Source organism: Malania oleifera, chromosome 2, assembly GCF_029873635.1.
Source record: "Malania oleifera isolate guangnan ecotype guangnan chromosome 2, ASM2987363v1, whole genome shotgun sequence".
NCBI lineage: Eukaryota > Viridiplantae > Streptophyta > Magnoliopsida > Santalales > Ximeniaceae > Malania > Malania oleifera.
In genome coordinates this window covers 92415784-92559962 of record NC_080418.1, presented here as the reverse complement: position 1 = coordinate 92559962, position 144179 = coordinate 92415784, and the positions used below count along the sequence as shown (strand labels likewise).

At 35.1% G+C, this 144179-nt stretch overlaps 2 protein-coding genes across 5 annotated transcripts; both read left to right on the top strand.

The window, feature by feature from the left end:
* Nucleotides 1-71396: 71396 nt before the first annotated feature.
* LOC131149105 (probable protein S-acyltransferase 19) lies at nucleotides 71397-114768 on the top strand. 4 transcript variants are annotated; one of them, XM_058099201.1, is made up of 9 exons: nucleotides 71399-71648; nucleotides 94100-94213; nucleotides 94656-95066; nucleotides 107107-107175; nucleotides 107310-107381; nucleotides 107487-107615; nucleotides 107722-107802; nucleotides 108685-108885; nucleotides 112950-114768. In XM_058099201.1, the coding sequence occupies exons 1-9, from the start codon at nucleotides 71604-71606 to the stop codon at nucleotides 114027-114029; spliced, it is 2202 nt and encodes a 733-aa protein (XP_057955184.1). In that variant the 5' UTR covers nucleotides 71399-71603; the 3' UTR covers nucleotides 114030-114768. The 4 variants fall into 4 exon arrangements, with proteins under 4 accessions (XP_057955186.1, XP_057955187.1, XP_057955185.1 ...); XM_058099203.1 differs by lacking the exon at nucleotides 94100-94213 and having other exon boundaries at nucleotides 71397-71648; XM_058099202.1 differs by lacking the exon at nucleotides 107310-107381 and having other exon boundaries at nucleotides 71398-71648.
* A 10554-nt stretch (nucleotides 114769-125322) lies between these two features.
* On the top strand, nucleotides 125323-137666 carry LOC131147966 (gamma aminobutyrate transaminase 3, chloroplastic). The gene is made up of 19 exons (XM_058097664.1): nucleotides 125323-125530; nucleotides 126846-126988; nucleotides 127250-127334; nucleotides 127527-127599; nucleotides 128443-128540; nucleotides 128843-128935; nucleotides 129393-129466; nucleotides 129555-129593; nucleotides 129694-129782; nucleotides 129863-129939; nucleotides 130035-130109; nucleotides 134829-134876; nucleotides 134981-135064; nucleotides 135148-135235; nucleotides 135342-135420; nucleotides 136056-136146; nucleotides 136245-136323; nucleotides 136558-136673; nucleotides 137475-137666. The coding sequence occupies exons 1-19, from the start codon at nucleotides 125486-125488 to the stop codon at nucleotides 137541-137543; spliced, it is 1545 nt and encodes a 514-aa protein (XP_057953647.1). The 5' UTR covers nucleotides 125323-125485; the 3' UTR covers nucleotides 137544-137666.
* Nucleotides 137667-144179: the final 6513 nt, after the last annotated feature.

Below are 144179 nucleotides of genomic sequence, written 5' to 3'. Positions count from 1 at the left end.
ATCTAACAATTGAGGGTTTACTAAGTAAGGTGAGTGCCCTGGTATGCTTTAGTAGTGACCTTAGGGTTACCTAAATTTCAGAGCAAAGGGGTGCTACTTGTATGGGTGGGTAACCACCCCTATCCTTGGGTAATCTCGTGGGTTAAATCTCTACATGTGATTGATTAGGTTTAGAGAATGATTTTAGGGTATGTTAATGATTTGAAAAATGTTATTAAAATGATATTAATATACCTCATAGCTACACACTGTTTTAATATTTTGTTTCTTCCCTTACTGAGATGTGTCTTACTTGAATATGAATTTATCTTTTTTCAGGATTTCCTCGAGATCGAGCTTTGAGAGCTAGAGGTTTTTATAGCATTATTGGGAAATAGAAAAATAAAAGGATATATTTCTATGTTAATTTTGGGATGTATAAAATTTATGTTTTATGTTTTAAGTATTCTAGATAATATGAATGGTTGTGAAACATGCTGGTATTGTGAATACTAAATATTTTTGGGAGATATGTGTATATGGGAATATAGGTGGATGCATGATTTATTATGGTGTGTAGATGGATGTAGAAAACTCTGGTATTATATTTGTTGGAAGATTATAGTTATGTTTTTCCGCTGTATAAATGATATTAAAATGTGGATTATCAGGTAAATGAATGAATTAGTAGCACTTCCGGCCCACATAGGGGGTCGAGGCGTTACACTGTTCTTACAACAGCCAATTAAATTGTAAAAAGTTGTATTCCAGCCACACAATTTCTTTTCCATATATATATATAAATCAGAAGTTAATATTTTCCCAAATGTTCAACTGTTCAAATAAATCATACCTAAATATATATATTTTATATTCTCAAAGTAACCAGATTAAACTTTAATAAAAATCCTACTATAATAAATTCCCCCCTACCTATTTCCTAGATTACGCCTACGAAAACCCCAAAACGACGCCGAGGGTGCTCACCCGGACCCTAATTCAAAAACCCAAGTTTATGAACCCAAACTTTAACAAAATGCTATTTTATCACTCCTTAGGCCCTATACATTCCATATTATCAATATAACTTAAAATATCCTACTTACCCTGATTTTGGGATGGTTCCCAAACTTCTCAAATCGAAATTCTGCTCCGGCTAAGTTGTAGAGAATCTCCCTAGGATCAACGTGGTAGCTTCTGATCATCAAACCAAAGAGAAATGGAGCCAAAATCATAGAGAGAAGGTAGAGGAGCTGAATTTTAGAGAGGGAAAGAGAAGAAAATGAATTCCTTCACTGAAATTCTGATTTTTGCCTATTTATAGGCAACTTGCCACGCGGCCTCATCAACGAGACAATTAGACTCATCGACAAGCCAAAGCATAGCGTTCGTGATGAGTCCGAGAGCTCGTTGATGAAATTCAGAAATATGAAATCCTCTTTCTGTAAGTCCTCTTCAACGAGACATGCATACTCGGTGACGAGACTCAGAAGTTTGCTCGTCGATGAGAAAATCAAGTTCGTCAATGAGCGCTTGCTTATTTCTTTTTAAAAATTTTTTTCCCTTTTCTTCTATTTCCCCCTTTACCTTTTGTTTTCTTTCTTATTATTTTAAATTGTTAAAATTTTCCAAGTTGTTACATTCTCCCCTCCTTAAAAGAATTTCGTCCTCTAAATTTATTAATTACCCATTTTCACAACTAAAAAGCTAACTAACCACATTCATACATTTTAATCAAGTCAAACATATGCAACACCAAATCATGCAAAGTTGAAAAAAATTAATACTCATGCTAATGTAGATATATTACCTACACCTTTAGCTTTGTCCTCCTTAGGCGTACCAAGCATATAAACATGCACCGGGGCGCCGCCGCCGCGAGGTACGGTGTTGTTCCTCCTATTCTGATTAAAGGCGGGTGCATTGGCTGGTGGAGCATGACAATAATGAGCTATATGGCCAGGTTTGTCACAGTTGTAGCACACAGTACTCCCACCTTGTCATTCTCCCCAATGTCTCCGATTACATCTTGCACAAAGGGGGCTGAATGAATTTTCCCGATAATCTCGATCAGCCCTATCTGACCTCTAACTCCCAGCATCACAATCTCCCCTCAGGAATCATGTCGAACATCGGTATGTGAGTTGGAAAGATATGGATATCTTCTTCTGTTTCACCTCTTACTCACACTCTTGTATACTAATCTCAACTACCATGGCTCTATCCACTAGTTCAGAGAAACTCTAAGTCATCTATGCTACCACCTAAGCGCGTATCCCCGATCTCAATCCTTTTTCAAACATCCGAGCTTTCAACATCTCGTCCGGAACCATGTGTGGGGCAAAATGTGATAACTCCACAAACTTGGCCATATATTGTTGCACCGTTATGGACCCCTGAGTCAAGTGTTGAAACTTTTCTGCTTTCTCCTCTCGGATGGCAACTAGGAAGTATCTACCAAAGAAAACCTCCTTGAAACGACACCAGGTAATAGATGCATACCCTGGCTGCTGCTCCTCCACCAGTTTTGCTGACCTCCACCATATTTTGGCGTCCCCAACCAGTTTGAAGGTGGCATATTGTACCTTCTGTTCCTCAGTATAGTGTAGCACAGACAGGAGTTCCTCCATCTCCTGAATCCAATCCTCCTCTACGATCAGATTTGCACCCCCTTCAAAAGTTGGCGGATTTGTTCAAGTGAACTATTGAAAAGTGTAGCCCCCAAGTGCCAGTGGTTGTCCCTGCTTTCTCTGTACTTCCTTCCTAGCATGATGTGCTATGCTACGCATCACTGTCGTAACATCCATGTCATCCTCACTAGAGGTATCCATATGTATATCTCCTTCAGTATTAACACCCTTCACCCTAGGATCCATCCTGAAGATAGAATAAAAATAAGCTTATAATCCCTCATTTATCACAATTGAAACAAGTGTAACATGAAAAGTCATCATAACATATAAGTTCTAATCCACAATTCATTCATATTGTCGTACTACAAAATCATAATACCAAAACAACCACATGCCCAACCGACCTATCGTTCCAACTTACGTGCCCAAATTCCAGTCTCTCAACCCAAAAATGAAACAATTAATGGATTTACCATAGTTTTCCAGAAATCATCTCCCTTGGAAAAATATAGAAAACCATCAAGGGATTATTGCCACCAAGTTTCCAGACCACTATTCATCCTAACCTACCCACTCTTATTCCTATCTTAACTTGAACATATGCTCTGGTGTTCGTTATTCTTAAAGTCCGCAAGACCGTTATGCTCTGATACCAACTGTAATGCCCCGTACCCGCCAAGTGTGGCTCAGAGGTCACGTGTCACATACACCTGCTTCTGATACCGTACACCATAATTTACCGCGGAATTAAAACATATAACCTCAAATTCAAATACCAGAGTCAACCTATATACACACACACATATATATACCCCATAAACATTCGTCACCATTCGCTTATATTACATACCGATATTTAAAAAACACATAAACTACATAACTTGTTTATACGAACTTCCAAAATACTCAAAACTCTACCCTGCTAGAGTCCTAAACACGACCTCTTGATAGACTTGAAAATATAATCATCTACTAGGGTGAGACACATCTCAGTAAGGAAGAACAAATCATAGCAGTGTGTGTGGCGAAGTGTTTAAATATTACAAAATATATATTTGTTTTCCATTCACCATCAACTGCAACTAAGAAACACATCAATAATATCAACATTGGTCTCTGATTTCATACTCATATCTAATATGCATAAATATTGGCTTCTGATTTCATACTCACATTCATAACTATTTATAATAATATTACCCGAGAATAGGGAAGATTACCTGCTCATACAAGTAGCTTCTATAGTAACCCAAAGAATTATAGTAAATAAATAATAAGAGAAAATAGAGGAAAAGGAAATTTTTAAAAGGGATTCACAAGGTCTCGTCGACGAACGCAGGGCGCTCATCGACAAGCATACTTCTTGGGTTCATCGACTTTACTTACCGAGAGGGGTTTAGCAGAGCCTGAAGTTTGTCGACAAGGGATTCGAGTTCGTTGACGAACTCCCTTTATGGACTCATCAATGAGGCGATATGCCCCGTCAACGAATCTACATTTTATAAGTAGTCCCAACTCAGTTTTCAGCGAGAAATTCGTGCAGAAATTCCCTTCTCTCTCTAAAACTCGTCCCTCTCCTATTCTCTCTATGATTCCAGCTTCATTCTTCACCGGTTCAATGATTGGAAGCCGCCACGTTACTCCTGGGAAGATTCTCTTCAAGTCTGCTGGAGTAGATTGTTGGTTAGGCCAACTTGGGTACCATCCCAAAACCAGGGTAAGTTGAATATTTTTGTATTTTTAGTATTACCAAGCTTATCTGAGTTTAGATTTTGTGTTGTATGGGAATATACTGATGTTTTGTGGAGTAATATTAGGGTATTATGTTTTCAAGATTAGGGTGTTTTGGGACCTTACAGGTATGGGTTAAGGACCCCAGCAGGTATATTTCCAAGAACTCAGGTAAATTATAGTTTAGAAATACTGAATATATGGAGTTGGGGAAATATGAATATGATTATTATTCTGGTAAATTCAGTTGTGTGACTGGGAATTATATGGGTGTTGTTTCAGGGAGTTGAAAATTGTAAACGCCACATGCATGAAATTATAAAGACTATTTAGAGCCTAGATAGTCAGGTAAGGGGAATACATGTTATGCTAGTATTATTAGACATTTTATCAGTATATTATAGTATTTGATCAGAGCATGAAAGTTATACAGTTTTACAGAGCATATGTATAGAGTTTTATTGAATTGTGTGGCATGAGAAATACAGGAATATTATAGAATATGTTATACAGTTTTACAAAAGTATGATTATATAGCCTAAAGAATTATGGAACACAGCTTATACAGTTTTATAGATATAGAGCTACGACTATACAAAATTTTACCGAAATACAGTTTATATGATATATAGTATTTTACAGAATCATGCTTATAGAGTGTTTTACAGAATTACGAATACGTAGTATATTCCAGAACAAGATTGTACAATATTTTACAGATTTGATTAAGCAATATTTTATTACCATGATTATACATAATTTTATAGAATCATGATTTACAAAATATAGAACCATGATAGACAGACATACAAATTATATAGTATATTGAACCATGACATACAGAATATAGAATTACAGTTATAGCATTACAAAATATAGAGATATACAGTTATTACAGTGTCATGACTATACAGTTTATACAGAATCATGGTTATACAGAAATACAGAATCATGGTTATAAAGAAATACAGAATCCTAGTAAAACAGATAGATTTATATAAAAATATTATTATATAGTATCAGACCCTGATGGAATACAACAGTTTACAGAGCACGGTACCATTGTGTTAAAGTATAGTTAGTGTAACCATACGTCTAAAATAGAATATGGTACAGCCGATTGTTCCCTTGTGTAGAGTTGTTAGCTCCCTGGCTTCTGGACCAGGTGGAGTGGGATTTTCATGCTATAGGCATCCAGATATGCATAAAGTTAGGTTAGCACTAAAGGGCTGACTAGTGTTTAGCCCTGCCTTCGGGCCGCACAACCCACTCATGAGGGGGTAAGTCATGACATATAGCCATCCAGGGGGAAGTTTACAGATATATAGTTAAGTATAGTACACACAGAAAGCAGAGATTACGTATTATAGATAGATGTATTTTTGAATAGATAATTTTCTTGACGTACATTCTATATGACATAAGCATGTTCTATTATACAGATGTTTTCTTGATGTACATTGTATATAGTTTTAATTATATGATATGTTGCCAACTAACTCATATGCCACACACTGGTGATAACATGTTTCTCCTTACTAAGAGGTGTCTCACCCCAAAATTATTAAACATTTAAGGTAATCCAGAGAGGCGAGCAGGCCTGACTCAGAGGTAGTGTTGGTGTAGAGTCGGCGTAACTTTTGGGGTGAGTTTTAGGCTTGTATGTGGAGCCCACAGTATTTTGGGATTTTTGGAAAAAGTTAAGTATTTATGTGTACAGTTAAGTATATAGTACTCTGGTATTGTATTTTGGTATTTTTTGGATATGTATGTACTCCTGCTGCTTATTTGTTATATGAAATGTATAGGATACCACGGTCCCACTTCAGGTCGTGATGATGTCAGTTATCTTCATGCAAGGTATCAGAATTATATATATTAAAAAAAATGGATGGAAATTTCAGGTCATTACAGCTTCCCTCTACTCTAATACCAATATCAGGGCACTCACCTTACTCGGTAAGCCCTCGGGCTATGTACATAGACAAAGTCTCCAAGAATAGGGAAGATTACCTGCCCATACAAGTAACTTCCCTCTGCTCTAGCATCAACTAAAAATACCAGGGCAGTCGCCTTTGTCAACAAGCTCTTGGTAGAAAGTTTTACTTTGCCATTTATATATACATATAATTAAATTATTATATCATTCATCTTATCAGACCACATTCCACATATACGATACACGGTCCACACACAACTGGTCCACACAGGACAAACATCATCACATGGTCCACACAAAACTGGTCCACACATGACAAACATCATCACATGAACACAATGTAGCCCACTCAAGCACCACTAACCACCCATACAAATTCCGATGACCTACCCATAGTATATAAGTAGAACAACCTCCTCAGGCCTGCCAGTTCTCTACCTCAATATATAATGACAATATACGAACTCCTCAGGCCTGCCAACGTATATCATGATTACATATAGGCAATATAATGACCTCCTCAGGCCTGCCAACGTTATATTGTGATACACACGAATATCCACATAAAAATCCACACATACATATCACATTATTTGTCACACAGCAAACTCAAGCAACAATATTCACAATCAATCCGCATTCATCACCAATCATTATTCACAACATGCCAGAATCCACAATTAACCATTGTTCTCAATCCAAAAGTATATTTCATCATCTTGTTCTTACAACATCCAATTAAATTGTAAAAAGTTGTATTCCAGCCACACAATTTCTTTTCCATATATATATAAATCAGAAGTTAATATTTTCCCAAATGTTCAACTGTTCAAATAAATCATACCTAAATATATATATTTTATATTCTCAAAGTAACCAGTTTAAACTTTAATAAAAATCCTACTATAATAAATTCCCCTTACCTGTTTCCTAGATTACGCCTGCGAAAACCCCAAAACAACACCGACGATACTCACTTGGACCCAAATTCAAAAAATCGAGTTTATCAACCCAAACTTTAACAAAATGTTATTTTATCACTCCCTAGGCCCTATACATTCTATATTATCAATATAACTTAAAATATCCTACTTATCATGATTTTGGGATGGTTCCCAAACTTCTCAAATCAAAATTTTGCTCCGGGTAAGTTGTAGAGAATCTCCCTAGGATCAACGTGGTAGCTTCTTATCGTTGAATTGAGGAGAAATGAAGCCAAAATCGTAGAGAGAAGGCAAAGGAGCTGAATTTTAGAGAGAGAAACATGAAGAAAATTAATTCCTTCATTGAAATTCTGATTTTTTTCCTATTTATAGGTAACTTGCCATGTGGCCTCATCGACGAGACATTTGGACTCGTCGACGAGCCAAAGCACACCGTTCATGGAGGAATCTGGGAGCTTGGCGACAAAATTCAGAAATATGAAAACCTTTCTTGGTAAGTCCTCGTCGATGAGACATGCATACTCGACAACGAGGCTTAGAAGTTTGCTCGTCGACAAGAAAATCAAGTTCATCGATGAGCACTTGCTTATTTCTTTTTAAAATTTCTTTTCCCTTTCTTCTATTTTCCCCTTTACCTTTTATTTTCTTTCTTATTATTTTAAATAGTTAAAATTTTCCAAGTCGTTACATTATTTATTGAATTGGTTTATATGGATAAAGTAAATGCATATTTTTCAAGTGTAAAGGTGTGAGTATTTGTTTGCTATTTAAAATGCATGAATGTTTATGGCGAAGTAAACTCTCCACCCAAGGGTTTGCTAAAAAAGGCGAGTACCCTGATAAGTATTAGTTGTAGCTATATCAGGTTGCATAACGTATTAGAGCAGAGAGGAGCTACATGTATGGACGTGTAATCTCTCCTATCCTCGAGAACTTTCGTTTATAATAATTGTGTGTGTGTGTGGGTAAAGTTTGAGAATGATTTTATAACTGTGGTTATTCAACAAATGATGATATTTCGTATACACTAAAACTTACGTTGGCCACACACTGATATTAACTTAATTTGCCTTACTAAGAAGTGTCTCACCCCAATATACAAATCATTTTTCAGGACCATCTCGAGATCAAGCTTAGCAAGCTCCAGGGCAGGGTGATAGCTAGTTTTTGTGAGTGTCTGAAGAACTCTAATGTGTTTTAGTTAGGTTTGATGTCCCCAGATGTGTATAATGATTGTATGGATTGAATTGGTTTTTATATTGTATTATGGTATGTAATATACATATTTGGAGACCTTTGTGTATAAAGGTAGTTTAGAACTCTAGTAATGTATTTTGGAGAATGTATCATTTATTTTCACTGCATTTATATAATGAATATGGAACCAAGCACATATACGTCACTAAATTAGCACCTCGGGCCCCACGTGGTGGGTCGGGGCATTACAGGTGGTATCAAAGCCTAGGTTTGTTAGGTTCTGCAAACTTTGACAGTTAATAATTACCAGAATATAGGTTGAGATAAGTTAAGGCTAGGACTGAGTAGATTAGGCGAGTCTTGGTATGGAAGCTTAGAGGCAGAAATCCTTTGATGGTCTTCTGTGCTTTTCTTGGAATGACGATTTTAGGAAAATTTTGGTAAATCCATCGATGGTTTCTTTTCTGGGTTGAGAAACTAGAACTTGGATAGTTAAGTGAGAATGTTAGGTTGGATGAGTATGTGTTAGTCCTAGAGTTGTGATTAGAGGTTAATACTTTAATATAACTAAGTTTATACGAGAAACAGAGGGTATTATGGTTTGCATGAGGCAAATCATCCACGGTTTTTTGGAGGAATATAAAACCAGCACCGGTTTTCTTCAAATAGAGGTCTCTGTAATTTAGGTTTTCCGTCGACAATTTTGGGACCCCCTAGAAAAACTATGGACGATTTTGTGGCAAAAGTGTGTAAATCATTATTTTTAACTACGAACTCATATGTTATATTGCTTCTTCATTCCATACTTGCATCAACCATGATAAATTTGGAATTTCTAAGTCGGTTTCTATCCTATCTTCAAGTTGGATTCCAAGGGACAGGACATCGTAACTGGAGGGTATAATCATGTGGATACTTCCAGTGAGGATGATATGGATGCCTCGGCAGTGCTGCAAAGTATAGCGCGACAAACTAGGAAGAAGAAGAATTGGAGGGACTCTAGAGCACAGAATCAGCCACCGAATGGTCAGGGTTGCACTTTTCAGCAATTTACCTGGAAAAATCCACCGAATTTTGCAGGAGGGGCGAACTCGATCGCAATTGAAGATTGGGTTCAGGAGATAGAGGACCTATTGAGTGTGCTGGAGTGCACATAGGAGCATAAAGTGTGGTACACTACTTTTAAACTAGTGGGGGAAGTGAAGAGGTGGTGGAGATTGGTAAAAATGGTGGAGGAACAGTGACCAAGACCTACAACTATAACCTGGAGCTGTTTCAGGGAGGTTTTCTTGGACATGTACTTCCTTACTACCACTCGAGAGGCTAAAGCAAAGGAGTTCTTGAATCTAACTCGAGGAAACTTGACCATACAGAAGTTCATGGCCAAGTTTATGGAGCTATCCTGCTTTGCTCTATACATGATCCCGAAGGAGCTGAAGAAGGCTCGGAGGTTTGAGAAGGGTTTGAGGCAGGGAATACGCACACAGGTGGTGGCGTTGTTGACTCAGAGTTTTTTTGAGTTGGTGGACAAGGCCATGGTAGTTGAGGCCAGTATCTAGGAGGGTGAGAGACTAGCAGTAAACCAGAAGAAAAGGCCATTGCCTTAGAGATTTCAGACTAGTACCAACCAAGGTACATGGAGGAGGCCTAGTAATTTCATGGGCCAGCGGTCACGGGCCAGTAGCAGGAGATGGGATATCGAGGCCATCAGGGGAATCCACTGTGTTCTACCTATCCCAAATGCCATCAGAGGCATTGGGGTGAGTGTAGGGGTGGACCAGCTAGCTGCTATTAGTGTGGTGGGGCTAAACATATGGCATGGGACTACTACACGACGTGGCCTCACACTTCTCCACAACATCAGTATCGGGGAGGTAACCAGGCACCCCGAGGTGGTCACCATAGGGGCACCGCCTAGGCATGGGTGTACTCGCTTACATTGGGAGATGCGGAGAACACTGGCAATGTGGTGACAGGTACTATTTCCATTTTGTCGAATGGTGTTGTTGTATTGTTTGACTTAGGTGCGATGCATTCTTTCGTATCTCGGTGATTTGTTAAATTGTGTGGGGTAGAAACTCAGTTGTTAGATGCTGAGTTAGGTGTGGTCACACTAGCAGGGTCAGTTGTGGTATGTAGTAAGGTGATCAGAGACTACCTAGTGGAGATTCAGGGGGGAATACTGCCTGCTAGTTTAATTGTTTTTGACCTGCATAGGTTTAACATCATTTTGGGGATGGACTAACTAGCTTTCAACTATGCGAGCATTAACTGCCATAGGAAGGAGGTAGTGTTTAGACTTCCTGGGGAGCAAGAGTTTAAATTCGTCAAGTTGTGTGTGCGCTGTACACCATAGATCCTTTCAGCGATTCAGGAAATGAGGTTACTTCTGGAGGGTGGCCAAGGGTACCTTGCATTTGTAAAAGAAGCACCGAATGAGGGACTTAAGCTGGAGGATATTTTATTGATAAGGGAATTCTCAAATGTTTTTCCTGTGGACTTACCAGGATTGCCTCCTGATCGCAAAGTGGAGTTTGCCATTGAGTTAAATCCAAGGACAACCCCAATTTCCAAGGCTCCATATAGAATGGCTCCATCTAAATTAAAGGAGTTAAAGGAGTAGTTATAGGAACTACTTGATAAGGGATTCATCAGACCGAGTGTAAAGACCCAAAAATTTTAATAATTAAATAATTGGGAAGAAGGATCAATTTAAGGGAAATTAAGTAAGGTTCGTCTACAAACTTGTTCTCCTCATCGACGAACCACCTTCTTTACTTCGCCGTATGTCTCATCGACGAGAAAATACCGAGAGAGGTTATAGCAAAGCCTGAAATTCATCGATGAAGGTTAGGAGTTTGTCGACGAAATTCCTTCCTAGGCTCGTTGACGAGGTGATGTGTCTCGTCAACGAAGCTGCCTGTATAAATATGCCAAACTTGGGGTTTTCACCAAAATTCATGCAAAAGGGTCCTTCTCTCTCTCTAAATTTTTTTCCCCTCTACCTTCTCTCTAGATTTTTGGTTCCGATTTTTGCTGGTTCGACAATAGGATGCCGCCACGCTACTCCTAGGAAGATTCTCTTCAAGTATGCTGGAGTGGATTGTTGGTTAGGCTAACTTAGGCATCATCCTAAAATCTGGGTAAGTTGGGTGTTTTGAGTTTCATAGGGTATTTAGTATTTCTGGGCTAAGAAAAATGCTATAGATAGTATAATACTGAAGTTTTATTAAAAAAAAAAATGCAATTTCAGGGTATTGAGCTGGGGAACATATGGGTGTAAGTTTGGAATATTTGTGGGCTTCTCAGTAAGTCGGGTAAGGGGATAAATTAAGTCAGTACTTTTCATGAAATTATTATGAATTAAACTACATTTATTTTCAAGAAAATATGTATGATATAGAATAATGTTTGGGAATACTGTTGTTGAATAGGGAAATGATTTTAACACATTTTATATGAAAATATGATTTCAAAATAAATTATGAGTTTATGAGGCTATGTACATTTGTGTGGCATGAGTATGATATTTCCATGAAAATTATGTTATTTTTAAATATTATGATTTCTTCAAGATAAGCAAGTCATAGTAATTTTCAGGAAAACCCTAAAAACAGTAAAGGGACTATGTTTTTAAGATTTTAATAAATAGTTCAAGAGTTTATGTTTATTACGTTATGAATTATGCCGGCATAAATGTCATGATTCTTATGTTATGAAATATGCTAGCGTAAATGTCATGATTCTCATGTTATGAAATATGTCAGCTAAATTTCGTGATTCTTACATTATGAAATATGTCGGCATTGATGTCGTGATTATGTATGATATGTAAGAAATCATAAAATATGTTTACGTCAAATATTAGTCTAAATTACGAAACAGCTATGCTTTAATATGGAATGTATTATTTGTTATCAGAACCCAGATAGCTTAGTTTAGTTTTATGAAGCACGATACCGTAGCTATATGTTTACGATTATGAATATGTTAGTGCTACCACACATCGTATGTAAAGTGTGGGAGATGGCAATTGATGTGGCTTTATAGGAGTGTCATAGTTCCCTTGGTAGTTTGGCACGGGTGGAACAGACCCATCGTACTTACAAACCTATATTTGACTTAACATGATCAGTCAGCCATTGCTAGGTCCCGCCTTTAGACCGCACAACCCTGTCATGTGGGGGGTAGGACATGACGACAGCTAACTGACTATCTATCCTAGGTAATAATTCAAGTATGATATGGTTATATAAGATGATTTTGCAGTACAGAAATTTAGTATGTTAAGTTATGTTAAGATAAATCATGTTTTATTTAGATATAATACAACTATTTTTACCAATTATGAAATGTGTACTATTTATATGCATATCACGAGAAATAGTTATGTTGTCACACACTGACATTAGTTTATCTTCCCTACTAAGAGGTGTCTCATCCCTGCATTACAAACTTTTCAGGAAATCCAAGTAGGAGGGTGGATAGAGCCCCACAACAGTAGAAGTGGACTAAACTACCCTGTTTGTAGGGTAAGTGAATGAGTTAGGGCCAGATGGATTTTTGGATTGAGACCCTAGGAATACTTTTTGGTCTTTTTGTGGATGACTGTATATATATATGACAGATTTAATAGAACTCTGGTATGGTTTCTAGTATTTATGGCATGTATATGATTTTATGTTTTTCGCTGCTTAGGTATCAGAGTTTTATGAAGAGTATAACCCTAGTACCCATGGGTCCAGATTGACCATGACTATGACAACTTAGCTGGATTATTATGTATGTTATTATGTGGAAAAAAATATATGGAAAAATAGGCAAGTCATTACATCGAGCGTATCACCCTGGGGAGCGCCGGTATTGTTTGTGAAGAAAAAGGATGGGTCGATGAGGATGTGCATTGACTACCGGGAAATTAATAAGATGACATTGAAGAATAAGTACCTAGTACCCTGTATTGACGATCTATTTGACCAGTTAAAGGGCTCACGGGTTTTCTCCAAGATTGATTTGTGATTTGGGTATCATCAAGTGAAGGTTAAATCAGAGAATGTACCAGAGACGACTTTCCAGACCAAGTATGACCATTACGAGTTTTTGGTTATGCCATTTGGTTTGACAAATGCTCCTGCAGTGTTTATGGATCTGATGGTCTTCCACCAGTAATTGAACCAATTCGTGGTAATGTCTATTGATGATATACTGATGTATTCAAAGAGCCCAAAGGAACACGAGGAACATCTGAGGATAGTGCTTCAGGTGCTAAGAGAAGGAAGACTATTTGCTAAATTTAGGAAATGCGAGTTCTGGCTAGAACAAGTTGCATTTCTGGGACATGTAGTCTCCAGGGAGGGAATTTCAGTGGACTCAAGCAAAGTGAAAGCTGTAGTTGATTGGGAAAAACTGAAAAAGGTGCACGAGGTTAGAAGTTTCTTGGGTTTGGCAGGATACTATCGCTGATTTGTTGAGGGGTTTTCGAGGCTATCAGGTTCTCTGACGCAGCTTACGAGAAAGAACCAAAAGTTTGAATGAACTAGTGAACGCGAGTGGAGTTTTCAAGAATTAAAGCAACGACTAGTCACTGCCCCAGTGTTAACCTTTCCGTCAGGAGATGGTGGATTTGTGATTTATAGTGACGCATTGTCACGCCCCTAACCCATGGATGGGTTCCAAGTGTGAATATAGTAACCTAACATGTCTCTGTATCAATTTAAACATACATTGAAATTAGGATAGCTTCCCAAGAGGGGGGAGTGAATTGGATTTTTTAAACTTATATTATTTTTTAATACTTTATTTAATATCAACAATCACAACAAGTAAACACAAAACCAATTCAACTTTAACCAATCAACAAGATAAACTAAATCTTGATCTTTGTATCAATAGCCCTGTAATACATTGTAAAGCACGCTGAATTTATGTAAGCCCTGTGTTATTCCAAACTCACACTTCTTTTTTGTGTTTATTTTTTAAACAAACTTTCAGATTAATAAGTTTATGATGATCAACCAACGTAATTCCTTTCGGTTTACGCAATCAATGCTGATTAAACCAAAACAAATTATCCTGCGGTCTATTTAACAACCATACACTCAGAATTTAATATTTTAAAGCATACACGCAGGTTGAAAGTATTGCTAAAAAATAAAGAGTAAGGAAGAGATAGAGACACAAAGCTTTTACAAGGTTCAGCTTATACCCACCCTACATCCTCGCCTTTGGCAAACCACAAAAGGATTCACTAGTTCAGTTCCGTTGACGGGTAGAACAATACCGATTACAATCACTCCTTCCTTTAGGCTAGAGCCTGCCTCTCCAAATGATATTCCCTCGTTCGATCCAATGATTCTACAACCATGAATCATCTATAAACAAGAACCAAGATAGAGAAAATTCGTGTACAAAAGACACTCTCATAGCAGAGTAGATTAGTACAATATTCAGCATAAGAATACTTCAAGGTAAATCAAATATAAAGGGATTGAAGCTCAATACTGAATTTAAATCACCAAATATCTTCCAAGTATTGAAAGATTCAGACTTTGAAGGCTTTACTCTAGAGTTTGTATCAATAGAAACTCAGTATTTGAAGTTGGATGAACACAAGAGAGTTTGAGAGCTTTTTGAGAACTTTGATTGCTGGAAAATTTCTTGGGATTCAAATCTTTGATGTTTGGGGCTATTTATAGAAGTATAAAAGTAATTCCTTGCCCCCCAAGTTTCCTTGAAGTAATCCCCAAGTTTTTCAAAAGAATAGTTCCCAAGAAATTCATTTAAAAAATCTTTCCGTTAGAATTTTTAAACAAACGTTCAAGTGGCAGTCGCCTGCCATAGTGGAATTTTAAAACACAAAAAACTGGAAGTCGCCTACCAGAACTCAGGCAGTCGCCTGGCAAGACCACCCAGGCGCCTGGCTCTGTTCAGGCAGTCGCCTGACACCCTACTACCTCTTTGAAAATAATTCATTTAATTTGGCAGTCGTCTGGTAGGATAAGGCAGTCGCCTAGTCCTTCTGTTTAAAAAAAAAAAAAAAAAACTTTTTTATTTTTAAACCCTTCTTTTCTTTGATTTGAGAATCATACTTTATGATTTTTACTAAAATTTTATTTTCTTTAAGTTTCTTTTGATTTTATAAGAGCTTCAATTCAGTTTTATATTTGGAGTTTACTTGAAGTACTTGCATACAAATATCTTTAACTCTATTTCTTTGATCTTCAAGTAAGTCCTTGTTCTTCTTTCATCTTTGAGCTTCTGATCATCTTTCTTTCTTGATCTTTTTGAATCCATAAACTTTATCATCCTTTGAACTTTGTCACTACCTTAAAGCTTTACCTTCTTCCAAAAAAACTTTCACTTGAAATAAACCATATTAAACATATCATGATTTGTTATCATCAAAATAAGAATTGTATGTCTTGTTAGGCCAACAATATCCCCCTTTTTAATGATGAAAAATCGAGAGCACAAATAATAATAATAGGAAATAATGGTCATGGCTCCCTCTTTCAACAAGCATGATATACCAAAAATATTTATACAAATCATGTCACTTGCAAAATGAATTCATACCCATATATATTCATATTCTTACAAGCAACGAATTCATACAAGGTATTCCATACATATTCATAGTCTTACAAGTCCATAGCATATTTCATTTTTGCACTTCCTTCTCTCTAACACTCTCCCCATTTGGACATCAATCAAAAAGGAAAAGAGGGCGATACAAAAACAACATAGTGAAGTGTTGTAGAACATAGTACTTGTAGATCTTACAAACACAAAAGAAATACTAGCCGATGAAGTACTCAGACAAATACATAGTCAAAAGTGTTAAATAGCACATAGATGAAATACATCAATCAAAGGCTTCCATAGACCCACTTTCATCATCCTCTTCTTCTTCTTGTTCACCAGATTGTTCAGTAGATTCATCATCACTAGATGGAGCAGAGCTGATATCCATATGAGATTTGCCTTTGAGAGAGGAAGCCAAATGTTTCTCAATCTTCTCAACACGCTAAACAAGGCTTGAAAAATGAGTTTCCACAATAGAAACCTTCTCGCTAAGTGTACCAAGTCCAGATTGCATTCCATATCTAAAGGTCATATAGTGATTAAAAAATGGAATGAACCAAAAAGGAGTTTCTAGGTCAAGCTATATTGAAGGGGCTGGCATGGAAGACTGAGGTGGTGGTGCAGATGAGATGTGATGATGTCCCTTATGAAACCACCCTTGAGGAGAGTACTTGTATCCCATTCGCTTAAGAATAGTATCCGAAAAGATATCATAATGGGTTTTGCTAGTGAAGTTAAATGATGGTGCGAGAACATTGAAATGAGCAAATACCATATTTAACATCCCAGCATATGGTAGAATGACACGAGGGGCATTAACTTTCATAATGATCCATTTAAGAAGTAAACTTGGAAGATCCAGCTTTTTTCCTTTAAGAATACACCACATAACAAAACAATCTAAGAAGGAAATATGATCATGAGAACCAGAACGTGGTAGGATATTATATGTAATAAGTTTGTGCAAGATTAAAGCTTGGAGATTGAGCTGTTTGTAAAGAGGTGGATGCCCAAAGAAGATAGGTGTATCAGTTATGACTAAGGGTAAAAATTCCTCTAGAGGAAATCCTTGAGACATTATCCATTGTTTCTCAACAATGTGAACCTCAAAATCTCTTGGCTTGATTCAAAGAACTTTTCCCAAAGATATGAGAGTAAGATGAATATTTTGCCCTAGAAGATTTGTTTTAATCCCATTTTCAAACCTTTCCATGTTAGCATAGAAAATCCAAACCATGTTTGGATAGTACCCTTTTTCTTGATACGAAATAAACCATTCCCATCCAATTTTCCTTAAAAAGATCCATGATTTCAGGAAAATCAGAATTGAAGAATGTGACATCAAGGATTTTACCTAGAATGGGTTCAACTGAAGCAATTTGATTCCTATAGAGTTGCTTAGCATGAGGAGTAACTAACCATTTCTCTACTTCATCGTTGTTGATCCTTGTGGAGGAGGAGGAACCCTTCTTACCAACCGATTTGATCTGTGGAATTATTATTTTGAAGAAAGGCTAATAAACCCTAGGTTTTATTCGTGATTAGATGTTGAGGGTAGTTTTGATGCATGGTTTCAATTTGATTTGGAAGAAGAGTGTGTGTGGAAAATAATAGGAAAGTGGATTTTCAGAGAGAGAGAGAGAGGAGAAGTAGCAGGCTCCTGATGGAAGTTAAAAAGATAGAAAACAAGGTTTTAAACCCTACCTGCCACAAGGCAGTCGCCTGCTAGGATAAGGCAGACGTCTGTCAAACAAAAAATAGAAAGTTAGTAGCCTGGCACCAAGGTGGCAGTCACCTGCCAAGCAGAAAAATTTTTAGTTTTCTTCTTGTATATGCATCATTCCTAATTCTCTTCTAATGAATATGAATCGCTCTTCAGAGAGTGGTTTTGTGAATATGTCTGCTAATTGATCATTAGAATTTACAAATTCTAGCATTATGTCTTCAATTTGCACATGATCTCTTAAGAAGTGATGTCTTATGTTAATATGTTTTGTTCTTAAGTAAGATATCAGATTTTTTGAAATATTTATGGCACTTGTGTTGTCACATTTTATTGGAATAGTTTGATATTGAATTTTGAAGTCTTTTAGTTGTTATTTCATATACAATGTTTGGGCACAGCAACTCCCTACTACAATGTATTCTGTTTTTATTGTGGATAATGCCATAGAGTTTTGTTTCTTTGAAAACCAGGAGACTAAAGAGTGTCCTAGAAAATGACAAGTTCCACTTGTGCTTTTTTTATCTATCTTGCATCTAGCAAAGTCTGCATCAGAATATCTTATCATTTCAAATTCAATTCCTTTTAGATACCATAATCCTAGTTCAAGTGTGCCTAGTAAATATCTAAGAATTCTTTTAACTGCTGATTGGTGTGATTCCTTAGGAGCTGATTGGAACCTAGCACATATATAAACGCTAAACATAATATCTGATCTACTTTCTGTTAAGTAAAGTAAACTTCCTATCATGCCTCGGTAATGCTTGGTATCCACTTGTTTCCCTTTTTTATCCTTGTCAAGACTAGTTGAGGTGCTCATGGGAGTTCCTATAGGTTCACTTTCTTCCACATCAAACTTTTTTAACATGATCTTAATATATTTCGTTTGATTTATGAAAGTTCCATGTTTTGCTTGTTTGATTTTTAACCCTAAGAAGTAATTTAACTCTCCCATCATGCTCATCTCAAACTCTTCTTGCATAGACTTAGCAAATTCATTACACAAATCCTCATAAGTTTCTCCAAAAATAATATCATCAACATAAATTTATACTATAAGCGTGTCTTTGTTTTTGGTTTTTATAAATAAAGTACTATTTATCTTTCCTCTTGAAAAATTGTTTTGAATTAGGAACTTGCTTAACCTTTCATACCAAGTTTTAGGAGCTTATTTCAATCCATATAAAGCTTTTGTTAACTTAAATACATGATCTGGATTTTTTGAATTTTCAAAACCTGGAGGTTGTTTTACATATACTTCTTCATTTATATATCCATTTAAAAAAGCACTTTTTACATACATTTGGTATAATTTGAAGTCCTTATAGGCTGCATAAGCTAAGAGCATTCTAATTGCTTCCATACTTGCTACGGGAGCAAAGGTTTCATCGTAATCAATACCTTCTTCTTGATTATAACCTTGTGCTACTAGCCTAACTTTATTTCTTATAACTATCCCTTTTTCATCTTTTTTATTTCTAAACACTCATTTAGTTCCTATGATTGATTTGTCTTTGGGTTTAGGTATAAGTTCCCACACTTGACTTCTTTCAAATTGATTTAGTTCCTCTTACATAGCTATAATTCAAGAGTCATTTTTAAGACTTCTTCAATATTCTTGGGTTCATCTTGAGAAAAAAAGGCATAATGGTTGCAAATATTTTTCAATGAGATTCGAGTGGTTATTCCTTTTGAAGTTTCTCCAAGAATTTTTTTTTTTTAGATAACTTTTAGCATATCTCCATTCTTTAGGTAGTTCTAGATTTTCTATAATGTTTTCATTTGAAGTTTCATTATTATTTTCTTCTTTTATTTCAAGATCTTCTTCTTCTTGTGGAATATCTTCTTTTTCATCGATCTTAATTTTATTTTCATAATTGTTTAACTCATTAAATGCTATGTGTATTGATTCAACGATAGTAAGAGTTCTTCTATTATAAACCCTATAGGCTTTGCTATTTGTAGAGTAGCCTAAAAAGATACCTTCATCAGATTTTGCATCAAACTTTCCTAAATCATCTTTGGTGTTAAGGATAAAACATTTGCATCCAAATACATGAAAGTAGGAGAGATTAGGTTTTCTACCTTTCCATAGTTCATGCGATGTTTTGTCTATACTTGATCTTATAGACACCCTATTTACAATATAACATGTTGTATTTACAGTTTCAGTCCAAAAGTATTTTAGTAAGTTATTTTCTTTTATTATTGTTCTTGCCATTTCTTCTAGGGTTCTATTTTTTCTTTCTACAACTCCATTTTGTTGTGGAATTCTAGTTGCTAAGAAATTATGATTTATTTCATATTCATTACAAAATTTATCAACCTCTTTGTTTCTAAACTCCCTACCTTGATCACTTCTAAAATTTATTACATTATAGCCCTTTTCATTTTTTAATTTCTTACATAAGGTGATTAGCATGCCACAAGCTTCATCTTTATTTGTTAGGAATAATACCCAAGTGAATCTTGAATAATCATCCATAATTACAAAAGCATATTGTTTTCATCTTAGGCTTAGGTTCTAGTTGGACCAAATAAGTCTAGGTGTAATAGTTCTAGGGGTCTTTTAGTAGATATATATTTTTTTATTTTTAAAGCTTGTTTTAACTTGCTTTCCCTTTTGGCATGCATCACACATCTTGTCTTTTATGAATTTGGTATTTGGTAATCCTTTTATAAGATTTTTCTTTGATAATTTGGATAATAGGTCCATGCTAGCATGTCCTAATTTCCTATGCCATAGCCAACTTATTTCATTCATGGCTACCAAACAAGTTACGTTTTGATTTATTAGATTCTCAAGGTTTATACAATAAACATTATTTATCCTATGAGCTACAAACAAGATTTTATTTCCTTTGGGATTTTGGATAACACATTTTTCTTTCTTAAAAGTTATTTCAAACCCTTTATCACTCAATTGACTAATACTTAAAATATTATGTTTTAGTCCTTCTACTAGTAACACATTATCAATAGTAATGAAGGTTCTTTACCTATTTTCCCGATGCCAATGATCTTACCTTTGGCATTGTCGCCAAAGGTGACATATCCTCCATCCTTTTGTTTTAGAGAAATAAATTTGGTCTTATTGCCGGTCATGTGTCTTGAACACCCGCTGTCCAAGTACCTCTTGTCCGTTGACAATATTGTCCTAAAACATACCTACAATGGAGGATTCATTGTGTTAGTCTTTGGAACCCAAATTCTTCTAACTTTCTTTGTTTTGTTGTTAGTTCCATTATTAACTTTCCATTCTCCTTGTATTTTAACATACTTCCTTTTTAGTGGGCAATCAAACATTACGTGACCTTTAGTCTTACACATATAGCAAGTAGTGTGTTCATGTTTGTTGTTTGAGGAAGTGCTATCATAGTGCTTAACTTCCTTGACAAAGTATCCCATGTATAATTTCTTATTATTTTTATTTGTTTTACCATTATATCCAATTCCTTCTTTATTCCCATGTAGCCTTTGTTGTCCAATCATATTTTCAAAATTATCTTTACCTTTTGTAAAGTTATATATAATTTTTTTTTATCCTCCACTAATTTCTTAAGTTCATTCACTTCTAAATCCTTTTTATTGAAGTTTTCTTTATGGATTTTGCCTAACTCTTGAGTTACTTTACTTAATTCCTCCTCTAACTTCTCAATACAAGAGTCTTTTTCTTTTTCAATAATTTTGAATGATTCAAGTTGCTTCACTAGATCTTTATTTTGATCCTTCAAAGTTATATATCTCTTGGAAATTTTTATGAATCTTTTATGTAGGGAGAACAATTCAACTTGTAATTCCTTGTATGAGGGCATACTATCACATGACTCATCACAAGATTCATTGCAAGATTCTGTTGAAGAGTAGTAGGAATTTACCTCTTCATCATTCGCCATGAAGCACATATTTGTCATCTCTTGTTCACTTGATTCGTTTTCCGTTTTGCTGGAGCTTAAGTCATCCGAAGTGGCCTTCATAGCTTCCTTCTTTTTCTTCTTATCTTTCTTGAGCAATAGGCAGTTCGGTTTGATATGCCCTGGTTTCTTACAGTGATAGTATATTGGAGGTTCATTTTTACTTTTATTTTCTTTTCTACTTGATTCTCCTTTTTTAGTTTTCCTTTTGTTGAACTTTCTAGGAAATCTTTTATTCCTTCTATAAAACTTACCTAGTCTCTTAGTGATGAATACTAATTCATCTTGATCTAAGTCACTTGTTTCACTTTCTTCTTTACTTGAGTTGTGGCTAGATGCTTTTAGTGCAATAGATTTCTTATGCTTTGGTTCAGGATTTCTTTCTTTTAGAGTCATTTCATAGGTAAGGAGTGAACCTATGAGTTCATCTAAGGAAGTGGTCTTAAGGTTTCTTCCTTCGGTAATTGCTGTAGCCTTTGGTTCCCATATGGAGGGAAGGCCTCTCAAAATTTTTCTAATCATTTCATAAGTAGTATAAGTTTTTCCTAAGACACTTAAGGAATTGATTATGTGGGTGAATATTGTGTACATACTTGATATGCGTATGGATTCATCTTGAATGCTTCATATTCGCTTGTTAACATGTCTATCCTATTGTCCCTAACATCAATAGTTCCTTCATATGTGACTTCTAATTTGTCCCATATATCTTTAGCCATTTTACAAGCCATGACCCTATTAAATTCGTTAGCATCTAAAGCACAATACAAAGCATTTATAGCACTCGAATTTATTTGAAGCATTTTATAATCTAAATCGATCATATCCTTTTTCTCTTTTGGAATCTGTTTTCCGTCTACTATTTTAGTGGGAATAAGGTCTCCATCCATGACTACTTCCCATGCTTTCCAATCCATGTGTTGGGAGTAGATTTGCATTCTCTTTTTCCAAAAGGTGTAATTGTGTCCACAAAAGATTGGTGGACGAGTTGAGGATTGGCCCTCTCCAAAAGGAGCTACTCCTATGTTTGCCATTTAGAACTTTTTATAGCTTCTTGTTAAGAATTTTCTATAACGAGGCTTTGATACTCATTGAAATTAGGATAGCTTCCAAAGAAGGGGGGTGAATTGGATTTTTTAAACTTATATTTTTTTTTAATACTTTGTTTATATCAACAATCACAACAAGTAAACACAAAATCAATTCAACTTTAACCAATCAACAAGATAAACAAAATCTTGATCTTTGTATCAATAGCCCTGTATAAAATTGTAAAGCATGCTGAATTTATGTAAGCCCTGTGTTATTCCAAACCCACACTTCTTCTTTGTGTTTAGTTTTTAAACAAACTTTTAGATTAATAAGTTTAGGATGATCAACCAATGTAATTCATTTCGATTTTCGCAATCAATGCTGATCAAACCAAAACAAATTATCCTCCGATCTATTTAACAACCTTACACTAAGAATTTAATATTTTAAAGCATACACGCAGGTTGAAAGTATTGCTGAAAAATAAAGAGTAAGGAAGGGAGAGAGACACAAAGCTTTTATGAGGTTCGGCTTATACCCAGCCTACGTCCTTGCCTTTGGCAAATCACCAAAGGATTCACTAGTTCAAATCCGTTGATGGGTAGAATAATACGGATTACAATCACTCCTTCCTTTAGGCTAGAGCCCGCCTCTCCAAACGATATTCCCTCGTTCGGTCCAACGATTCTACAACCTTGAATCGTCTATAAACAAGAACCAAGATAGAGAAAATTTTTGTACAAAAGACACTCTCATAGCAGAGTAGATTAGTACAATATTCAGCACAAGAATACTTCAAAGTAAATCAAATATAAAGAGATTGAAGCTCAATACTAAATTTAAATCACCAAATATCTCCCAAGTATTTAAATATTTAGACTTTGAAGGCTTTACTTCGGAGTTTGTATCAATAGCAACTCAGTATTTGAAGTTGGATGAACACAAGAGAGTTTGAGAGCTTTTTGAGAACTTTGATTGCTGGAAAATTTCTTGGGATTAAAATCTTTGAAGTTTGGGGCAATTTATAGAAGTATAAAAGTAATTCCTTGCCCCCCAAGTAATTCCTTTAATGTCTTAAAGGATGGAGCTTTGAGATTCCATACCAAACTTTGTGTACCTACTGATGCTGAGACTAAGAGAGTTATCCTAAAGGAAGCACATCGATCCCTTTATACAATGCACCCTGGAAATCATTAAATTTGTAGAACAGTGTTTGACGTGCCAGCAGGTGAAAGCTGAGCATCAGAGACCATTAGGATTATTGCAGCCACTTCATATCCTCGAGTAGAAGTCGAAACACATTTCGATGGATTTGTTATAGGATTACCGTCGGTATTGCATGGACAGGATGCTATATGGGTAGTCATTGACCGATTGACAAAGAATGCCCACTTTCTTCCCATTAGAGTTAGCTACTCCATAAGTAGGTTGGCAGAAATATATATACAGGAGATAGCGAGATTACATGGAGTGTTTGTGTCCATCATCTCTAACCGAGACCCTCGGTTCATGTCACAATTCTGGAGAAATTTGTAGAGGTTTATGGGGTCTCAACTAACATTTAGTACGACCTTTCATCCTCAGACTGATGGACAGACAGAAAAGACTATATAGATATTGGAGGATATGCTGCGAGCTTGTGTACTGGATTTTGGAGGTAGTTGGATAAAGTTTTTGCCATTAGTTGAATTTGCATATAGTAACAGCTACCAGACCAGCATTGGGATGGCACCATATGAAACGTTGTATGGCAAGAGGTGCAGATCTCCATTGTACTAGGATGAAATTGGTGAAAGACATATTTTGGGACCCGATTTAGTCTAGCAGACTTATGATAAAGTCAAACTTATCAGGGACAAAATCAGGGCTACTCAGAGTTGGCCGAAAAGTTATGTAGATACTCGCCAGTGAGAGTTGGAGTTCGGTGCAAGGGACCACGTGTTTTTTAAAGGTGCACCAATGAAAGGGATTATAAGATTTGAGAAGAAAGGTAAGCTGAGCCCTAAGTTTATTGAACCATTTGAGACATTAGAAAGAGTGGGTCGAGTTGCCTATAAGTTAGCATTACCACTGGTTCTATCCAGAATACATGACGTATTCCACATAACTGTGTTCAAAAAATACGTCCTAGATCCTTCACACGTGATTAGTTATGAATTACTGGAACTCGAAGATACTTTATCTTACGAGGAAGAGCCTATTCAAATTTTGGATCAGAATGAATAAGAATTGCGCACGAAGAGGATCTCGTTGGTAAAAGTACTCTGGCGCAATCACGCAATTAAAGAGGCTTCGTGGGAATTGGAGGAAAAGATGCGTCAGAGATATCTGCACATGTTTGATAGGACCCAGAATTGGATAGGTAAAGGAAAATAATGATTTTTTTTTTTTTTTTTGGCTTTTGCTTTATACAGTGTAAGATAGTTAATTATAGAAATGTATTTTGATTTTAGGATATAAACGGTTTTAGGAGAATTTTCTTTTTGTAATTGATTGTAATCTCCTAGGACCCTATTGTAACCATGGAATTCCTCCGCCATAAGTGAGGGTAATTAATGAAATTCCAATAAGTTTTTTTTTCCCTAAGAGATTGATATATAAGATAAATGGCAAATTTCAAGGAAAATGTAGAGACCCAGGAAATAATATTAATAAAATAATTATGGAAAAGAGGAATTTGGTTTGGTAGAGACCAAACTGTAGACGATTTTGTGGGAGCTCAGAAAACCATCGACGATTTCGAGTTACTGCAGCCAGGTAAAAGGTAAAACAGTTAATAACGGTTTGGTTAAAGACCAAACCATCGACGGTTTCACAAACCCCCAAGAAAACCGTCGACGGTTTTGCTCTGGGATAGAACACTATATATAGGCTGCAAGTCATTTTTTTAAGGAAAGTTTGAAACTCTCTCTCTCCTCTCTCTCTCTCTCTCTCCTCATTTTCTCACTCCAAAAACCCCAAATTGATGATCAGACTCCGTATCCAAGGCCTAGTGGCAACCCTCATCAATTTAATGGGGGCAGATTTGGATTTTGAGAATCCCAGGCACCACTCCAAAACTAGAGTAAGGGAGTTGTTTTTAAGATTAATTAGTTGTTTGATTTGTGTGGACTTGGGAATGTTAGGATGTTAGGCATTCTGGGGTTGAACTGATAAAGTTAGCATTTTTGGAATACAAGTGCAACCATCGCAGGCGCTGATTTGGGATCCCTACGAGCGTTCCGTTAGGAAATCAAGTAAGGGGAATAAGTTATGCAAGTTAATTTTAGCAATTTTACCAGTTAAAGTATAGTATCAAATTATGAGATATCGGCATATGATTTTCTGGATATTACAAGTTATGAAATTATGGGTATGGAATTTATGATTTATTATATGGTATGTGTAACGCCCTAACAAAAATGATATTCTTGGGAATGTTAAAAAAAATAATTAATTAATTAATGAAATTAATTAATTAATTAACTAAATTATTAATTAAATAATTAATTATGAATAAATAAATTATTATTATTAATTTAATAATATAATATAATATAACAATACAATATTACAATAATACTATATATATATATATATATATATATGTATATATTAAATCCTTTAGGATTGAATGTACTGCACCTCTCTCTCTCTCAATTTCTCACACCTCTCTTTCTCTCTCTCTATCTCTCTCTCTCTCTCTCTTCTCCTCACATCTCCATCTCTCTCTCTCCTTGATTTTCTCAGCCAAATGTGCGCCGATCAAAAAATGGAAGATGCCCCTGGGTTCCATTCTCCGCTACCAACATTTTAATCGGAGTGAATTTGTCATAGGAGCGTCGTAGACACCACTTCCGGGGTAAGGTAACCTCTCACTCTCTCCTCAATTTTTTCTTAAATCTCCAATCAAATTGATGATCAAATACCACCACGGGGACCTAGCTCTGATCCTCGTCATGTTGGCCGGAGCAAATTTTTAATTTGGTTTTCCTAGGCACCACTCCAAGGCTAGGGTAGGATAGTAGAAATATATCCGTTAATTATTGTTAAAGTTTAATTGGCTATTAGGAGTGTGTGGGCTTAGAAAATATTAAAATTATTATTATTCTGGGAGTTGAGTTGATTAATCTGGGGAAAATGTGAATTTTAGGGTTTTGAGCGTCAAACGCTGCAGGCGTAGAATTTAGGTATTTTAGTGAGATCTCAATAAGCCATGTAAGAGAAATAAATTAATGCAGTTATTTTTGAAATTATTGGTTGAGGAAATATGTGAAAATGAAACTATGATATTTGCCTGAAATTATTATGTTACAAATAATAGATAAAATTGTGTGGCATATGATTTATACTGAGTTGTGATGTTTTGGGATTTGAAATTTGGGAAATGATGAAAAGTGATAAATATTGATGAGTATTTTCTAAGAAATAATGGAATGTGAAACATAGATATATTTATCGAAAAAATGATGGAATATGGTATACATATATATATATATATATACACATATATATATATATGGAAATGTTTTCTACGATAAATGAGAAAATATGAAATGATGGTATATGTTATTGAAAAATGATGAGAATATTAAAATGTGATATATACTATTATGAGATGAGATATGAATACTGAAAATGTGAATATTGGAATGAGAATATTGAAAGGAGAATTTTGAAATGTGAATATTGAAATGTGAATATAGAAATGTGAATATTACAATGTGAATACTGTAATGTGAATCCTGAAATGTGAACACTGAAATGTGAATACTGCAATGTGAATACTGCAATGTGAATATTGAAATGTGAATACGAAATGTGAAATATTGAAATATGAAAATAAGAACTGTGATGGACTGATGTAGTATTGAAAGCATGGTACCGTTGCTAATGAGGTGTTAGTGCAACCACACGGTCTCATGGTGAGTGTGGTGTTGACAGTCGATTGAGCCAATGAGAAGGGTAGTTTTTCCCCCTAGGTCCAGACTAGTGTTGTGGTCGGCCAATCATACTACATACTAACATATGGGTTTCTTATTTTGATCTAATCGAATAGGCTAATTGCGGTTTAGATCCAGCCTTCGGGTTGCACAACCTCAACCATAGGGGGAAGCATGGCGTGGGGTATATCCTCAGGGCACCCATAAGTTACAGACCGTACATGGATTGGTTACCCAGGACACTCATGAGTTAGATGTGAAATGGAAATAAGAAATGAAAGAGCATGAGTTTAATAACAAAAATAATTAGGGCGAAGTAAAACTCTTCGCCTAAGGGCTTACTGAGTAAGGTGAGTGCCGTGATAAGTATCAGTTGTGGTTGTACCCGAGTTAATCGGGCAAGATTACAAACGATATCAAGTAGAGGGGAGCTACATATATGGGTGTATAACCCCCCCTATCCTCGGGAACTTCCGTTGATAAACATGGGTTGCATGTAAATGAGTTTTAAAAATTGAAATAAAGCTTTTAAAAGCTTGTGTTTTATATCTATATGATTATGAGTATAATTGGTATATTATTTTTCTCAGATGGTATTATCACTAAAACGAATATATTATGATATAATAAAACTCATATTGTCACACACTGTAAATAATTTATTCCGCCTTACTGAGATGTGTCTCACCTAAATATCTAAATATTTCAGGGAATCGTGAAAGACCAGGAGATATAGCTCCAAGATAGAAGGGAGCTGGTACCCTGATAGACAGGGCGAGTGTTTTGAGCTAGGGATGGATGATTCTCCTAGAGTTTTGATTGATTTTTGAGAATGTGTTAGATATGTATGTGTGTATGGATATTTAGTACTCTGGTTATTTGTATTCTGGATGATTTGTATATATTAACTTCCACTGATTGGGTTATTTATATAAGTTTAACTAATTACTCGGTATCCCACTTTGGGTCGAGTTATGTTTAAATTATATCAGAGTTTTGACGTGGCCGATTATTGATTAATATTTATTATTTTTGGAAAAAATGGTATCAAAATCGGGGCGTCACAGTTTGATATCAGTGCCTAAGTTGCTAGGTTCTCCAGACTCTAGTAAACAGTGGAATACAATACCAGAGTATAGGAATAGGTTTTGATGAGAGTAGGAGGTGGGTAGATTGAGATATGAGTCAATTATTGTTAAGAGGATGGGATTAGAGTTTAGGGTTCTATCTTGCAACCTGGAGGTAGGAGTTCCGTGGTTGTTTCTGTGATTTTCCTGAGGTGACGTTTTCAAGAAAACCATAGTAAACTATCGCCGGTTCTTGTTTCTGAGTGGTAGGACTTTGTCTTAAATTGGGATTGAGGATATTAAGATGAAGGGTTATAGAGGAATATTTTATGGGTTATAGTCGGATGTGTATATAGGTTGTGTTATAATGATAGGGTTCTAAGACTATTTTATTCCTTTTTTAGGGATGGACCTTGGGAACAGTAATACAAAAGTAAGAGGTGATGAGGCAGGGCCTTCTAGGGTGGGTGGAAGAGATCCTGATGCAGTGTTATGTAGCATCACCCGGTAGGAGATGACAGATATGGCCAGGAATTCAAAGGAGCAAAGCTACATGATTGAGCAGTTCACACATATAAGCCCTCACCTTTTTTCAGAGGGACTGACCCATTCAAGGCTGAGGACGGGATATAGGAGATTGAGGAAACGTTGGTAGTCCTCCTATATACTAACGAGTAGAGGATCCTATTTGCTACTTCTAAATTGACGAGAGAGGCTAAACACCTGTGGAAATCGGCAAGAATGTTAAAAGAACAAAGGCATGAACCTAAAGTGATGACTTGGAGTCGTTTCAGGGAGATGTTTTTTTAGCGGTACTTTCCTGCTACTAATAGGAGTGCAAAAATAGCAGAGATTTAAGTTTGACATAGGGACACATGACAGTGCAACAGTATGCCGCCAGATTTATCGAGTTGTCCCGCTTTGCTCCATACCTAGTGCTAGATAAGGAACAGAAGGTGAGGAAGTTTGAGGAGGACCTGAGTTAGGGATTATATGAGCAACTTGAAGGCTTCCGAGCCCAAAATTTCTCAGAGATAGTTGATAGAGTTATAGTGATTGAGGGTGATCTACAAAGAGGCACTGCGGCACATAGTCAAAGGAAGAGGCTTGCGCCTCCAGATTTTCAGGCAGGGCCCAATCGAGGGCCTTGGAGAAGGCAGGATAGCAGAGGTGGTCAGAGACAAGGGATAGGAGACCGAGTAGTACAGGGCATACGATGCCCCCTCCCTATTCCAAATGCTGCAGGAGACACCCAGGAGAGTGTCGGGTCAGAGAGGTTATATGTTATTGATGTTATCGACCTGTCCACATGGTGAGAGATTGCCAAGCACTACCAGCAATTGCATCTACTCTTAGACCATATAGATGAGGTCACCAGGCACCCCGAGACGATCAGCAAAGGAATACCGCCCAGCACGAGTCTACGCTTTGACACCAGGAGACACTGAGGAGGCAGGAGATGTCGTGACAGATACTGTTTCAATGTTGTCATATAAAGCTACTACCTTGTTTGATTCAAGGACAACTCCTTCTTTTATCACCCAGGAATTTGTTAAGTTTTGTGGGATAGAAACTCAGAAGTTAGACATTAGTTTGTCAGTTTCTACACCGACTGGAGCTGCAGTGTTGTGTAGAAAAGTACTCAGTAACTGTCCAATCTGTATTCAGGGGAGGTCTTTACCAGCTAATTTGGTAATTTTAGATATGCATAGGTTCAAAGTAATTTTGGGGATGTATTGGCTTGCTGCTAACTTTGCCAGTATAGACTATTATCAGAGAGAGGTAGTGTTCAGACCTCTAGGAGGACAAGAGTACAGAATTGTAGGGTCATGTGTACGCACCCCACCACAATTGTTATCCGCCATTCAGGTGAGGAGGTTTTTGATGGAGGGTTGTAAAAGATATTTGGCCTGCATGAAGGAAGTATCAGAAAGGGAGTTGAGGTTAGAGGATATCCTGGTAGTGAGGGATTTTCCTAATGTATTCCCTGATGATTTTTTGGGACTACCTCCTGATCATAAGGTAGAGTTTGCTATTGACCTAGCTCCGAAAAAAATGCCAATTTCTAAAGTGCTGTATAGAATGGCACCGGCAAAACTAAAAAAGTTAAAGGAACGATTGCAAGAATTATTAAATAAGGAGTCTATCAAGCCTAGGGTGTCATTCTTGGGAGTGTCGGTATTGGTTGTGAAAAAGAAAGATGGGTCGATGAGAATGTGCATCGACTACATACTTTCATATTTCCATAAGTCATCCAAAATAGTGGTGCCAGTTTAATCCCAAAATTAATATGCACATAAAAATGTAAGATACTAAGTGGGCAAAAATTGGACTCCTATATTTTGTGGAAATTCTTTATTCCTTGGGAAATGATGTTATCACCATAATCTGAAAACAAACATGAGAATGAGATGTCATGAGCATCACATTGCCAAGTATTCCGAAGGATCTTGTGAACCAAATAACACCTAAAAAAATCATCTTTAACAACTTACTTAGAAGAAAAAAATCATAATGATACTCAGACCTTTAGCAATCTACTATCCAAAAGGAAATCGTACATGCTAGGACCCAAAGTTTTCTCTTTTTACTCTATACTGTGTGAATCCTACTTAGCAATGCGATACCAATTTAACGGCTTAGGCATCGACTCGGTTCGGATTTGATTGGTATACAACTTAATGTGAAATCTTTTGTGGTTATCTACAGTTGATTGTGGCTTTTGAAGCCATATTCAAAATCTAATCCTTCTACCATTAGCAACTCCCTAGCACAAGTAAATATCACCTTTTCCTCCCTGGTCCATTTCAAACAAGATTTATGCCGCCAAATAATGTCCAATCACTAATCATAGATGACTAAACACCTTCATTTCTATTGTATTTAATACCAAAAAACCCAAATATGTAGTTATTGTATAATTGTCCAGTCACTGGAGCAAGATCATGGTTGACTTGAAGTCAATATATCAGGACTTAGATTTGCCATAATTGCAATCTGTGTTTTTCATTGAGGATATTTTCCAACTATGTTTTGATATTCAACATTTGCCAACATAGGTTAGAGGTTGGGTTTTAAAAATTGTTTGAAGCAAGAAAAAAAAAAACTAGAAACCAATTTGGTAGAAAAATGATACTTTACCCTGATTTAAAAGTGTAAGCATATACATTAGTTTGGCACTAAAAAGGAATTGGGTGATTAGAATTCTAGGGAATGTTTAGAAGCTCATATAATTTTTACTCAAACGAATTACAAGTTATGATGAGAGTTTGAAGTGCCTTTTATACATTTGATCTGACAGGCTAATGATTACACATCCTGGTCTGAGATGTCCCAGCAGATATGGTCCTTGATGAGTATGAGTCATTGTTGCAAGTTCTCTATTTAAAGATGAGACTAACCATTGGTGGTTATCTATTGATCACACACCAAATTGATTGTTTTTAAAAGAAAATAGAACTCCGAGATCCAAATGGAGTGAGGGTTTTCTTTCTAACTAACAAGCTCTCATATTTGACATCTTAAGTGCTTGTGAAAGGATAGAATATGGGCACATGTATGGGATTGTAACAGCAATGAAAGAAATATACGAGTTAACGAATTCCAAACTTTTTTACTCATAGGTGATGAATTTTTAGATATTCTTTCCAGATGATTTATCAGGGTTACCTCCAAAAGGAGATTGAATTTAATATTGATTTGGTGCTAGGAACAGAGCCTATGTCAACTACTTCATATAGAATGACATTAACTGAACTAAGGCAACCTAGGGTGCAACTAGAAGATTTTCCCGACAAGGGATTTGTTCGACCCAGTATATCATCATAGGTTGCACCTGTGTTATTCACTAAGAAACATAATGGGACCTTGAGGCTATGCATTACTCACTGGAAGTTGAATCACGTTGCATTAAGAATTGGTATTGACTTCAAGGGATTGGTGGATTATTTGATTAATTGGTAAAATCCCAAAATTTTTGAAGATTGATTTGTAGTTAAATTATCACTAATTAAGATTTGGGAATTACACATCCTAAAGAAAGAATTGAGTACACAGTAGGATCGCTATAAGTTATGATGTTACCAATTGGGGTTACCAATGCACCTTACATTTTCATGGATATAATGAATCAAGTTATTCAACCACACTTGGGTCAATTTAATATAATTTTAAGGATGATTTTCGGGGTATTCAAAGACTCAAGAAGAACATAAACAATATTTGTGATTAATTTTACAAATCTTATGAGCGCATCAATTATATGCTAAACAAGAAATGTGGGTTCTGGACAACTAATACAAAATTTTTGGATCATGTCATAATCAAAAGATAGTTATCTATTGATTCTTCTAAGGTTATGTCAGTGTTATATCTTGGGAAGAGATAAAAATTGAAGTTGTTGTGTGTTGATGCTCGAGCAAGGTGTATTAGGACAGAATGTATAATCCATTAGTTTATATTAGTTACCAGTTCTAATAGAGTTGTTTACAAGATTAACTCAAAACTTTTTAGGTTAATGATGGATTTTTCTTGGCGTTGTATTCAACAAATTACGAGATCCATCAATTTATATTAGTTACCAGTTCAAATAGAGTTGTTTACAAGATTAACTCAAAACTTGTTAGGTTAATGATGGATTTTTCATGGGGTTGTATTCAACAAATTTCGAGGATGAAATTTTTATGAGGAGAGAATGTAATGCCCCAAAAAAAATAATATGCTTGGGAATGTAAAAAAATTAATTAATTAAATAATTAATTAAAAAATAAAGAAATAATAATAATTATTATTAATTTAATAAAATAAGATTATAATAATAATAATATTATTATTATATATATATATATGGTTACCTCAAGGATCTTAGATCCTTTAGGATTGAATGTATTGCGCCTCTCTCTCTTATTTTCTCACGCCTCTCTCTCTCTCTCTCTTTCTCTCTCTTCACCTCATGTCTCCATCTCTCTCTCTCTCTCTCTCCTCGATTTTCTCAACCAAATGTGCGCCGATCGGAAAAAGAAAGATACCGCAGGGTTCCATTCTCCGCCACCGACATTTTAACTGGAGTGCATTTGTCGTAGGAGCAACATAGACACCACTCCTAGGGTAAGGTAACCTCTCACTCGCTCCTCATTTTTTCCTTAAATCTCCATCCAAATTGACAATTGGACACCACCACGGGGTCCTAGCCTGATCCTCGTCATGTTAGCCGGAGCAGATTTTTAATTTGGGTTTCCTAAGCACCACTCCAAGGCTAAGGTAGGATTATGGAAATATATCCATTAATTATTGTTAAAGTTTAATTAGCTATTGGGAGTGAGTGGGCCTAGAAAATATTAAAATAATTATTATTATGGGAGTTGAGTTGATTAATCTAGGGAAAATGTGAATTTTAGGGTTTTGAGTGTCAAACGCCGCGAGCGTAAAATTTGGGTATTTTAGTGAGATCTCAATAAGTCAGGTAAAGGGAATAAATTATTACAGTTATTTTTTAAATTGCTGGTTGAGGAAATATGTGAAAATGAAACTATGATATTTAGCCTGAAATTATTATGTTACAAATAATAGATAACATTATGTGGCATATGATTTATACTGAGTTGTGATGTTTTGGGATTTGAAATTTGGGAAATGATGAAAAGTGATAAATATTGATGAGTATTTTCTGAGAAATAATAGAATATGCAACATAGATATGTTTACCGGAGAATGATGAAATAGGGTATATATATACATATGGAAATGTTTCAACGATAAATGAGGAAATATGAAATGATGGTATGTGTTATTGAAAAATGATAAGAATATTGAAATATGATATATACTATTATGGGATGAGATATGAATACTGAAAATGTGAATATTGGAATCAGAATATTGAAAGGTGAATTTTGAAATGTGAATATTGAATTGTGAATATTAAAATATGAATATTGCAATGTGAATACTACAATGTGAATATTGAAATGTGAATACTGCAATGTGAATACTGTAATGTAAATACTGAAATGTGAATATAAAATGTGAAATATTGATATTTGAAAATGAGAACCCTGGTGGACTGATGTATTATTGAAAGCACGGTACCGTTACTAGTGAGGTGTTAGTGCAACCACACGGTCTCATGGTGAGTGTGGTGTTGACAGTCAATTGAGCTAGTGAGAAGGGTAGATTTGCCCCCTAGGTTCGAACCAGGGTTGTGGCAGGCCAATCATTCTATAGACTGACAAATGGATTTCGTATTTTGATCTAATCGGTAGGCTAACCGCAGTTTAGATCCAGCCTTCAGGCTGCACAACCTCGACCATGGGGGGAAGCACGGCGTGGAGAATATCCTCAGGGTAACTATGAGTTACAGACTGTGTATGGATTGGTTACCGAGGACACTCATGAGCTAGATGTGAAATGGAAATGAGAAATAAAAGAGCGTGAGTTTAATAACATAAATAACTAGGGCGAAGTAGAACTCTCCGCTTGAGGGCTTACTGAGTAAGGTGAGTGCCCTGATAAGTATCAGTTGTAACCGTACCAGAGTTAATTAGGCAAGGTTACAAATGATATCAGAGCAGAGGGGAGCTACATGTATGAACGTATAACCTCCCCTATCCTCGGAAACTTCCGCTGATAAACATGGCTTGCATGTAAATGAGTTTGAAAAATGGAAATAAAGCTTTTAAAAGCTTGTGCTTTATATCTATAAGATTATGAATATAATTGGTATATTATTTTTCTCAAATGGTATTATCATTGAAACGAATATATTATGATATAATGAAACTCATATTGCCACACATTATAAATAATTTATTTCGTCTTACTGAATTGTATCTCACCCAAATTTCTAAATATTTCAGGGAATCGTGAAAGACCAAAAGATAGAGCTCTGAGATAGAGGGGAGCTGGTACCCTGATAGACAGGGTGAGTGTTTTGAGCTAGGGATGGATGATTCCCCTACAATTTTGATTGATTTTTGGAAATGTGTTAGACATGTATGTGTGTATGAATGTTTAGTAATCTGGTTATTTGTATTCTAGATGATTTGTATATTTTGACTTTCGCTGATAAGGTTATTTATATAAGTTTGGCAGATTACTCAGTATCCCACTTTGGGTCGGGTTATGTTTAAATGGTATCAGAGTTTTGACGTGGCCAATATTGATTAATATTTATTATTTATTGGAAAAAAATGGTATGAAAATCGGGGCGTCACAGTATGCATATTCGAGAAAATTCGGAAATTTTGGTTTTAGGAAAAACCCTATAGATGATATATTATTTTCATACAACATAAATATAATTTTCTCATACAGTAGTAAAATAAAGTTTTTCCCATATAGAATATAGTATTATGAGCATTACTCAAATTGTGTGGCGTGAGAAATACTAAATTTAGTACAGAATTTTAATACAAAATTTAATAGCTTTTAGAGAACCATGATTTTATAGCTTTTATAGAATCATGATATTATAGTAATTACGAAACCATGATATTACAGTTATTACAGAACCATGATATTACAGTTATTACAGAATCATGGTATTTCATTTATACGGAATCATGGTAAAACAGTAATATACAGAAATAGTATTATAGAGTATCAGAACCTTGATGGATCATAACAGAACACAGAGCACGGTACCATAGCTAGTGCAATATAGATAGTGCAACCACATATCTCAGATAGAGTATGGCGATGGCAGTCGATTGTGCCTTAGTGAAGAGTAGAGGAGCTCCTTGGCAGTCTGGACCAGGTTGAGTAGGCCAATCGTACTATAGACGAGTTATAGTTTGACTTAACCTAGTAGGCCAGTCATGGTTAAGTCCAGGCCATGGGCCGCACAACCCGATCATGCGGGGTTGATTCATGATTACAGTTATCCATCTAGGGAAATTTTCAAAGTTATATATATATACATAGATTTATAGAAACAAAAACTATGAATTACGACTAGAAGTATATTCAAATAGAAAATGTGGCATAAGTGCGAGTTATGATACATATATACATTAAATTGATATCTTAGTTACAGTTTAAATTAACAGTTATGTTAATTACGTAAAACTCATCTGCCACACACTGGTATAACTTATTCCATCTTACTAAGAGGTCGCGTTGTACACGGTTCGGTTCGATTCAGTTTTGGCCAGAACCGAAAACTGAACCGAAATTTTTGGTTTGGGGATTTCCAAATCGAAACCAAAACCGAACCGAAATTTTGCTTTAATTGAAAATCGAAAATTTGGCGGTTCGATTGCGGGTTTTCGATTTTAAATCGATTTTTTTAATAAAAAAAAATCTTTATTTTTCATAAAATTGTTGAAAATTTATTGAGCATTTTAATTTTTTATAGGGACTCATAATTTTAACAAAAGATAATATGTTGGACACTTTTAATAAAAATAACCTTTATTTTTCATAAAATTCTTAAAAATTTATTGAGGATTTTTTTTTTCTATAGTTGCTATATGGCTATATTGCATGCTATATTTTTACTAGCCATATTATATATATATATATATATATATATCGGTTTTTTGGTTTTTTTCGGTTCTGTTTCAACATAAAATTGAAACCGAACCTTCTTATTTTTGAAAACCGCAACCGAAATTGAAAACCAAAAAATCGAAACGTTTCTGGTTTCGGTTCAGTTTCGGTCTGATTTTCAGTTTTTCAGTAATTTTTGTACAACCCTACTGAGAGGTGTCTCGCTCAAGAATATTAAACATTTCAGGTAATCTAGGTAGCCACATGGAGCGAGCTCCGTGATTACGCGCTTAAATTGCGTAATTAGATGCTTTAATTCATGCATTACGAATTATATTTTTAATTAAAGGCCTAATTACTCTCAATATTTTAATATTATGTTCTATTTATAATATTTGGGTTTTATTGAATAACTTATGAATTTTTGGTATTTTTTTTAATGCAAGGCAACTATTGGAAGCTAAAAATCGGCAGTACTTTGTAATCTATGTGTAACTCTCTCATCCGATCTTCGATTTAGATGATTCAAGATGTTATAGAAATATAAAAAAACACTCTACAATTTTCACATTTCATGTTTTGAGAGATACTGGCTGCATCAAGGTCGAAATTGAATGTGGAGTTACCATACACTGTTTTTATGGACTATTTCGGCATTATTTCGTAATCTAGGTGTAACTCTCTTGTCCGAATTCTGATCGAAACGATTCAAAATTCTAGCAAAATCCGAGAAAGAGCTCTACAACTTTTATTTTTTTAACTTTGAGAGATACGGCCTTCAGTATGGTCTCAATTGGCCTTGTGCGTTGGGAAACAAAAAGGAAGAAATGAAGACGCAAGGAAAGAAAATAAAATAAGAAAAAATTGTAGTGGGCCGAGTCTTGATGTGACCCGGCCATGCAAGTGGGCATGAAGAGGCGTTGGGGCATGAAGATGTTGGCTAGGTATTAGTTTGTAGGTTTTTCTTTTGGGGGGATTTTGAAAAGTCAAAGGAAGCAAGGATGTAGGGTTTAGCTAGCTTTTATAATCTTTCTTTTGGGGGTGCGTAGGGGGCAGCAGAGAGGGCTACTACGACTGGGAGTTTTTTTTTCTCTTTTCTCTCGTCTCCTCTCTCTCTCTCTCTCTCTCTCTCTCTCTCTCTCTCTCTCTCTCTCTCTCTCTCTCTCTCTCTCTCTCCTTCTTCTCTCTCTTCTCTCATATCTCTTCTCTTTCTTTAAGTTAGTTCAAAAGTTTTAATTTGTTTTGAATATCATTAATTCCAGATTATTAGACTTTATTATTTGAGTTTATTTTTTTTATGTCTTGCATTTAAATAGTTGGTTGATCATTGTTAATCTTTAGTTGAATTTTAATTAAAATTCCAAACTTTAAATTATTGTTGGGTTCTTATTATAGTTAATTTTGGTTGGGTAAATTTTCATTATTAAGTTCGATTTAAAATTTTCATTTAGAATTTAAATATTTTGTTGAGTTTTTTATTTTTATTTTTATCTTGAGTTTGGTTTAGTTGAGATCCTTGTTATTATTGTGGTTTAATTTATTATTTAAGTTGTTGAAGAGTAAAGTTTGTTTTCAATGAAACCATTGTCGGATTAGATTTAAATTTTTTTTACATTATTGATTGAGTTAAGTCTAGTTTTTAACTAGGCGTTTAATTGAGTTTTTATTTTTATGGTTGAATGCTTAAGTTAATTAATAAAGTTTTTATCTTTAGGCTTTTGTCTGAAATTTTTAACGTAGGATCTATTTCCTGTTTGAATGGTTTAACTAAAATTGTTTTCCCGCATTCTGTTGAGTAATGTAGTTTATGTTTTGTTTCGTTTTAATTTAGTCACAAAATTTCAAACATCTCAGGAGCTGAAACTGACCTATGTTCAGTAAATTTTTCTTTTCTTATTTTCTTTTGAAATTACACAAGTTTGGCATTAAAATGCATTCCCTGAGGAGACGATCTAACCCCTGGGCTAATTATTACATGATTGAACTCCTATACTTGGGATAGCTTTCGAACTGCTCATTTTTCGAGTGAGTCAAGTTTTTGGCGCCGTTGCGGGGGAATGTCAGCTTTAGTAAAAAAAAAAAAAATTTGAGTTTTGAAGAAAATATGGTTGCACCTGCACCACGCACGCTTATGGATTTTTTGCAGCCCACACGAATTACACAACCATCTTGCATCATATTGCCTAAGAATGCATAGAACTTTAACATCAAGTCTGGAATGATATCTGTGATACCTCAATTTTATGGGATGGAGTGTGAAAATCCATATCAGCATTTAACTGATTTTGAGCTTGCATGTATTACATTCATAGATGGGACTGCTACTAATCAAACAATTAGATTGCGTTTATTTCCTTTTTCATTGAAAGACTTTATTATTTGAGTTTATTTTTTTTATGTCTTGCATTTAAATAGTTAGTTGATCATTGTTAATCTTTAGTTGAATTTTAATTAAAATTCCAAACTTTAAATTATTGTTAGGATATTATTAGAGTTAATTTTGGTTGGGTAAATTTTCATTATTAAGTTCGGTTTAGGTTTAAAATTTTCATTTAGAATTTAAATATTTTGTTGAGTTTTTTATTTTTATTTTTATCTTGAGTTTGGTTTAGTTGAGATCCTTGTTATTATTGTCGTTTAATTTATTATTTAAGTTGTTGAAGAGTAAAGTTTGTTTTCAATGAAACCATTGTCGGATTAGATTTAAATTTTTTTTTCTTATGTTATTGATTGAGTTAAGTCTAGTTTTTAACTAGGCGTTTAATTGAGTTTTTATTTTTATGGTTGAATGCTTAAGTTAATTAATAAAGTTTTATCTTTAGGCTTTTGTCTAAAATTTTTAACGTAGGATCTATTTCCTGTTTGAATGGTTTAACTAAGATTGTTTTCCCGCATTTTGTTGAGTAATGTAGTTTATGTTTTGTTTCGTTTTAATTTAGTCACAAAATTTCAAACATCTCAGGAACTGAATCTTAACTGTGTTCAGTAAATTTTTCTTTTCTTATTTTCTTTTGGAATTACACAAGTTTAGAATTAAAATGCATTCCCTAAGGAGACGATCTGACCCCTGAGCTAATTATTACACGATTGAACTCCTATACTTGGGATAGCTTCCGAACTGCTCATTTTTCGAGTGAGTCAAGTTTTTGGCGTCATTGCAGGGGAATGTCAGTTTTAGTTTCAAATTAGTGTTTTTCCTGTTATTTTAATTTTTCTCATGAAAAAAAAAAAAAGAAAAAGAAGAGAGAAAAAGAAAAAAAGGAAAAAAAAATGAGTTTTGAAGAAAATATAGTTGCACCTACACCACGCACGCTTATGAATTTTTTGCAACCCACACGAATCACACAACCATCTTGCATCATATTGCCTAAGAATGCATAGAACCCTAACATCAAGTCTAGAATGATATCTGTGATACCTCAATTTTATGAGACGGAGTGTGAAAATCCATATCAGAATTTAACTGATTTTGAACTTGCATGTGTTACATTCATAGATGGGACTGCTACTAATCAGACTATTAGATTGCGTCTATTTCCTTTTTCATTGAAAGACAAGGCTAAGACGTGGTTTAATTCTCTTAGGCCTAATTCTATCTCTTGTTAGGCTGATATGCAAAACAAATTTCTACATAATTTTTTTACCTTACAAAGAACTCAATTTTTGCAGGAACAGTTCAGTCAATTTATGCAAGGAGTTGATGAGACATTTCATGAAAGCTGAGAGAGACTTAGAGGTCTAGTTAACATGTGTCCTCGCCATGGATTTGAATCATGACGCCTGGTCAACTATTTCTATACTGTGCTGACTCCTGAATCGAAACAGTTCGTTCATACTATGTGTTAACTCTATAAGTCCAATCCGATTTTTGATAATGACAAATCACTTGATATTTGATCTGTGCATTGAGTTTGTGAACAGGACTTACACTGAGCATGCACGGAAAGATAACGGGTCATGAATGCCATAAAGTAAAGTTGATACATATTAGAAAGTACTATGGAACTTAAAGAGTATGAAAATCAAGATGCAAGTGGCAAAGTTCAAGAATGTCTTGGGAATGGGTATTTAGAACTCATGTACCTACATTTTTGTATGATTTATCTTGAGGTTCAATACAACAATCCATGCATTTCATGTACATCATTAGAGTACTTACATGGGCTTGGAAATGTGTTTAAAATCATGGAAAACTTGTTTTATAAAAGTCTCAAGCAAAGAATCAAAGTAGAATTTTAAACTAGAAATGAATATGAGTGTAAAAGGGGACTTTGGTAGCCTGAAGTTATCCTCAGGCGCCTAAAGAATTTCTTCGATAGCCTGAAGATTAAGTTCCGTAGACTGAAGAATTAAATGGGAATGACAGAACCTAGTACATATACCTCGGTCGCCTGACCTTGGAACCTCAGGCGCCTGAAGTTGACACTTCAGGAGCTTGAAGTCGAGTTCGATTGTGTGAACTCGCGGGAAAGCCTAAAAATCAGTTCTTTATTAAAAAGACACGCGAGGTATCTTATTGATCCAATGGCTGAGATCAATCCTAAGGGTAATATACTATATATTATGAATATCTAAACCATAGAACAAGAAGGAGACACACAAGAAAGAGAAGAACGCACCTTATTGCAAGTTTGTTGATTTTCTACTCTTAGTGCTATTCGTTTGCCTATACATCAATCTCATATCTTCAAGCTTGGGCAAATCTAATCAGATTTTCAAAGGGAACTTGTTTACTCTACTATACTTCAACCTAGTATTAAGGTTTGATCTTTCAAGTTATTAGTCTTGTGATTTTTACATATCATCTCATTGGTTGTTCTTAACTAGTATTGAAAAGTATTGATCTTAAGTGTGCCTTTCGTACAAAAATTAATTTTCTAAGAGATCATTACTTGAGAAAGTTTATCTAACTTGGTAGATTAAATTTTGGTTCAAGAGCATATAAATATACATATATTTTCTCAAAGGGCTTCTTATTGAAAAACCTAGTTTTGATTAAAAGAGTGATCTTGAAAGTATCTTTATATATACCAAGCTATTTTAAACAAGATCTTTATTTGTTTTATGGTGTGTGACTCATTGAAAGGTTTGATTCAAGTGTTTGGTTTCTAAAAGGATCTATCTTTAAATATATTAGAACTTGATTTAATATCCTTGACACTTATAACTATTATTTTAATTGAGGGATATTTTTCTGCAAATTAATATACTAAGTTTTGTGGTTGAGTACTTGAAATAAAACTTTATGATTTTGATTGAGTGTATATTCAAGACAAAGTTTTTGCCAACAAGTTCACTTCAATTATATAAGTGTGCATTTTTGCAAAGTGAACCAAGAACTCTAGATTATTCCAAAACATTTTGAATTTATCTTTACTTGAAAGTTTTGATTAAAAAGAGATTTGTGTGTTGAGGCATATCATACATAAAATGATTTTATCGTTTTCATTCATTCACGAGCTTCAAGTTATATCAATGTCAATGTTTTAGGAATTTGAATTGTACACACCAGCTTTTGTTAGAAGCATTGTTTTTTAGTGTATTTTCCAGATTCTATTGTATACATGGTTCGGTGTGTGAACCGGTGTGAGAGGAGAGAGTTGTATCTCTTGTAAGCAGCAGAGTAGGAGGAAGTTGTGCCTCTTGTAAGCAGCAGATTGTAAGAGAAGCTTTGTCCCACCTTAAGGAGCAGGGTTAATGAATCCTTGAGTAGTTGCTCAAGGTGAGGACGTAGGCCTAGTAGGCTGAACCTCGTAAAATCGTGGTTGCATCCTCTCTTCCCTTATCTTTTTATTTTCCGCATCGTATTTCAATTTCAGGTTACTTGTGTATGTTGAATAATTTCACACCAACTTGATAAGTGACTAGTTAAACTTAGATATAGGGATTGATTGGTAAATAGGTTTTAAAGAATTTTTTAAAATACTCAATTCACCCCCCCCCCCTCTTGGGATTACCCCTTAATCAATACTATGTGTTCAAAATATTTCTTCAACAAGGAACCTGATGAGGCATTGAATTTTCTGGATCATTTAACTGACTATGTTCAGCAGTGAAACACTAGGATTGACAAAAGACCAATTGCAGCTCAACTATTGAGAGTCGTATATGGTGGAGAGTGGTATGAACTAAAAGATGATTTTTGTGTTAAGGTACGTCCGGTTGACCTTACCAGAAGATTTGATGCTAGGGAGATGGAAAAGAAGAATAGTACATAGCAACTTCGGAATCAACCTTCACAGTCCTATGCACCCCTTTATCAGTCGTCATATCATCAGGCCGTCTTTCAGCATTAGTATCAGCCACAACAGATCTTTCAGAACTCTGCACCTTCAGGATTTCAATCTAATGCAGCACCTGCTCCACTGAAGAAGTCTCTTGAGGATGCCTTTTAGTAGTTCAATAAATTCAAGTCACAACTAACAACCAGTACACTTAGACCATACATGAATTACAGGACACCATTAATGAGATGAGCACGCAGTTGAATATCTTAGAAAAAGGGAAATTTCTAGTAGAACCTCAGCCTAATCCTCAAGAATACAAACACTAACAACAACAAATACATAATGTTTCTCTTGAGACAACGGATGCTATTATTACTTCGAGAAGTGGAAAAGAAGTTCTCAAACCTAAGATACTCACTAACAGACCAACTGTTGTATCGACACCGAAAATTACAACTGAGATAGATGAGGTCAAAGAAAAATTAGAGGAAACAAGCCCAAAATTGAAGAAGTCAGTTAACATGAAGACTGAGACCAGTAAGGAGTACCAACCTGTGATCCCTTACCCTTAAAGATTGACAGTTGTGGAACCATCATTCCCTATTGGATTAAATATCAAGGAGTGCAATGCTAAAGCAAATCCCATAGTGGTAAAGTGATGGGTACACCCGATAAAGAGGGTGAGCAGACTAATGAGAATTTAGCTTTCAAGGAACCAAGTAAAATTTTTAATGTTGATGCTTCTGAAGACCCAAAGGTAACTACTCTAACAACTTTTCCTTAAAGACCGGCTCTTAAAGAAATGACTTTCCTAGAAAATATACTAAATAAAGATCATTTCTTATTAAAACAAAGAAGACAGTCTGCATATGTTTTGTTTAGTACCTTAGAACGTATTGATTTATTTGAGGCTAACTTTTGTGCAGGTAACAAGACTAATTCATTATGGCGATTCAAATTTAGAGACTCACCGGTTCAATTTTTAGACTTGCACACACTAGAAGAAATTCCTCCAGAGCCTCTTCTAGACAGACTGTGATGTTTTTCTTTCCCTTCTTTTCATTTTGTTTTACCTTGCTTTATTTTTAGTTTATTTTCAAGTACATTTTTCTGTAGTTTCAGTTTTTATTTTCCCTTACTTCTCCACCTAGGTACGCTCTACTTCCCCTCGTGCACATCTTTTCAATTTCCCTTATTCTTTCACATTGAGGACAATGTTCCACTTTAGTTGGGGGGGGGGGGATGATAAATTACATTGAAAAAAAAAAATTTGAATATAGATGATTAGGCCATGATTAAAACTAACTTATACCCTTCACATACTTGCATATAACCTAGGAGTTACACACTTAAATTGTATAGTGGATTATTTATGCGCAGTTTATCTTTATATGACTAATCTAGGAATTGTAACTCTATGTAGGTTGACTAGTAGTTCATTCATGTTAATCTGGTTATATAAACTCTTGTATTTATATGGTATTTCATAAGGACGAAAATACACGTTCATGTGACCTGTAGCACTTAGGGTTCCTTGTGAGCACTGAGATAGAGGTCGTGACGACTATGAAACCTTGTGAGGTGTTGTTGTGTCATTTATCATTCCTTTGAGTTTTTGACGTACGATCAGATTTCATGAAACTCAACTTTCCTTCTTTTTTTCTAGATACTCTTTGTACACTAGTCTCAGTTTTTAATTTGCTAGCCTAGAGGTGAAATCTAGTGGGGAGATAGAAATCTAGGTCTTGAAGCCTACTCAAGATGTGAAGGATGAGCCACCCCTAGAAATAGACTTAGTTCATAAACTACTGTTCGAGCTTAATTTACATTGGTGGTATGAAGACAACAAAAGAAGTGTAATGATTATCCTAATTGACCAAGAAAAAGAAGAAATTGAAAAATGAGTAGAAGGAAGAAAAAGGAAAAAATAGAAATGCACATGAAGTGAAAGGTTAATACTTGCTCCACACAAATACCACAAAGAATCGGGGACACGGCACATGTTCTCCACATATGAAGACTCTTCAATTGCTCAATGCTTTAGATGTATCCATGCCAAGTTTGTGAATAAGTTGATTTAGAGTGGTTTTGGTTGGACATAGTGAGTAGGTGAGAAGATGCTAGGGTGAAGGACCCGACACCTCACAAATAGGTTAGATCCTTTTTAGACTAGTCCACTCCATACATTTAGCGTTTGATCCTTGTAATATGTGGGATGTTTGATCATGACACTCCTCCTCACATATGATGAGTGAAACCATCCCTTTTGAGTGTTTTTTAGGGTATACCAGTTAGGCTGAGTTAAAACGATCATTCTGTAGGTCTCCATTGGTATTCTGGGTGTAATGAGACATACACATTACATATACCTCGAGATTTCACTTGTTTATACTCGAATTTATATGACTACATTAACTTTGAATTGTAATTGTTGGTTAACTCTATGTGAGTATAATGTTTTAATGGTTATCTAAGGATGAAACTTGCATGAGTGACTTACTTCAGAGTTACGTAAATTGTGCATCAATGAGCTTGTGTGTAATTTGATGATATTCCTGTATGTGAAATGGTATATTCATGTTGCATGTACATTCATTTAATATTCATTGAAATTGGTGTTTATGGGTGTCACCCCGAAAACCTTCACAAGACTACAACTCATTCATTTAAAGCCTTATTGCATTCGGTAAATGCAACCGTGTTTCCTGCGAAAAAGGAGGTAGATAGGATTTGGTAGCTTTCTTAATTTTTTTTTTGTTAGGGACTAGCAAAACTTTAGTTGGGGGGTGTGATTACACGCTTAAATTGCGTAATTAGGTGTTTTAATTCATGCATTATGAATTATATTTTTAATTAAATGCCTAATTACTCTCAATATTTTAACATTGTGTTCTATTTATAATATTTGGGTTTTATCGAGTAATTTATGAATTTTTGGTATTTTTTTATTGTACGGCAACTATTGGAAGCTAAAAACCGATGGAACTTCATAATTTGTGCGTAACTCTCTCATACGATCTTTGATTCAGATGATTCAAGATGTTGTAGAAATATAAGAAAATGCTCTACAATTTTTATTTTTCTAGTTTTAAGAGATACTAGTTGTATTAAGGTCGAAATCGGACATGAAGTTACCATACGCTATTTTTATGGACTATTTCGACATTGTTTCGTAATCTGGGCGTAACTTTCTCGTACGAGCTTCGATCGAGACAATTCAAAATTATGGGGAAATCTGAGAAAGAGCTCTACAACTTTAGTGTTTTGAGCTTTGAGAGGTATGAGTTTCAGTACGGTCAAAATTGGCTTTGTGCGCTGGGAAACAAAAAGGAAGAAACGAAGACGCAAGGAAAGAAAATAAAAAAAAATTTGAAGTGGGTCGGGTCATGATGTGACCCAGCCATGCAAGTGGGTGTGAAGAGGGGGCGCAAAGATGTTGGCTGGGTATTAGTTTGTAGGTTTTTCTTTTGGGAGGATTTTGAAAATTCAAAGGAAGCAAGGATGTAGGGTTTAGCTAGCTCTTTTAATCTTTCTTTTGGGGGTGCATATGAGGCAGCAGAGAGGGCTACTACGGTTGGGAGTTTTTTCTCTTTTCTCTTGTCTCCTCTCTCTCTCTCTCTCTCTCTCTCTCTCTCTCTCTCTCTCTCTCTCTCTCTCTCTCTCTCTCTCTCTCTCTCTCTCCTTCTTCTCTCTCTTCTTTCATATCTCTTCTCTTTCTTGAAGTTAGTTCAAAAGTTTTAATTTTTTTTTTAATACCATTAATTCCATATTATTAGACTTTATTTTTTGAGTTTATTTTTTTTTTCTTTCTTTCTTACATTTAAATAGTTGGTTGATCATTGTTAATCTTTAGTCGAATTTTAATTAAAATTCTAAACTTTAAATTATTGTTGGGTTATTATTAGAGTTAATTTTGGTTGAGTTAATTATCATTATTAAGTTCGGTTTGTCTTTGTTAAAATTTTCATTTAGAATTTAAATATTTTGTTGAGTTTTTTTTTTTATCTTCAGTTTGGTTTAGTTGAGATCCTAGTTATTATTGTGGTTTAATTTATTATTTAAGTTGTTGAAGAGTAAAGTTTGTTTTCGATGAAACCATTGTCGGATTAGATTTAATTTTTTTTTCTTTACGTTATTGATTGAGTTAAGTCTAGTTTTTAAGTAGGCGTTTAATTGAGTTTTTATTTTTATGGTTGAATGCTTAAGTCAATTAACAAAGTTTTTATCTTTAAGCTTTTGTCAGAAATTTTTAATGTAGGATCTATTTCTTGTTTGAATGGTTTAACTAAGATTGTTTTTCCGTATTCAATTAAGTAATATAGTTTATGTTTTGTTTCGTTTTAATTTCGTCACAAAATTTCAAACATCTCAGGAACTAATTTGAACTATGTTCAGTAAATTTTTCTTTTCTTATTTTCTTTTTGAATTACACAAGTTTGGAATTAAAATGCATTCCCTGAGGAGACGATCTAGCCTTTAGACTAATTATTACACGATTGAACTCTTATACTTGGAATAACTTCCGAGCGGCTCATTTTTCGAGTGAGTCACTCTGAGATAGTGGAGGTGTAGTTTCCGGTATATAGGGTATGTGTTTATTTTGGGGTCTGAAGTTATGTTTAAGAATCCTTGGGATTTCTGATGGATTTTTGGGAAGTTTGTATATATATTTTAGAGACTCCAGCACTTTGGTATTGCATACAAAGTTTTGGCGTGTAAATTTTTCCGCTACGTAGTTAGAATGTATTTATGACAGATATATCCCTGGTACCCCACTTTGGGTCCGGGTTGACTTTGTTTATAGTTTGTGGTATCAAAGTTTATTAAGTAAAATGGAAAAAAAAAAATTAATATAGCCAGAATTTTAGGGGCGTTACATTACCAATTACTACAACAGTATTAGGCCAAATGATATACTAAAGCATATTCTATCACAACTTATGCTAGGATGTTGGGATATTGTCATTGGCAGAATTTTCTCACTCTAATACATCTTTAGAAGGTAGTAAAGGAGCAAGCACTAGCCAATTTTCTCAGCAACCACCCATGCATTGAAACAAATAGCCTTGAGACGAACATTGGGATGATTGGTATAGCCATGTGAGTATGCAGTTTTATGGAACAAGAACAAAATATGGGGTGGGAGCTAGGGTAGTGATAACCTCCCTAGTAGGAACAAACACTACCATGTCTATAGTACTGGACTTTGAGTGCTCAAACAACCAAGATTAATATTAATTCTTGGTAATTGAACTCTCAACCTTACTAGATACTACTGTATTTTCACCAAGCCTTGATAAATTAGGTGAAAAGGGAATACACCAACAATAGCTTAAGGCGGAAACCTTATCTCTTGCTAGTGCAAGACTTATTGAAGAGTTTATTGAGTCAACATCAATCACGTGGAAAGAATGCTCAACAATAAGGTTAATAGCAAGATAAGAAAGTATTATTTTACAAAAGGAACACACCCAATGTAGACAAAACCTTGCCATTAGTCAACTTATGACTTACTTATGCAAATGAACAAACCATCTACTAGTCATTCAAATTATTAATTCAACTTCTGTTAAAGTGTTGGCTATTGGAAACAAAGATCAAGAGACCGATCTAAGGATAGAATTAAAGAAACATTTGAAGGTCATAGTAGAATGGCTAGAAGGAAGATTCTATAAAAGCCACCACATAGGTAGTGGTGGGCCCTCTATGCGAAAAGTAAAAGTAGCCTTTTGCTAAGTTGCCTGGACCCAAGCAAAAAATCCTTAGTCATGCTCAAGGTTCGTGAGGGTATCTACGAAGCACACTTGGTAGACATTCCGAAGAGATAGATTATGAAAATACTCTAGGGCTTGTAAATCCTATCAAAAGAATGGGCTAGTAAAAATTTTGCCCATTTGGTTTTTAAAGGAACTTATAATTCATCAACTTAGCCTCCGACAAACCATTATAGTTTATCAAGCTTCAATGTTCATTGAGGATTAGATAAAGGAGCTTTCTAGTGAACATGGGTTCAATCGTATGCATTCAACTTTGTACTATGCATAATCTAATGAATAAAATGACTCTACAAATAAAAGCGTTAAAGATAATTTAAAAAAAGGTAGGTTGTGAGAACCCAAGAATGTGGCATGAGCCATTGTGTAAAGTTATTTGGGCTTATTGATCTTCAAAGCATTCAAACATAGGTATTACAATGTTTTCCGTGAGTTCCAAGCATGAAGTGACGCTACCAATAGAAATAACTTCATCATATGAGATGGGATAAAAAAAAAAAGAAATGGGCAAGCAATTGAGTAACCATGCTCCGATGGTGGAACAAGAAGACCTATACAAAGGAAGGTTCAAGGATTTAGATCACATAGTTGCCCATAAAAATCTGTTGAATGGTCCTACAATAAGAGAATCAAAACTAGCATATTTTGTAAAGGAAACTTGATATGGAAAGCAATCCTTTTCAATTGGTTGCAAGAATCTTCACTAGGAAATGGTTACCTAATTGGGAAAGGCCATTTGTTGTTCAAAATGTACTAAAAAATGAAGCTTATTGGTTATGGGACTTTGAAGATTAGACGCACACAAAAGAAATCAATGGAAAATTCCTTAAGAAGCTTGTTGGCCCTGGAGTAGAGTTTAGGGGGTGAATGGACTCTTTTGTGTATTTTAAATATTCTCTACAAAATAACAAATCTTGGCAAGAAGCAAGTAATTATATCACAGTGTAAATAATATAAATCAAACACAATATACAAATTAAAGAGTATAGGGAAGAGAAGCTTGACAAACAATATTAATGTGGTTTAGCCTCTTGCGTACGTCCACGTCTTGAGATACACTCAAGGATTCCACAATCTATTATAAGCTTTCTTCACTGGCGGAGAAGCCTTTAAAAACGGGAACAAATCCCTATCGCTCACCAAGAGGCTCAAGGTTCACCAAGAACCTTCACACGGAATCAAACCCCTTTTGCTCACCAAGAGTCACAAGGTTCACCAAGAATTCTTGCACTTCGTTTCACCAAGAACCTTCAACCACGGTTCACCAAGAACCCTTTCACAACTTGAGGAAGAAAATAATTTACAACAATAATGCTCCTTGAATGAGCCGATAATAAATACAATCAAACCTCTCACAAATCTCTCCAAGTAATGATTCAAAACTAGAATAGAGAGTAAGAGAGATGTTGAGCACTTGAAATATGAACTAAACTGTGGTGTGCTTGGGAATGATATATGAATTACTAAATCAATGTATAAAACAAATCTTTGGACTTGTATTTATAGGTAAAATGGAGTACTAGCCGTTTTTAAGGCTGTTGGGTATGTAAAATAATTGCTCTCTTGGAAAACTAGCCATTTATAACCATTGGGGCTTGAATCTCAACACAAATCGTCAACTATTTTCCCAATTCTTCGACTAATTTGCCCAATTCGTTGACTAATTGCCCTAATTACTCAATTGTTTCATCTGAGCAATATTCTACCTGAAATCGTCCATGATTTGCCCCAAATCGTCGACTAATTATCCAAATCAAAAAATTCATCAACATTAAAGTTGTGGGATTTTTTCTTAACTTTCCATAGATACCAAGATCGCTCTTTTTGGACTTTTCTACCGAAAGTTATGCTCCAAATACCGAAAGGTATTTAAAACATTTGAGAGGTGCATAACTGAGGTTTTAAACCCAACCAGGACCAAGTTTTTAAAAGATTATACACTAATTTGATTTAAAACTTAACCCATATAAAAATATATTTGAGTAAAGGATATTTTTATAAAACTCTTGTTTTTACTTTGAAAACTCATAAGTACTAAACTTATGATTCGGTGATATCCTATATACTCTTATGTCCTATTTTAATTTAAAGTTGAGTATAGGATATTTTCCATAAAACTCATTGTTTTGTTTTTGAAAACTCGTAAGTGTCAAACAATGAAAAACTTATTTTTCATTTAAGTGATATCCTATATACTCGTATGTACTAATATGCACATGCAATTTGCTCAACTCTTGCTCAGTAATTATGCGTGAAACATAACTGCAAGATTTACAATAAATACTACCTCAAACACTCCCCATTACATATAATTGTACATTAGCTTCCTTGGATGTGCATGATATAGTGACTCAAATTTTACATAATGGAAGACCTCGAATTTATTTACCATAGTACTAAAAAAAACTTTTATTACAATAATATCTCCAATATCAAAATTAACATCCCTAAAATTCTAAAACAATAAGAGCATAATTAATTTAATATCTATTCTAAATAACCTTTCTATCCCACCCACGCTTCTGCTAGGCTACTCTGATTTCGGCTAAGCTCCTCATGATATCTGAAATGTTAGATAATAGACACCTCTCAGTAAGTATGGAATAAATTATTATCAGTGTGTGGTCAATGAGTTTTAGTGTATCATATATAAATAACATTTAATGTTGTGGGTCATGTTTACCGATAAAACAGTATAACTATCTTCTCATTTCTTGGGTCATGTTTACATTAAAAAAAAAAAAAACAATATAACGACCTCCTCATTTCACTGCCAACGTTATGTTAAAATTTAGAAGATAGACAATAAACGAACTCCTCATTTCCTGCCAACGTTATATTGCAATCCTTTTTCAACATTTCCTAGGAAACCAGTATATCCCCAAACATAATCTCTTAGATATATCATAAAATACCACTCTACATAATCTTACTATAACCAATACCATACCATGAAAATCCCAACAGGTTTAATTTATACAATAAACTGAATTAATCTCATGTCACACATTTTAAGTAATATTTCATAATATAATAATTGCTCAGAAAATATATAGTAATCCAAAACCACTATTTCCATATGCCTGATAGAAAATCATATACAATATTTTCATATTCTCATACTTTAAATTAATTAATTAATTTCTAAACTACCTGACATAATTTATTCCCCTTACCTTATCCCAGAAGTGGTGTCTATGATGCCTAAATGACGAATCCACTCTAGTTAAAATGTTGGTGGTCGAATTTGGAACCCAATGGTATTTTTCATTCTTCAATCGGCGCATGATTCGCCGAAAATTTGAGGAGAGAGAAAGGGGTTGGGGTGGAGAGAGAGAGAGAGTGTGTGTGTGTGGAGAGAGAGACGATGAGAGAGAGAGTTCAGGCAAGAATTGGGGGGTGTCCCCTCTCTGGATTTCTTAATATTGAAGGAATTTGATTCCTTCAGGTTATATATATATATATTATATTATTTAATTAATAATTATTTAATTTTAATTTTAATTTCAATTTATTTTATTTTATTTTTACTTGATTTTTGCATTTAAGTTTGTACTTATCATAACTTAATATGCAAAGATTAACTTACCTAGAACCACTAATGGGTTGTGATCAAATGTATATGTAATTGATGACTATTTGTATTTGGTAAACAATTTTTTTAATAATAAAGTAAATTTTAATGTAAGTGAAAAAATTGTATTATGTTGTATTTAAATTTTAAAAATAATTTCAATCGCTTTTATAATTTTAGCATATGCAAATATAAATGCAACATGGTATAATAATTCTATACTTTTTTAGTAATTTGAATCTAAGACAAGATTTATGCCGCCAAACAATGTCCAATCACTAATCATAGATGACTAAACACCTTCATTTGTATTGTAGTTTATACCAAAAAACCCAAATATGTAGTTATTGTATATTTGTCTAGTCACTGGAGCAAAATCATGGTTGACTTGAAGTCAATATATCAGGACTTAAATTTGCCATAATTGCAATTTGTGTTTTTCATTGAGGATATTTTCCAACTATGTTTTGATGTTCAACATTTGCCAACATAGGTTAGAGGTTGGGTCTTAAAAACTGTTTAAAGCAAGAAAAAAAAACTAGAAACCAATTTGGTAGAAAAATGATACTTTACCCTGATTTAAAAGTGTAAGCATATACATTAGTTTGGCACTGAAAAGGAATTGGATGATTAGAATTCTAGGGAATTTTAAGAAGCTCATATAATTTTTACTCCAACGAATTACAAGTTATGATGAGAGTTTGAAGCGCCTTTTATACATTTGATCTGACAGGCTAATGATTACACATCCTGGTCTGAGATGTCCTAGCAGGTATGATCCTTAATGAGTATGAGTCATTACTGCAATTTCTTTATTTAAAGATGAGGCTAACCATTGGTGGTTATCTATTGATCATACACCTAATTGATTGTTTTTAAAAGAAAATAGAACTCAGAGATCCAAATGGAGTGAGGGTTTTCTTTCTAACTAACAAGCTTTCATATTTGACTTCTTGAGTGCTGGTGAAAGGATAGAATTTGGGCACATGTATGGGATTGTAACAGCAATGAAAGAAATATACGAGTTAATGAAATTTAAACTTTTTTTACTCATAGGTGATGAATTTTTAGATATTCTTTCCAGATGATTTATCAGGGTTACCTCCAAAAGGAGATTGAATTTAATATTGATTTGGTGCTAAGAACAGAGCCTATGTCAACTGCTTCACATAGAATGACATTAACTGAACTAAGGCAACCTAGGGTGCAACTAGAAGATTTTCTCGACAAGGGATTTGTTCGACCCAGTATATCATCATAGGTTGCACCTGTGTTATTCATTGAGAAACATAATGAGACCTTGAGGCTATGCATTACTCACTGGAAGTTGAATCACGTTGCATTAAGAGTTGGTATCGACTTCCAGGGATTGGTGGATTATTTGATTAATTGGTAAAATCCCAAAATTTTTGAAGATTGATTTGCAGTTAAATTATCACTAATTAAGATTTGGGAATTACACATCCTAAAGACAGAATTGAGTACACAATAAGATCGCTATAAGTTCTGGTGTTACCAATTGGGGTTACCAATGCACCTTACATTTTCATGTTTATAATGAATCAAGTTATTCAACCTTACTTGGGTTAATTTAATATAATTTTATGGATGATTTTTGGGGTATTCAAAGACTCAAAAAGAGCATAAACAATATTTGTGATTAATTTTACAAATATTATGAGAGCATCAGTTATATGCTAAACAAGAAATGTAGGTTCTGGACAACTAATACAAAATTTTTGGGTCATGTCATAATCAAAATATAGTTATCTATTGATTCTTCTAAGGTTATGTCAGTGTTAAATCTTTGGAAGACTGGAGATAAAAATTGAAGTTGTTGTGTGTTGATGCTAGAGCAAGGTATATTAGGACAGAATATATAATCCATCAATTTATATTAGTTACCAGTTCTAATAGAGTTGTTTACAAGATTAACTCAAAACTTGTTAGGTTAATGATAGATTCTTTTTGGGGTTGTATTCAACAAATTTCGATGACGAAATTTTTATAAGAAGGGGAGAATGTAACGCCCCAAAAGAAATGATATGCTTGGGAATGTAAAAAAAAATTAATTAAATAAATAATTAAATATAAATATATTATTATTTATTTAATAATATAATATTATAATATTATAATAATATTATATATATATATATGTATATATATGGTTACCTCAAGGATCTTAGATCCTTCAGGATTGAATGTATTACGCCTCTCTCTCTCTCAATTTCTCATGCCTCTCTCTCTCTCTCTCTCTCTCTCTCTCTCTCTCTCTCTCTCTCTCTCTCTCTCTCTCTCTCTCTCTCTCTCTCTCTTTCTCCTCGATTTTCTCAACCAAATGTGCGCTGATCAAAAAATGAAAGATACCCCTGGGTTTCATTCTCCGTCACCGACATTTTAACCAAAGTGGATTTGTCGTAGGAGCGTCATAGACACCACTCCTGGGGTAAAGTAACCTCTCACTCTCTCCTTATTTTTTCCTCAAATCTCCATCCAAATTGACGATCGGACACCACCATGGGGTCCTAGCTCTGATCCTTGTCATGTTGGTCGGAGCAGATTTTTAATTTGGGTTTCTTAGGCACCACTCCCAAGCTAGGGAAGGATTGTGAAAATATATCTATTAATTATTGTTAAAGTTTAATTGGCTATTGGGAGTGTGTGGGCAGAGAAAATATTAAAATTATTATTATTCTGAGAGTTGAGTTGATTAATCTGGGGAAAATGTGAATTTTAGGGTTTCGAGTGTCGAACGCCGCGAGTGTAGAATTTGGGTACTTTAGTGAGATCTCAGTAAGCCAAGTAAGGGGAATAAATTATTACAGTTATTTTTTAAACTATTGGTTGAGGAAATATGTGAAAATGAAACTATGATATTTAGCCTGAAATTATTATGTTACAAATAACAGATAACATTGTGAGGCATATGATTTATACTGAGTTGTGATATTTTCGGATTTGAAATTTAGGAAATGATGAAAAGTGATAAATATTGATGAGTATTTTCTGAGAAATAATGGAATATGAAACATAGATATGCTTACCGGAAAATGACGGAATAGGGTATACATATATATATATATATATATATATATATATATATATATATATATGGAAGCATTTTCAACGATAAATGAGGAAATATGAAATGATGGTATGTGTTATTGAAAAATGATGAGAATATTGAAATGTGATATATACTATTATAAGATGAGATATGAATACTGAAAATGTGAATATTGGAATGAGAATATTGAAAGGCGAATTTTGAAATGTGAATATTGAATTGTGAATATTGAAATGTGAATATGGAAATGTGAATATTGCAATGTGAATACTACAATGTGAATACTGAAATGTGATTACAAAATGTGAATATTGTAAAGTGAAAGCTGAAATGTGAATACGAAATGTGAAATATTGAAATTTGAAAATGAGAACCCTGATAGACTGATGTATTATTGAAAACACGGTACCGTTGCTAGTGAAGTGTTAGTGCAACCACACGGTCTCATGGTGAGTGTGGTGTTGACAATCGATTGAGCCAGTGAGAAGGGTAGATTTGCCCCTTGGGTCCGAACTAGGGTTGTGGCAGGCCAATCGTACTACAAACTGACAAATGGATTTCATATTTTGATCTAATCGGGTAGGCTAACCGCGGTTTAGATCCAGCCTTCAGGCTACACAACCTCGACCATGGGAGGAAGCATGGCGTGGAGAATATCCTTAGGGTAGCGATGAGTTACAGACCGTATATGGATTGGTAACCAAGGACACTCATGAGCTAGATGTGAAATGGAAATGAGAAATAAAAGAGCGTGAGTTTAATAACATAAATAACTAGGGCGAAGTAAAACTCTCAGCGTGAGAGCTTATTGAGTAAGGTGAGTGCCCTGATAAGTATCAGTTGTAACCATACCAAAGTTAATCGGGCAATGTTACAAATGATATCAGAGCAAAGGGGAGCTACATGTATGAACGTGTAACCTCCCCTATCCTCGGAAACTTCTGCTGATAAACATGGGTTGCATGTAAATGAGTTTGAAAAATGGAAGTAAAGCTTTTAAAAGCTTGTGCTTTATATCTATAAGATTATGAATATAATTGGTATATTATTTTTCTCAAATGGTAATATCATTGAAACGAATATATTATGATATAATGAAACTCATATTGCCACACATTATAAATAATTTATTTCGTCTTACTGAATTGTGTCTCACCCAAATTTCTAAATATTTCAGGGAATCGTGAAAGACCAAAAGATAGAGCTCCGAGATAGAGGGGAGCTGGTACCCTGATAGACAAGGTGAGTGTTTTGAGCTAGGGATGGATAATTCCCCTACAATTTTGATTGATTTTTGGAAATGTGTTAGATATGTATATGTGTATGAATGTTTAGTAATCTGGTTATTTGTATTCTAGATTATTTGCATATATTGACTTCCATTGATAAGGTTATTTATATAAGTTTGGCAGATTACTCGGTATCCCACTTTGGGTCGGGTTATGTTTAAATGGTATCAGAGTTTTGACGTGGCCAATATTGATTAATATTTATTATTTATTGGAAAAAAATGGTATGAAAATCGGGGTGTCACAGTATGCATATTCGAGAAAATTCGGAAATTTTGGTTTTAGGAAAAACCCTATAGATGATATATTATTTTCATACAACATAAATATCATATTCTCATACAGTAGTAAAATATAGTTTTTCTCATATAGAATATAGTATTATGAGCATTACTCAAATTGTGTGGCATGAGAAATACTAGATTTAGTACAGAATTTTAATACAAAATTCTATAGCTTTTAGAGAACTATGATTTTATAGCTTTTATAGAATCATGACATTATAGTATAATTACGAAACCATGATATTACAGTTATTACAGAACCATGATATTACTGTTATTACAGAATCATGGTATTACAATTATTACAGAATCATGGTATTTCATTTATACAAAATCATGGTAAAACAGTAATATACAGAAATAGTATTATACAGTATCAGAACCTTGATGGATCATAACAGAACATAGAGCACGGTACTATAGCTAGTACAGTATAGATAATGCAACCACACATCTCAGATAAAGTACGGCGATGACAGTCGATTGTGCCTCAGTGAAGAGTAGTGGAGCTCCCTGGCAGTCCGAACCAGGTTGAGCAATCCAATCGTACTATGGACAAGTTATAGTTTGACTTAACCTGGTAGGCCAGTCATGGTTAAGTCCAGGCCAACGGGCCACACAACCCAATCATGCGGGGTTAATTTATGATTATAGTTATCCATCTAGGGAAATTTTCACAGTTATATATATATACATAGATTTACAGAAACAGAAACTATGAATTACGACTAGAAGTATATTCAAATAGAAAATGTGTATTTTAAATGGCATGAGTGTGAGTTATGATACATATATACATTAAATTGATATCTTCATTACAGTTTAAATTAATAGTTATGTTAATTATGTAAAATTCATCTGCCACACACTACTATAACTTATTCCATCTTACTAAGAGATGTCTCGCCCCAAGAATCTTAAACATTTCAGGTAATCTAGGTAGCCACACGTAGCGAGCTCTGTGATTACGCGCTTAAACTGCGTAATTAGGTGCTTTAACTCATGCATTACGAATTATATTTTAAATTAAATGCCTAATTACTCTCAATATTTTAATATTGCGTTCTATTTATAATATTTGGGTTTTATTGAGTAATTTATGAATTTTTGGTTTTTTTTTATTACAGGGCAACTATTGGAAGCTAAAAACCGGCGGTACTTTGTAATCTATGTGTAACTCTCTCATTGGATCTTCAATTTAGATGATTCAAGATGTTATAGAAAGGTAAGAAAATTCTCTACAATTTTCATGTTTCGAGTTTTGAGAGATACTGGCTGCATCAAGGAAGAAATTGGATGTGGAGTTACCATATACTGTTTTTATGGACTATTTCGGCATTGTTTTGTAATCTGGGCGTAACTTTCTTGTCCAAGCTCTGATCGAGATGATTCAAAATTTTGGGATAATATGAGAAAGAGTTCTACAACTTTCGTGTTTTGAGATTTGAGAGATACATCCTTCAGTATGGTCTAAATTGGCTTTGTGTGCTGGGAAACAAAAAGGAAGAAATGAAGACGTAAGGAAAGAAAATAAAAAATAAAAAAATTGAAGTGGGCCGGGTTTTCATGTGACCCGGCCATGCAAGTGGGCATGAAGAGGCGCTGGGGCATGAAGATGTTGGCTGGGTATTAGTTTGTAGGTTTTTCATTTGGGGGGATTTTGAAAAGTCAAAGGAAACAAGGATGTAGGGTTTAGCTAGCTTTTTTAATCTTTCTTTTGGGGGTGCGTAGGGGGCAACAGAGAGGGCTACTACGACTGGGAGTTTTTTCTCTTTTCTCATCTCCTCTCTCTCTCTCTCTCTCTCTCTCTCTCTCTCTCTCTCCTTCTTCTCTCTCTTCTCTTACATCTCTTCTCTTTCTTTAAGTTAGTTCAAAAGTTTTATTTTTTTTTAATATCATTAATTCCAGATTATTAGACTTTATTATTTGATTTTATTTTTTTTCTTTCTTGCATTTAAATAGTTGGTTGATCATTGTTAATCTTTAGTTGAATTTTACTTAAAATTCTGAACTTTATATTATTGTTGGGTTATTATTAGAGTTAATTATGGTTGGGTTAATTTTCATTATCAAGTTCGGTTTAAAATTTTCATTTAGAATTTAAATATTTTGTTGAGTTTTTTTTATTTTTATCTTGAGTTTGGTTTAGTTGAGATCCTAGTTATTATTGTCGTTTAATTTATTATTTAAGTTGTTGTAGAGTAAAATTTGTTTCCAATGAAACCATTGTCGGATTAGATTTAAATTTTTTTTGTTTATGTTATTGATTGAGTTAAGTCTAGTTTTTAAGTAAGCGTTTAATTTGAGATTCTATTTTTATGATTGAATGCTTAAGTTAATTAATAAAGTTTTTATCTTTAGGCTTTTGTCTGAAATTTTTAACGTAGGATCTATTTCCTGTTCGAATGGTTTAACTAAGATTGTTTTCCCGCATTCAGTTGAGTAATATAGTTTATGTTTTGTTTCGTTTTAATTTAGTCACAAAATTTCAAACATCCTAGGAACTCAATCTGAATTGTGTTCAGTAAATTTTTCTTTTCTTATTTTCTTTTGGAATTACACAAGTTTGGAAATAAAATGCATTCCCTGAGGAGACGATCTGACCCCTGAGCTAATTATTACATGATTGAACTCCTATACTTGGGATAGCTTCTGAACTGCTTATTTTTCGAGTGAGTCAAGTTTTTGGCGCCGTTGTCGAGGAATGTCAGTTTTAGTTTCAAATTAGTGTTTTTCCGATTATTTTAATTTTTCTTATGAAAAATAAAAAGAAAAAAAAAAGAGAAAAAGAAAAGAAGAAAAAAAAAAGTTTTGAAGAAAATATGGCTGTACACGCACCACGCACGCTTATGGATTTTTTGCAGTCCACACGAACCACACAACCATCTTGCATCATATTGCCTAAGAATGCATAGAACTTTAACATTAAATCTGGAATGATATCTGTGATACCTCAATTTTATGGGATGGGGTGTGAAAATCCGTATCAGCATTTAACTGATTTTGAGCTTGCATGTGTTACATTCATAGATGGGACTGCTACTAATTAGGCAATTAGATTGTGTCTATTTCCTTTTTCATTGAAAGATAAGGCTAAGACGTGGTTTAATTCTCTTAGGCCTAATTCTTTCTCTAGTTGGGCTGATATGCAAAACAAATTTCTATATAAATTTTTTACCTTACAGAGAACTCAATTTTTGTAGGAACAGATCAGTCGATTCATGCAAGGAGTTGATGAGACATTTCATGAAAGCTGGGAAAGATTTAGAGGTCTGGTTAACATGTGTCCTCACCATGGATTTGAATCTTAGTGCTTGGTAAACTATTTCTACACTGCGTTGACTCCTGAATCGAAACAATTTGTTCATACTATGTGTTCAGAATATTTCTTCGACAAGGAACCTTATGAGACATTGGATTTTATTGATCATTTAGCTGACTATACTCAGCAGTGGAACACTAAGATTGACAGAAGACCAATTGCAGCTCAACCATTAAGAGCAGTACATGGTGGAGAGTGGCATGAACTGAAAGATGATTTTTGTGTTGAGGCACGTCTGGCTAACCTTACCAAAAGATTGGATGCTAGGGAGATGGAAAAGAAGAATATTACAGAGCAACTTCGGAATCAACCTTCTCAGTCCTATGCACCCCTTTATCAGTCATCGGATCATTAGGTTGCCTTTCAACATTAGTATCAGCCACAACAGATCTCCCAGAACTATGCACTTTCAGGATTTCAATCTAATGCAGCACCTACTCCACCAAAGAAGTCTTCTGAGGATGCCTTTTAGTAGTTCATGCAAATTCAAGTCACAACTAACAACTATTACACTTAGGCCATACATGAATTGCGGGACACCATTAATGAGACGAGCACGCAGTTGAATATCTAAGAAAAAGGGGAATTTCTGGTAGAACCTCAGTCTAATCCTTAAGAATACCAGCACTAACAGTAACAAATACATAACATTTCTCTTGAGACAGCGGAGGCCATTATTACTTCGAGAAGTGCAAAAGAAGTTCTCCAACCCAAGATACTCACTAACAGACCAACAATTGTCTTGACACCTGAAGTTACAACGGAGATGGATGAGGTCAAAGAAAAATCAGAGGAAGTAATCCCAAAATTGAAGAAGCCAGTTAACATGGAGACTGAGACCAGTAAGGAGTACCAACCTGTGGTACCTAACCCTTAGAGATTGACAGTTATGGAACCATCATTCCCTACTGGATTAAATATCAAGGAGTGCAATGATGAAACAAATCCCCGTAGTGGTAAAGTAATGGGTACACCCGATAAAGAGGGTGAGCAGACTGATGAGAATTTAACTTTCAAGGAACCAGGTAAAATTTTTAATGTTGATGCTTCTGAAGAACCAAAGGTAACTGCTCTCACAACTTTGCCTCAAAGACCAGTTCTTAAATAAATGACTTTCCTGGAAAATATACTAAATAAAAATCATTTCTTATTAAAACAAGGAAGATAGTCTGCACATGTTTTGTTTGGTACCTTAGAACATATTGATTTATTTGAGACTAACTTTTGTGCAGGTAACAAGACTGATTCATTATGGCGACTCAAATTTGGAGACTCACCGGTTCAATTTATAGAACTATACCCACCAGATGAAATTCCTCTAGAGCCTCTTCCAGACAGACTATGATGTTTTTCTTTCCCTTCTTTTCATTTTGTTTTACCTTGCTTTATTTTTTAGTTTATTTTCAAGTACATTTTTCTGTAGTTTCAGTTTTTATTTTCCCTTACTTCTCCACTCAGGTACGCTCTACTTCCCTCGTGCACATCTTTTCTATTTCCCCTAAGCTTTCACATTGAGGACAATGTTCCTCTTTAGTTGGGGGGGGGGGATGATAAATTACATTGAAATATTTTTTTTTTTTGAATATAGATGATTAGGCCATGATTAACACTAACTTATACCCTTTACATACTTACATATAACCTAGGACTTACACACTTAAACTGTATAGTGGGTTATTTATGTGTAGTTTCTCTTTATTTGGCTAATCTAGGAATTATAACTCTATGTAGGTCGACTAGTAGTTCATTCCTGTTAATCTGGCTATATAAACTCTTGTATTTACATGGTATCTCATGAGGCTAAAAATACACGTTCACGTGACCTGTAGCACTTAGGGTTCCTTGTGAGCAATGAGATAGAGGTCGTGACGACTATAACACCTTGTGAGGTATTGTTGTACCATTTATCATTCTTTTGAGTTTTTGACATCTGCTCAGAGTTCATGAAACTCAACTTTCCTTTTTTTTTTTTTTCCTAGACACTCTTTGTACACTAATCTCAGTTTTTGACTTGCTAGCCCAGTGGTGACATCTAGTAGGGAGATAGAAATCTAAATCTTGTAGCCTACTCAAGATGTGAAGGTTGAGCCACCCCTAGAAATAAACTTAGTTCATGAACTACTATTCGAGCTTAATTCACATGGGTGGTATGAAGACAACAAAAGAAGTGTAATGATTATCATAATTGACCAAGAAAAAGAAGAAATTAAAAAATGAGCAGAAGAAAGAAAAAGAAAAAAATAGAAATGCACATGAAGTGAAAGGTTAATATTTGCTCCACACAAATACCACAAAGAGTCAAGGACACAACACATGCTCTCTACATATGAAGACTCTTCAATTGCTCAATGCTCTAGATGTATCCATGCCAAGTTTGTGAATAAGTTTATTTAGGGTGGTCTTGGTTAGACATGGTGAGTAGGTGAGAAGATGTTAGGGTAAAGGACCCAACACCTCACAGATAGGCTAGATCCTTTTCAGACTAGTCCACTTCATACATTTAACATTTGTTCCTTGTAATATGTGGGATGTTTGATCGCGACACTGCTCCTCACATATGATGAGTGAACCCATCCTTATTGAGTGTTTTTTAGGGTATACCAGTTAAGCTAAGTCAAAATAACCATTCTGTAGGTGTCCACTAGTATCTTGGGTGTAACGAGACATACACATTACATATACCTCGAGATTTCACCTGTTTATTCTCGAATTTATATAATTACATTAACTTTGAATTGTAATTATTGGTCAATTCTATGTGAGTATAATGTTCTTAATGGTTATCTAATGATGAAACTTGCATGAGTGACTTACTTTAGAGTTGCGTAAATTGTGCATGAATGAGCTTGTGTGTAATCTGGTTATATTCCTGTATGTGAAATGGTATATTCGTGTTGCATGTACATTCATTTAATATTCATTGAAATTGGTGTTTTATGGGTGTCACCCTAGAAACCTTCACGAGACTACAACTCGTCCACTAGGATCGACCTAGGGGTTTAAAGCCTTATTACATTCGGTAAATGCAACCGTGTTTCCCGCGAAAGAGGAGGTAGATAGGATTTGGTAGTTTTCTCAGTTTTTTTTTTTTTTAGGGACTAGCAAAACTTTAGTTGGGGGGTGTGATTACGCGCTTAAGTTGCGTAATTAGGTGCTTTAATTCATGCATTACGAATTATATTTTTAATTAAATGCCTAATTACTCTCAATATTTTAATATTGTGTTTTACTTATAATATTTGAGTTTTATTGAGTAATTTATGAATTTTTGATATTTTTTTATTGTAGGGCAACTATTGGAAGCTAAAAACCGATGGTACTTCATAATTTGTGCGTAACTCTGTCATACAATCTCCGATTCAAATGATTCAAGATGTTGTAGAAAGATAATAAAACGCTCTATAATTTTCATGTTTCTAGTTTTAAGAGATACTGACTGCATTAAGGTCGAAATCGGATGTGAAATTACCATACACTGCTTTTATGGACTATTTCGACATTGTTTCGTAATATGGGCATAACTTTCTCGTCCGAACTCCGATCGAGACAATTCAAAATTATGGAAAAATCTAAGAAAGAGTTCTACAACTTTAATGTTTTGAGTTTTGAGAGATACAGGCTTTAGTATGGTCGAAATTGGCTTTGTGCATTGGGAAACAAAAAGGAAGAAATGAAGACGCAAGGAAAGAAAATAAAAAGAAAAAATTGAAGTGGGTCGGGTTGATGTGACCCAGCCATGCAAGCGGGTGTGAAGAGGGGGCGTGAAGATGTTGGCTGGGTATTAGTTTGTAGGTTTTTCTTTCGGGAGGATTTTGAAAAGTCAAAGGAAGCAAGGATGTAGGGTTTAGCTAGCTTTCTTAATCTTTCTTTTGGGGGTGCGTAGGGGGCAGCAGAGAGGGCTGCTACGGTTGGGAGTTTTTTCTCTTTTCTCTTGTCTCCTCTCTCTCTCTCTCTCTCTCTCTCTCTCTCTCTCTCTCTCTCTCTTCTTTCATATCTCTTCTCTTTCTTGAAATTAGTTCAAAAGTTTTAATTTTTTTTTAATATCATTAATTCCATATTATTAGACTTTATTATTTGAGTTTTTTTTTTTTTCTTTCTTTCTTACATTTAAATGGTTGGTTGATCATTGTTAATCTCTAGTTGAATTTTAATTGAAATTCTGAACTTTAAATTATTGTTGGGTTATTATTAGAGTTAGTTTTGGTTGAGTTAATTTTCATTATTAAGTTTGGTTTGTCTTTGTTAAAATTTTCATTTAGAATTTAAATATTTTGTTGATTTTTTTTATTATTTTTATCTTGAGTTTGGTTTAGTTGAGATCCTAGCTATTATTCTGGTTTAATTTATTATTTAAGTTGTTGAAGAGTAAAGTTTATTTTCGATGAAACCATTGTCGGATTAGATTTAAATTTTTTTTTGTTTACGTTATTGATTGAGTTAAGTCTTGTTTTTAAGTAGGCGTTTAATTGAGTTTTTATTTTTATGGTTGTAAGTTAATTAATAAAGTTTTTATCTTTAGGCTATTGTCTGAAATTTTTAATATAGGATCTATTTCCTGTTTGAATGGTTTAACTAATATTGTTTTTCCATATTCAGTTGAGTAATATAGTTTATGTTTTGTTTCGTTTAAAATTCGTCACAAAATTTCAAACATCTCAGGAACTGAATCTGAGCTGTGTTCAGTAAATTTTTCTTTTCTTATTTTCTTTTTGAATTACACAAGTTTGGAATTAAAATGCATTCCCTGAGGAGACGATCTAGCCTTTAGACTAATTATTACATGATTGAACTCTTATACTTGGAATAACTTCCGAGCGGCTCATTTTTCGAGTGAGTCACTCTGAGATAGTGGAGGTGTAGTTTCCGGTATATAGGGTATGTGTTTATTTTGGGGTCTGAAGTTATGTTTAAGAATCCTTGGGATTTCTGATGGATTTTTGGGAAGTTTGTATATATATTTTAGAGACTCCAGCACTTTGGTATTGCATACAAAGTTTTGGCGTGTAAATTTTTCCGCTACGTAGTTAGAATGTATTTATGACAGATATATCCCTGGTACCCCACTTTGGGTCCGGGTTGACTTTGTTTATAGTTTGTGGTATCAAAGTTTATTAAGTAAAATGGAAAAAAAAATTTAATATAGCCAGAATTTTAGGGGCGTTACATTACCAATTACTACAACAGTATTAGGCCAAATGATATACTAAAGCATATTCTATCACAACTTATGCTAGGATGTTGGGATATTGTCATTGGCAGAATTTTCTCACTCTAATACATCTTTAGAAGGTAGTAAAGGAGCAAGCACTAGCCAATTTTCTCAGCAACCACCCATGCATTGAAACAAATAGCCTTGAGACGAACATTGGGATGATTGGTATAGCCATGTGAGTATGCAGTTTTATGGAACAAGAACAAAATATGGGGTGGGAGCTAGGGTAGTGATAACCTCCCTAGTAGGAACAAACACTACCATGTCTATAGTACTGGACTTTGAGTGCTCAAACAACCAAGATTAATATTAATTCTTGGTAATTGAACTCTCAACCTTACTAGATACTACTGTATTTTCACCAAGCCTTGATAAATTAGGTGAAAAGGGAATACACCAACAATAGCTTAAGGCGGAAACCTTATCTCTTGCTAGTGCAAGACTTATTGAAGAGTTTATTGAGTCAACATCAATCACGTGGAAAGAATGCTCAACAATAAGGTTAATAGCAAGATAAGAAAGTATTATTTTACAAAAGGAACACACCCAATGTAGACAAAACCTTGCCATTAGTCAACTTATGACTTACTTATGCAAATGAACAAACCATCTACTAGTCATTCAAATTATTAATTCAACTTCTGTTAAAGTGTTGGCTATTGGAAACAAAGATCAAGAGACCGATCTAAGGATAGAATTAAAGAAACATTTGAAGGTCATAGTAGAATGGCTAGAAGGAAGATTCTATAAAAGCCACCACATAGGTAGTGGTGGGCCCTCTATGCGAAAAGTAAAAGTAGCCTTTTGCTAAGTTGCCTGCACCCAAGCAAAAAATCCTTAGTCATGCTCAAGGTTCGTGAGGGTATCTACGAAGCACACTTGGTAGACATTCCGAAGAGATAGATTATGAAAATACTCTAGGGCTTGTAAATCCTATCAAAAGAATGGGCTAGTAAAAATTTTGCCCATTTGGTTTTTAAAGGAACTTATAATTCATCAACTTAGCCTCCGACAAACCATTATAGTTTATCAAGCTTCAATGTTCATTGAGGATTAGATAAAGGAGCTTTCTAGTGAACATGGGTTCAATCGTATGCATTCAACTTTGTACTATGCATAATCTAATGAATAAAATGACTCTACAAATAAAAGCGTTAAAGATAATTTAAAAAAAGGTAGGTTGTGAGAACCCAAGAATGTGGCATGAGCCATTGTGTAAAGTTATTTGGGCTTATTGATCTTCAAAGCATTCAAACATAGGTATTACAATGTTTTCCGTGAGTTCCAAGCATGAAGTGATGCTACCAATAGAAATAACTTCAACATATGAGATGGGATAAAAAAAAAAAGAAAAAGGAAATGGGCAAGGAATTGAGTAACCATGCTACGATGGTGGAAATAGATGACCTATACAAAGAAAGGTTGAAGGATTTAGATCACATAGTTGCACATAAAAATCTGTTGAATGATTCTACAATAAGAGAATCAAAACTAGCATATTTTGTAAAGGAAACTTGATATGGAAAGCAATCCTTTTCAATTGGTTGCAAGAATCTTCACTGGGAAATGGTTGCCTAATTGGGAAAGGCCATTTGTTGTTCAAAAAGTACTAAAAAATGGAGCTTATTAGTTATAGGACTTTGAAGATTAGACGCACACCAAAGAAATCAATGGAAAATTCCTTAAGAAGCTTGTTGGCCCTGGAGTAGAGTTTAGGGGGTGAATGGACTCTTTTGTGTATTTTAAATATTCTCTACAAAATAACAATCTTGGCAAGAAGCAAGTAATTATATTATAATGTAAATAATATAAATCAAACATAATATATGAATTAAAGAGTATAGGGAAGGGAAGTTTGACAAACGATATTAACGTGGTTTAGTCTCTTGCCTACGTCCATGTCTTGAGACACACTTAAGGATTCCACAATCCATTATAAGCTTCCTTCACTGGCGGAGAAGCCTTTAAAAACAGGAACAAATCCCTATCGCTCACCAAGAAGCACAAGGTTCACCAAGAACCTTCACACGGAATCAAATCCCTTTTGCTGACCAAGAGTCGCAAGGTTCACCAAGAATTCTTGCACTTCGGTTCACCAAGAACCTTCAACCACGGTTCACCAAGAACCCTTTTACAACTTGAGGAAGAAAATGATTTACAACAATAATGCTCCTTGAATGAGCCGATAATAAATACAATCAAACCTCTCACAAATCTCTCCAAGTAATGATTCACAACTAGAATAGAGAGTAAGAGAGATGTTAAGTACTTGAAATATGAACTAAAATGTGGTGTGCTTGGGAATGATATATGAATTACTAAATCAATGTATAAAACAAGTCTTTGGGCTTGTATTTATAGGTAAAATGGAGTACTAGCCGTTTTTATGGCCGTTGGGTATGTAAAATTATTGTTTTCTTTGAAAACTAGCGATTTATAACCATTGGGCTTGAATCTCGACACAAATCATTGACTATTTGCCCAATTCATCGACTAATTTGCCCAATTCATTAACTAATTGCCCCAATTAGTCAACCATTTCATATGAGCAATATTCTACCTGAAATCGTCAACGATTTGCCCCACATCGTCGACTAATTATCCAAATGAGAAAAAGTTATCAACATTAAAGTTATTGGATTTTTTTAACTTTCCATAGATACCAAGATCGCCCTTTTGTACTTTCTAGTAAAAGTTATGCTCCAAATACCGAAAGGTATTTAGAAAATTTAAGAGGTACATAACTGAGATTTTAAACCCAACTAGGACCAAGTTTTTAAAAGATTATACACTAATATGATTTAAAACTTAACTCATATAAAAATATATTTGAGTAAAGGATATTTTTATAAAACTATTGTTTTTACTTTGAAAACTCATAAGTACCAAACTTATGATTTGGTGATATCCTATATACTCTTATGTCCTATTTTAATCAAAGTTGAGTATAGGATATTTTCCATAAAACTCATTGTTTTGTTTTTGAAAACTCATAAGTGTCAAACAATGAAAAACTTATTTTTCATTTAAGTGATATCCTATATACTCGTATGTACTAATATGCACATGCAATTTGCTCAACTCTTGCTCAGTAATTATGCGTGAAACATAACTGCAAGATTTACAATAAACACTACCTCAAACACTCCCCATTACATATAATTGTACATTAGCTTCCTTGGATGTGCTTGATATAGTGACTCAAATTTTACACAACGGAAGACCTCAAATTTATTTACCAGAGTACTAAAAAAACTTTTATTACAATAATATCTCGAATATCAAAATTAACATCCCTAAAATTCTAAAACAATAAGAGCATAATTAATTTAATATCTATTCTAATCCTTAAGATATCTGAAATGTTAGATAATAATTGGGTGAGACACCCCTCAGTAAGTATGAAATAAATTATTATCAGTGTGTGGTCAATGAGTTTTAGTGTATCATATATAAATAACATTTAATCTCGTAGGTCATGTTTACATATAAAACAATATAACTATCTTCTCATTTCTTGGGTCATGTTTACGTAAAAAAACAATATAACGACCTCCTCATTTCACTGCCAACGTTATGTTACAATTTAGAAGATAGACAATAAACGAACTCCTCATTTCCTGCCAACGTTATATTACAATCATTTTTCAACATTTTTTAGAAAACCAGTATATTGCCAAACATAATCTCTTGGATATATCATAAAATACCACTCTACATAATCTTACTATAACCAGTATCATACCATGAACATCCCAATAGGTTTAATTTATACAATAAACTGAATTAATCTCATGTCACACATTTTAAGTAATATTTCATAATATAATAATTGCTCAGAAAATATATAATAATCCAAAACCACTATTTCCATATGCTTGACAGAAAATCATATACAATATTTTCATATTCTCATACCTTAAATTAATTAATTAATTTCTAAAATGCCTGACATAATTTATTCCCCTTACCTTATTTCAAGAGTGGTGTCTATGACGCCTAAATGACGAATCTACTCGGGTTAAAATATTGGTGGTCGAATTTGGAACTCAAGGGTATTTTCCGTTCTTTAATCAGCGCACAACTCGCTGAAAATTTGAGGAGAGAGAAAGGGGTTGGGGGGGGGGGGAGAGAGAGATAGAGTGTGGAGAGAGATGATGAGGGAGTGAGTTCAGGCGAGAATTGGGGGTGGTCCCCTCTCTGGATTTCTTAATCTTGAAGGAATTTGATTCCTTCAGGTTATATAAATATATATATATATATATAATATTATTATATTATATATATAAAAATTATTATATTATATTATTTAATTAATAATAATTATTTAATTTTAAATTAAATTAAATTAAATTAATTTATTTTATTTTTAGTTGATTTTTGCATTTGAGTTTGTACTTATCGTAACTTACTACGCAAATATTAACTTACCTAGAACCACTAATGGATTGTGATCAAATGTATATGTAATTGATGACTATTTATATTTGGTAAACAATTTTTTTAATAATAAAGTAAATTTTAATGTAAGTGAAAAAATTGTATTATGTTGTATTTAAATTTTAAAAATAATTTCAATCGCTTTTATAATTTTAGCATATGCAAATATAAATGCAACATGGTATAATAATTCTATACTTTTTCAGTAATTTGAATCTAGATGAGTTTTTTCATTTTAAAAATCATTTGAATGAGTTTTATAAATTTTGATGTATGTAAACATAACATAACATGTTGTATTTTAATAATTGGATTTGAATTAATTTGACAATTTTAGTATATATATATATAAAATATAAATAAAGATAAAATGTGTGAGCTAATAGTTTATATTAGTTTTATAATTTTAATTATGTAAATATAAAGAAAGGTGTCTGGGAGGAGAGTTATTGAGGGAGAGTAATCACATAGAGAGAGAACAGCAAAAGGTATGATATAATAAAATCCATTATAGTAGTACTAGAGAGAGAAGTTTAAAAAGTAAACAAAAAAAAAAAAAACAATAACACCCATATGGGGCCTCCTTGCTTCCTCCATCCCCTGACAGTGAGTCAATATCATACTTCACAAGAGAGAGAAGAGAGAGCCCCGTACAACCACCAACACATTTGAGAGAGAGAGAGAGAGAGAGAGAGAGAGGGGATAAAAATAAGACAAAAAAGAAAACTCAGTGGTATTATCTTTTATAGGGTAAATTTATAAGATCTGTGGATTAAAATGGACAATATCTTATTAGAATTAGGTCCGTATTGTTGTATTTTATATTAGAACTATACCGGATATTATCATGTGAGTGGATGTTATTGTAACGACGATTGAACGAGAAAGCCTATCACAGTCCTATAAGGAATGTGTGTAGGAGAGATTTTAAGCTTATAATAATGGTTAAACTCCAACTATGTGAGACCGTTTTTATTGGATAAATTGATGATATCTCATTAGAGTTGGGTCAGGAATGTTTCACTTGGCTTATTTATTGGTGGCTTGCCTTCCGCTTTCCAGGTGCGTGCCACCGCTAGCAGCACTAACGCATATGTATAAAAGGTCGCTCATGGGGCGCTCATTATTTCTGTATGCTTTGATCGGATAGGAGGGAACTGTCCGCGTCTCTGTGGGCCTTGTTTCTTTTCTAGTGTTTTTGGGCTGAATCAGAGCACTCGTTCTGTTTTGATGCCAGGGAGTTGAGTTCAGACTTCAGAATGGTGAGGAAGCACGGATGGCAACTACCTGCTCACACCTTTCAGGTTTCTTTCGTGCTTTAATTTTTCAGTCCAAGTCCCTGCTAGGGTTTGTTGATAGTAGATAGGAATCCACAGTTCGCTCGCGGCTATTCACTGCCATTTGAATCGTCCATTTCTGTGGAAACGATTATGGTATGTGTTGGCTTATGATTGTATTTCTGGGTTTTCCTTGTTCGCGTAAATCCAGCTGATGTCTGGATGCAGCTTACTTCTTGTATTCTCTCTCTCCATGTTTTTGTTTTTTTTCGTCAGTCCATTTCCTGTTCGATCGCCAACAAGTAGGAGGAAAAATAAAAGTCTACGCCATTCAGCGGCGTTACTTCTCAGAGACTTGGATAAAAGAAAATGCAGCACTTGCAATCGTTTTCCTTATTCTTTCTTCTGTTAGCAAACAGAGGGTTTGGATTTTGTCTTTATAATGGGATTTTTTTTTTTGATTTTTGTAATGCATTGATGGTATTTGCCCTGGAGTTGATAAATTCTGTAGCTTTGTTCTTTTGTTGTGATTTGCTGTTTTCAAGTGGTCTTAGAAATATTATTGGCATGTTTGGGCCATGAAATTGTTTTTCTTTTGATAGGACACCCGCATTTATGTAATTGGGGGAAACCTTGTCCATAAGATAGATTAATCCTTTAAGCACTTGCCAAGTGTCGCATTTTTTGTGGATTTTGATAATGGGCATCTTCTTTTCTTGATGGGAAAAAAGCAAGCTTGTTGCTGGACCTTGTTTTGACAGTGTGGAGTAGCTGGATTCAGGTTTATGTTTTTGGAATGAATGGAACCTCGATAGTAGGTGGTACCGTGATGCTTCTTCTCTGATGGAAGCAATTATAATGTAGGCCAACTGCTCGTTTCAAACATTTTTCAATTAAAAGAGATTTTACTGTATATAATTAGTTCTTTCAACAATTTTATTGGTAAGTCTTACTCTTGGAATTGGAAATTGATCTTGAACCTAAAATCACTTGAGGAGAAATTCAGCTTTTGAAGCTTCCATTAGTCTGTTTTTATATCAGTGGTTATTCCAAATAAGTTGTCAAATATGAGCATAGAAAGTAATTTTCTATTGTGAAATCATTTTTATACCAACGCTATCCCATATGGGCTCTAATTTCTATAGTGTGCACTAGAACCGCAATACCGGACATTGATGCCCTTACTTTTGTTTGTAAAGCATTTTTGGTTTGATATATAGTTCAAATTCAGATATATTTTTTGAAAACAGTTGAAATTGGGATATCTTGAATCTAAAGAAAATAGTTTTTAAGCTGGATTTTATTAATCCTATAACTCAGTTGGGACAGGAAAATTTTTGTTCAACATCAAACTTAAGGTTTCACTGAACTTGATTCACTCTGATATTATTGTGGTCGTGCACTCTGCTTTTCTTTTTTTTTTTTGGTGATAAAGCATATGGTACCTTTTACACATACAAGAGTACAGCACTCATACATGTATAAATTTAAGCAGATAGTTGGGATGAGGGTTTGCAGATTGGACTGAAGTGAAATGCCTTTAACAAACTAATAGGAGCTGGGAGCTGATCTTAATGTGAAGGACTTGTATTCATTATGAAAGGCAATGAAAGAAAGAAAATATGGAAGAGAACAACAATCCTTTAAGGGTCTAGCAGACATAGGATGTTTAGTGCTTGGGTGTTAAAGAAGTAGGTCTGCAACTTGTGGAGGTTTGTTGAGGTTAAAGCTTGTCCCAAGCCCAACTGAGGTTTGAACAAGTTGATCATGGTCTAACTGCTCCTTCCCTAAGACCAGGAGATTGATCAATCTGGGCTTAGTTTCAGTGTGGATTATGTTGTTCCAATTAGTAGTGGAAAAAAAACCTTTGTCACATTTTTTACGGATCTCATCTTTTTTATACTCATGTAGAACAATTTTTGAAGCCATGATATCAAGCATTGTCTTACAAAGAAAAGTGTTGGAATAGTAGTGTAAATATGAAGAATGGGTTAAAGAAAAGTGGGGATGGATAGTTCTTGTACACAAGATTATGGAAGAAGTTAGACCATAAGAGTCCTAGTAAGAAAACTCATAAAACAAGCTCAATTTTATTCCAAATTTCAGTGTCTACAAGAGGGGCATCACTGAGCTATATTTAAACCCATACTTTAAGAAGAGCTTCTAAAGTAACTGTGTAGCTAAACATAAGAATGATTTATTTTATCCTGTACCAACATTTGGTGATTGGGAATAGGCATGCCCTTTCACCCCTATCCCCTTCTACCATTCCTTCATCAAAACCTTAAACCCTTCTGCCTTAATCCACATGTTTTCAAGGCGAAAAGGTGTTGGGCCACCTCGTAAACCCCCTGCCTCCAGTCAAATAGGGCGATTATTGGATATGGCATAGGCAGAAATTTTTGTACACCATGGAAAAAATGCTCCTTTCATTCAACAGAAACCAAGGACTATTCTTGCACATGTGGGTTCATCCCTGAAATCTGACCTGGTGAATACTCCTCTGGGCAGGGGCTGATGCAGCCAGGAATTACATTAATGAACTCCAAAAAATCCCTCTTATCTGATGTCTCGACTTTCCCCCTTATCACCTCTCTCTGATGGGGATAGAGAACCATATTGAAATCTTCCCCCGGCATCCGGAAAGCACAGTGAGGATCTTCATTGTGCTTCCTGAATAAGCAACTAATATCCTGCTAATCAATGATAGCTGTCTTACACATATCACACTCCTTCAGCTGGGTACTATTAGCCTGTAAATACGGGAAATTTGCTCTCCCTAAACCCCAAGATGTCTCAGATTTCATTTTATTCTCCTGAATGCACGCAATATCTGCTGTCTAATTTCTCATATAATACTTGACCAGAGTCTTCTTATCAGGAATGGTATCCCCCTAATGTTTCAGGAAACAATTTTCATCATATTTTCACAATGGACCCCCTCCCTTTCCCCGTTTCTATCATAACTAATTGGCTGATTGCAAACTCTAATGCCTTCAGCTCCCTCTTTTCCCCTTTATTCTCTCTTTTCTTCATTTTATATATTCAAAGGGCTTGAAGTCCCTATCCTCAAATCTTTTGGAGAAAACTCCCAAGACCCGCTGTCTATCTTCACCTTTTTTAAGTGCATGTAACTTTCCATTTTGTGTTGAAAATATGGGTTTTGAGCCACCTCCAAAAGGTTCCATACTATCCTGTCGACAGTGCAAGGGGATGTACTGTCTCCAGATTTTTGGGGATTATTGCAAAGCAATTGTCATCTTCTTTTGGAACATCCCCTCCTCCTTGACTGAGCCTGGACCGGATTGAGCTTTCTTCCCCATTTGTCAAATCTTGATTCAGAGGCCCCATTCTTTCCTCTGATCTCATAATTGGAGCCCCAGACAGATCTCCCATTTCTTCCTCATTTCCTGATTTGAGATTTGCGGGCTGGGTTTTGACATTTGAGCCCCTGATGCCTTGACTCCATCTCAGAGCCCCCTTAATGTGTCAATGTCCTAGTTGAAATGAAATCCCTAATATTTTTCCCCTTACTTGTCATGAACTTGGGTCAGCCTTATTGTTAAAACAGTGATTTGTTATGCTTCTTCTAACCCCTGTAAAAGCTTTAGACTGGTCTAAAGCATAACTTGGGCTTTCTTCCTTTGGAAAGCACAATTTTTTGTATCCTGATTCAAGAACATTCTCCCATTTCATTTGGTTTGAGCCCAAGCTTTTCCCGAACTCCTTAAAGCCCAAAAAATTTGAGGTTTTGATGGCAATGACTGACATTCAAACTTGAAATAAAGCGTCTTGGTTTGGATTCTCCTCCTTGTCCTTGGTGCATGTGTAAGCATGCATTGTCCTCCTTCTTCCTGTGATTCTGGTCTGCAACCCTGGCTGCATAAGAATTTTTTTGTGACCCCAAGATGATCTCCTCTTCCGGATCGGCATCTTGGAATGATCTCAGAAATTGAGATATTAAACTCTTTCTTGAATATTCTTTTCCCATCTTCCTTCTTCTTTCCCATCTACCCCATCCTCCTTAGTCTGTCCCTACAATTGGCACCTTTCTCCCCATGTTTCTCTGTATTCTGCTCCTTTACTAGAAAAAACTAAGCAGCAGGTCTCTAAAAATTTTCCTCCAACATTTAGCTTCAAAAGCCTCCTGAAAGATTTGCATCCGTTACCCCCTTCCTCTAACCAACAGTAATTGTAAAAATTTGCCATTCGCATTCCTCTTTCAAGCATGGAAGTGAGTATGATCTTTCTTTGTCATTTTCCTGAAACAAGATTCATAACAACTGGCATGCTGCAAATCCTCCCATGCTTCATTCATCCACTTGAACTCTTCAAAATCCAGATACTTTGAAGTCTCTATTTCACTCATTTTTCATTGAAAGGCATCCTCCGTTCTCCTTCTAGAATGATATCAAACAACTTACTATCTGCCAACATGTACCTTCTTGCATCTCCCCTCATTGTCTCCTGGGAAAAATGGTTTACTGGCCTTTGGAATTGAAACATTGAAATCTCTTGCCATTGGGAAACTGAACAGCATTCCTGAACTTCTTCTCCCAGATCCCCTTTTAGGTGGTATGATGTTTCTGAATATCATTTGGGCATGGTCCATTTTTGTGTGGAATTTGAATGAGCAGGAGACTAATGATCTTATTTTTTTTTTATAGAATGTGTTGGCTTCATTTTGTTTTTCTTTGGAAAGGGATGAAAGGTGTTGGAATTTGTGTGTTTCTAGGATTTTTTCTTGCAAATATTTTTGGCTCATTTGACTCATATTCTTATTGCCCGTCCTAATTCCTTTTCTTGCATTCTTCTAAGGGAAACCAAGATTCCTTTTAAAATTGGGGATTTCACATCACATGGGCCACAATCCTTAAAAGTATCAATGCTAATGATTTGCTTCAGACTAGAAGGCTAAGAGAATTAGTGTATGCGCATTCTTATTGAAGAGGGGAGCCTTGTTCGTATTTTTTCTCACATAATTCTTTTCTTGTGTATTTGGATCAATTTTTTGTTTGGTATTTGTTTGGTAGCATTGGGTTTGATCACCTTCTTTGGAGAGTCTGTGCCTCCATTGTTTCAGGCCTCCAAGAGGGGGCAGGGTAGGAAGGATCTTTGGAAATTTCTATTTTTGTGTTCATTTGGTTTACTTAGCTGGAGTGTAGCGCTAGAATCTTAAAGGCTTCATTTGCTTATGCTAATTTTGGTTTGGACTTTGGTATGGTGGTTTCTCTTGCCTTGCTTTGGTGTTTGCGAATGACTTTTTGCTGGTGTTATTTTTTGGGACTGATATTACTTTTTTGCCGTTGAATTGTGAGGAAATTTATTTAGAAATTTGCAATCTATTATAAATGTGATTAGCCAAAAAATTACTTATTGTACTATACTACTTAAAACGAGCACTTATTTTCAGATTCCGACACAACTAAATAGCAGTTATGACATTTAGAACTTGTCTAGTTTAGCCCTAATTATCTGCACTTATCAAATTCAGCACTTATTTAAAAGAAGCACCATTGATAATTGGTTCCAAAAGATCCAAGTGTGGAGATTGTAGATCTTTGTACCATTTGGTGTTCTTTTGGTTTTTTATCTTTTTATTTTTTTGTTCCTTCTATTATTGCAGAACATGTATCCTATTTGTATCATAACTCTTTCTTGTCTTAATAAATTCTTTGTTTTTATAAAAATAATGCATAAAGCCTTATTCTAATTACATCATTTTTTTTGTTCCCACTCATGTAGTCCAAAACTAAAATAGTTTTCCCATATCTTTATGCTGATTTCCATTCACTAAATGTTGCCTCGGGGGTTGTTTGTTTTGCAGGATTTTTCAGTATCACCAGTAATGTGATGCCCGTGGTATCTCATTCCCATGTTTGATTTGGGATGGGAAAGTGGCATGGTAGCAATGTCACATTCCCTAGGAATGAGATTACCACAAAACATGGGAACTCCATTGCCATGCTCCCTCACGGGTATCTTTCAATGGGACCTCATTCCCATGGGCATCCTATATATGCCTTCAATATCTAGTACTATTTGACACTATTATTATGCAATAAATTGTTAAAATATTAAACATAGAAGGAAAATAAAATGAAAGTAATATTATTATATGTTGGATTTTTTTAGTTATTACAAGGATTTTAGAGAATCAATTCGGTTTTATGCTTGGGAAAAAGCTATTTATCTTTTAAGAATATTAATGGAAAATTTTAGGGAACAGAAGAGGGACTCGCATATGTTTTTTATTGACCTAGAGAAAGCATATGATAGAGTGCCTAGTGAAGTTCTTTGGTGGTTTTAGAAAAGAAGGGGGTTTGCAGTAGATATATTGAGGTCTCTAAGGATATGTATAATAGAGTAGTGACAAGTGTTAGAATTCTAGGAGGGGAATTTAGAGATTTTCCAATCACAATAGGTGTACATCAAGGTTTCACTTGAGTCCTTATATTTTTACTTTAGTGATTGATGAACTTACTATGAATATTCAAAACAAGATCCCTTAGTGTATGTTGTTTGCAGATGATATTGTGTTGATTGATGAAAGTAGGAGTGGAGCAGAATCTAAGTTAGAACTTTGGCGAACCGAATTAGAGTCCAAAGGTTTTAGGATAAGTAGGAATATATGAAATGTAATTTTGGTAACATAAGGAGGAAAAGTGGAGAGAAGATTAAACTTAATAATCAAGAAATTATTAGCACTAATAGATTTCGATTTCTATTAAGCAAGCAGAAGGGGAAATTGAAGATGTAATATTTAGAATTAAAGCAAGTTGGTTAAAATGGAGGAGTAAATTAGGTGTGTTGTGTGATTGTAGAATACCCTCAAAATTAAAAGGAAAATTTTATAATACGGCTATAAGGTCGGCTATGCTTTATGGTTTAGAATGTTGGACAACTAAGAAACAATATGTACAAAAAGTAAAAGTTTCCAAAATGTGAATATTAAGGTGGATGAGTGGTATAATATTAAAAGATAAACTAAGGAACGAGCATATACGCAATAATTTAGGCATAGCAACGATTGAAGACAAGATAAGTGAGGGGTGACTTAGATGGTTTGAGCATTGAAATGGAGGCCTTGTAGAGTACCTATGAGGAGGAGTGAGTTTTTGTTTTTGGCATGAAAAGTGGTAGAGGTAGGCCTAAAATAACTTGGAATGAGATAGTGAGGAAGGATTTAATAGCCCTTAATTTAGTAGAGGAAAATGCTCTCGATTGGGTGAATTGGAGAAAAAGAATTCACGTAGTCGACCCAATCTAGTGAGACTTAAGGCTTCTTGTTGTTGTATGATCGTTGAAATTTTAGGACATAGGTTTAATTTGGTACACATTCATAGCAAGATTTTGTGCTAAAAAAATATGATTATTCTTCATATATTGTTCCATAGACATGTCAAGGGTTTAATGGTAATCTTTTAAAATGTTTGTCAGGATTCTCGCAATGAACCAAACACTAAAATAAGCATCCTATGCGGATTCCCATGAATCATATAATGTGAACTAAACAAAAATTTTCCCATGAGGCAGGTATCCCATCACGAGATCAAAAATATTCCTATGGAATTGTTATGATTTGATTAAAATGATGACCTAACTTGAAGATAGGTCTCTCCCTCTATTTATAATACAAATTAAATACATTCTAATGACAATAATACCCTTACTAACTCTCACTAATTAACATACTAACACACTCAATAATAATACTAAAAGACATATATAACCTCTAACATTCCCCTTAAAGTTGGAGCATAAATGTCATAAGCTCCTAGCTTGTTACAAATGAATTTCACACGAGCAACTCCCCAATGCTTTGGTAAACAAATCAGCAAGCTGCATGTTCAACTTCACATAAGCGGTTGTAATAAGCTTCTGCACAAGTTTCTCCCGAACAAAGTGGCAATCAACTTCAATATGCTTCATCCACTCATGAAAGATTGGGTTGGAGGCAATATGAAGAGCAGCTTGATTATCACATGTAAACTTCATAGCTTGAGAATGCAAAAAAGCCTAATTCATCCAACATGTTCTTCAACTAGACAAGTCCACAGGTAGTGTGAGCCATAGCTTTATATTTTGATTCAGCATTTGACCTTGCCACCATAGTTTGTTTCTTACTTTTCCAAGAAACCAAATCACCACCAACTAAGATATAGTACTCGGTGGTGGATCTCTGATCGGAAGGCAATCCAGCCCAATCTACATCTGTATATCCATGGATATAATTGTGATCTTGATCACAATATAAAAGACCTCTCCCAGGTGTGCCTTTGAGATATCTCATAGATGCGAATTACTGCATCCCAATGACTTGTCTCTGGAGAATCTAGAAATTAACTCACAACATGTTGTAAAAGATACATTCGACTGAGTAACTGTGAGATAATTCAACTTTAGAACAAGTCTTCTGTATTGTCCAGGATTAGGTAGCAAATTACCCATTTCCGACATTAACTTCTTGTTAGGATCCATGAGTGTATCAATCGGTTTAGATCCCAACAAGCCAGTTTCATCCAACAAATCATGAACATACTTCCTCTATGACACAACAGGTTCGATACGAGATTTAGATACTTCTATAACCAAGAAGTATTTCAATAGTCCCAAATCTTTGGTCTGAAACTTATTATGTAGAAAAAGTTCTCTGAATACCTTTATCATCGTCACTTGTAATAACAATATCATCCACATTAACAATAAGAAGGATTCTACCCAATGAAGTTTGACGATAAAAATCAGATGATCCATAGCACACCCTCAAAGAACAAACTCAAGTACTACAACAATGAAATGACGAAACCATGCTCTGGGAGAATGTTTTAAACCATATAAAGCCTTCTTGGGTTGACACACTAAGCAAGAAGGCATTTTTTAAATCTAGTTGATGCAAAGGCTAGTGACATGTATTGGCCAAGGAGATGAACAGACGTATTGATGTAAGTTTGGCAACCGGAGAAAAAGTATCAGAATAATCTAGACCATACACTTGAGTGTACCCTTTAGAAACAAGACGGGCCTTTAGACGAGCCACAGAACTATCAGGGTTGACTTTCACAATATAAACGCTGACGACCAACCATAGACTTGTCAAGAGGAAGAGGCACCAAGTCCTAAGTGTCATTGTCATGTAAAGCATTCATCTCTTCAATAATAGCATCCCTTAACCTTGAATGGTTGAAGGTTTTAGAAACAGATTTAGGAAGGGTAGTAGATGATAGAGCAGTTAGAAAACAATAATAGGAGGGTGATAAGGAGTCATAAGAAACATGGTTGGAAATAAGGTGTTGAGTACATGTGCGTTTACCTTTCCGAACAGCAGTAGGAGGATCAACATCATGGGAAGCATGATCATCAGACGAGAAACCAAAGGCGTGACAGCAGAAGCTAGAGGGGAATATCTTTCTTGGAGTCGCTGTCGTGAATACACCTGCAAATTAAAATGATCAAGATGATGAGAAGGAATCGAACTACATGGAGACTTAGATGGTTGATTGGGCAAAGACAACAACGTAGAATCTGGAAGACTAGGCAAAGGAAGAGACTCATTGAGTTTAGAAGTGCTCAATGGCTGGGTGTAGTAAGGTGTAGACTCAAAGAAGGTAATATCGGGAGAAACAAAGAAGCGATGCAACATGGTACTATAACAACGATATCTCTTGAGTATATGAGTAAGCCCAGAAAGATACATTTTATAGCACGAGGATCCAACTTATCCAACCTAGGAGTTAGTAGATGAACAAAGGACACAACCCATATATAAGGAGGAAAAAAAATAAAGGTGAATTAGGAAAGGTAATGGAGTAGGGAATTTTACTACTAAGAACAGGGGATGACATTCTATTGATCAGATAACAAGAAGTAAGTACAACATCACTCCAAAACACTTTAGGTACAAACATTTGATAAAGTAAAGTGCGAGTGATTTCAAGAAGATGTATATTTTTCTGCTTTGCGATCCCATTTTGTTGAGGAGTGTGGGCACAAGATGATTGATGAATAATACCAAACTGAGTCATATAAGTAGTGAATTGTGCACTGAAAAAATATTTCGCTTTATCACTTCGAAATATTCAAATTGGCAAACCAAATTAAGTCTTTATTTCAAAACAAAAGGCACAAAATGCATGAAACAACTCAGAACAATCTTTTATTTAATATAAGTTACATAACCAAGTCATTCTTGAATAATCATCCACAAAGGTTGCAAAGTATCGGAAACCCAACTTGGACATGACCTTACTAGGACCCTAGACATCTGAAAACTAGGAACAAGACATTTTAACTTTTCCAATGAAGACCCAGGCGACAATGAATTTGGAAAGGTGTGGTAGTAGTAGTGCAGACAGTAAAAGGAGATAGCGGCTCAAAGTGATAGAGTCTACCAGCTTGACACCCTACGCCAATTGTCTTCCTCGTCTTCAAATCCTGAATAATCACAGAATCAGAGAAGAATTCACTGAACAATTCATGGATTTAGTAATTTTTCTAACGGGCATAAGATTGAAAGGAAAATTGGGAATATATAAAACCGAAGGAAGAGCAATAGAAGAAGTGGGATTTACATTCCCAATTCCCTTGACTGCAGTAGTGGATCCATCAGCAAGAGTAACGCAAGGTAAATTGGTAGGATATTGAAGAGCGGAAAAGATTAGGTATACCTATGATATGATCAGTGGCAGCTGAGTCTATGACCCAAGGACTAGGATGAGAAGTACTAGATGACAGACATACTGTATGATTACCTATTTGGGCAAGAGATGTAATGGGAAGAGAAGCTTGTTGTGACACTTGATACTGTTGGAACTTGGAATGCTCTTCCTTTGACATAGAGACAATACGTTGCCCCCTACTCGACCCCATAGGTGTAGAGTCGGTGGTGGCTGTAGTGGCTGCCCCCAAAGGTGCTGACATAGAGACAGTACGTTGCCCCCCACCCGACTCCAAAGGTGAGGAGTTCATTGGTGGCTGCATTGGTTGCCCCCAAAGGTGTGAAGTCAGTGGTGGCTGCTTGGCAACGTGTGAAGGTCTGCTGTGAAGATCCCAACATTGCTTAATAGTATGATTATTCCTTTCACAATGACTGCACTTGCAAGGAGTACCTCGACTTCGTCCGTCTCTACCACTACGACTACTTGAACCACAACGATGACTTTTATGGTTGTTTGGTAGAGAACTAGAATCACTCTATGTAGCAAAGGCTGTCCTCTCGAAGCTAGATGCAAGAGTAGGAGAATGCGTGATAAAGGAAGCACGAAGGACACGAGAATAAACATCAGCAAATGATGGCAGCCTAGCACTACTGAGTATTTGGGACCGAACTGCCTCAAACTCAGGTCTTAAGCCCTAGAACATGAAGAATTGTCATCTGCTTCCTCTGCTTCTACATCTAATGAACGTCGGCAGTTCTAGGTTGCACGACGTTAAGCTTCTCATGAATACGCTTCATTTCTCCAAAATAATCTGCAATGCTCCTATCTCCTCGTTGTAACTTAAAGTACTCCTAGGAATTGGGATGGATCATACATATGTGTATTACTGGAGTATAGAAGTTTGACATAATCCCAAATCTCCTTACATGTATCTAGATGCATACACATCTGTGCAATCTGTGGCTTCATCAAATTCTATAAAAGGGGAACAATCAAGGCATCTCCTGAACCCACACAACTTTTCTCTTCTCATCAGAAGAATCAGATTGGAGCAAGTGGTTATATCTCCCTAATCTTGCTAAAAAATCCAAACAACTTTATATCATTGAACATAGTTCTTTCCATCCAACTTTTGAGTCGTTATTTGCGGCAGCGATGTAGGAAACAATTTTTTTGGGATTCATAGATTTCATCCCAACACTCACAAATCAGCAATGACACCAAAAACAAGAAGAACAATTAAAACTAATTGGGACAATCACAAACTATGTGAAGCACCAACACAATGACAGACAAGGCACCGGCATAACGACGGACAAGGTGAACAACTCACCAGTGGATATAGCGCTGCCACAACACTCAAAAATTAGCAACCACACCAAAAACAAGAAGAACAATCAATAATTGGAACAATCACTAACTATGTAAAGCACCGATGCAACCACGGACGAGGTGAACAACTCGCCAATGGATATAGCATTGCCACAGCCTCACAACTGAACATATGAATGCTGCCAGGGCTCCAAAAAACTCACAAGGAAGCCTTCACAAACCCTGAACAGAAATTAACAGAATACCACGAATACATGGTCAAAAAAGGTTGAATTTTTTAGCAAAGAACTGGCCTAACAGCTTGATAATATTGTCTAGAGAAGGAATCACAGCATGGCAGAAGAAAAAAAAAGAAAAAAGTTGCCAGAACTTCACTCATGCGCTGGCGTGTGGGGGCGCGTGGAGTGCCCTCCGGCAATGTGGTTTTGTGGGGTGGGTTGTTGAGGGGGTCTGATTATGGGTGTATGGATGGTTTTGTGATTTAGTATGGGATGGAGGTGGATCTGGGAATAACAACTGCAGGAATGATGTTCCTCGGCGACGGCTGAGGGAAATACGGTTTAGATAGGATCATGCTCTGATACCATGTTAAGATTTGATTAAAATGAATGACCTAACTTGAAGATATGCCTCTCCCTCTATTTAAAGTACAAATCAAATACATTCTAATGACAATAATACTTTTGCTAACTTTCACTAATTAACATTCTAATGCACTCAATACTTATAATACTAAAAGACATATATAACCTCTAATAGGAATGACATTTTTGGGAATCTCATTCCTAGGAATGAGATTCCTATCTCATGGGAATATTTTTGTATTGTAAGATTCGTATGAATGCACACAGTATGTCTATGTTAGTGTTTGGTTTAACATAGGAATCCTGCTTGCATTTCAAAAGAATGACCATTATACCATTAATTTGTGTATGTACAATGTATAAAGAATAATCATATTTGCAGCACATAAACCTACTGAAGATATATATATAATAACTGAATCCATGTCCTAAAAAATTCACCTTCATAATTTTTTTTTTAAATCAACACTTAATAATTCAATTATTTGAAATAATTTGGGGAAATATGGTCTCAAAATCTCATCTATTATTACTTCATTTTTATTATCTATTTTTATAGTAATAGTGGGTAATAATACTATAATATAGGGCATAATTGTTCAATCAAAATTGTAAGGGCAATTTGATCCCATAATAGGATTCCCATGAAACTTGCCCATAGCGGTGGATGGTAATGGGATTCCCATGTTTTGTGGAATCTTTCATTACTATGGAACGTGAGATTATCACTGCATCAGATTTCAAAACCAAGTCAAATATGGGAATGGGATGCCATGGACATCGCATTCACATAAATGTCGAAAGATGCTGTGAACCAAATTCCACCTTAGGGTAATCTCAATCATGAATTGGAACTTATTTAAGTTAAGAAAGAACAATGGATCCTCATTGCCCCAAAAAAGAACATACTAATCTATTAGTATAGTCTTGGGAAGCAATGTTGCAATAAAGTCGGATCTACCCTCTCAGTGAGCTACTGAACATATGTTCTCAGCAATGATTTCTGATCTTTATGCCATAGGATTTTCGATTTTCGTTGGATAACAGTTCAGATCAGAGGCATATCTTTTCAATCTGTGACTGAAGGACGCTAGGTGAGGCCTTTTTGTTTGTTTGTTTGTTTTTTTTCTGTTGGAGTGAAATTAATGAGTGAATTGATGGATTAGGGTCTGGTTAGTGGCTGCATGGTGGTTTTTTGAGTGTCTTTTTTTGGCTTTTGTGTGACTGGAAAGATTTTCCCATCAAAATAAATTAGGGAAATTTTGGTATTGGGTGGTGCTTTGGTCGACAAGAAATGGAATTGGATCTAGGCTGGAGTCTATAGAGAAGAGGGCATTCAGTTTTATATTCCTGGGGGAGTGAAGGTCTATGGAGAGATTTTGCTGTGGCTTTGAATTTTGTTTTAGATCTGGTTAAAGATAGAATGTTCGGTCAAGCAAGCTGGCCTTTTTGGTCATATGTCAAGGGAGGGAGCTGGCTGGAAAGATGTGGTGAAGGGAATGCTTTGACCTTCATCTTCTAAAAATGGTGATTTTGTATCAGTTGTGGTCATTTGTTGCTGTCTTCTTGCAAGGATCAGTTTGTCATAGGTAGGGGTGTATTTGGGACAAGTGGACATAGTGGAATACTCAAAACGACTCAAGTCGAGTCAATTAAAAAATTTTGAGCTTGAAACTCAACCTGGACTTGACTTATTTGAACTCATACTTGAGTCGGATGCAAGTTTTTAGAACTCAAGCTTTATTTAATTAAGCATTTAAGCTCAATTTGATTATAAAATAATTTTAAATATAATCTGAATAATATTAAGCATATGTATTATATCACTTAACTAATATAAAAAAAAATAGTGAAATTACACAAGCTTGATTAGGGTTGCAAGTAGAATTATAGAACTCAAGCTTGACTCGTAACTCAAGTAGCTTGAGCTCATTGAATAGAATCGAATTGAGTTATGGAGCGAATTGGGCCTGGCTCGCTAGGTGGCTTGATTCACTTGTATCTCTAGTCATAGAGAAATGGTTGTTTGCTAGGGTTTCAAGGTGGAGCACTATTGGAAGAAGGATATTTGGGCAGTTCTGGGCTTGCTGCTGGGGTTTATTTGTGTGCGCCGAGTATTTTTTTTCTTTTTCTTTTGATTTGGGCTGATTGATTAATAAGGCTAGCTTGTATTTAACTTAGGCCCCCATCAATGCTCAAATATGTAATGAGGTCTTGTGGGAACAAGATTCTACTTGTGCCCAACATATTTGGGTTAAGGCCCATTCTGAAGGAGCATTTATATGGGAGGCCCATGATGATGGGGTTAATAAAAAAAAGGCTAGGCTCATAAAATAGATATTAAGAATGATGGGAGCTCTTTGTATTCTGCTGGTAGGTTTGTAAAGCAGTTGGGTTCTCGTCTCGTGGCTTTATCTTCATTTCTGGTGAAAGGTACCTTTCTCAGTAGTATTGGTCACGACTGAAAGTTGAGGGGGGGGGGGGGGGAGTGGAGTGTTAATGATAAAAATCCATCAGTCTTAGGGGGGGGGGGGGGGGATGGATGCTTTAGAAGCAAAGATAAAATTGTGGGTTAGAAGCAGTAAAAGCAGCTGATTTTATCTGCTTGTACTTGTTACTTTTAAGATGTAACAGATAATGTAAATAAACCTCTTCGTGAGCAATCTGCTCAAAATAGTTCTATTAAAGTTTATACTTGTCATACGGCAGTGCCGGCTGGTGTTGTCTCATTAGGGAATCAACTTAATTCTGATCTGTAGATGAAAAAAATAATTCAAGTGATAATGCTGGTAGCCTCTCTAATGTGGAGACCGTGGCTGATTTGAGGCTGGGATCGTATGAGAAGGTTAATGATGGAGATCAATTAAGGGCACAAAAGAAATGGGGCGGTGAGTGATGAGTCTGTTGAGGAGAGTGATTTTGATGGAGAATTTGGGTGTGATGGTGGATTATTATTGGATAATTTTTGTTAACAGTATGGATATGTGGCAGAATCTTCTGATCTCACCATCTTAGACTCCAGAAATTTTGCCTAAAATCCAGACATATAGGCCAAATATTTTCACAAATTTAAAAGAAAAACTGAAAAAATCCAAAAAAAATTGGCAGTTTTTCATTTTGTTTCTAATAATTCACAATCATTTTTTTAATCAGTTAAGAAAGTTTATTAAAGGACATCAAGGGGATGCCAGCCAATTAGTGAGAAGACAACAAAAAATACAACAATCCTCATTGTAGGGTGTCAAAAAAATCATGGATTACATTAATATACCTCTTACCCAGCCCAGTATGCCAATTAGAAATCATAGTTATCCAGCAATCCTTGACAACACGAAGGGGCGAAACCTGTCCTTCAAAAGCTGTCCTGTTTCTTTCCCTCAACATATGCCCGAAAAATGACAAGGGGATGAGGGAAAGTGCCTTCCTTCTATCTTAGAGTAGATCCCTTTCCAAGCCCATAACTTGGCCTCCACAGTTCTTCCAGTGTCTCACTTCTGCTTGATCATGGAAATGACCAAGTTCCAAAAATTTCTACTCCAAGAACAGTCCAGGAGAATGTGCTAATTGATTCAGCCGGCTACATAAGAAACATCTATTAACGAATGTAAGCCCTTTTTTGGAGTTTTCAATAGTGAGAATTTTTTTGACAGTTGCTTTCCATGTGAAAAAAGCAACCTTTGTAGGGGCAGCAGTTTTCCAAATGAATTTCCTAGGGAATTTGCTGCTGTTTTTTGGGAGATAAGATGTTTATAGCAGGATCTCACCGTAGACTTCCCATTTTATCCAGGGTCCACTGGGCTCATTGGTTGTGGTCTGGAACTTAATTTTGTTGAGGCTGCTGTAGAATTCTGTCAAATTATCAATATCCCAAACAAAGGAATTGCTAACTAGGGGGAATATTCCAGAACACCGCATGATAAGTGAGCTCAAGGTTCTTGCTAATAAGGGCATCTTTGTCATATGCCTGCGTTAAGATAGAAGGGTATTTCATGCAAAGCTGCGACTTTGTCACACTAGATAAGATAACAAAAGAATACATTATCCCATTCTCCACTTGAAAGTAAATGAGAGAGAAGAATATTTTCCATCCTGCCCTAGTAAATTTCCAAGCACATACACTGTGAGGCACATTCATCTCTTTTGAGGCCATCCAATATGATTAAAACTGTATTTGGTAGCAATGACTTCCCTCCAGAAATGTTTCTTCTCTATCATGAATCTTGATTGCCATTTTCCCAAGAGGGCCTTATTGAAAGTAGGAAGAGATTTCAGAACTAAGCCTCCTTTTTTTTTGCATAGGTTGTTTGACCACCTCTCATTTGACCAGATGATAGTTAAAATCCTCGCTTGTGTTCCCCCATAGGCATCTCCTTTGAATACCTTCAATCTCTTAGGTTGGATAAATTGCTTTTAATGAGCATGAGTCTTCCACCTTTTGACAAGTAATTCCTTTTGCAGCTGACGAGTTTTATTTCCAACTATGGGGTCCTAAACTCCTTTATCTTTAAACTTGGCTCTTGGAGGGAGACTGAGATTGGTAATAGGAAAAACCCCTATCTTAATAAGCTTGCAAATAGAGGCCCACAGTCGAAAGCCCCTACTGGAATGGAGTCCTAAACTCCATTATCTTTAAATTTGGCTCTTGGAGGGAGATGAGATAGGTAATAGGAAAAACCCCTAGCTTAATAAGCCTGCTGATAGAGGCCCACAGTCGAAAGTCCCTACTGGAATAATTTCACTTTTGTACAAGTTCACTTTCAATCCTGAAACTGCTTTGAACCTGAGGAGAATGCATCTGAGGTAAAGGATTTGCTCAGAATTATTGTCACAAAAAATGGTAGTGTCATCTGCAAAAAGGAGATAAGAGACGGCCAGATCCACATTGCTCTTCTGATGCTAAGCACCTTGAGTAGGCCATATTTGTTGGCTTTAATAGTATAACTTCTTTTATTATCAAAAGAATAATTATGATAAGGCTTAACACTTTGATAACCATGACAAACAATAAGGGGGAGAGGGGATCCCCTTGTCTCAAACCACAAGATGAACAGAAAAATCTGTGGGGTAGCCATTAATGATCACTGAGAATGAGGGAGTAGAGATGCATTGATGGATCCACCCATACCAGATTTCCCCAAAACTCAATCTGAGATATACTGAATAAAATTCCAATTCACATGTTCAACGCCTTTTCCATGTTGCTGACCACTTTTCGTTTCCTTTCCTTAATATAGGGTCCACAACTTTGTTCGCAATTAGAGCTGCATCCATGATCTTCCTGCCTGCTACAAAGGCATGCTGGTGTTTCCTGATAACTTCTGAAATTGCAAATTAAGCCTTGCTGCAAGGACTTTGGAAAGGAACTTATTCAAGCTGCCAACCAGGCTAATAAGGCAGAAATCTTAGATGTTGCAAGCCCCCATTTTCTTGGGTATCAAGGAGAAAAGAGTTGATTTGTTACTAGCCATGAATTTATTTGTTCAGTGGGAATGATAAAAAATACAGATTATATCCTGTCTGAGAAGACCTCAATTCCTTTGGAGGAAGGCGAAAGTGAAGCTGTCAGGACTGGGAGCTTTGACTCCATTGCAGCCCTTGAGAGCTTGAACAATTTCCTCTTCCTCAAAAGGCCTTTTGAGGCACCATGCTGTGTGGATAGGTTCCTGAAAATAATGCCTTCACCTGCTAGTCTCCGAGACTCTTGCTCGCTGTAAAGGTATTTGTCAAAATTGAAAATGCCCCTTTTGATACCCCCTTCACCAATTAGAATCTCTCTTCCACTTCGGTTCTTGTTTATATGTTGAACTTTCAGTAAGCATTAGCAGTTCAGTGGAAGAAATTAGTATTCATGTGCCCCTCTGTTGACCGAAGAGCCCTGGATTTTTGCCTCCAAGCAATTTCATCCATGTTGATGACTTCTTCAAGATCTTTTCTGAGAGTAAGTCTTCTAGATCTTCTCTTGGTGCTAAGGTCCCGTTTAAGCTCTTCTTTAACCAGCTCCTTAATGCTGTTGAGAATTACATTCTTCCTCAAGTTTATGTTGCCAAAAATATTTCTGTCCCACCTTTTCAGTTTCTCTTCAAGAACTTTCAATTTTGAGGCACCCATGAAGCTTGCCTTTCCATCAAAATGCAACTTGCTTGACCTGATCATTGAACACTTTGTACTAGAGCCTCATATTCTCGAAGCAGAAGGGGTTGGCCCCCACTCATTTCCTCCCATGTCAAGAAGGATGGGAAAGTGGTCTGAGATGGGTTGTGGAAGCAATAACTAGGTTACCATAGGGAAGTGTTCCTCCCAGCCTGTGGAAATTTAGTTCCTTGAGTGTGAGGAAGTCTCCTTAGAGTTGGACCACATGAGAGTTCTGTCAATGAGGGGAAGGTAGATGAGGGCACAAAAATTCATGTAGTCATGGAACTCCTGCATGCTAGTTGTCTCTGAGGTTCTCTCGCTCCTTTCATGTGGATAGAAAATGTTAAGATCTCATCGATTAGCCAAGGCCAAGGGGCATCCCATTTGCCTCTAGCCTTCTGTAGCTCATTCCACAAATGATGCCTGAAAGAGCCTTCATCTGGGCCATAAAACTCAGTGAAAATCTAGATAAAGTTGTCCTCTGAATTCTCGAATAGGCAGGAAGCCAATAAGGGATTGAGGGAATGGTTGACAATTTCCACCGTGACATCATTCCATATATATGAGAATTCCTCCTGCATTATCAGCTGCTCCCAAAATAATCCACTTGCAGTTCTTGATCCCCCATAAACTGCTGACCATACTGTGATTTAAAGAATTAGCTTTATTTTACTGAAAACAAGTAACATTTTTAATCTTTGAGAAACAACCTGATTACCGTCCTTTTAACTTTGTAATTAAGGCTCGTCACATTCCATGAAATCAATTTCCTCAACATATGTTCATCTCAATAACCCAACTGCTTCCAGCGTATACCAGGTCTGAATTCCCTCCAATCTTTCATAATTTACTGAGCGTTTCAATCTCTTTATTCCCTGTTTGCATCCTCTTAGGGCTGCTGCTCTGAGGTTATTTTTACAAATGATTCTACCTTTCTCACTTTTCTTTTCTATTTCTTTAAATGAGCACATTGCTGTGTCCTTGAAACCTTTGAAAGATACTCCAATAGTTTTGTTAACTTCATTTTGTGAAGAACTTAGTCAGACACCTGCCCCCCCCTTGAATCTCCTCTGAATAATTGCGACAAGCAAAAATCAACTCTATTTTCTTCTCCCACTCTAAATAGACTTCAGGGTCAGTCCTACCTTAGAAAGATGGTATTTTCATTTTGATGCTCCCAAGGTTCCTATCTACCCCATCTCGGCCCTTTGGATTTCTCTTAGGTCCTCTTCCATGCCTACCTCCTCTAGGTCTGCCCATTCCACCCATTCCAACTTCAGATGCTATGTCCTCCATCCTCTTCTTTGTTCTCATACTCATTTTCAATGCTAGGCTCATGTCTCCTCCTATCTTGCCCACCTTGCAGATTTCTAATCACTACCTCTTGCTGATCCATCCTATCCTTCACCTCCCCCAACACCAAATTCAACTGTTCAAACTGTTGATGCATGGCCTGCAACACAAAGAATGAGTTATCCGCCTCCTCTTTAGGTGTCAAGTCACTCTTTATGAGACATTTTTAATGCGCTGCAAAACAAGAATGTTAGTGGTAAAACCCCACACACTCCCTTACATGTTTACGCTCAAATATTGTCACTCCACTTGTGTTTCACTCTTTTGGCCTTCCAATACTATTCTCACCCACTCTTGCCTTTTACCTCACCTGTTTTCCCTTTCAAGTTCTTTAAGAACTAGTTGAACTAAATCAAGACACAACCTTGTATTATTCCAACCAGCAATAGATTCAAGAAACAAAAAAGGAAGAAAATGACATGGGTCTCAAGGAATATGTATGGTTACAAATTCAAAATACAAATTCAAATTCAAATTCAAGTTACATAACAAGAAGATCTAGGCTATCAGATAGTAGATTTAATTTATACGAGGAAAAAGAGCAATTAGGAAACAAGATACTAAAAATGATATATTTGACCCCTTTGAAGATAAAGATCAATCAACACCAAATCACTTCAATTTTTGGATTGCAAAGCATATCAAACGGCCATTTCTGAAATTTCTCTCTTTCTTTTTTGTTTTTTTTGTTTTACTATGCAGCAACCTTTGAATACACTGTTTTTTTTTTGTTTTTGTTTTTTTTTTAAAATTTTTAAAACTATGCAGCAACCTTTGAATATGCTACCTTTTTATTTTTTATTTTTAATATGTACATATTACGAAAATTTCTGAAAAAGATTGCAATTTCAGCAACAATAATTAAAATTTCCGAAAAAGATTGATCTGATTTCAACAAGAAACGGAAATAGAAGGAATCAAAGCAAATATTATAGATCTGGAAATTTTAGATCCGGAAATTAAAGCAAAGATTCGTGTAATCAAAAAGGATAAATCAGACCTGATTTGGAGCCTGAGCTCTGATACCAAATGATGTGAATCCTTGAGATCGGAATCCCTTGAACCCACAAACAAATTGAAAACTTACCCAAGAACGCCAAGAATCAAGTCACGATGATCTAGACCCTTTGAAATCTTGCTTCAAGAACCTAGATTTGGTGAGAACGCCACAAAGGTTTGGCCTTTGATAAGTTCTTAGTTTATTCAAGATCAAGTAGAGAAAACTGAAAATTCTCTAGGAAGAAAGACTTCATTCACGTTCAACTTGTGGAGAATGCTGCTACAAGTCTGCTTTTAAACCCCTCCATTCAAATTCAAATTCAAATTCAAATTCAAATAACGTTACAACAGCCTAAACTACATGCCTATAACTAATAAAAGAAGCCCACCTAATAAATCAAATAGGCCCAAACGCCTACAACCATAGAAACATAAATATGCCCACATGCCTAACCTTATTGAAATAAAGAGTCTACACTAAACCACTAGGCTATGCGGCCCCCCTCTGTAGCTTGTATCACATGGATTAAAGTTGGTTCTTTTTTTTTCAAGCCCATCTTGAATGTTGGGGTCTTGCTTATAAGTTTGCAAACTCGGCCTAAGTGGATTGCACCAATCCTTGCATTGCTTCCTTGATCTTCTTAGCTCTTAACCTTGTGATTGGCCCATCTGGAACTTGCAAGGGATCTTTAAGACTCGGTCCACCATGGTGCCCATCACATGGAGTTTTGCGGACTGTCTTTTTCTTTTTCTTTTATCTTGTTTTCCATATTGTTGCATTCCCATATTTTTGGTTGAAAACAAGAAGGTTGATGTAGATAATTCACCATTTACTCTCAATTCTCAAATTTTGGAGGAATAGTTAAATCAATAAAGGGAAAAGTTTGTAAAAAACTTCCTTAGACTGATTTCAAACATTAATAGATGGTGAATTCTTGTCTTCGAGTGTAGCTTCATGGACTTTAGTGTTGTACTTGTCTTTTTACTTGGGGCAAAATTCCAATCTTAAATGTTTGATACAAATTGATAGGCTCCAACTCTTGGTTGGTAACTGTTTTAATGATATCGTTCTTATTGTTGTTACAATGGCATTTTTAATGTGGCCTTAACGAGGCAATTGATTCATCAATTGAGCACATCAGAATATTCAATTAAAGGAATTCTTCATGGTCTTGAAGTATGCATATATTCCTTGAATCTAGAATTATAAAGTGATAAACATTAGATAAAATATTAATTTTATATCCTTCCTTGGTTCTCAGCTTATTATCATAATAGATTTCAGGTTTCTGGCTCATTGCTGTTCACTGTTATGCGATCTTGTGCTAATAGCATAGCAAGATTGCTCTTATAAATGGTTGAGCTTACAAGTTTGTGTGCATATATGATTTGTTCTAATCATTGATCTTTAACTTATTAGGTTGTTGCAATTACTGTGTTCTGCTTGTTGGTGGTTGCATTCTATGCTTTCTTTGCACCTTTCCTTTGGGGCCGCATTTGGGAATATGCTTTAATTGCTGCCTATTCTCCAGTGGTACGTAAATTTATTTGGTTTCTTATTTCCTAGGATTTATTTATCTTTATTCTATTTATAATTGCAATTATGCTTAATCAGAATTTGTGCACATGTTTGATAAAAAGAAAATTATTTTTAAAAAGTTAAAATTGTTTTAGTGAAAGCTTGCTATTCTCATGCTTGTAGCTGAAGTAAATTGATAGTTTTATACCTATATGATATGCATTAAAAACTTTTCCTAAATGAAAAAAAAAACCTGCTTTTTTTTTTTTGGGTGCATGATGATCTTACTTGAGATTCCTTCATCCATATCTATGCAATAATATTTTGTTGTCACAACCATCATAGTGACGTGCCTAACTTAATCAGACATAAAAAAGTACTATGTTTTCATTTTCTCTCCAAGCAAGAGGAGCTTTATAACTGTTGTTCTTCCCTTATTCTTCTGTTGGCACTGTAGGCACTCCTTGTTTTCATTCTCTATGTTCGAAGTACTGCAATCAATCCTGCAGATCCTGGCATCATGTCTAAATTTGATTCCAAAGGTTTAAATAAACCTAATGCAATGCAAGGGATATTGACCAAGGACCAGCCCAGAAAATTTGACGAGATTGGATCCAGGCTGCCTTCTTCTCCATCATCGATGTCTAAGAGTTCCATAGGTGTAGCTAACTCTAGTAAGAAAGGTTCTGCTGGGGAAGTTGGGATAGAAAAAATTCCAGTGGAACCTGCAAGTCAAAAATCATTTTTATGTAATTTTAAGATTCTCTGCGCACTGTTTGTACATGAAGATTGCTGCAAACAGGAAGCAGTGGCTGGGCAACAGGGCACAGGTGAAGATGCTTTGTTCTGCACATTGTGCAATGCTGAGGTATTTCTAGCGCTAGTATGGTTTTATGATGGAGCAAGTTTATATTTCTCTCTCCTAATTATAAAACAGGTTTTCTCATTCTTTGCTCATAATGATTCTGCAAAGTTGCCTCACAACTGTTACGTAACACCGTCACTTAACGGTTTTTTGGGTGCCCGATACTGTTACACTCCATGAAATTGGTGGGAAGAAAAATCACGGCTGTAGCGGCCGTTACGGACCGCGACCATCACGTAAAGGCCACTACGGCCGTTATGTAACTGCTGCAGAACTGTTGTTATGCCAAAAAAAGTTTATTCTATTTTTTACTTTTTCTTCTCACTTTTGTTTTCCCCACTTTCATAAATCATTCTCAATATACTATGTGGCGAGAGGGGGAAAAGATTATAATGAAGATGATAATGATACAAAATTTACTATTTTTTTTAAATGCTCAAAAGAGATGCATTAATTAACAATTTGTAAATGCTAACTTCTTAGGAAAATATTTTATTTTGATAAAATTAGCAATTTGATATTTATGTTCTATATTTGTCAACTTCTACCTTCTTTTCTTTTTTAGTTATTGTATATTTGTATTCTTCATATGTCTTATGTGTCTAATAGATTAATGGAGTGTATAATGTGTATGGTTTTGTTAAGTAATTTATCACATATAAGAGTTTATCATGCATAAGAATAATGAGAAAGTATAAACACACACACATGTAATTTTTCTATCAATGGTGGTTTAAAAAAAATGTAAATTTCTTGCCCTTACCAAGCAAATTAGTTGAACTAAAGGATCCAAAATATGCTAGAACTCTTTCTAAGACGGGTTAATGCTTAAAACATGCAAATAGACTAATATGCACAAGGTTGTGCATGCTTGAACTTCCCATTACACCTGTTACCATTACATTACACTACCTGCTACTGCAATTTAAAACCATGAGAGAAAATGATTATGTGAAGTGCAGTTTTTTAGCGGAAAGTTGGATTCCAGCTGCATAGCTAATGGGTTTGATAGAAATTTAAATAAGACTTCTTTATGCTAACTTGTTAAGCATTCCAACAGTAACGTCAGTGGTTTCAAGTAAAGTGTAAAAGTAATAGTATACTGTAGGACTTTGTGTACATTTATTTTGATAAGTTAAGAATATATATATATATATATATATATATATGCATTGGAGCATGTTTTAGGTAAAGTGAACATGATATTTAAAACACTTCAACCTCTGTTTTCCATGAATCAGCTTGAATGCTCTTCGTATGCCCAAGTTGTAGCTGTCACCTTAGGAAAAAAATTTTTGTTCTTGGCCTGAGTAATTTCTAAAAATAGGTTAATTGGTTCATTAAATAGAAAATTTTTTATGTACGACATCATATCATTTTAGCTGTGTAATCTTGTCAAAATCCCAGTCCGAGGACCCAAATAAGCACATAACTAGCTGAGAATGCTCAACAACCGAACCAAAAGATTAAGTTGATTCCTTATGGGAGAAATCCTATTACAAACCATTCAACCCTTTCTCACGTGGTTGATGTCGGACATTTCTCAATATATGTTGGTCAAATATGGGATAAGTTCTCTGGGCTGACATGTTTTATTTGAGGAATTGTACAGATTTTCTCCCACACACTTGAGTCCTTGCAAAGCTTCGCACATATTCAGATGAATCAGATCAAATGCTTTGCTGGGCCATGTTGAGCAGCTCATGTGTACACACGCACATTACTTTGTGAAATACATGTTTCTTTGCCCATGTGAACTGCTTTACAGAATTGAACCAAATCAAATTGGTTTGCTTGTGAATAACTTCAATGGGGACGAGGGTTTTCATGATGCTCTGCTGCTGGCAGCTCCTCTCTCCTAGACTGAAAGCATGGTGATATCTCTTCCCCCCTTCCTTTGAAAACCCTACCTTCAAGAACCCATACTCTCCTAGGCGGCTTCTCTCTCCTAGACTGAAAGCATGGTGATATCTCTGAGGAAGCTTATGATCAAGTTTGTTGAAAGTTCTCTCCTAAAGATTTGGCGCAAAACGATTTTGGGTATGGGTGGAGAAAATGGATAACAAGTGCCCTCCATCAGCAGTTGTTGTGATTGTTAGCAGAGAGCCAAATTCTTGGTTTAAGACTCGAGGTGAGTTAGCCAAGGTAATGCTTTCAACTCCTTTCTTTTACTTCCGTTGTGGAAGAGGGTTAATAGAAGATACTAGGGTGGCATCTGAGGATATTTTAGTTTCTCATTTGCAGTTTGCATATGATATATGTATATATTTTCTCATGTTCAATGATGTGGTAATTTTTCCAACGTGTTAAACTCTTTATGAGCTTTGACAGGGTTTCAAACTCAAAAATTAATTTGTCTAAGAGTGGAGTTGCTGGGATTAATGCAGCCTCCTTTCTCAGTTTGCTGGCATGGCAGGTCATTTTCTTCTAGATTGGCCTCTTACTTTGGACGTCTTACAGGTAGATCTTTTTGGAATTCCATGGTAGACAATGTTTCCAGGAAACTGGATGGTTGGAGGGATGCATGTTTTATTTCAGCAAGGGGTAGACAAGGTGTGTTGTTCTAGATTCCTGCATAGGTGTCTTCTAACTTTTAAGTTAGAAAAGCTGACAAATTATTTTCACTAGTCAGTGGTAGTTGGTAGGTGCCAATGAGAGATTATATAAATAGTTCTGGTGGGGTTTGTCAGCCCAAGAATGAAGGTCCTTCAGGTCAGGGAAACTTAGTGGTGACCTGATAGCGTCTTTTTGGTGGGGGTGTGAACATTGTGGTTGTGACAGGAACTGGAGAAACCAAAGAATATAATGGAACCAAATTGGCTTGGTCAGGATGTGGATATTAAGCTTACGACATGGAACCAGAAGAACTGAAGAATTGAACCAAATCAAATTGTTTGCTTCTCAATAACTTCAAATTGAAGAGTTAAACCCAATCCTAGGGCCTTGTTTTGGAATTGTTTTGAAGCCAATATTTCACATCCTCTAATTCCTTGAGACTCAATAGAGTCATGACATGATTGCCACCCCCCAATGCGACGACATATAAACGTTGCTCGATGGCCCTATACAAGAAAGCATTCTTAACATCTAATTGGTATAAATTGTTTTTTTTTAATCAGTAAAGAAAATTTATAGAAGGGCATCAAAGAGATGTCACCCAAGTCTGATACAAAAAGACCACCTACACTGCAGGTGTTGAAGTCAAAAATTGCAAGAGAACTGTTAAAAAACAACTCACTATGCCGGCTCATTACAATGGCAACCCAGTGGTCTTTACTAAAATGTAGGGGCATGGCCGATCCTTCAAAAGCTCTCCTAGTTCTTTCCCTCCACACAAACCCAAAGATGGTGAGAGGAATGAGGAACAAAGCTTTCCTATTTTTCTTGCTGGATTGGATACCTTTTCAGGCCTGTAACTCTTCTCCCACTGATCTGGCCATGACCCACTGCTGCCTGGTGAAAGAATTGGCCAAGTTCCAAAATTTCCTGGTCCAGGAGCAGTGCAAGAGGATGTAGTAAAAAAATCAGTATTATCCAAACATAAAATGCACCTGTTAACAAGGGAAAGCCCCCTTTTCGGCAAATTTATCAAGGTTTAGAATCTTCTCAAGGTTGCCTTGCATACAAAGAAAGCAACCTTTGTGGAGATAGGATCCTAAGGAGTTGGAGTTTGAGGGGATCCTCTAATTGGTATATAATGGCTAGTCATAATTAACAGTTAAGGAAATCAAAACCCGAATAGAATTCAACTAAGCTACAGTAGAGAAAGTCTCTGAGTAATCAATTACCCACATCTTGATATATTCTTTGGTCACCAATTGGTCTTTTAGACTAGGTCTTTTAGCCTTTGGGAGGGAGGGAGGGAGAGAGAGAGTTGCCTTGCATGCAAAGAAAGCAACCTTTGTGGAGATAGGATCCTATGGAGTTGGAGTTTGAGGGGATCCTCTAATTGGTATATAATGGCTAGTCAAAATTAACAGTCAAGGAAATCAAAACCCGAGGGAGGGAGGGAGTCTCTGAGTAATCAATTAATCCCATTAATTGAAATGGGATCACCAAGAAAAATTGGCCCAAGCCAAGACTTTTTGGGCAATTCTTAGAATAATGGCAGATTACTCTTCCTCTGAAGATGACATCAGCCATGACTTCGACTTTTAGTCCTAATCAAGAAAAGCGGAGTAATTCCATATGTAAGGACTCTATAGTGAATTTTGTAGATTATTTTGTATGGTGCTGTTCCGTGTTTGAATTGATAGTTATAGGTTTGAATATCTTCTAGATCTATTTGTTAATAAGTATCACAATCCTTGTATCCTCTCTAAGACAGACGAGGAGAGAATTATTAGGTCCTAATTTTGATAATGGTTTTATTCCAATTTGCACACATCCAATATGGATATTGTTATATCCTAATTTGCTATAACCTATTCAGGATTTTTTGGATAGAACATTGGTTGTATAAAATTTGCTTGTAAATTTGACGTCAATCTCTTTTAACTTTTGCCCTATCATGGGTCTGAATTTTAATATTTTGCCTTTTTTGTAAATTTTATTTTTATCCATATAAGGTAATTTCCAATTTGAGAGTTCTTTATCATTCCAACATGATTCTTGGCTTATTATTGTTTCACCAGTTTTACAGCCTAGATGGCTACTGGAACTTGAGACACTTGACATAAGTAATTATTAAACTTGATTTCCACAAAATTTTTCAGCCGCAACGGCCTAGCAGGCTGGCTTTACCGCCCTTCCTCTCCATAAATCGGGACTTACTACCCTAGCTTACCATCTTTAAGCTTAGAATTTTATGAGAATTAAGCTCAAAGATTACCTATACCAACTGGCTCTGATACCACTATCTAACCTAGGACTATAAAACTTGCAAAATAATAATAATAATGCTAAGTGCGGTTGGAATAAAAATTTAGAATCACTGCAGAAATGAAATAATAATAAGTTTTGCAATAATAAGACTTATAAAAAATTTCAAAAATATGAGTACTGCGGAAACATGAGTAAAATTGCAAGAAATAAGTAAAATTGCAGAGGACGGAAATTTAAATATATAATTGCAATTGCAGAAAAATAAATAAAATTGCAGAGGACTTGCAAAGAAAGTATGGAAATTTAAATAGATACAATTTTTATTGATGGATTTTGAGACAAACTTACAATATTGACAATATTGGCAAATTTTCTATGGACTTTGATCTTGTTCTTCACAACTTTTCCACAAGGGAGTTGTGGAAGTGTAAGTGAAGGAGGAAGTTATGCCCAAGGAAGAAGACACTAGGTCAATTAAAGAGGCCTTGAAACTCAAACATACATTAAACAAAGTTTTTAAACATTAAAATAATTGTTTTGCAGAAAATGGCCATCAAAGTGAAAAAGAATCTTGCTTCCAGTCATTGCTCCTTCAAAAGTAGTTCATAGAAAAGCTTTAAATATTGCTTATGACCGACATCCGCTTTATTTCAATATATTGCTAGCATCCATCTAACTTTAAATATTGCATCCATTATAATAAAAGCTAGATGGATGCCAGCAATATATTATAATAAAGTGGATGTCGGTCATAAGCAATGGGACAATAGCCCTTAAAAGCAAATGAAATCAAAAAGAAAGAAAGCTACAAAAAATCATACTACTAGAGAGAGAGAGAGAGAGAGAGAAATTTTTATCAAAATAAACCAAGAGAAAGAAAAAGTTTTATTTTGAAGTAAAATTGCCTTGAACCAAGCATCACGATAATCTTAGTAATTGAAAGAAAGAAAGCTACAAAAAATCATACTACCAGATTGATTTTTATCAAAATAAACCAGGAGAAAGAAAAGGTTTTATTTTGAAGTAAAATTGCCTTGAACCAAGCATCACGATAATCCTAGAAATTGAAATGGCTGGGATCACCAAGAAAAATTGGCCCAAGCCAAGATCTCAGGGCAATCCTTAGAATAATAGCAGATTACTCTTTCTCTGAAGATGACATGAGCCATGACTTCGATTTTTGGTCCTAATCAAGAAAATAGGAGTAATTCCAGATGTAAGGACTCTATAGTGAATTTTGTAGAGTATTTTGTACGGTGCCGTTCCATGTTTGAATTGTTAGTTATAGGTTTGAATATCTTCTAGATCAATTTGTTGATAAGTATCACAATCCTTGTATCGTCTCTAAGACAGACGAGGATAGAATTATTAAGTCCTAATTTTGATAATGGTTTTATTCTAATTTGCACACATCCAATATGGAGATTGTTATATCCTAATTTGCTATAGCCTCTTAAGGATTTTTTGGATAGAAAATTGGTTGTATAAAATTTGCATGTAAATTTGACATCAATCTCTTTTAACTTTTGCCCTCTCATGGATATGAATTCTAATATGTTCCCTTTTTTATAAATTGTATTTTCATCCATATTAGGTAATTTCCAATTTGAGAGTTCTTTATCACTCCAACATGATTCTTGGCTTATTATTGTTTCGCCAGTTTTAGAGCCTAGATGGCTACTGGAACTTGAGACACTTGACATAAGTAGTTATTAAACTTGATTTCCACAAAAATTTTCAGCTGTAACGGCCTAGCATACTGAATTTACCGCCCTTCCTCTCCATAAATCGGGACTTAGAGAGCTTCTACCTCATTTTCACTCTATTGAAATTGAGCTTGGTTTCAGGAAGGTACTTTGCTAAAGAAATTTTTATCAAAACAAATAAACCAAGAGAAAGAAAAGGTTTTATTTTGAAGTAAAATTGCCTTGAACCAAGCATCATGATAATCCCATTAATTGAAATGGTTGGGATCACCAAGCAAAATTGGCCCAAGCCAAGACTCCAAAAGATTTCAGGGCAATCTTTAGAATAATGGCAGATTACTCTTCCTCTGAAGATGACATCAGCCATGACTTCGACTTTTAGTCCTAATCAAGAAAAGCGGAGTAATTCTAGATGTAAGGAAATAGAGAATTTTCTAGATTATTTTGTACGGTGCTGTTCCATGTTTGAATTGATAGTTATAGGTTTGAATATCTTCTAGATCAGTTTGTTGATAAGTATCACAATTCTTGTATCGTCTCTAAGACAGATGAGGATTAAGTCCAAATTTTGATAATGGTTTTATTCCAATTTGCACACATCCAATATGGATATTGTTATATCCTAATTTTCTATAGCCTCTTAAGGATTTTTTGGATGGAAGATTGGTTGTATAAAATTTGCTTGTAGATTTGATGTCAATCTCTTTTAACTTTTGCCCTATCATGGGTGTTCACTGAGGATAGTGAGAACCTTGACATGTAAAGGTGGTGTAGAAGCAACAGAAATAGACAAAACAAAAGAATGCACTATAGAAGGAAGATGAATTGTATAAATATACTTAGAAATAGGATAAGTGATCACAAGTTTTGATACCTTTCTAGTGAGAAACGGGCAAATCCAAGTTGAATTTTGATACTGTGGAAAGTTGATGAAGCGGCTGAATGGCTGCAGTGGTATCAGTTCCTTTCTTATGACACACATTTTCCATCAATAATAGCTCTAAAGCAATAGCAGACATATCATGTGTAACATTAGTAGTATCTTGTATGAGACATGATTTTAGAACACGAACTGGACTGGCTGGTTGGACTGGGTTTGACTAGACCCTGTCGCTTGGCTGGTCTGGAATTCTGTGGCCTGGATAAGATCTAATTTGAGCTAAAATTGGATCAACTAAGTGTGACCCCGCCTAAACCAGCTAGACTTGGTGGGTCAGCTGGGTTGACTCAGTCACAAAATCATTAAAAATATGAAGGGGCGAAGGCTCCCAGCACCTCCAAGAGCTCACTTCACCAAGAGTTGTCTACAGGGCCCTCACCTGGACTGTAGACCGTGGTTAGAAGCCACTCGAACCTATCCTTTATGTTTCTGAACGGGCAAGAAACGGAGGAATTCAGAAGAGTGATCCAGCATTTCCATGACTTCCTGCTTCCATCAATGAGAATGGCTCCAAGGGAAATCCACCTACCAGCCTGATGCCCCAGAAGCTGTTGACCATAAACTGATCCAGATATTCAGCTTTAGTTTCCTGCAGGCAAACATCTCGTCTCCACTCCTTGAGAAAAAAACTTAATTAAAGCCCTTTTGATTTAACAGTAAAACTCCTCAAATTGCACGAAATCAGTTTCCTCAACATAGGTTCAGTGAAAGACTCGGGTTGCTGCCATTCTCCATCAAGTCTGAAATCCCACTAGCGTTATCACAATTATCTGAGAACTCCAAATGTTTGACTTAGCCTCCTTCTTGCTACTGCTGCCGAGGGGTTTTTTTCAAGGTAAGTTTTCCTATATTTGAAGCCCTCAAAGGAAACTCCATTCATTTTCCGGAAACTGATCAGATACCTGCTCCTTGAAACAACCACTGCGAATGTCCATCCCTTTTAACACCTCAATTCCAGGGGAGAAGGAACTGTCCTGTGATGAGTCCAGGACAATCTTTTTCCTCTCGATATTTCATAAACTCCATATCCAGGCAATCCCCCTTCTTCCTGAGGCTTATCAGCGAGCATGAGAATTTCCTGCTGAGGGAACTCCAGTCCAGCATGACAATGGGTCTGAAAGCTGACTTGTTTAACACAACTTAGGCCTCCAAAAGATTTTAAGGAAGTGAGTTGGGCTGGCTAGGAAGAGGGGAGGCCTGAAGGCTGAAGGCACGCAATGTCAAAAAGAAACACATTAGACTTCGTGCTAGTTGAGCTCGAGATTAAATCCACCCTAAGGTCCACAAAGTGTGAGGAAGTTTTGGGCCAAACTTTTTAGGATGTTATGTTTATCTGTGACTGCTTGTCTTGTGTGCATGGGATGGGTTACCATCATTAAATACTAGTATAGGTTTTATGCCTTGAGTGTCTTTATGCCTTAATGTAAAATTGGAGTATGATTCCTCGGATATTTTGATAGTGTCATATCTAAAATAGCATATAAAGCTCTTTAGGGGGAGGGTGAGTGTTCATTAGTCTTGTAAAACTCACTAGCTTTTGTAAACATCTTTAGCCTATTTGCCTCCACCGCTAAATACACATTGCTTATGGAGGTGTTGCCGATGAATTACGTTGCTTCAATCACTTGCTTGCCATTTGCTTTCATGAATTGCTTACTGCTTTTGCTTTACATTCAATTTCTGTGAATGTGTTCTGTTGGTGAATTGCGGCCATCTTTGGTTGACTAGTTAAATAAGAGTGCTTTAGCTAGTGTTGCACGACCCTTCACAAGGTGTGAAATATTCGACCCATGACACTAAGGGAGCCTGACCTAGATAATTTTAGAAAACAATCATAAGAATCCATCTATTCCTTGGTTTCTTGATGTTTGAAACTTGTGAAGGAGCACGGATCATAATTTACTTTCTTGATCTCTTGTGAGCATGGCTTAAGCCTTCAGAAAGAATCTCTAGGAGTAGCTGCAATGGGGACAAAAAATACACAACATAATGGGAGGTCTGGAGGGGGTTACATTTGTTTTTTTGGGGGAGAGGGGTGGCTATTTCCCTGTCACATTTTGAATGATGGCACTCCTCGTGGTGCAGAGACTTTGGATTTTAGCTTGGGGTTAGGAATCACTTGATTTCCCAAGTTTGCTGTAGCTATTGCAGTTTTTGCGCCAAACACCTATTCAGTTGAGGCCTCTAGGAAAAGGCTATATTTCTCCACCAGCATTAATCTCCGTTAGGGCTAGAAATCTTGTGCTTTTTGTGCCAATCATCCATTGGGCAGAAGCCTCCAAGGAAAGGCTATATTCCTTCGTACACCAGCATTGATCTCCATTAGGGCTAGAAATCTGCTGAATATGTTCTTTTTGAGTTGAAGCAACAAGGTCCTGTCCTTGTTCCTTGTGTGACAAAACCAAGAGGAAGATGTGGGCCTTTCCTCTCTTCAAACCCAAAAATATTCCCAAGCAGCGAGGAGCCATACAATCTCGACCCTTTCCAAGAAAATCGAAATCTTCCTAGCCTTTCGATACTTGGTGATACTAAGGAGATCAACATACTCGCCATAAAAAACTAGATCAATGTCTTCCTTTTGATGAGCATAGATTGCTTTGCATTGCCTTGCAAGAGAGAGAGTGAGAGAAAGAGAGAGAGAGGTGCTGGAACCAGCAATACCTTTGCCACGGCATCCCCATGAATCTTAGCCTTTGCCACCTATTCTCCCTTTCCCACAACCAGAGGTAGCACCAGCCACAGCTGAATTGCCCCGAGAAGCTTGAAGAAGAGGAGCTAAATCCATTTTTGGTAATTCTTTGGGTTCTAGCATATGCTTCATCTAGAGGGTATGGATTCTATAGCTGGTATGTGATAACGAGCTTTTTGCAGTTCGTGAGCATCTCCACAGCTGTACTTATTGGTTGGTAGAGATTTAGGGCCAATTTAGTCATAGAAAAAAAAAATTATTTTTCATGTCCGGTTTTCTAAAAGAATTACAAAATTGCCACCTTGTTCTACAGTTTTCCAGTATTTATAAAAATTTGAAATTTTTTTTTATGGTTTTTCTGCTTTCCTATATAAATTTTGGAAAATTGGAATAGAAGGTGGCATTTTTGTTATTCTTTGGAATATTGAAAATGGAAAATGAAAACTGTTTTCGACAGCTGAATCCTTAATTCCTCCCAAATGCCCCTTAGAGTAGTGTTGTACTAGCTGATTGATACACTCTCTTGCTCAAACTAGAACTTCTCATCACATCAAATATGTGAGTTTGATTCTTATGCTGAGAGGACCTTTTAGGGAGACCATTCCACAGTGCCTTGGTGGTCCAGTACAGCATCAAATTAGTTGCGACTTTTGGCTCCATACTATTCCATAAACACACAAGAAGTAGTATCATTTTTCCTTCATTTACTAATAATCTTGTTGTGAGATGGGGGATTGTGCACAAAATATCTAGTCTTGCCGTTTACGTCATTATTCATTGTCACTATGTCCATAAGAATGAATTGACGGAACCAACCAATTTTGTTGCAGTAATCTGCACATTGACACTATCAGCTGAGTACTTGTGTTGACGCCATTACTACACACTCAATACAACATTGGACACACAAAGTATGCTGGTGGGTCAAAAGAAATCACCACACAGCAGTGAAGGCCAGTAGAAACCAGAAAAGGCAACACAACCCAGCAACAAAGCAATATAGGGAAAGCATGTACCTGCAGGCACACTCCAGAATTGAGAATTTTAAGAGATACCCAACCACAGAGCTGAAGTTACAGCATCCTAGGAGGAATCGAAGGCATAAATGGAGCTTTGCAAATCATCGAAAGTCAACTTCAACCACACAAAGCACTGCGTAATGAATAATTGAAGGCACTCAAACTGAAATGCAGAAGATATCTATGCAATGTGGCAGCAGCTGGAGGTGGATCTCGGCATGAACTGGACCTTGAGTGATCAAACATTAACCAGAAACAACCAGCCATGCATACAAGATTTCTGAATACTCATTAGGAGCATGCACAGCTTCACAACAGCATTATGCCACAACCAACCAGAGGAAATAGCAGAACAACAATGGCAGTCTTCCAGGAACAGTCTACATCTCCCTTCAAATCAGCAGACCCCATAAATCCATACAGCACTTTTACGGGATTTACATGGCTTTGAAGAGAAGGATAAGTTTAGCTTGTTTCTAACAGTTGCTTTGAAGAGGAAGAAAAGATCTAAGTATGAGGATCTTAAAGTTTTGGATGTTCTCATTATGAACAATGAACCCATATTAGGTTTGATCTGTAGTTAGAACATTTGTGATCAATGACTTATCTTTGTGTTTTTTTTTTTTTTTGGAAAGAACTAGTGAAGAAAAAAGAAAGTAAAGTGAAACAAGGCTTTTGAAATGTTACCGAGTAGTTTGGCTACATTGCTCTTTATATGACTCGTGCTCTTGTTACTTGTTAGGCACCAACCCCTAAAACATGGACATGCCAATGGCCTTTGGAGAACAGAAATATTTTGTTTCTATTTTTGTTTTTGTTTTTCCCTTGGTTCATTATTTATGACAAATGCTTTGCATTTTTGCAGGTGGGCAAATTCAGCAAACACTGTAGAAGTTGTGATAAATGTGTGGATGGATTTGATCACCATTGTCGGGTATATCTTTGTAGAACCTTTAATGCTATCAAGTCTAAATAGATATGTTTTTACATCTTTCATGTCTCTCTCGACTTATTATTGTTGCTGTTATTGTACTGAACTAACCTCTCCATATTGCATGGCTACTACAGTGGCTTAACAACTGTGTGGGGCGAAAAAATTATGTAACATTTATCTCTCTTATGGCCAGTAGTCTCATTTGGGTATGCATTGAATCCTAGGACATGTTTGATGAATGAAATGATCTTAATTACTAATTATTGCTAACAATGCTTTCCCCCCTCCCTCCAATCCCCCCTCTGGTTTAGCTTGTAATTGAAGTTGCAGCTGGTATTGCTGTCCTAGTGCGTTCTTTTGTTGACAAGAAAAGTATGGAGACTGAAATTATCGATAGACTTGGAAATGGTTTCTCTCGTGCCCCATTTGTTGCAGTAGTGGTACATATCATTATCAAACAAGCAGTAGATTGAAGCTGATATTTGATTATTTTGTTTTACATTATTGAAAAATATTGTGGTGATGAAAGAATTATTTTTATCACAGGCCGTATGTACTGCAGTGTCATTGCTGGCATGTTTACCTTTGGGTGAACTATTCTTTTTCCACATGTTACTAATTAAAAAGGTCAGTAGTCAAGAGAGTCTGAGTACCATTTTCATTTTCCCCAGTGTTTTGTTTGGTCACTGAATGTGGGAATGTTGGTTGCAAAGTATACTGTTTTGGAAATCAAACGTAGCATGCAAGGTTTTACTTATGCATTTTGACTAAAATTTTTAGGCTTAAAAATATGAAAATTTCAATATCAATTTTGATTTTGATTTTAAAAAACAATGGAGATTGATAGTGAAGCATGGTTATTTTTTTTTTTTTTCTTCTGAACTGTAGAAACTGTAATGCAACATTTAGAACTGAAAAATACAAAATAAAATACATCAATGACAAGTAAGTGGTTTATGAAATGCAATAACTACTGATACCCATCTTAAATGTCTTCAGTTATTAATGAAATTTATAATTGGTTAAATATCAGTTCTTATGCAACTATAACTAATTTAGAAATAAATGGTTCAAATGTTAATAAAATGCTGCAATTAGTATCTTAAATTCAATTTTGCATAAAATTTCAAGAGTCTTATAGCTATCATTCCCATCCTCATAACTAATCTTTATTTTTTTTAAAAAAAACTTCAGTTTGAAGTGTTTTGAATCCCAAATTTCAATTTCAACTTCAATTTCAATTTCAATTTCAATTTCAATGTTGTTCCATGTGAACTGTTTGACAAATTTTGTTGAAATTTTGAGTATTTAGTAAATTTCTATGAAAATTTTGTAAACGACCACCCTTTCAATGTAAAGGGTGGAGGAAAGTGGAAAATTTGACAATTTCATGAAAATTTAGGACCATGATAGCATGAACTAAAAAAGAAAGAGACAATTATTTGGTTTGAAGAAATACACTTCAATTGTCGCATCTGAGTGAATGCATTTGATTTCTCTTTTCTTTAGGGTATTACAACTTATGAGTATGTTGTGGCAATGAGGGCTGTGAGTGAGGTGCCTGCAGGAGCATCTATAGATGAGGAGCTGTTAAATGGGCTATATTCTCCCACAGGATCTGCTACAACTGGCTTTAGTGGTGGAAGTTCTTTAGGACTGCAGCACAAGGGTGCATGGTGTACCCCTCCTAGGGTGTTTGTGGATTACCAGGTAAAAGTATATGAAAAATATATATATTTAATGGTAGCATGGTAGCATCTGGAGATAATTTGACTTTTGAGCATCAAACAATTCCTCCTTATGATAAATTTATAATGTCATGTGTGTGTCATATGTGGATTTCAAACCTAGACCAGAGCATCGACTGAATGCTAAAATATGCTGATTTGCAGATTGAAGTGTTATGATCTCTGGTCCCTCATTCTGTCAAGTGATCCAAAAGATATACAAAAAACTGAATCCTAAAATATGCTGATTCACAGATTGAAGTGTTATGATCTCCGGTCCCTCATTCTGTCAAGTGATCCAAAAGATATACAAAAAATAATAGAAGTCATTGAGATAAGATTATTAGTTAGGAAAATATCATTGTTATTTATTTTTCGTAACATAAAAATCCAAGAAAATATTACTCTATAAAATATTACACGTGTTGCTTGCATTGCTCATAAACTAAGGATCTTTATCGAGCAAGTCTCATAAAATAAAAATCTAGAAATCTGTCAGCAATTGCCAAATACATGATATTTCTGAACACTCTTTGCCCCAAGCATGCTCTCACTGTTTTTGAAATCATTGCCCAGATCTTAAACCAGTTCATACATCAAATACCCTGAATTTCAAAACACCACACAGCTTATGTATGAATCATAATGTCATTACCATTCCATTGCAGTTTATGCCCTAGACATTTTTCCATCCTAGGTTTCGAAACAGAGCTATATGCATATGATACTTTTCTAATTTCAATATAGAGTTACAACAATTATATACTAAATTTTACAATCAGCAATTGGAAGATGCATGGACTCTGCCTGTCTAGCACTAAACGCCCTAAATATCTTTACACACAGCCGGTCCCATGCCCAGTAAAGGAGTATGGTTGCATTAGGTTGTTGACAGCTAGCGTAAAATTTGTTAGATCTTTATGACATGAATCCTTACCAAATATTCATTGGGGTGTCCCCCCAAGCAATTTGATGCAATTATACCACCCTAATGTAGTGGGAAAAGGACAAGGGTGGGCTGGACCGGGTCATTCTGGATGGGATAGGGTAAAGGAGTTAGTACAAGAGACTAGGGTTAGAATAGCAACTTGGAATATAGGGACACTTACGGATAAAAGCATGGAGATAGTTGACACAATGATCCTTCAAGAATCCAGGTGATTATGAAAGAAAGCTAGAGAAATTGACAAATCAAGATTTAAGTTTTGGTAAATTGGAAAAGAAAAATATAAAAATGGGGTAGGAACCATTGTGGACAAAAACCTAAAAGATAGTGTAGTAGATGTTAAAAGAGTAGCGGATGGGATTATAAAAATCAAGATAGCTTCATGCCAAGACATAACAAATGTCATTAGTGCTTATGTTGCCCACTAGGCTTAGCAGAAAACTTAAAAGACACTTTTGGCAAGAAATGGATTGTATTATACAAAAGACCCTCCACCATTCTGGGAATGTTTTTCTACCCTATAGTTCTCTACCATTTTGCGCACATATCATTAAAATTGGCCCCAAGTCATCTTCTCCAAAGAGAGGAAACAACCATAGCTGTTCTCTTTTAGTTGTAACAAAATGAAATGGTTTGGTGCCCTGAAAGATCACACGTGTGAATTTGGGGTTTTGATGAATAAAGAATGAATGTAACTCCTTCGTAAGTCACTTCTGCTCTTCAACCGGTAGATGAATGGAAAATTTCTTGTCCTCTGTAATGTTGAAATTCTTCCTTTTTCCTCAAGAGAAAACTTCTTTGTTGAATAAAATTATTCCTCATAAAATCTCAGAAAAGAACATAGGAGAAAAGTGAAAGATCTTGAATGATCAAGAGCACTGTGATCTGTGAAATCTTTTCTAACATAAATTTGCGATGGAGACGGACCAAAAGCCATCACTAGAGTCACTTTAGTCCTTCAATCTTTTGATCAATTAGAAGGTCATATACCAAACTCTATCTTTGTTCATCAAAAAGAAGGCATCCCTGTCACAAGGCTCCCTGCTTTGCGAGGGTAGGGGGGAAAATGTTTGTTGAAAAAAAATTCATCACCAATAACTGTTGGAGAAAAAATATGACCTGATTCTATTGCATGTATACTATGTAGTACTTCACTCTTCAATTGCATATAATATGTAGCTCCTGATACTGTATGTTGTTCCTAATGGCAAAACCAGAGTTATTGTCACTTGCTAATTCTATTTTCTGTGTCTTTCGTTCCCCATATATTTATGCTAGAGTTTGCGCTGTGTTTTCCTCCAGCTTTTTGTTTGTGGAAATAAATTCTTTTGATCTTGGAAATTCTGCAGTTTTTTTTTGTTACCTCTAGACTTCTTACTCTTTTTAAAATGATTCCCAGCTTAATTTTAAAAGCTAAAGTTTTAATAGGGCCATAGTTTTTTTTGTTACTCTTGAATTTGTCACTAGGTATATGGGTCATGGTTTGGTAACCGCCATCAGTACATACTGACATACCCTTTTGATTTGCCCTCTGAGTTGATTTTTAGAGAAAAGGATAAATATTATAAGGATTACAGGACAGGCAGTCCTCCAAAAAGGGGGGAAAAAGAAAAAACAGTGAAAAAGAAAAGTAGATACAATTGAAAAACAATGCCCTTCAATCTCCCTGCACATCAACTAGTATTAGAACATAACCAAAGCCCCTAAGGCCCTATTTGAAACTTGGAAAATATTATGGAAAGGAAAGGAAAGGAAAATGTGAAGGAATTCATTTTTCTTCTTGTCTGGCTATCAAAGAAGTGAGAAAGAAAAAAAAAATTTGTGATAAATGAATGAACAAAAATTTGAGTGCAAAAGACACTAACCTTCCCTAAGATTTGTATGTGCACATAAAGTTTCAAAAATCTCATAGACCACCTGAAATTTAGCAAAAGGATGCTGTCCTCCATGGTTTCAAAAATCCCACGAACCTACCTTGACATTTGATTTTTGGCACTTATACTCCCCCCTCCGGTTTGGCTTGTCTTTCTCCCAATCCTTAGATGGAGGCCTTCATATTTTTTGCCAAACCTAGGGAGATCAGTGGAATTTTGAAATCTTGGGAGAAATTCATGTCCTTTTGTCAAATGTTAGGAGAATTCACTGTCTTGTCCAAATTTTTATATCATCTGTCATTAACCTTTGATTGTTCTTAATCTTTATATCTGAACAAATTCTCATTTTTAATAGTATGTCAAATGGAGATAAACTAATGAAAAGTTATTTTTCTTCATATTTTTTCCCTTTTCCCAAATAAAATCTTTGATCCAAATGGTGCATAAATATCTAGAGAAAAACACTCGAAGAAAGACAATGAAAAAATAAATGGGTATTCATCTCACTACTTTGGAAACAAAGAGTACAAACATCTAGAGATAAAGCTTTAGAAGGTTTTCTAACCTGAACTAAAACATTCATATTAATTCTATATAGAATACCAAACCAAATGCAAATCCTTATTTTGAAGGGATTTTTAGCTTTCCAATGGATTGTGAAGAACAACCAATAGAATCATGATTTTCAGTATATTTTCTTAACTGGTGTCTTTCAACCCCTTATGCTATTTGTATTTTTTGTTACTCTGAACTAATTTTCTTAAAACTTCGACTTGGTTGGAGCCCAAGTTTTACTAGATATTTTTCCTTAAAAATATATACTATTTAAAATTTATAAATGAAATACCTAATTATATAAATAAAAATAGTTTAGCTGCCCATATTGGTTTGCGATCCATTTTATGCAATTAATAATTTAGCTTCTTTATAGGAAGTTTCAGAGAAACAGAGTTTTGTATGACACGGTCCACTGATTAGCTTGAGGTATTTTCCTTTTATTTCTCTAGTGTCATACAGGTTTCATTTAGAAAGTGGTAACATTGAGAGAGAGAGAGAGAGAGAGAGAAGGATGGCCTAGCAATTTTGTAATAATGCATAGATACCCTAATATTCAATCATATATAGATATTGATTGCCTTGCAAGGTTAAATTTTTTATTTTTATTTATAGTTGTCATGCGTACCGGGTTCCTATTCTGATTCAATCTTGTTTTGCTTTCTATGTCAGGATGAGGTTGTCCCTCACTTGGAGCCTGGAATGCTCCCCTCAACCGTTGACCCAGATGCTGATGGTGCAGAAATGAGAAATAAGGTGCCCAAAAGGCCTGTTCGAATGAGTGCATGGAAGCTCGCAAAGTTAGATTCCAATGAGGCCATGAAAGCAGCAGCCAAAGCTAGGGCGTCATCATCTGTTCTTCGGCCAATTGACAACCGACGCATGCCTGATATTGGATTGAGCTCCAGTGGAGACATGAGTTTCAGAAGCAGTGCGAGTATGGACACAGTAGGAAATAAGGAGGTCAAGAGTGAATTGAGGCTGTCACCTTTGAGAAATTCCTTTGCTCCAAGTCAGCCTAGTTTGGATGGATATGAAACTGGAACTCAGAGTGCGAGTAGTTTCAGCAGTCCAAGTCATGTTCACGAGTCTCTAACACTTGCTCCTCTGCCACAAGTTCGAGGTTTGGGTCATCTTAGTGCTCCTAATTCTGCTCCCACTGTTGTTGCTGATCGACTTGCAACTTCAGGGACTGCTTTCCCCAACACAAACAAGGCAATATCCCGTCCATCCTCTGGATTTGATGAAGCTATCATACAAAAGGGAAGTAATGCAGATCCATTATTGCTTTCTGCTCCTGCAGTTCCTTTTATGAAAGATGCTAAGAGAACATCTGTTATTTGGGATCAAGAAGCAGGGAGGTACATATCAGTCCCTTTATCAGCATCGGAAACTCAAAACAGATCATCACTGCAAATCAGTGTGTCAAATTCCAATACAGAAATTTCGAGTCATAGGAGGCGAGTTATTCCATGGCAGGAGTCGTCATCTTCTTTAACAGTTCAGTTGCAGCAATCAGAAAGGCTGATGTACACCGGGGAGTCTATTTTCTTTGCTGGTCCCCGATTGAGTTTACCAGTTACAGATGGTCAAAGAAAGGAGGGTAGTTCAGGTGTAAGAGAGGTCCAAGAGACTTCAACACCAATCTTGCCTCAAAAGTCTAGATTGAAAAGAGAAGTGTCTTCAAACCAGCTTCCTGTGTTCATCCCCGGAGGTCTCCATAAGAAACCTCCATCTGGCTTGGATTTGTAGTAGTACAAGGTTTTTAGACCCCTGACAAAACAACTGTATTTGGGTTTTCTTCAATCACTGATGAGCGGAAGGATGTACGAGTTGAAAGTGCTTGTTGATAAAGGCTGCTCCTGAATCCAGGAACTCTGCTGCAAGCACACTGCTGGTTGTGTGATGTGGTTGGTTCTGAGAAGAATTAAGCACACTGGCATTAGGAGAAATTTGCTTATCAGAAGGGAATTCCAAGAAATATGGCTCTCTCGGTGGCTGGGAGGGGTTTTTCCTTCCTGAAAATTGTGAACGCAGTAGGATTCAGCTTTCGTCAATAGGCTTCAGAAAAATCATCAACCAAGTCTCACTCCCTGCTGTTGCAGCTTCTGTGCAGATTCTGTTAATGTCAATCCCTGTTGGTTTATGAACTTCACTTCTTTCTACTACTATCTAGATCTCCAGCCACGTCCTCACAGTTTGTTGCTCCCTTTCAATGGATACATATATTCAAACAAGTTTTTACATTCTATGAACTCAGCATCGGCCTGAAAGGAGAATATCCTGTAAATTAAACCATAGGGACTAAATTTGCAGGTCTCTGAATTGCTGTGATTCAAAGATTGATAATTATTCTTTTGAGTTGGAAAGAAGAGAGATTGTATATTTGCAACTTTAACAGGACTCGTGAATTGTAGTGGTGGGAGGTACGAAATTTCAAATTTGAACATGAAAAAGCAAAGTTGAAATGAAATAAAATATTTAATGAAAATGGGTTTGGCGGATTCATCCATGTCCCATATGCCCACTAAATTATTTTCTGATGGGGTTGTGAACGCCAGAAGCCCCAGAGGCACTTCATGTGCAGGCTAATATTTGGAGTTTTCCCAAAATAATATATTTCCTATTTGTGATATTCTTAAATTAATGCAGTTTACAAATTATTTCTCAAAATGGAGCACACAGTAATCATTATTTTGAGCAAGTTCATAGAGTAAAATCAAGTATTGGTTTCTTGCGTTCTCCTGCCGTTAAATTATTAGGGTTTTAGCTCAATTTTCATAGTATTTAAAGGCAACATAGGGTTGGATTAGAACCCCAACCTTACGGTTGGGCGTTTTTGTTGTAAATATGTGTCAAGTTTCTTGGTACTCAACTTGTTTTGAGCATATTTATGATATTTTACTTAAATTATCGAATTTTTTCAGGTGTCTTAATTTGTGATTTTTTATTGGATAAATTTGACAAAGTTCAATATAATTTTATATTAAACTCTTTCAAATTTTCATAAATTCAAATCCAAGACTTGTCCCAGATAAACTTGAGGTTGTTAGATTGTTGAAGCTATATATTCTTTAGGTACGTTAATTTTCACACATTTATGTTTATTTGTTTAAATGTAAGGATTGTTCAAATTTGATAAATTGTTGGTAGCTTTCGAAAAAAATTAAGTGTCCTAATTTTTGAACATTTAGGATTTTTTGTTTATAAATTTAAGACTAACTAAATTATTTGAAATTATATATATATTTTAATTCTTTAAATGTTCTATAAAAACAAGGCTTATTAAAGAGTTCAAATTATTTAGGGCTATATATATATATATATATAATATTTGGGTATACAAACTTAGGGTCTGGGAGAAGAGGAGGATGATGAGAAGAAGTTTGTAGAGGAATTGAATGATGTTGGGGGTTGGTGGTTGGTGGTTCATTAGATTACCTAGCAAGCTCGAAATCAAAGCCTTCTCCATTTCCTATCAACACAGTTTAGCAAGAGAGACAGTCGCCAGTACAAGACATCAAATGGAGGGCACATGGTGGGATGAGTCATTTTGAATTGTGGGAGGAGATACTCTTCAACCCTTTGACCAGATAATGACCACGCTCAAAAGCACCACAATTCCTATGCTATGCAGTTAAACCCAATGATATGGGTTCATAAAAGAATCAAGTCATGAGTGGAAGCATGGAAGAAACCAATTATTCAAAATCACACAATATGCCGGATCCCACATGGGAACCGAGATCTATTGTAAGATTACCCCTAACATTGGCTTTGATTGCTCAAGAGACATTAGATATCATCTAGGAGATGTTTCTAGGAGACATTAGTTTGGATATGTTATAACATAAAAAAGGTATTTTTAGAAAACATAAAAAAGGTATTTTTAGAAAAGTGAAAGGTGATTGAAATCTCTATTACCATAGGCGCCTACGTAGATGGAAGCACTGTGTTACAATCTTAGCAAGCAAGTTAGCGCCTAAATAGATGGAAGCAATGTGGTACAACCTTAGCATGCAAGTTAAGTGGTCATGGAGAAATATTCCTGATCCTAAAATTGTGTTAATCTAACTTGTGTTTTTTGGTAATTCATAACATCAATTGAGGTATTTCATCATTATTTGTCGATGATATTATAGGCAGGACACACTTATAAGGATGGTACAAGGGCAAATTAATTTGATTGTGACAAACTAACATATAATTGCACTTGCCTTTTTTTGTAGTCGAGGAAGAAAGCCTCACCACTTGGGGATGGTTTTTAAAAAGCCTTTGAGTGCTATTGATGTCAAATTTTGTTCAAGGTAGTGAGCAAAAAGAGAATGAAATAAAGGAAGGAGGAAAATAGTAGAGTCATCAAAAGAAAAATAAAATCCTAAAAAGAAATTTATTTAAGAACTAATTTTGCGAAAAGAAAGTATTGGACACTTAACAACATTCATTCAAAGAACACTTGCTGTCATTGGGTTGGCTATTTTTCCTAAAGGATAAAATTTTGAAAAGAAAAATAGTCAAAACATTAACATGCTATGCATAATCAAGAAGTAGAAATACATTCATGGAGATTGAAACATCCAAGAAGAATATGAATCATTAAAAAAAAAAAAAATCGATGAAATAATGAACAAGAGATGGAAAAAAGATGATACTTGGCAAACTTGGTCACTCTACTGTATCTTGCAATCATGGAAAATGGAGAGTTTTGAGGAAGAAAGGAGGAGTAAAATGGAGATGCAAACATGACCCTTTACAAGACCTTCCCCTTACTTATGAGGCATGCAATTAATGTAAATTTGTAACTTCAAAAATTTCATGCGATTAATACAAATCGTTGAATTTTTGCAAGAAATTGCAATTATGTCAAATCTCCAATTTGTTTCCTTTTAACAAAAGCAAGTCAAATCCTATGATTTTCCCCTTTTCTTTTGAAGATTAAAGACTAGATTCTTATTTTTAATTGGATTGTAAGCATCCTCCCATGGGATTAAAATATATTTTGGTAGTTTTATCCACTCTAGGGAAAATTGATTCAAAAAATCTCTAAAACCAATAAAAGATCCTCCTTGCGCCCATTAGAGGCAAAGACCCATTAGTTGATACAAAACTAAGAGAATGAACACCGATTAAATATGTTTATAGTTGTTGGATAGATAACGAAGCGATTAAGGTGGAGTCATTCTTCTGAGGTGATGTTGGGAGTAAAACTTGAAGGATAATTAAGATCTTAGCTCAACGTGCCCCTGTTTTGCACTTCAACCTTGTTCATAGGTGAGACAATTTGAAGATCATCTTCAGCTATTTTGGTAAGAAGTAATATCTTTCTTTCCATTTTTTTTTTAATGTTCTCTCCTCCACAATAGTCACAATGAAGGACATTACATCAATGGGTGAAGGGTATTCAACTACGTGGAAGATATCTTTTCCGCAGGGTTTCTAAGTAGCAACTTAAAATATGAACTACTAGAAAAGCAACATTTTGTTTTATAGATTGGGGTTTGCCCCTAGTCCTAGATTGCTCTGAGATTAGCAAAACTTTAGGTTTGACATCTTCTTAGCAAGGAGGTAGAGTGTTATGTGTGCTCCAACTCGGTCCCCTTGACTTGTTAAGAGTCATGTGGTCAAGGGGTTCAATTCACTATGAGTGAGTGGGCTCGCAATAGTGAAGTTGCTGGAGGTGTTAATATCTCCATTTGTGGATTTGGAAGCCATGAAGGTAGTAATGAATTTCTTGTCGTCTTGATTCTTCATTGAAATCATCGAAGCTGTTGATAGAGTTAAAAGTTTATTATGGAGGAGAAAGAGGTGAGAAGCAAAGTTGTTCCAACGAGCGTGCTAGAAATTTATGAAATGCAAATTTCATGCTTTTAAAACTAAAGATTGAAAATTATAGTAAATGTTCATTTTTTTTTTATTGAATAAAGAATGGGTACAATCTTTGTGACTATTCTTTACAATAAAGAATAAAACTTCTTTTAATTCATTTTTCTTGATAAGATTACCAATTCAAGGGCTCAGAGAGCATGTTCTTGAACAAGACAGTGGTGGATCTTCTAGATAATGAATCTTGTGATATGTAGAATAATGATTTAGGTTGATCTTTAGTCTCCTTTAAGAGATCTTCCAATTCGAAGGATTAAGACATGTGTTATCAGAAGGCCATGTTGGATCTTTCAATTGACAACATTGATGATCTTTTAGATGATGGATGCATATCCAATCTTCATGGAGACAAGTTTGAACATGAATGATGTATGTTTGAGTGAGAAAGATAATGCAAAAGAATGATCACAAAAAATTGACAAAAAGCAGAAAGTAGGTGATGTGAACCCGTGAGATCGGAATCCCTTGAACCCACAAACAAATTGAAAACTTATCCAAGAGTTCCAAGAATCAAGTCAAGATGATCTAGACCCGTTCAAATCTTGTTTCAAGAACCTAGATTCGGTGAGAATGCTACAAAAGTTTGACTTTTGATAAGTTCTTAGTTCATTCAAGAACAAGTAGAGAAAATTGAAAATTCTCTATAAAGAAAACTTCATTCACATTCAACTTGTGGAGAATGCAACTACAAGTCTATTTTTAAAACCCTCCATGAAACCCTAGGGCCAACTAAGGCCTACAACAATTAAAAGACATGGGTTGAACATCTCAAGCCTAAAGCACCCTAAACTACATGCCTATAATTAATAAAAGAAGCCCACTTAATTAATTAAATAGACGCAAACGCCTACAGCCATAGAAACATAAAATAGGCCCACACGTCTATACTAAATGAAATAAAGAGTCTACACTAAACCACTAGACTATGTTGCTCCCCTCTATAGCTTGTATCACATAGATTAAGGTTGGTTCTTCTTCTTTCTAGTCCATCTTGAATGTTGTGGTCTTACTTTGATGTAATTGGTGTAATCTCAAGAGGGGAGGTGAATTGGATATTTAAAAATTTTAGTTCACTTATATTCTTATTCTATCCACAACTTGTATAACTCAACTTAAGGTCTTTTCTATTCAATTCCAATTCAACAGATACAAGGACGTTCAGATAAGTTAGACAAATAAAGTAGTTCTAGTATTACTCAAGCATATACAAATACATATTTAAATATCTGTGCAGTGAATTCAGATAATGCAATCTCTAATTACATGATTAGAATTATACCTGTGAGATCTGTTTGGTTTGATCCCGAATCTGCAAATTCAAAAACGAGCCCTTGAAGATGACTAGGAATCTTCAACTGTATTCCTTAAACATGCCTTGCTCGTGAGAGAGTGAGCTCCTAAGCGGTTGTTAGAGTTTTCTTCTCTCACGAAAATGTTTGCCTCTATGAGAGTTTTTTCGTCTTTCCTAGCTGCTAAATTTAGTGTGTATATATGTGCTACAACAGAGACCTCTGGGCAAATATAACTAGGGCTTCCCACGTAATTAAAAATTCCTAATTTGACCCGAATTTATCCTTAATTACGTTAATTATAACTCATACCACTAAAGAATTATAATTGCACTCCTTATCATATTTAAAATTAAATTTCGAGTTCCTATTATTAAATGCTTATTTATCTCCCCACATAAAAATTACAGATACCCGTCTATTAAATTAAATTACTAATAATTTAATTAATTGAAATATTAATTTCCTGAGACCTTTCACTTAACTTATTTGATAAATCTGGCTGCAGGGTTTGACACAATCAAAACTTATAACTTTTCTCAAGGCGGGTATCATCAATCCCATTATCGGGGCGTGGATTCCATCAATAATTAATGTTCATCACTCAACTCGCTAAGTATTTTGACCTACAAAAAATCTCACTCTTCTATGAATCAAAGTAATAAACACTATATGCACGAGTCCAATAATCATATCAGAATTAAGAGCATAAGCACTTATAATAACCATGAGGTATTAATTGTTTTATATAGTTAGTATAAAAACAATTACCTTAAGACAGTCCTGTTTAGTACACACAAAGTGTACTAGCACAAAGAGTTGGAATTGTACCATTTCCAATAGTCAAGACAGACCTATTAAAACATTGTACTACAGTCCTACCAATGGGGTGCCCAATTTCATTTAAGACTGTGAATAATAAACTTATATTCTATAAGAACTAATGATCTAATCTTTTGTATATAAGTCATAATATACACATTAGATCACCTACTATATAGAATAAAAGGCACACATGCGTAATCAGTAAATTAAATAATGTCAAACAAACATTGCTCACAAAGATTCTCATTAAAATGGAATAAATGAAGTTATTAATAAATACTAAAATCGATTACATAAAGCATATCTTTCAATATAAATATCTAACACTGAGAACTCGAGAAAGAGAGAGAAAGAGAGGGAGAGAGAAGAGAGTTTGAGAGAAGAGAGAAAGAGAGGAGAGAAAAAAATGACGGAAAAGGGAAAAAATAAGTTTTTTATATGTAGGGTTTCGTGGCCACGTGTCACCATTGATCGGTGACACGAGGCCAAATATGGTCCGAGTATTCAGGGAGTGACATGGCTCAATTAGGTTTGTCCGATTTGTGTTTTTTTCCAGACGATCCTAGTCACGCCACGTTAACAATCTGTTTCCATCGGTACAGGGCACCCAACGGGTGACATGTGGCAGGGGTGATGTCAAAATGACATCACCCCCACTTTTCAAAAATAAAAAAAAAATAAAAAAAATAATATCATCCGGTGTGTGACACGTGGCTGGGGTGACATCAGCATGACGTCACTCCACTATCCAGAAAATAAAAAATAATAATAATAAAGTGTATATATATATGTATGCAATCACGTATCAGTGTCCGAAGCTAGCACGTGGCCCCCTTGCTGCCTCACACTTTCCCCCTGAACCGATTGACCCGGTTCAGATCTGTTTGTTTTATTTCTTATTTATTTTATTTATTTACATTCTTTATTCAATTTTAAATTTGGAAAATTAGTAAAAAAAATAATAAAAATCAGAAAAATTAGGGAAATTTTTTCAAAAATATTTTTGAAGTCTAAAAAAATATTTTGAGTCCTTTTGACTCAGAAAAATGAGGAAATCTCTTTGAAAAATCTTAGAACTTTTGGAAAAATATCAAAAGTACTTGGAAAAATTTCTACAAAATTTTGAAAAATCTGCGAATATTTTTAAAAAGATATTTTCTTGATTTTTTAGAAATCTTGAAGTTTGTTCATATCTCATACTCATATATCTATTACTCTTATTGAAGAAGAAAAAATCTTTGTGTTATTTTATAAAAAAATTATTTACGAAAGGTTTTTCTAAACATTGAATCTTTGGTGATCTTCAAGTTCTTATTTTCCTTCAAAAACTCAATATTTTAGTTATTCCAAAATCTACTTGATTGAAAAGTCTAGAGGTTATCTGTATACACTTGAGAGAAATATTGTTGTGACAAGTTGTGTTTCAAATCTTTGCAATCTTCAAAGCTTTTTATGTATTCAAAAATTTAAACTAAGTTCTCAAAAACATTGACTTATATAAATATTTTTGAGAGATTTGATAAAAGGGAAATTTAGTGAATCATATTCTTGCATATAACGATTATATCGTTACATACATATTAAACTTCAAGTTTGATCATATGATTATGTGTTAGGAATTTCAATTGTACTCATTAGTTTTATTAGAAGCAACATTGAGTGTTTTTGTAGATTTAATATTATATTGTAATCACGGTTTGGATTGTGAACTGGGTGAGGAGGAAGCTATGCCTCTTGTAAGAAGCGGATGTAAGGGAAGTTCCGTCCCATTTTAAGGAGCATGAATTTAGTGGAATCCTTAAGTAGGTTGTTCAAGGCGAGGACGTAGACCGAGTTAGTTGAACCTCATAAAATTGTGTTTGCCTTCTCTTTTCCCTTACTCTTTTTATTTTCCACACTGCATTTCATTACTCGTATTTCATGTGCATATGTTTGAATAACCTCACACGCACTTAATTGGGTAAAAAGAATTCATTAATAAAATAAATTTAAATCAACCTCAAACTCCTGCATTTAATTTGTTATACATAGAAATCCGGATTAAGTAGTAATTAATTTGAAAGAATTTAAAAATACCCAATTCACCCCCTCTTAGGATTACACCTAAATCAACACGTTCGTTATATTTCTTTTTGTCTTATTTATTTATATTATTTATTTAATTTTAACTTTGGAAAATTAGTAAAAAATCATAAAAATCAGAAAAAATAGGGAATTTTTTAGAAAAATATTTTTGAAGTCCAAAAAAATATTTTGAGTCCTTTTGACTCAGAAAAATGAGAAAACCTCTCTGAAAAATCCCAGAACTTTTGGAAAAATGTCAAAAGTACTTAGAAATATTTCTACAAAATTATGAAAAATCTGCGAATATTTTTAAAAAGATATTTTCTTAATTTTTGAGTGGGATGTGTCCCTATGATTATAAAAAGGGCAATGTGGTATTTTTAGACTTCACCTGTATCAGCTCTTAAGGGGGTTTTCTAAAAAGATCCTCTCTTTTGGAAGTCTTATTAAATATTCTCAAGTCACACCCCGTTTTTCTTATATCTTATTAATTTATCCATTTATTTGTTTAATATTCTTTTAAAAGGAGTAAATTAAATATTATTAAATTGAATTTGGGGATAATTCTTAATTAATTAGGTACCGTTCGTAGAACGGGTGTGTTAGGCGTGTAAGGTGTGTAAATACCTTTCCCTCACATAACTGAACTCTCGATCCCAATCCTAGTATATGCAGATCGAGACTTCTAGTTTCTTGGCCTACGTTTAGTCTAATGACCTATTAAATGAGTAATAATTATGTGTTCTAACACATCAATGAAAAATAGGTTAGTGACAACTCTAAAATCAAAATTTTCAATATCATATATATACACATCTTATTTCCCTTGCCTTTCCCGGGACACATATAAAATTATATTAATTATTTTTTAAAAAGAAAATGATTCAAATTTAAATTCAAACCCAAATCCAAACAAACATCCCATGATCCTAATAACCATGAGTTAATGATAGGAATAAGGTAGGGGCATGAAAGCCCTAGCCTCAAGTTGGCTACGATCCTTTTTAGCTAATTTCGGCTAAGTTCGGATCACGTGTAAAGTTGGAGGGAATTCAATAAATTTTGACAGTTGTACTTATTCCATCATTAGTTAATAATAATTCATACTTCTTGTCTTCACACGGCTCTTATATTTTCAACACTATGTTTTTTACTTGTGCTTATTCACGGATTCAGCTAATCATTTTCTTCATTGCTACTCTATGCTTTTTAATCAAAATTTTTATTTTCAGAAATTATATGCATTTTGGCAAAGTTTTTTTTAGTGTTTTTCATTTTAAAGGGCTAATAGTTTGAATGCTTAGGGCAAAAAAAAAAAAAAAACTCTACTCATATTTTAAAAGTTTGAAAAAGCCATAATTATGAATTGATTAACCATCCGTTGCTGATATTATATTATTTTAATATAGTTTTTTGCTTAATGTTATACCAAAATAAAATAATAACCATAATATTAAAATAGTATTGTATATATTTTATTCATCATCAAATTTTTTTATGCATTTATAATTAACGCGCTAATAATTTATTGTTGTACTAATAATGATAGTTTGTACTACAATCATATCATAATATTTTACTATTTACATTATTTTTACACATACATTATGACGAGATGTATCGGGTTCTAGGTTCGTAGGATGGAATAAAAATTTAAAAAAGTTTAATGTAGAAGTCTCGTATTTGAATTCTGAAACAAATAAAAAATGATTTAAAACAATTTTAAAATATGTTCTATTTACTCTCATGCTACTCGTAACTTTCAATTGAAAGGAAGAGTGGCTCCTCCATCAATGTAGGAAAGAAATGCTGGCACTATACATCCAAGAAAATTAAATATGTTATTTTATTATATATTAAATTACAATTTTACCCTTTGAATTTTCACTCTTTTCGGTACTAAAAAATTATGAAAGTTAATAAATTCCGAATGGGTTTTTAATTTATTTACATTTTTAGAAAATTTAAGATATTAAACATTTTTTATTTTAATTCACGAAGAATAAATTTATTATAATATTTTCATGAAAAATATGTGCATAAAAATTTAAGTTATTTAAATGAATTTTGAATATTAGAAAAGAACATACATGAGTTTCAAAAACTTAATAAATAATATAAGCAAACACCTTATTGTTGTGTTATGAGGTTGGAATTCAAAACGTATATTTAGACAAATACTAATGCAAAATCACATTTACTTTTCTTTTAGAAAAATTAAATTCAAAATTCAAAATCCAAAGTCTCTAGCAAAATTCATGCTATTTAATTTTTTAGTGGGTTATAGGAAAATCACAAAAAAAAAAAAACCTAAGATATAATTTAATCTGGAATTTTAATGAAATTGGCCTCATTCTTTTTAGTTTTTATCTGTAAAAATATTTAATTTTAAAAAATTATTTCAAATAATTCCCAATGCATACTTAATTATTAAGGCAAAAAAAGGGGGGTAGTATTTTATAAATTCAATTTCTTGATTTAAAATAATTTTTCTTGAGATTTTTAAGAATTTTAAATTTAATTAAACTACTACATAATCCATGAGATTATAGGGAGCACTAAACAATTAAAAATATTTATTTAAATTTTAAAAGTGTTGAATTTTTTGAATTTCCTATTTCTAGGGATAATGAATAGATAGTGAAAATTTTCAAAAAAAATTTAGTCTTAAAAAATTATTAAATTACTGATATATTAATGATTGGTAAAGTATTGTAATTAATTATGAGATAAAATATAAATTGAGGATATTTTTAGAAAGATTATTCAAATAAAAATAATGATTAGAAATGATTCCCTTAGAGTTGTTAATATATTAATTCTATATACATTTATTTAATTATTTATTTATGGTTTGAAATTTACAACCATGCCCTTGCAAGCTGGAGGAGTGGACAAGGTTAAAACTTTAAAGTTAAAATACTTAAATTCACGAATTGAATATATATATATATATATATATATATATATATATATATATATATATATATATATATACATACAACCAGTTGTTTATATAACGCTCAGTGAATATTGGAGCTGTCCTTATCTCTCTCTCTCCGTGTCTCTGTGTCTGTGCAGCCACGGGAGGCCGCTGGGTTGCTCGCTAGCTCTGTAGAAGGCAATTTGACTGTGAAAAAAAGAGAGATGATTCCGAGATATCTTCTCCGATCGACTCTGAAATCCACCCAGGTCCTTCCTATATTCACTACCCACCCATCTTTTCTCTATGTTACTCTTCGAGCTTTGTGTATGCGGATCAGTATTTTCTGTGAGCTTTGATTTGATATGACGTTTTGTTCTTTGACATGTTACTATTTCATCCATCAAACTTTTGTTTTTCAGTTTCCTCTGCATGGTAGTTAAACTGAGACCAAGGTCCAAGATTCAGCTTAATGATCCCCTTTTAGTTCAAAATTGAATATTCTTCAAAAAAGCTTTAAGAATATGCTAAGAATATATCTTTTAAAATTTAATTTTCGAATCATTTGTTCAGGCGTCAAATTGTATGCTGAAAACACTTTTGAGATGATTTCAGTTCACTTGAATAATTTCAAAAGAGCACTTTGTTTGGTCAACTTTGAACTTAAGCCTGGGTGTCCTACTTTGTATCGGACATGGTGTTATTTGCTATTTCAAGCAAATGATCAATAAGCGGAGCAGATTTCTGATTTCCTGCTTCGACAGAGAGAAGATAACAGTGCGCCTGCAATTTTTTATTATTTATTTATTTATTTATTTATTTTTTGGGTATAATACAGCATGCTATATTCCTTTGAGTGTTGGAAAAAGCTTTTGGAACCAATAGCATTGGTAAAAAATAAAAATAAAAATAAAAATAAATAAATACTGCTACTTTGTTGGTCCAATTGTTTAATTCATGAATCATGTCATTTATCCAAATTGCCTAGTGAGGCTACGTGGTGAAAATTGCTGGTGTTCAACTCAAATTCATGTCCATACTTTTGATCAGCAGGAGTAGAACTGTAGTAGGTTCCTTAGAATTAAAGTCAATGAATCTACAAAACAATCGCACTCCCAAAGTAAGAGGAAGTCTACTAATTTTAAAGGGCTGTTTCCCGGTATCACTGGCAGGATGCCTTCCCTTATAATTCCTGCACAATGTTTTATTTTATTTTTATTTCCTTTTTGGTTTACTATCTATGATATTGTAGGGGTAAATTTGGTGTGAAGGCTCCGTTATTATTGTATCTTGACATTTTCCAAGGGTGTTTTTTGGACGTCCTGTGCCTACTACTCATGAATAGAATTTTAATATATATCATCTGTAATCTAATTTGGGCATATTGAATAAAATGGAAGCCATTTTATGTTCAAATTTAATATTTTCATCAATAATACCTGTCCAGTGTTGAATTATCATCGTGATGAATTTATATTTTTAGATTTTTAAAAAAGTACTGTAGTAATTAGTTTTGTGGTTTGCTCAGGAACACCCTCAGCATTCCTGCAATTCTAATTGTATGTTTCCTTTTTCTATTTGCAGCTTGGTTCGTATAAAAAACATGTTGCAGTTTCTACCAGCTTTCAGGAGCATCTGCTTCCCATTCCCTCACTGGTCAGATGGCTCGGTACAGAAGCATATTTACAAAAGGAAGATTCAGTAAATGAGATAAAAGATGGCAAAGGGTAAAGGCTAAGGTCTATTTCTTTGTAAATATTCTCTTTTTCTCTCTTTGCAACCCCAACAAAATATACATGTATACTTTTTTTTTTTTTTCAGGAGCATGTTATTGTATTTGAGAACATGAATATGCATGTGCATTTTGTGTTTTATAGATTGCTAGACGCGACCAATATGTTCTTTCAAGAGCTTATAAGTTTTGCTATACGCACACGTAAATTCTGCCTATCACGGTTTGGATAATCATACATCTCTAATTATATCAGGTTTAAGGGTCATGATATGTTGGCACCTTTTACAGCTGGGTGGCAGAGTACTGATTTGAATCCTCTTGTAATACATAAATCTGAGGTACATTCTCCTGATATGTTTCTGTTTCTTCTAATAGGTTAATGTTATCAAAGGTCAAATGACCTCATTTTCAAGTCAAAATGAGCAAAGATGCATTTATTTGTACCTTTTCATAGTGAATGTTTGGAACTCTGACTTGCTGCTCAATATGACTTATTGTTACTTGATCACTTGTTTGATCAACTGTTGCAGGGTGCCTATGTTTATGACATAAATGGGAAGAAATATATTGATTCCCTTGCTGGTCTGTGGTGCACAGCCTTAGGTATGTATTCTCCCCTCTTGATTGCTTGATCATTGTTCCTATGCCCAAATTTTTGTGCATTATTTACATTTTTTGGCTTCTTTGTTTGCATTAATGCTGTCAATTAAGGATTTAACTGATGAATTCTAGCATAGCACAGATTCTGAGCAACACTGTTCCACTTTAATAATAGTAATAATAGTAAAAATTATAAATTATAATAGCGGCTTCACAAATAATTCTGCAAATCGTGTTCAATTGTGTTTTTCTTTTTTATCTTGTCTGAAATTTTGTATTTCAGTTAGTAGTCTCATTTGTTTGGTGGCACATACCTAATGGCAGACTTCGAAGAAAGTTATTGTTGTTGTACTTTGATTTGTTTGGTAGAATTGTTCATTGCAATTAAGGATGGACAACACAAGAATGTAATAGAAACATCTTGTATAAGGCACTTTACATCGGAGAGTGCGGCAGAAGATGCTCTGTTTCAACTACCTTGAGAATTATAAAGAAGGGGCTCAACTGATTTACAAAATTTGATGGCTTTTCAACAAATTCCGTGCTAAAATGTTTGATGATATAATTGATGAACTTTTTTGCCATATTTGGCTGTGTATTGAAGAAAGCTTTTTGTCATTAAAAGCTGTGAAGATAAGTTTTTTTCTTTCCACTTTCAGCCAAAAAACAAAAAAAAATTGCACCTCTTCCTGATCTCATTCAGTATATGTGTTCCTGCTCTTTTGATATGGTGATTAGAAAGCTCTTAATGCCTAAGCATACATCCTGCACCTGACATGCATACCATAGTCCATATGGGTGTTTGTTACCCACTTTCAGTTTCTTAAGTATTGTTGAAATTTTCAGGGGGAAATGAACGCCGACTTGTTGCTGCTGCAACTGCCCAATTGAACACCTTGCCGTTTTACCACTCATTTTGGAATCGTACCACAAAACCCTCTTTGGTATTGATGAGTTTAACTTCACAAAATCTGGAGTTCTTTTCGATAATGAATTGCTCTCTTTTACATCGCATTTATGAATTCTGCATTATCTCTTCTAAATCACTTCTATCTTGCATCATTTTGTGCCTTTTAGTACAGCTATTGCTGCCACATCTCTTTCTTGCACTCTGTCCCTCTTTCTTCCTTGCAGATGCACACATGCACAGATTCCATCTCCTACATATTTTTTATTTTATTATATTTAAGGAGTATATTCCGAGATGTTGTAATTTTAATGCTTGAGTAATCATTTGATCTCATAGGATCTTGCGAAGGATCTTCTAGAAACTTTTACAGCTAATAAAATGGGGAAAGCCTTCTTCACCAACAGCGGGTCAGAAGCAAATGATTCTCAGGTTTTCTTGTCAGATATTACATTTTTTATTTTTTTTATTTTATATTGATAACAAGAAGCATTTCACATCCCCACATAGTTTTGCATCATATCTACTTAGTGGAATTTAAATTTAGTTGTTGGGAGGGAAAACATAGTCATTAGGAAACGATGTTGAGATAGGTGAAAGAGAAATGAAGTAGATAGACATGAACTTGAGCAAGCTTGAAGGTGGCATTACTTATATTGCACATTATATTGAATAGGCAACTATGCCCATTTAGCTTGATGTCAGCATGTAGGTATTATTCAGAACTATCTGAACTTCAAAATTATCCAGTCTCTTAAATGTTTAGCTGAGATGATTTTGAACTATTTAGAAGCATCTATTGGGTGAATGCATAAAAATTGGCATAAAATTATAAAAATAGAAAACGACCTCAATATCATATTTTTCTTTTTTGAATTATTTCATGTAGGTTAAGCTGGTTTGGTATTATAACAATGCCATTGGAAGACCTGAGAAAAAGAAATTTATAGCTCGAGCAAAATCGTAAGTGTATTGCTTCATCTGCTCTCGCCTTCTCTTTTCTAATATTGATATAAATCCAACTTTATATGCATTTTCTGAATTTTTTCAGGTACCATGGATCAACTTTGATATCAGCCAGTCTTTCTGGGTAGGGCATATTTTACAGGCAACATATTCAATAGTGCATCCTTGTTACATATTCTATGAAGCCTTGGAATTCTTTTAGAAGGTATTACTTCTCCTTGCAGCCTTCCAGCACTGCATCAAAAATTTGATCTCCCTGCTCCATTTGTGTTGCACACAGACTGCCCTCACTACTGGCGATTTCATCTTCCAGGTTTGTACTTCTTATTTCAGAGATTTTTGTTATGATTTGTGATATTTAATATATGACTGGAATATTAATACTGCTATCAGGTGAGTCGGAGGAGGAGTTCTCGACCAGATTGGCCAATAATTTGGAGAATCTTATACTCAAAGAGGGACCAGAGACGGTATTTTAATATTATTATATCAATCTATACTAGAAATCTGTTATAATTATAATGTGGGGTCTTCATTTTTTAAATGGTATGATTTTTAATTTCAGATTGCTGCGTTCATTGCTGAACCTGTCATGGGTGCAGGTGGTGTGATACTTCCCCCGGCAACTTATTTTGAGAAGGTGAGTTGTTCATGTTATGAGAAAAAGATTAAATTACAGATTACCTTATAATACCATAGAAGCTGGTTTATAAGTAGTTGTGCAAATCAATGGGCAGTGGAAACAAACAATCTCACAATGCAACACTTAATAGTGAAAAGTGTCCTTTTAAGGGTTCGGTCGCCCGAGGTCGTTACGTTTAGTTTTGGTCCGGTCGCCCGAAACCAAGTCATCCTGTTGACTTTTCAGCGGTTCGGTCGACTGAGGTGTTTTGAACACCTAGTTTTGGTCGCCTGACCTCCCACAAATTTGCTTATTAAGTCCAATTTATTTCAATTCAATCCCCTGATAGTGCAAGTGATTATGGGGACTATGTTGTGCATTTGTGTAGGGACCTTGGGTCTTTCTAAGGCCAAGGCGATTTTAATTTAGCCTAAAAAACCTAGCGTCGGTCGACCGAAGGTCAACTGAAGGGTGCCCTAATGACATTCGGTTCCTTATGGTCAGTCTATGGTCATGTTGAGCTTACAAAACCTACATGCATGACATGCAGTGATTATTACAGACTCATTTGAAATGAAATTTATACAGACCAACAAAATTAAATGCAAATACAATTGACAATAGTGGTCTTCATTCCTTTTGCTTCTCCAAACGCTATCATACAGTGTGAGCATTGAGTTCCTTATGGTATCAACTGTATCTTTACCATTCATGCATGCAAAGAATTAACCCTATTCATAAGTTCAGTGCATAGGTAAGATACATATGATTTGTCAGCATCAAAATAGGGATCGGACTCAAAAAGCCAACACTAAGTGCAAGGTTGGTCCTTCATAGGGGTTGACTTTTTTGCGGGGGTAGTTCTTGTGAGGAATCATTCTTGTGGGGTCAACTCTAGTGGGGCTGGCCTTTTTATGGGGATTTGCTCCTGTAGGAGTTTATTCTTGTGAAGTTGGCCTTCTGAGTAGACTTTGTTTGTTGTGAGAGTCAACTCCCATGGGGCTGGCCCTTGTGGGGACTCCATTCCAATGGGGTTTGTCCTACACGGACTTTGCTATTGTGCCTACAAAGACTCAAATCTCTCGTGGACTGACTCTTGGGGATTTGTCCACATGGCCTTTGCTCCTGCGGGGGAATCGACTTTGGAAGACACTAACCCTTTCAGCTCCCTTTTTTGAGAATTTGTAAGTGGGAATTTTTTTTTTCTTTTGAAAAATTAAAGAGGGTTCATACTAGGGGGGCTTTGCCCCCATACCCCTAGAGAAGTCCACCAAACGAGGTAAGCATTCATTGTGCTCTACACATATAAAGGTTGATTATGCACATATATACATTCGAAAAAAAAATGGCATTCTCATAACTCTTCACTATCTTTCCCACTTGATGAGTTGCACATTACCCTCTCCATACCATGGTTTTGAATGACCAGGACAGTTCGACAGGGTCTATCACCAAGCCAATCCAGTGAACACCGCAGAACCGGAAGTGAAACGAACTGTTGTTGACTTGGCCGACCTGGTCCAAATTAGCACAGATCGGTCTGAACTGGGGTCAAAGTCTGGTTAACCCAGCCCTTTACGTTAAAAAAGAAATGATGTGAGAGGCATGTGCTGGCTTGAACCCATGACTTCCTCCCCAAGCACTCTGCATATTGCCTACATGCCAGCTAATGCTTCTTGTCTTGTAATGGAGTCAAATAACATATCTAGATAACCAAACATACATATAAATAATAAATATATTATTAATAAAATATAATTATAAAAATATAATATAACAATTTATGAATATCTTAAAAAAAAAAGTTATAGAAATTTTATTTAGATAGTTAAATTAATTTAATAACAAATATTTTGTTTTAATTAGTTAATAGGTGGTTTTAATTAATATTTTTCAAAATATATTATATATGGGATTGGTATGATATTATTTTTCTATTATAGATACATAAAAAAATATAAGTAAATAAATTATATTATAATATCATGCTAACATCACTAATTAGACCTACCAGTTCACCTGTATGACTGATTGGGTTTTTTTAAAACCATGCTCTATACTATCAGCATGATATTTGAATAAGAGCTGTGGCTGCAACTCTCTTGGAGCCTTCTGAAAATCCTAAGTTGTTCAAGAAATTTCTCAAACTTATGGTCTTCATGAAAGTACATATTTCCTGATCATCCTTTGTTACCTCTCTCTATGTTCTTAGTGAGTTGGATGTGCCTTCTACAAGAGTGGGATTGCTGTTGGAACTTTCAATGGGAATCCCAACCAAAGAATTAGCATGAATACCTCGATTATCATGGTGAATAGAGGATTGTTCTGAACATTATCTTGTCAACCAAGTATCTTCTGCAATTTTCCTTTGAAAAATCCTCCTCAACATCTTACAATCCTCTGTAAGATGACCAACAATCTGGAGTAGGTTGATTATTGGAAGCTTTAGAGTGTCTATGTTTGTCTTAGCCAAGTCCTTGCACAATCAAATCAGAGCCCCCCCCCAACCTCCACCCCAAGCCCCCAAATTGGAGCGACTAAAATGTAGAGGAGGTTCTCAAGAGGGGAGGAGAGCTGAACTTTGTCACACACAAGAAGTGAATGCTATATAGAAGGCTTAGAGAGAATAATCAGGCAATTTCCAAGAAGATTGAGCATGGACTATGGTAGGTGCAGCTGTTTCGATGGCTGAAGGGATTCCCTGAACTAGTGGGAATCCAAAGAGAGAGAGAGTGAGGGAGGGAGGCAGGGAGGAAAAAGGGTGCGAGATGTCATTCTTCCTTAAGGTGGATGCCATGTCACATTTCAGTTAATGAAAAAATGACAAATTATTGAGTGAATCAGGTCATGACACAGTGTAAAAAAAAAAAACACAGGTCATGAATGATGTGTGGCTGACACTTGAGTAGCTTAGGAAAAGGATGATGGGTTGGGACCCCTTTTAGCGAGCCCTGATTCAAGCCTACAAGGCCAAAACTCTATAGAACATACCAAAATCAGGATTGTTTGAGATCTCGCCTTGTGTCTCTGTGACCAATCCGAGTGCACACCACCAATTTTGATCTTCCACGAGAATGCAAATGTAATATTAGATAATATTTAATTTAAAATTATGAACGTGTGAGTTTGACATTAATCAATTTCACAATCAAGGCCAAAGAGTTAATTTTGTGCATTTACAGTACATACACGGAAACGTGATTTCAGCTGATAATGTCATTATCCTTGTTTTGTAGACTTCAAAACAAATAATTGATGAGTGCCTCACACAGTGATCTTAGAGAAACCAGCCTTATTTGTATTTTTTTTTTTGTGACTGCTGATTAAATGCTTATACATGTCACCACAGAGGGCTAATAATGCTTTATACATATACGTCACAGTCATCATCAGTCTGTGTCTGTTTTTATGACTTGTATACAAGCCAAAATAGGAAAATCCCATTTTGATTATAGCTAAGTTTCAAAGGGCACATGGCACTTAGGTGCAGGGTGCAGCATGCGCCCAAGGAAGGCAAAGAGAACTTTTATTAATAATGCATATATGATGTTACATAATGAATTTTGAATTCAATGAATACATTCGTTCTGATACACACCCAACACAGAGGCATGTGTGAACGCTACCTACTCTAGCTTTTGAGAACACAGTCAATTAAATTGATGCATAATTATCACTAGTGTGTTTTTCTGAATTTGCATTCTTAAATTAAAATTTATGCTAGCTTGGTATAAAATTTCTTTCCTTAATTTGGCTTGATTTCGTGGTTAAAAGTTATTGGAAAATTTTCATATCAAGTTAGAATAAGTTGATATAAGGTTGACTCAATCTAGAATTTGTCCAAGTAATTGTGTATAATTGACCATAGTTGGACCAAGATTTTTGGGCTGTGCTTTGAAATAATCTTTCTCTATTTTAATTTCTAGGCTAAATTTTCTCTTGATTTTGTGGCAATGTTCCTGAACTTGAAATTGCAAGGGCTAGAGGGTCCTAAAAAACTTCCAGTTTTGTTTTTCCAAAGGGAGACTTCACATTTTATTCTTGTGGAGTTTTATTTTTGAAGTATTTTTTTTTCTTGCTCAGGTGGAAATTTCATTGGAAACGCAAAATCTTTAGTAATTCAGAAGGAAAAATAATATCACACTTGTTACCATAACAAAAAATGAGGACAATATGCATCAAACACCTTCATTGAGCCGGCTGCCTTGCCCAAGGGCACATGCTTGGATGCCTCAGGTGCGCCTGATGCAGGTAGCTTCACTTGATGGGATACCCTAGGTGCTAATTGGTGCCTCAGTGCCCCTTGTGCTTTAGCAACTGCTATTTGAAATCTTTTATGGGCTTGCATTATGATTTTGTGCAGTTTTGCTAATGGACATATTTTATATTTTCATAGCATATTTTATTGCATGTTTGGCAATAAATAAGTGCATGTGAGTTTTTATTTCTGCTATCAGGTACCTTGGCTCTGCAAGCTTTACGATTACAAAATATTCAGGAAAAGAGTGAATATGTTTGAGTGGAGTTTGATTTCCTAGACTCATATACCTTGGCTTCTTCTGGTTTTATGATGTATTTGAGTGGAATTTGTTGTTTAATATCTTATTTTGTTGCTTAGACTCATTTCTAGTGAATAATGATACTAATATCGTCATCATCATCATCATCATCATCATCATCATCATCATCATCAGTACTAACACTATTAACTATCATCCCTTTACATATTTGATGCAGATTCAAGCTGTTGTAAAAAAATATGATATTCTCTTCATTGCAGATGAGGTACTCAGTATATTCTGCCCTTAACATTTCTAGTTTATTCTCAACAAGCTGTATAATTTTGGATTACGAAGCAGAGTTGCATGCTTTGTTTTGATTCATTGTAGGTCATCTGTGCATTTGGGAGACTTGGTACGATGTTTGGGTGTGACAAATATGACATTAAACCAGATCTTGTCTCCATGGCAAAGGTGAAACAATGTTGAATTTGGCAGATGGCCTTTTCATTTATAGAGACGTTTCATAACCTCTCCGCTGGATTTGAATTTTTCAGGCTCTTTCCTCTGCATACATGCCCATTGGGGCTGTACTCGTGAGCCCTGAAATAGCAGAAGTCATATACTCTCAGAGCAACAAACTTGGTATCATTTCATTATTTCTAGAAGATCAATAGTCTTTATTACTGTAGAAGATCAATTGCCTTTGCTGCTGCTGTTGCTAACAGCTTTCAATTGTAATTTGTGTCAGGTACCTTTTCTCATGGATTCACTTATTCTGGGCATCCCGTATCCTGTGCAGTTGCATCAGAAGCACTGAAGATCTATAAGTAAATCATTTCTTACAAAATTTACAAAGAAAACAATAAAATTGAAGTTGTAGAATCTGAGCACTGAACCTCTTACAAATGAGATTTATTCAGACCAAGAGATAAAGATAATTTGATGATTTCAGACATCTGATTTAACTTTGACCATATTGAGAATAAATATACGCATGCATACACATACGTATATATTAGGATGCATGTGCATTGCATGGGAAACGAGAAGTTAAATATGATACAGTGACACACGATCCACAAAGGTTGACAACCAAATCTTTAAAAAAAGTTTAAATTTGTAGAATCTATTCATTGAACCTCATAGATGTGAGATATAGACAGACCAAGAGATGAGGATAATTACGATTTCAGACATCTGATTTAACTTTGTTCATGTTGAGAATACATATATACATGTACTGATGTACACATGCATGCATATGCATATGTATATATGCATATGTACATAGTAGGAGAAACACTTTTAGTGCATGGACCCAATAGTATTGGGTTGCAATTTATGATGCATGTTTATCAGCAGGTTTGACATAAAAACTATAGTTTAGGTTTGAACATATTTGCTTGGCACAGATCCCATATAAAATTCAGTTCTGAGCAATGCTATTTTCATTTGTTTACAGGGAAACAAATATTGTTGAGCAAGTGAAGAGCATTTCCCCGCAGTTTCAAGATGGCCTAAAAGCCTATTCCGATAGTCCCATTATTGGGGAGGTGCGTTTTGTTTCTGAAAGATATAATTTGTTTGGTCAATTTAAAATGTTCTCTTGCCATGACATTTAGAGTTATAATTCATTCATCTGAATTGGCAGATACGGGGAACTGGCTTGATTCTTGGTACAGAGTTCACAGATAATAAGTCTCCAAATGACATATTCCCTCCTGAATGGGGCAAGTTCCATACTTCTTTTGCTATTTATTATTACACTGACTTCTATAGTTTTAAGACAGTGAGTGCATTTACATACATGCACAAGTGCAGAGAGAGGAAGGTAAAGAGAGGGAGGGACATGATATTTGTAATTAATAATAATTTGTAGTTTTTCCCTGGTTTGAATAGTTAATAAAATGGGTTCGTCATATTTTCCCTGATCCAATTATATTTGTTAATGGAGAATTTCACAGGAATAGGCGCATATTTTGGAGCACAGTGCGAGAAGCATGGGATGTTAGTACGCGTTGCTGGTGATAACATAATGATGTGTCCTCCACTTATAATTACCCCTGAAGAAGTTGATGAGGTAAGCTCGAGTTTTGTTTGAAAACATCTTTGTGCCATTGAGAATTAACAGTTTTCCCTGCAATCTTGAAAATTGATTTTGTGAAGGACTGGAATGAGCTAATTAACTATTGAGGGGCAGTAATGGGAAAGAAAAATATGGTTTTACTGCAATTAGGATCTGCTTGCTCATATTAAAATTGGTGTAATTTATATTTTGCTAGAGCATCCATAGTTACTATAAAATACAAAATCCCTAATGAATCAAGAATTGGTATGAAAATTTTGAATCATGGGTCATTTTCATTCTTGAACACTAAATCTTGTACTAGGAAGTTTTAATTCAATATTATGATTCTCTTTCTTCGAACCAAAATGGTACATGTTACGGATACGGAAAATATTAAACATTGCTGCTTTTTTCATTGAACAAACTTTTAACTGAATTATGCTTTGGTTACATTTGAAAGATTGAACTACAATGTCTTTCAGAAATTGATGATGACAAGTAGTCGTCAACATATGAGTTGAGTGTGGAATGGGTGAGAATGGAATTGAATAGAATGAAGAATTGAATGAAAAATGTGCAGAAATTTAGTGATAAATTCAATCCTATTGCATATTTAGTGTGTGGATTCTAATGACACATTTCTTTGCCTATATCACGAGAGTCGAGGATTTTGATTTTCCATATGTGAGGTGCTTGTGGAAGCATGTACTTGCACTTGTTAAGTGTTATCGGGTGGTTTTTAAAATGTAACTATTAAACAAATTTAAACCAACTGCATAGACTAACTGTACTTGAGACTTTTCAATTTTCCAGATGATAAGCATCTATGGGAAGGCACTGAAAGATACAGAAGAAAGGGTGAAGGAACTCAAGTCTCAGTAGAAATATTGGTGACTTTGTGTAGTTGACAATGGCGAAAAATTGTTTGACTTCTATGTAATTCCAACTCTTTTCTATGTTGCAAGACAAAGCATGGTTTGAATGAAGCTTTTCTTTTTCTTTGCTTTTTCAGTTTCTAACATTTGATGTGTGAATTTGTAGCGGATTATATATATACCTTAAAATTTAGGAAAGCTATTTCTATTACTTGAATGTGTGGCCTTCAAGTTTTGCTATAACACTCCCTACTGATCGGTATGGTTTTAATGCTACTTTAATTTCTATTCCCATTCCTACATACTTTTGTGAGGCTGTTAAACATGAATGTTGGCGGAAAGTGATGGATGAGGAACTTAGGGCTCTCCAAGATAATCTTAGATGGGATGTGGTTCCTAGCTGTCTAATATTAAGGCCATCAGTTGTAAATGGGTTTACTCGATCAAGCTCTGCTCTAATGGAACTTTGGACCGGTATAAGGCATGGTTGGTTGCTCTTGGGGACAAGCAAGAGTATGGGGTGGACTATAAGGAGACTTTTGCTCCGGTAGCCAAGATGGCTACAGTGTGTACGATTATTTCTATTGCTGCTTCACAAGGCTGGCCACTTCATCAAATGGACGTCAAAAAATGGACGTCAAAAACGCATTTCTTCATGGTGATATATGTGTATATTTCTTGAGCCAAGAATAAGAGTGTTATAGCGAAACTTGAAGGTCACACATTCAAGTCACAGAAATAGCTTTTCCAAATTTTAAGGTAAGGTTGGGAGTGCCATGCCCTCAGATCTCCAATATGGCATTCGATTTCTTGTGTAGTGGGTGTTGTATTTGATGTAAAATGGATGAATGTTGAAATGCTCAAGGGACACGTCCCATATCCTCCATAGCTTGTGATAGCGCCAACAGTTTCACTCAATAGTGAATCGAGCTTTGCCCAGCAAGTGAAGTTCTAGTCTCAACTTCAAATGTGATAAGTTAAGAAAGTAATATTAGTTTAATAAATTAAGTTGGAAAAATATTTTTTTAAGTAAATTATGTTTTGAGAATTGAACTTATGAGTGAATTAGACACCTAGTTCTCGGGTTGATTAGTCGAATTGGTCTGACTAATTTGGGTCAACTAATTGACTTAAGTATGATAACATAATTAAATTATTATTTCAAAAAATTTTAAAATATATGAAAAATAAATAATACTAATAACTAAGAAAATTTCTTAGAGAATTATATTGTTCCAAAATACTTGTTATATATTATTTTCATGCAAATTAAATGACCAAATATATTTTTTAAAAATAAAATTTAAGTCCAAAAATCAACTCAAATTGACTAATTGGACAAATTGTGGCTTGCTTTTTAAGTTTGTTTGACTCCGCAGCTTGGATAAAATCAGAAAAAATTAGTGATTTGGCTTGATCAAAGGTCAATAAGTTAATATAAATTTGAGTTTTTTTTTAATCCATTTAGCATTCATATTTTACACATACAAAAGAACTAGCATTCAACTTTATAATTTTAATTATGAGGTATGGATTTTAAATTTTTTTTAAACACTAATTGATAGGCAATCTGAATTTAAAAATATGAATTATGTTTTAATTATTTGTTTTATGATGTGTATATAGTTTTATGAAAAGTACATCTAAAGAACATTCCATAGCATTATAATTACTAGAAATTTTTTAGTGACTGATTAGAAATTTTATTTTTTTCGTATATATTTTTTAAAAGATCGAAATAATAATAGAATTAATTTTTTATTACTAATATCAATTGGTTGACCCAAAGTGATTGGACCAATAGACCATTCAATTCAAGAATTAGTCGTTTATTCAATTTTCAAAACATTATGTTGGTCAATTTTCTCAATTTAATTTATTAAATAATGTCATTTTATAACATCATTTTATTAAGGATAAAGCTCCTTTTTTTTTTTTTTTTTTCTTTTTCACATATACTTAACTGTTGACTAATGGTCAGCTAGCGAAAGGTTTATTTTGTTAATAGATTTAAATCTCAAAGGATTTTTTGATTTTTTTTAAAAAACTTAGTGGGCGAAGTATCATATTTGAAAAATTGAGGGGGTATTATTAGATTTTACCCTTAATGGAATAGCGATTCATCTCCTCACATTTGGACTAATCCCATTCTTACTTATATATATATATAACAACTAACATATCCTCTATAAAATAAATATTATTTGAAATGTGACTGTCATGACATCCCCGTGGAGCGAGGGTGCCCCGGGGTGGGCGAAATAAAAAAAATGATTTTAATGTTCATGAAAAATGGATGTTGGAGTCGCTACTAACCTTTTGGAGTATGGTTAGAACACTTGATTACTACTCAATTAATGGTAGAATCGGTCTGCGTATACCAAAGTAGGGATCGGGAGTTTGGTTATGTGAAAAGAAGGTATCAGCACCCCTTACATGTCCGTTCTATGAACGGTACCTAATTAATTGACAACTATCCCAAATTAAATTTAATAGCCTTTTTATTTTACTCCTTCTAAACAATTTACAAAATGCACATGCAAACAAATAGATCACACAAGTATTTACATTATATACAATATAAATATTTCCCTTAGAACTAAGGCATACAATACTCCGAAGGGTTCATGCCCCCTTTTGAAATCATATGGAAAGAAAATCAAGAAAATATTTTACAAAAATAACTCCCATGGGCCTCGGTTTGTTTAAAAGGCTCATGGGTCTAGGGATATTTACAATGGGCCTCGATTAGTTTTTTTTTTTTAAATGGGTCTGGGTTAGTTTTCAAAATGGGCCTCGGGTTAGTTTTGAGAATGGGCTTGGGTTAGTTTTTTTTTTTTAAATGGGTTTGGGTGTTCAAAACTTAAAAAGGGAGTGGGCTTTGTTATCGGGTCGGACCCAGCTCGAGCTGAAACGGGTCTCGGTTCAGAGGGATTTGCTCGGTCGGCTTAGTGGTGGTTTGGTTCGGGCAAGGCTTGAATATCCTACCAGACATACACCCACAATTCTGTATATAGGTAAGGTATGAAAAGGGGGTTAACAGTATTACCTGTAGCCTTCAAAGTCCTCTGGTCTTCTTTTCTTTTCTCGGTATATCTGTGTATTCTTTGGGTATCCTTCTTTCTGGGAGCTTTTGAATAAACCCTAAATTTTGAGTGGGTACCTTCAATTTGAAGCCTCATGAGGTTGGGGTAACTTTCTAAATAACCTCTACAACTCCTCTCTGTTGTTGTATTGCTCTCTGATTTCTCACTAATGCTCTCCCCACAGTCTTTTTGTGTGAACCCTATCTCCTTTCTAATTGCCCCCCTTTTTCTGTATTGCTCTATGATTTCTCGCTAATGCTCTCCCCTCTTCTCCATGTCTCATGCCCTTCGCTTTCTAACATCCCAATTTCTTTTTGAAGCACCCCTCCCCCCCTAAAAAAATTTCTCTTTGAAGCTCTCTCTCCTTTGCACTATGCAAGACTCCTTATTTATAAGGCGTCTAGGTAGTGTATTTGGAACCAATTTAGTTCCTAGGGGGGGGGGGAGGAATTCTGTTTCAGCAGCTTGCCCCTTTATTCCCAGGAAGGGAATATTTGGCCGTTCTGCAATTCGCTACACACATGCCCTTTTTTTTTTTTATTTACTTTTCTGAATTTTACTTAATAACTGACTTGCAGTTTTTCCTTTTCGTTAACAGGAGGCTACGAGGATGCTCTCAGCTATTCCAACTAGCACTTGAGAATTAGAGCTGCTTTGGAGTTTCATTTTCCTTGTATTTTTGTAATACTCTGTATTTTCTGAATGTATTTTGCACTATATCCCTTATTTCCATGTATATTTTAGTTGCATTTTCCTGTATTTGCTCCTGTATGCATGTTATTTACATTTTAGCACTCCTTGTATTCCAATGTATCTCTTGATTTGGGCACGTGGCCTTGTTAATAAAATGTCTTAGTTTTTATGCATACAACCCTTACTCCTGTATAAAACAAAAAGTCTTAATTGATCGATTAATTTTGACAACACCAAAATCATTCCTAACCCTATTTAAATTTTCATGAAATGAATGGTTGGGGAACAATTTATGAACATGGTCAACAAAATCAACTATAACTCAACTAGGTTAGCGAATTATGGTCAATTGATGATTTAACCTTCCAAACCTAGCTGAATTAATTCAAAAACCCTATTTCATGATTAAAATGACTTGGTAAAAATTAGGGTATCTACATCTGCCTCTCTTTATAGGCATCGTTATTTGAAAATAACAATGAAGGTTGTTTATAACACCCTATAAAATATCAGCTGATATGATAATAATATTCATAATAATACACCATCGTGACATCACTGATACCATACCTTTACATTCCCATTTTTATTTTTCTTTCATTTTAATCACAACACACACATACACACACACACACACACACACACACACACATATATATATATATGATAATATAAATATTACATCTGCCCATTCACTGCCTGGGAAGGTAAAAATAGACCTATCCCTAATTGTTCATACCAGAGTACTACCTCTCAACCATTATTATACCATCTCCTCAGACAGAACTCTAATCCGAAACTCTAAACATTTATATACACAGATCCAGACTAACACTTATCCTATATGTAATATCTACACCCCGTCCCTGAACTCCTAGGTTTGGGTACCTAGTGATCTTGAAATGTTGAAATATTAATGGGGTGAGACACCTCTCAGTAAGATAAAATAAATTAGTGTCAGTGTGTGACATTGAGTTTATATACATATACACGTATGATTCATCTCCTAATTAACTTAAATGAAATAGAAATTTAAACTATACTCATACATATACAATTTCATAGCACATTTTTTTTTTCAGTTCATAACTCGGCTCAAAAGCCCTATACATATAAATTACAAGTTGCATGATTTGTACACATATAAATCATTTGCTGAGATTGAGACGTTTTGTACCGCCATCCCCTAATCCAGCCATTCATAACCAGTTCACAATTCTGCTCAACAACCCTATACATATAAAAACACAAGTTTAATGAAATGCACATATATAATTCATTCGTTGAGATTGAGGCGTTTCGTACTGCCGTCCCCCAATCCAGCCACTCATAATCAATTTACAATTCGGCTCAACAGCCCTATACATATAAAAGCACAAGTTATATGAAATGCACACATATAATTTATTCGTTGAGATTAAGGTGTTTCATACCATCGTCCCCCAATCCAGCCATTCATAATCAGTTCATAATTCGTCTCAACAACCCTATACATATAAGACCACGAGTTATATGAAATGCACACATATAATTCATTCGCTGATATTAAGACGTTTCGTACCGTCGTCCCTCAACCAGCTATTCATACATTCATTTACCATGATTGAGGCGTTTCGTACCGCCGTCCCTCAATTTATCTATTCATACTACACCCTCACTGAGTTTGAGGTGTTTCATGTCGGCGTCTCAAAACTAGCCATTCGTACGATCGCTCCAACAAACACCAGTATGTTTGGGTGATTGTTTTCATCGTGTGGTTTTATACGCAAGTTTCGATTATCCCAAGCGTAATTTGTGTGTTATCGTTATTATTAAATATATGTTTCATGGTTTAAGATTATATGTTTTATATTTTATAATTTGTTTGATTTATGTTATACAAATTGCGTATAAAGTGAGAGTTATTAAATGTATTTGTAAGTGGTAATGGTACAGTGTCCAATCATTCACATGAATACAACATACTATCATACTCTAGCTCTGTATAAACTACTACCATTCCATAGTTCTATATAGAATAGTATCATGCTATAACTTTGTCATACAACTACTCTATGTTAAACACTATCAAATTATTATTCTACATCCAACACTGCCATATCATATCAAGCTACTATATCTACCATACTCCCTGCGTTCCCTGAGTTTGATATAAAACATACTTTGCCCTATATTATCATAAAATGACCTAACAGGCTTACTTATGCAGTAACACAGTTATTTCTCATGCCACACAAAATAGATGATTATTCATATTATAATTTATGCACTATCATATTTATATTCTGTGTTAATCTCATTGCCACACAATATGAGTATTACTTCACAATATAATACTCTGTCTGGAAAACATATTTTATTCACCTATTAATTAAATTCCATTATATCCCAAAAATTTTGATATAATCAATTCCCTACAGTTTAACTTAATTTCAAAATATTTCCAAACATATAATTTAATCAAATTCCACAATTTCATAATTAAATACTACAATTTAATAATCAAATACTATAATTTAATCGGTTAATTTTTCTGAAAATAACTGACCTAATCTATTCCCTTACCTTAGCCTTGGAGTGGTGCCTAGGATCCCCAAACCACGAATTTGCTCCGATTAAAATGATGAGGATCAAAGCTAGGATCCCATGGTGGTGTTCGTTTCTCGATTTGGTTGAAGAATGAAGAAAAATTGAAGAGAGAGAGAGAGAGAGAGAGAGAGAGAGAGAGAGAGAGAGAGATTGAGGAGAGAGAACCGTGGGGGGGCTCTGGATTGGAAATTGATTTCCAATCTTCAATTGGAAATTTCCTTTAGGATGAACTTACATCTAAATAAATAAATAAATATAATATTATAATAATATAT

Excerpts from the sequence above, each read along its gene's own strand:
- LOC131149105 (XM_058099201.1), top strand. The coding sequence starts at position 71,604 with ATGGTGAGGAAGCACGGATGGCAACTACCTGCTCACACCTTTCAG. Across the intron at positions 107,803-108,684 it reads ACATGTTACTAATTAAAAAG|GGTATTACAACTTATGAGTA; the intron begins GTCAGTAGTCAA and ends TCTTTTCTTTAG. Across the intron at positions 108,886-112,949 it reads GGGTGTTTGTGGATTACCAG|GATGAGGTTGTCCCTCACTT; the intron begins GTAAAAGTATAT and ends TTTCTATGTCAG.
- LOC131147966 (XM_058097664.1), top strand. The coding sequence starts at position 125,486 with ATGATTCCGAGATATCTTCTCCGATCGACTCTGAAATCCACCCAG. Across the intron at positions 128,541-128,842 it reads GTACCACAAAACCCTCTTTG|GATCTTGCGAAGGATCTTCT; the intron begins GTATTGATGAGT and ends TTGATCTCATAG. Across the intron at positions 136,674-137,474 it reads CCCCTGAAGAAGTTGATGAG|ATGATAAGCATCTATGGGAA; the intron begins GTAAGCTCGAGT and ends TCAATTTTCCAG.